Consider the following 144,179-nt stretch of genomic DNA (forward strand, 5'->3'; position numbering starts at 1 on the left):
GCCAACCCTTTGTATTCTCTTTTTCATTATAGCTATTCTAGTAGTAATGAGATAGTATCTCATTGTGATTTTTCTTTGCATTTCCCTAATGACTAATGGTATTAAGCATCTTCTCATGAGCATATTAGCCATTTATATATCTTTTTTGGTGAAATGTCTGTTGAAGTCTTTTGCCTATTTCTTGATTGGGCTATGTCTTATTCTTGCATCATAAGCATTCTTTATATATTCTGGATACAAGTCCTTTATCAGATAGACGGTATGCAAATAGTTGCTCCCAATCGGTGGCTTAACTTCATTTTCATAATGGTGTGTTTTGAAATGCAAAAGTTTTTCATTTTGATCAAGTCCAATTTATCTATTTTGTATTTTGTAGACCATGCTTTTTATGTCATATTAAGGAATCTTTGCCTAACCCAGAGTCACCTAACTTTTCCCCAATGTTCTTTTCTAAAATTCTATAGTTTTAGCTCTTACATTTAGGTCAGTGATCCATTTTCAGTTATTTTTTGCATCTGGTGTGAGGTCACAGTTTAATTCAGGGTTTCTCATCCTCAGCACTATTACCACATTGGGCTGGATCATTCTTTGTTGTAGGGTCTGCCCTGTGTATTGTTGGATGTTTAGCAGCATTTCTAACCTCTCCCCACTAAATTCCATTAGCACCCCTGCCCCTGGTTGCAACAACCAAACTTGTCACCAGATGTTGCTAAATGTTCCCTGGGAGGCCAAAATCATCCCCATTAAAAACCACTGGACAAAATTAATTTATTTTATATGTAGATATCCATTTGTTCTAGAACCATTTGTTGAAAAGACTGTTTCCCCCTTGAATTACCTTGGCAACTTTGTAGAAAATCAATTGACCATAAATATAAAGGTGGTTTCTACACTCTCAACTCTGTTACATTGATATCTATGATTATCTATGACTGTCCTTATGCAAGTACCACTCTGTCTTGATTACTAAAGCTTTATATTAAGTTTTAAAATCAGGAAATATAAATCCTCCAACTTAATTCTTTTTTTTCTTCATTAAACTTTTTATTTTGAGATAATTGTAGAGTCACAAGTAGTTGTAATAAATATAACACAGGGACCCAATTTCACCAATGGGAACATCTTATGAAATTATAACACGATATCACAAGCAGGATACTGACATTGATGCAATCCATCAATCTTACTCAGATTTCCCCATTTACACTCATAATTCTTCTTTTTCAAAATTGTTTTGGCCATGCTAGGTCCTTTGCATTTTCATGAACTGTTTGAATAAGCTTGTCCATTTCTACAAGAGTCTCCTGGGATTTTGATAGGTATTGCACTGAGTATATAAAGCAAGTTTGGATAATTGCTGTCTTAACAATATTAAATTTTAATCCATGAATCATGATTTTTTTTTATTGTGGCAATATGTATATATTACTAAGCATAACATATGCCATTTTAGTCATGTACAATTCAGTGACATTAATTACATTTACACTGTTTTGCAACCATCACCACTATTTCCACAATTTTTCCATCACTCCAAAGAGAAACCATGCTTTTTTTTTTTTTTTTTAACAGCAATACTAAACTTGCCAACTTACTGCTTACTATATGGTATTCTGTGGCCCCCAAAGTCTTTTTTCAGATCAGTAATTTAGTACCAACCCCTGAATCCCAGGGAATCCTGGTACTTGTCTTTGGAGAAACATACAGTAGTAGTTAGTCCCCCCTCATCCATGGGGGATAAGTCCCATGATTCCCAGTGGATACCTGAAAATGCAGGTAATATCAAACCCTATATACACTGTTCTTTTCCTATACATACATACCTTTTCACTTACAGGAAGCATTTGACAGCTTCTCTGTGGCATATCCAAATTGCCAGCATCACTCTTCTTGCACTTTGGGGCAATTATTAAGTAAAATAAGGGTTACTGGATCACAAGCACTGCGATACTATGCCAGTCTATCTGATGAGCCAGAGGCTACTAAGGTCTAATGGGCAGGTCGCATATACGCGTGGACACTCAGGACAAAGGGATGTTCACGTCTTGGGCAGGAGGAAGCAGGATGGTGAGAGATTTCATCACGCTACTCAGAGTGGTGTGCGATTTAAAACATGAATATTTCCAGAATTTTCCATTTAATTGTTTTGACCTCTGGTAATTGAAACCACTGAAAGCAAAACCACAGATATGGGGGTACTCCTGTAGACAAAGTCTTCATTAAGAAATTGGGCTTTAAAGTCTTCAAATCGCAGCTGTGCCATTGACAAGCAGGTTACTTAACTCCTCTGAACCTTACATTATTGTGCACAGATTTAAACATTTTTATTGCTATCCATCTTCTAGGTGTAGGCCTCCCTACACGGAGTCCAGAAACTCCCAGGGGTACCCAGCAGCCTGCCAGGGGCTGTGGGAAGCCATAGAATGAGCATGCACATTGACCAAGAACATTTTCCCCCCACAAAGTTAAAGTTAGGTAATTTAACTACAAATGATATTTTAATTTTTTATGGCATACCAAGCACATATATTATGAAATTAAATGTAAGATTTGCATTTATTTTTGTATAAAATGTAAGGCTTGAAATAAATTTAGGGTCCGTATCTGGGTGCTTTGAGCTAACCCTCATTCCCTTCCATACCCCCCATTCCGCCTATCCAGTCTTTCCCTCCCAGCCCGAACAGACGTTCGCGCATCATTCACAGCCCGTTTTCCTACAGAACCGCAGAATCCTCCTCAACACTGCACTGCAGGCAGCTGTGAATCAGAGCCATTACACAAGTCAACGTCTATTTGCTATCTCTGTTCAGCTAGCTTACAACTATTTGCTTTAACCTTTATTTTACCATTTTGGGGGTATTTGAAATAAAATCAATAGCCCTGAAAATCAAGGTGATTTTTATTTACTCCTGGCTTTCCAAATGTTATACATTTCCTTTCAGGTTATTGTACTGTATCTGCTTTACACATAAATGATCAGGATAAAGATAATTAAAGGCATCATATGGCATGTTGACTTTAAAAATGTCAATATCCCCACGTGTTATCCAAGTCTGCTGGTCCAAAGGTATTTTATTTATGTTTTATGTAACTTTGTCCTCCTTCCTAATGGCTGTCAACAGAAATCAAATGTCCATTAATATGAAAAAATGCTTTAGAAGTGTCTTTGCAAAACACTTTCCAGGCATCATTGTGATCACTTGTTCCTCTTTAAGAAAGGCTTGAATTTTGTTTTATGTCATCAATTACAACACCAGGGTTTGTTTGGATTTTTTTTTTTTTTTTTAAGATTCTTGTCTCACATGGATGGGTCTTGAGAGTTTGATGCTAAGCGAAATAAGTCAGACAGAAAAAGCAGAGAACCATATGATTTCACTGATAGGCGGTATATAAACCAAAAACAGCAAAAGAACAAGACAAACAAATGAGAAACAAAACTCATAGACACAGACAATAGTTTAGTGGTTACCAGAGGGTAAGGGGGGTGGGGGGTGGGAGATGAGGGTAAGGGAGATCAAATATATGGTGATGGAAAGAGAACTGACTGGGTGGTGAACACACAATGGGATTTATAGATGATGTAATACAGACTTGTACACCTGAAATCTGTGTAATTTCACTAACAATTGTCACCCCAATAAATTAAAAAAGAAAAAAAGATTCTTGTCTCTATAAAGAGATGATGATACCGATATAGATTATAGATATAAACATAGACACAGATACAGACATAGATAAAATAAAGAGATGGACAAAAGCAAGTAGTAGAGAGACGAGTAAGTCTCCTTTTAATTAAACCATGAAATGTCTATATTTTTTCTTTTCAGTGTCCTACCTACTAACTTTTTATGATCAGATGCTGGCATGACAGATTACCTTAATTTGTATCTAGCTGTTGCTAAGCTATCACCATGGTATCACAGCACTTAGGCAAATATAGATGCCTAAAAACAAATGTGTAGGAAGAAATTTTGTCCCTAGCCTCCTCACCTCTACTGTCATCTGGATGAGTAGTTTAGCATTAAAACTCTGTGTCATAGTTGCTTTACAGCCATAACAAAACAAAACATAAAAACCAAACCTTTGAAAACCAAATTATTACAGCCCATGAAAATATAATGATGCCTGCAAATGTTATATTTGTCATTTACAAAAGGCATCACTATTCTTTGTACCTACACCTTGTAATGATTGAAACAGATTGCATGTAACATTTATGGAATTTTTGCCCTCTAGCAATATAAAACACCAGCAAAAATACTGCCCTATTAATTATAATTTTTATGGTCATACAGTCAAAATGAATGGCATCTTTTTGTTCTGTCTCAATAGGCAAAGTTTTTCAGTTTTTAAATGTTCAAATCTAGTAGATGATTTCAGCAAAATGACCTTGTGTGAGCTGTATCGTCAAGAATCGTATGAATATGAGCTGCACTCTCCAGTATTGTATCTTAGTCCTCTTACTTTGCCTCCACACACGTGCAGTAAGAAATGATTTAATCCAAAGGGAACAGCTCAATTTTCTTAAAAGTGCCCATCACCACTATCAAATGTTTATGGACTGGATGTATCAGTTGTTTACCTAAATAGTAGCACAAATAGCTGTTTTTAGAAAGCTTTACCATAAGTCTTTCTATATGATTGGATTCTTAAGCAAGGCTATGATTGGGAAATAAACCACTTTCCCCCTTGGCTACTTCTAATGAAAGCTTTCCAACTTAAACATTGTGTTTGAATACTGCTTCCATTCATAGCATGTGCCCATCAAAAAGCGCTTTCTGTTTGCTGGGTGTCAGCTGTACTATTTATAACCTAGTTAACAATGCCAACTAGAGGCAGTAAAAGGTGTGTATTTCATATGCAAATTCCCAGCAATAATTTCTACAATTACATATAGTTGTTCTATTATGTTCAACAACAGCATTATAAAGCTGAGTACAAGAAGGAAAAAATAGTACTAATATTATATTTTTTAATTGCTTAATGACTTACTGAATTAATTAGAAAAATAAATTAAAGAGTGCAAGACAAAAGTCGCCCTAGCCTATAATGGGCATTTTCCCATCATGGGACTTTAATGACCTGCCATAGTAGCTGTTCAAAGGACAAAATTCACTGTATAGCACAGGCTCTTTCTAGTTTGTCTTCAAAGTTCTGTTTTCCTTAAACAGTCTTCTTTACTTCTTTGTTTTACCATATTGTAATTCCTCTGATTTGAAAGCCACCAACAGCGAATAAGTAGGGGAGGGGTGTGGGGGGTAAGAACCCATTCATGCTTTCTTTTCACTGATGTTTATTAAGTGGTACTATGTGCAAAGCACTGTCTTGATACAAAGATGACCATAGACTGAGATTATCTGTGTCTTCCCCTCTATACTGTGGGCTTCTAAGGATCACGTGCTTTTTGAAGGTGGTGGGATATAACACATAGAATAGACAGATCTGGGTTCAAATCCTAGCCTCTCCATTGAATGTGATATAAGGCAAAGTCCCCAAGTTTCTTCTTGCTTTCTTACAGAAATGGAGACAGTTAGGCTTCCTAACAAGGAGGCTGCTGAGTGGCTGGAAGAAAGCACATACCAGGATCACAGCACCTATTACAGAGGCTGACATTCAGTAAATGTGAAAGGAAATGTATTTTTATAATAACGAAGCAAACAAATAAAATAGAGTAGGAGTCAAGGAACAATGGATTACAAACTCTAATTAGAATACAGATTATGAAAGTAGGCCTAGAGACTTCTCTTGATATGGGACAATATAAGGTGAGGAAGGGTCCAGAAAGGAGATGATTGGAGCCCACCCAGAAATGTATATTTAAAATGCAAAGAACAAGTGTAAAGCTTACAATTTTGAAAGTTATGGGGTTGGATGGGAGCAGTACTTGCACAGTGTGGTCCATGAACCACCTGCATCAGGACTTTCCCCAGACCTGCTAAGCCAGAAGCTCTGACAGCGAGGTTCAAGAATCAACATTTCTCATGTACTTCCAAGAAATTCTCACACACATGCTTCAGTTTTAGATTCACTGGGGTAAATGACAAATTTCTAGGGTTCCATGGACATCTAATCTTGGTGTGGTGCAGCAGACAGAACATGAGCTTTGAAGTAAATCCCAGACAGATTGGAATGTTTGCCATTTAAACCAGAAAAAAAAAAAAAAAAAAAAAAAATCTACCCAATGGAAAACAGAAAGAAGAAAAGAATGTGTAGTAAATGAAAATAGCAGAAAGAAGTACACCCATAATGAATAACAATAAATATAAGTTAATTAAATCCACCAATTAAAAACAGATTCTCAGATTGAGTTTAAAAAGCAAGATCCAATAAGTTGTCTAAAAGAGAAATTTAAATCAAAACAACAGAAAGATTGAAAATAAAAGATGAAAAATTATCAACCAAAAGAAAAATGGGAAGAATCTTCATATCTGACAATATAGAAGGCAAAGAAAAAGGGCGGGGGGTGGGGAGGGACAAAGAAAGGTGTTATATGCTGATAAAAGGAACAATAGAGCAAGAGGATATAACTATCAAAAACATGTATGCACCTAACAATACAGCCTCAAAATATACGAAGGGAACAACTGAAAAAAACTGCAGGGAGAAATGAAAAAATCAAATTATAGTTAAAAGATTTTAACCATATCTTTCAGAAATTGATAAATTAAGGAGACATAAAATACACACGTCGAAGTTTTGAATAAAACAACAAGCTCAAGTTATGAGGTATATATAGAACTTAGCACCCAAGGAATAGTTTAATAATAATTACTATTGAATTATGTGAAAATGTCAACAGTTGACCATTTTTTGCCTATAAAAATGGTAGTTTCATATTATTCAACCTATGCCTCATAAGTTGTTGAAGGGATTAAATTAGCTAATATATATAAACAAATAGCACAATGTCTAATTTCGTCTCTTTGGGTCTGTAGCCTACTAAGAGAGCACTTGCCTCAATTATTGGTTTTCATTAAGTTAATACAGTAAAACATTACTGTACAGTCATGTGAAAAGCAAGGTCACAATTTCTTCTAAGGTTAACTACAAAATGACGGATGTAGGTCCATGGAGCTAGCTGCTGGGGAATTCTGGGAATCCAGGTGCCCTATCGAAGGTCATGCCAGACTCAGCTGTGATTTGGTGCCACCTGGTGGAAGTGTTTAGCTCCAACTTAAATATTGTTGGGGACAATTCTGAGTCCAGTGGCAGCAGCATATCGTGAGTGATTCCAGAAACATTCATCCCAGTTAGTTGGCTAGTTTCAGAGATTCGGCTGGGAGAATATGTAGGACCAGAGACTCACCCTTCACCTCTTCTGTTTCTGAAACAAGTTTGCATGCCATTCCCTCAGCTTCGTGGCCTTGGCCTCCACTCCAAGTCCCCCATCCCCACCCCTAGCATAGAACTTTAATCCCCGCTCCAACCTCTATCCCTGCCCTGTTCTCAAATAGGGACTAGGCAACGAATGGAAGCCAGTTGTCAATTATGCATTATATCTAAAATTATATTTTTGATGAGTGCATTATCATGGGGTTTTACTGCGCTTATCAAGGATCCTATAAATGCTTACAACACAGTAGCTCTATATTTTTTATTAGAGCCTTTGATTACTGTATTTCTGGTTGGCTATAAAAAGCCTTTATTAGGTTGAGGCTAATTGAAATTCAAGCAGGAAAAAAAAGGCAAGACGTGCAAAGGTGGAAAATTCCATCCAGGGAATATTAACCCGATTGCATGAATGCCACGAAATTTTAAATTTACAGTTGCCTTTGTGGATGACCTCTTGTTTCCCAGGAGGCTCAGAAATTCTTAGTTTGGTTATTTCTTTCTTAAATTTCTTGGTTTGTTGGGAGCAGCTTCTCCTTCCTTGTGTGTAAACATGTGACCCTGCTCTAGTATTCTTTTTTTTTTTTGCTCTAGTATTCTTAAGCACGCCCCCTAAACACACAAACTGAGCTTTTTGGAAGCTGCATAAAGGTGCAAGACAGTAGAGGGGTCAGTTACTGGTTTTGTTTGTTTCTGTCCCTATCCTTCTTCCTAGCATCTTCCAAAAGCTAAGACTGGGTCACCAACAAGGGAGTCAGAGATAGGCAATCTAAGAGACTGGCATTGCAGAGTAGTGCTCCGGGATCAAGGTCTTCTTGTGGCTGCCCAAGGTCACATTTGTCTTCAATGAAATTGTCAAGCACCAAGCTAAGTGTGTTGGAAGATCTGTGGCACAAACCAGGGGAGGACCTTCTCTGTCCTCCACCTATCGCTCTGACCTTACCTGTTACTTCTTCCTGCCCTCTAACTTCAAAGCTCTCTGTTTTTTACTCAAAAGGGCTATTTGTAGTTTTCCAAATATGGCCTGTAGTTTCCTGCCTAAGCTGCTGCCTATAGCTTTTCCTGCTCATTGCCCCTCACTCCGCCTTGGAGGGGCAGAATCCCGCTCAGCCTTCCTGCGGGCTCCCAGGACAGCCCCCTCCTCCATGGAACCTTCCTGGAAGCTTCCTGATGTCATCCGTTGCCTCACATACCCCCACTCCAGTGCCTTCTCCTTTATTTTACAGTTTTCAGGGTTCAGGATTGATCCTTAGGGAAGACCGGAAGCTCTGTGTACCCTTTCCTTAATTCCCTAAAGAATCAAAACTTTGCAGTCATAGGTGTTCAATAAATATTTGTTCAATTTTTAAAGCTTTTGTCACACTAAAGCTGGTCAGGCCATCTTCCAAAGAGGTCTCACCCTCTCCTGCCAACTGCATGGGTGCTCAGCCTTCTATTTAGGTACCAAATGGTCTTCCCCACCTCTCTCTACAATTCATATGAGCCAAATTCTGTCACTGCAAAACTTCTCTGGAAATGTAGGCATTGGGAAACACATTCAGCTACTCCAGCCTAGACTAGCCTTCCCTTTGGCACTGAAATAATTTACTTACTAATGTCAAGGCTGAATAAATGCAGGTTCCACAAGTACAAAGTTTACTTACTGAACACTAGGATTGCAACAAGCATCTCAGGAAGAATTCACATGGTTACAGAAGCAGTACCTTTTACATGTCTTAATTTTTTAATATTTAAATGCTATTAAGTCATTGGATATCAACTTGGATGTAATATATTTTATTTTATATATTATTTGAAAACTTCAGTATCTCCAGAAAGAGAATTCAAGAAACACCAAATGTTGGAATGTTAGAGATTCACGACATAAACACCATGTCCCAAAACTTATTACGAGTTTCTCCCTGCCACCGTGCATGTGCCACTTATTTCTGCTGATGCTAATACTTTCCTTTTAAAAATTGTTTTACATTTTATTTCTAGTTTCTATCTCTAATTTCTAATGTAAAATATTCAGAGGGAAGAAGCAGGTAAAGTGGATTATTGGATTCCTTCAGCCCCTTCTCCTGCAAACTCACACACTCGGGTTCCAAAGGGCAATTATTCCTCTTTGCTCCATGCTGATTATATAGGTCAGGAGGGTAAAAAGGTCTTCCATTTGAAGGATTTTCATCTGGTGTATTTCTAATATTCTTGCCCCACTCCTGACCACTCGAATCAGTATCACAGTGAAACCAGCGTCTCTCTCCCACCATCAAAGAAAATGATGAAACAAAGGTAATTTGAGTCTGAACTTGCTGCTCCCAAATTTATCATCCTCCCAGAGCACAAGGGTTATATTGCTTTAGTCCTTTAGACCTGTAATGGCTCCGTAATAATGTTAGTCCTTTAAACCAATGGTGGCTCGGTAATAACTAGTATCGTGTGTTTACTATTAACTCAGTGGATAAACCTTCAAAGTATTACATTAAAAAAACACAAAAAACTTATTATTGAATTCAGAAATTGCCCGTGGCAGAATGAAGAAAACAAGTTACTGTACTAATAAAAGGAAATGTTGCCTCATAATATATTATTAAGAAAATGCAATGTTAGATACACATATCTTACTGGGGAAAATGAAATCTTTGATTGGCTGAATTGGGATTGCACTCCTAAAAAATTTTCTTAGTGCTCCCTTAGAGTCTATGGCCTAAAGAAATTCTGAATCTGTTTTATAGATAACCTCCAATCAAAATATGTTCAGTAAGTATGTGTGGCAAAATAAAATGTTGGAAATATTAATCTATATTATTTTCTTCTGGTATTTCCCCCTTTCCCTTCCCTGCCTCCACGCAGATATTCCTATCTGGGTTTATTGTCTTGGTGAAAGGGATGAGATGGAGCAGAAAGCTGGTATCACCCTCAAGCTTTTGTTTCTAAGAGCTTAAGCCCCAGCAGGGAGAAGATTTGAGCCATAGGCAAAATATCTTGGGCAGAAGCAAGAGGACCCTGGCCAAGGCAGTGGGGACGAGCAGGGTTACGACGCGGGTTCTCCAGCAGCCTGGCTGGGAGGCAGGCCTGCCCCCAGAGAAGATGTGGCTGTGAGCAGAGACCATGAACTAGAGACCCATGGGCCAGATGTGACCATGTGCATTTCAGTCACTCAACATTAAACATCTAGGCAATGCCACATAAAAATCTAGGTTTGAGCTTCTCTTGAATAATTGGCAGATTTTGCCATATTGGGTTCTGTCGCAGCATTCAATGGATAAGAAATGAATGCTCTAGTCTGCCAGTCTCCACCAGTCCCTGATTTATCCCTTTGCTGAGGCCAAAGGTTAGTTGCCACTCATCATGACACTTGCTGTGTTCCAGACAATAGAGGACATTTCTGTGTACCCAAGATTTTTTCCATAAATGAGGAAACAAAAGGTTGACTGGAGATAGCTCCTGTTGAAGGAAACAAGGGAGCTAGTACATTTCTTTGTAGAAGTGAAGAATGTTTTTATTTTTTAATAGGCACACCACCTGCTTCACTCATGAACTCTCCTTGCCTGCTCCCTGTAGGCATTTGCCTCACGTGTCCCTGTTCTAGGCAGCCTTGCAAAGAGATGGCTGTGTTCCTAGTTGGGTTTGACTGAGCCACTGCCTGCAGGGCATGGTGAGGGGGGTGGGGGGTGATGGCCAGCTCAGCAAGAACCCATGTGGGCAGATGCCCCGAGGGCAGAGGCCCCTGAGAGCCCACTGGGGGTGGGAAAAACTCCACAAGGATGGGGCTCAGAATAGAAAGTAAATTATACAAATAGTGGTTTTGTACTCAAAATGCATGAACTGAGATTTGCACGCACTACCTATGCTTTCTCACGAGCTGGGTTATTTCGCTCAGGACTTTATGCACACGTGACAGAGGCTACCAGAACCTGTCCTGGAGAAGGACAGAGGGATTCATGAACATGAGAATTGTAGTTTGGGGGCCATCACATGTTTTCGAATTATATGGTGGTAACTTTGTTCCTTTCTGCATGGAGTTTGAATTTTAAAGTGGTGTTCTGTGGGTGTCTTCCAGGCAGCATTCAGGCTGGTTGTATGAACCTTTGTGCTTTTGCTGCCAAACAAGAAATGTGTTTTTCAAAACCCTTACTGTTATGTGCCTGGGCTAGTTCCTCCAATAGTGTGCTCACCTCATTTATAACCAATAAAAAATAACAACTACCCTTTATTGAAGTAACCTTATGCCAGCCATCCCACCAGTGCTACACAGAACTGCCTCGTTTATAACCACCCTGTAGGGTGCGGCTGCCCCATGCTGCGAATAGGAAATGGAAGCTAAGAGCTTAAGCAGCTGCCTAAAATGCCACACCTTGTACATGCCGGCAGCCTGGGTTCAAATCCCAGTCTGTACAACTTGATAAGGCTTGCACTCTACAGAAAGTGCAGCAGCATTTGTCACCACCTGCCATCTGCAGGACGGACGACAGTAGGGCGGGCGGGATGGAAATAGGAATGCTAGTGGCCGAGTCCCCAAAGAGCAGCAAAATTAAATTAGGCACATTCTTTAGAAAAAAAGGTAAGGCAGATTCCTTCAGCGACAGAGGTGTTTGCAAGAAACCTGGGAGCTGTGCAGTAGCACAGGAGCCACCTTTGCCATGGTGCATGTCTGCCATGAATTAGCTGCCTGCCTTTGGGCTATTCCCTAATAACAGCACAGGCGCTGCAGGGGCTATTCCAGGAGGCACCATTCGTATCCATGAAGAATGGTCCTGCTCCTAACCTTGACCCTTTATTTCTTCATCTATAAAATGGAAGGGGAATGGAACATATGATATCTAACAATGATTCAATTTATTCTTTCACCAAATATATTTTGAGAATCGACTATGTCTCAGGCACTTGGAGATGGAGTGGTCGACCATGGTCTTGCCCTCCAAGAGACATTCTAGTTGGGGAGATAGACAAATAAAAAGGCAATTGCAGCTCCATGTGTGTAGGGTCTCTGTATTAGTCAGCTCAAGATGCCATAATGAAATACCACAGATTGGGTGACTTTAAGAACAAACATGTCTTTTCTCACAATTCTGCAGGTAGGAAATCTTAAGATGAAAGTGTCAGCAGGGTTGCTTTCTCTGAGGCCTCTCTCCTTCGCTTGCAGACCGCTGCTTTCACTATATGCCCTTTTTTCTGGGCTTGCATATCTCTGGTGTCTCTCCCTCTTCCTTTTTTTATTATTTATTTTATTTTTTTATTGGGGAACAGTGTGTTCTTTCAGCACCCATCAACTCCATGTCAAGTCGTTTTCAATCTAGTTGTGGGGGGGAGGGGAGGCGTAGCTCACTGGCCCATGCGGGAATCGAACTGGCGACCTTTGTGTTATGAGCACTGCACTCTAACCACGGAGCCAACCGGCCGCCCTCTCCCTTTCTTGTAAGGACACCAGTCATATTGGATTGAGGCCCACCCAGATGACCGCATTTCATTGTAATTAGCTCTTTTAAGGCCCTATCTCCAAATGCCATCACATTCTGAGGTATACTGGAGGACAGAACTTCAACACACGAATTTTGGGGGGCCACAGTTCAGTACATAACAGTCTCTATGGTAGGGAGAGAACAAGGTACCATGGAAATGCAGAGCAGGGGCCTCTCACACAAACGTGGGACATAGGAGGCCTCTTGAGGAAGAGATCTAAGCTGCTGAGGACTGAAGGATGAGAGGCAAGGTTGCTCATTTAAATGAATACAACTCTCTGAGTCACAGATTTTATATATATATTACTCTGGTGGAATCTGATTTTTTTTTTTTTTTAATCTGTTTGGCCTGTGGTAGAAATTGCATAGAAAGGGGAACCCAAAAACATTGTTCCAGAGGCCAGTGCCTTGGGCAAGCCATCCTTCCTTTTTGCCTCCGTTTTCTCATTGGTAGAATCAGGCAGTTGGCATCTATTACTTCTCAGGCCCTAACGTGTCATGATTCTAGGGAAATCTTGGACATCTTCACAGATATGTCTCTAAAAACAGTTTTAATTCTTCAGAAACTGGGGAAAGGGAGCCGTGGATTCTGTAGCCAAATGCCCTATTTACTTTTGGAGCATTATTACTAGGGTTTATTCTGTTTGTTTAAACCGTAAGAGTATGTAGATGAAGGGGAGACTGGTGACAGGAGTAAACCCCGGCTCTCACACCAGGTTGGTATGACTTTTACTAGCTACTCCAGGGTGACTTTTGCTCCTTAGACCATGGTGACAACTGTTTGGGAGAGGGAAAGGGCTACAAAAGCAATAGATGCTCATTTTGGGGAAAAACAATGAAATCAAACATTATACAAATTATAACCTGAAAAAGTAAAAGTCCCTCTTTCCTCTCTACCATCCTATCCCTGAGGTATCCACTACCACCTGTTTCCGTTTTATATTCACACCCAGATATATTATGTACATTTTTCTTTTTTTTTTACAAAAATGGGATTACACTATATATAGATCTGTAATTTTCCTCTTTTACTATTTCATAGACATTCTTCTGTATCCATAAAAAAGAGTACCTTCCTTTTTTCTAAAGCCTACATAGTATGCCATAGCATATGTCATTCATTTAACTATTTCCCACATTCTCTCTAATTTTTTGCTATCATGAACGATCCTGCAGTGAACATCTCTGTAGACTGGCCTTGGTTGAGTATTACTCCGGGATAGATTCCTAGAACTGGAATCACTGGATCGCCAGTGTATTTCTATGAGGTGTTTCATTTTAAAGAAAAGATTTTAGGCAAGTCAAAGAAGATATATATATATATATATATATATATATATATATATATATATATATATATATATATATATACACACACACACACACATATATATATATATATCTTCTATATATGTGTGTGTATATATGATTTAATTTAGTCTTTTGATTCACAGCATGAAATAATTATTTTAAAAATCGGCCAATTACTACAGCAGTATGTCTCCTTTCTCTTCTTTTTTAATGGGGTCTGATTGGCTGGGGAACCAGCCTCCTCCTGCTCCCTGCTTCCTGCCTGTCGCTGTAATTGTGGGATCAGTGTGGAGACTCCTGACTGCAGGCCTTTGGGCGCCCCTCTGGGCGAGGGGGCCCTGGTGGCTACAGCGCCTCCAGCCAGCACTCTGGGCTTAGAGCAAGCTATAGTTTGGATTGGCATTTGTTTTCTCAAGGGCTTGAAACTGAGAATGGGATTGCAGCAGATTTCTCTCTCCCTGATATTTCTTTTTGCAGAATCCTATTGTGTAAGCCAAATACTCCACTAAAACCAGATCCTAATGGCTGTTGGGTGCTTCACATCTCAAGCTGCTATAAATTATTCAAAAGTTCTTCTACACATAAGAAAAACTGCCCATCACAAATTCTCTGCAGCTTTTCATTCTAAACCTCATTTTTCACCTTGTGTCATTTACCTGTTCCGAATTCCACTGAAGGTAGTTGTTTCCCCCCCACAGCACACAACAGGTCAAATTCAACTCCCTGAGCCCAACTTTCCAACCAAAAGTCAGTTTTGCAAGTTATTTAGCAAGGTGTGTCTTTCTATAAGTTGTTTTAATAAAGTTAATACATGCACCTCTGCCCCTCCTCTTTTTCCCTCTTCTGTTTTGATAGTTACAGAATCTGGATGTACCAGCAACTTTGTTTGAAGTTGAAGACTTGGCAAAATTATGCACCCAGCGTGCAAGAAATAAAGTGAAAATGTCTCACAAATCACAGTGAAATCTGTTGCGTTGTGACTTAACTAATGAAGAAAAAAAAAAAAGCCCTAGTAAATATTGTCTTGGCAACTATATATTTTAGCAATGGTAAAACCTTTAGAGGAACAGTTAAAAGATATTTGAAACCTAATGTCTGTCTGCCACTTTTAATGATATATATTTACATTATATCTATCCCACTCTTTTTGCATTTGAGTTTTTAGTGTTTTATATGATTATATGACCAAGAAGCCAACTTCCCCCCTGCTGCATTTTACTCAGGTAAAATTGGAAATGAGTTCATTAGATCAGTTGCAGCAGCTCTAATTTGAAATCTTGAAAAATGCATTTCTAATTAAGAAATTTCCAATCAAGCAGCCTCTAAAACTCAGGTTGGTATTTTTTTCAGGTCTTTATGCACATCCTTATGAAGCCTGGTCTATCATTCCTACTGACTTTTTACGATTGGGTTGGACAGAAATTGTGTTTTCCCTTCCTCATTCCTCTCCCCATCTTACTCCATGTTTATTCATATTTTTTCCATAAGGCATTACTATTATCCAATAGCACTTTCAGAACGATTCATTTTTAAGACTCCAAAATACAACTGCAAATACAACTATTCCAATGCAGGGGGTTATACCTTCATGTACTATTTTCCCTTCCTCCCGTTAGACAAAACCACAGGCCTAAAATGGCATCACTTGTGCTAAAAGCCCATGATACCAAACCTAGATTTAATATCTGATCTATTTACAGTTTCAACCTTTCCCAGAAATATAATCTTAAACAACCAGTCTGGAATTTTCTGGTCAAGCACCAGTAAGGTAAGAGGCAATTTGCATGATAAAAACCTTTCCCATTCCCCTCCCCCCCAAAGATGTCCTGGCCTAAAAAATAATCCTTTCTTTTCTTTTGTTAATAGTTTCCTTATCCCACCCTTCTTCCTATAAAATCCTTCCAGTTTGTACAATGCCTGGAGCGCCTTTTTAGTTGCTAGATGGGGGTGCTGCCCAATTCATGAATTGCTTAATAAAGCCAATTCTTCAAATTTACTCAGTTGCATTTTGTTTTTTAACTCATTAAAAAAAGAAACTCATAATATACAAAATCATTTGAAGGTAGGTAGTTTCCTTTCTTAGATAGCAATGATTTCTATTTCTGTTAATAATTTATTTGGACTAAACAGCTTGCTTTGTTAAGTAGATTGATCCAGTTGTGTAAATTAAGATACATATTTACAATAATTCTCAAGGTCACTTTGTAATTTCTTGAGAGATGTTTTGAAAAGTCAGTTATGTCAATTAAGCATTTTGTTTGCCTTAGATGCTATTTTTTAGTAAAATTATTGTATTTGAGAAAAATCTTTGGTTTCAAACAGTATGAACAAAAATGTTAATTTCTATTATTTAATTCCTATTGTCTTTTATTATTTAATTTATCCTTAAATACCTGAGTTGTTACTGGAACGACTGACTAAAGATAAATGCTTCACAACACACATTTCATCTAGTTCCTTTTATAAAAATTTAACACGGTCGTTTTACCTTTTTAAACCACTTTGCATCCACTTTAAAAATGCAAAGTGAGCTCAAATACGTCTTAACTCTTCCTAACTCTCCTACTGGGAAACCTTAGAAAACTGAACGAATGAAATGCAACTTATACTTTTAAAATTCTAATTATGGCTGTCATATTAAATTGAAGGTGAGACTGCTGTATCAGTATAAGTCAAGCGATGCACTATGTCATACGTGTTATTTAATGTGCGAGTGTAAAAGTCAAGTTCCCGGCAGAAATCCAAGTGCCTCCATTCTGTCTTCTGGGAATGTATAAATTAACCATTCTCCCCCAAGCGGTCCTCCTCCCTTCCTCCCTCCACCCTATTTTAAATGTAGATAGGGGACTCAAGTCTTTTGAATTTGAAGGGCTGCTTGCTATCTCAGCCCCATTCTTTTCATCATCCTGTTTTGAATGACACTGAGCACGTATAGATTCTTTTATAAAAACACTCCCTCTGTGCAGGGATCCGTTCTCCGGGCAGCTTGCTAATTTTGCATAGCAATTAGTATTGACTTCTCAAAATGGGCTACCAAATACAGTTCGAGAATGTTCCACGTAGTTCTTCATAGGTCTTGAATAACCCAGTGCTTTTGGATTTCAAACCTGAAGGGGAGGAACATGAATAATTACTAAATTCCCAGTTGGAGTGCTCTGGAGGATAAGGTAATCCAAAACTATACGTTAATTCAAACCCTCTCCGCGACTGGGCAGCAAGGAGCCAGCATAAGCCCTATTTTAAAATCTATTCTACCTATTCAGTGACCACGCAGGGCTGGGCCACATGGTCGTCTCTTGCAGCCAGTCAGCTGTGAGCAGCAGATGGGATCATTTGCATTTTTCTTCTTATACTTTCTTCGATCGGCAAATTAAAGTTTCTTTTTTAAATTTATTCTCGTTATTTGCTTAAAGTATAAACGTGGTTTAACTGTTGAATTGGGCTTCCTTGACCCTCACACACCACATCCCTTCAAGTCTCTGCGACTTGTGAAAATACTCGAGGTGCAGGTTGCATATTTATCAAGTCGAACTCTCCCGACCGGGAGTTGGGAGTCTAAAGAATCAACCTTTATTGAAATGGTGACGCGTGTTTTTCTATTTTAAGCGCTGGGCGCAGATATCCCGTGGGTTTGTCTGGCATGTGGGTCTGGGAGCGCGCGCACTTCTGAATCTCTCGCTCTGCAGCCTCAAACCTTAAAACTTAGGGTTACAAGTAAAAGGCAGATGTTTAGCTCTAAGGCTCACAACAGAGGGCGGCCACTCCGCTGGGGGAGTGGCCAGAATCAGCGTTTCCCAGCGCCAGGGTCGCTCTCCCGCGGCCCGCGACTCCATGCCGGTTCCGCCGGGGCCACTGGGGTCCCTGCGCCCCGATGTCTTTGTGCCGAGCTCGGCGCGGGAACACCCGCCCGGGGGGGCCAGGACACCGCGGAAATGCCAAGAATTCGGGACTGGCGCTGGCTCTCGGGGAGGTAACGCCCCGCACAGTCGCCGTCCCGCGGAGAAAAAAAAAGTAGAAAAAGAGGCTTTTCAGGTCAAACTCCTCGGGTCTGAGCAACCACGTTTTAGAGAAATGACTCGCGGGGGGAGACCACACAGAGTGCCGGGGACATTGTTAGCTAGCGCTGCCCCAGCGCGTCGTGGGTACGCGACCGCTGCCCCCTCCCGGGCAACCGGCGCGGGCCCACGTGGAGCAGCGCGGCGCCGGCGGAGCGCGCCGGGCCGCTCGGGTCCCTGGAGTGCGCGCCCCAGCTCCCCGCCGCGGCCGTTCACGCCCGAACGCCACCGCCGGTCCCGCGTGTGCCCCGCTGAGGGGGAGGGGCAGGCCGGGGGTGGGGGCGGAGGGGTTGTGGTTCCACTGCAGCGGGGGCTCCTGTGTCCTTGTGCGGAAATGACACACGGAGTCCCGTCACGTCACGCGAGAGCGCAGCGCACGGACACACACAAAGAGAGGGGAAAATACACGGCGCCCGCCCGCCGCCCCCAGCAACTCCCCGGGCCGCCCCGGCCAGGCCCTCCGCGCGCGGCCCCCACTCCTCAGCCCTGCGCTCCCCCGCACCCCACGTGGCGCCCAAACTCGGCGCGGGCCCGCTCAGCAAAGTACAGAACTCGTGTCCCAGGTAAGTGCGGGGCGGATCAAGCCGGCTGCGCGGTGGCGGCGGCTCCAGGGCAGACGGACGGGAGAGTGGCTGCAACATCCATGCCGGGGTGGGGGCGGGAGCAGGGGAGGGGACGAAAAGGGGGGCTGCCCTAAGCGCGCCCGCCGGGAGGAGCGCCCACCCCCACGCAGGGCCGAGCCGGAGCGGGCGCTCGGCGCCCACGGGCTCACCGCGCCCATTGTGCCGCGCGCCCCTTTGTGCCGCTCGGAACGCCGCGGTTCCATGGCGTCCCCGGGAGCACGCGCGCCGCGCGGGGGCGGGGGGAACGCGGAGTGGAACGGTCCGTGCTGGCGCCGCTGCGCGCCCCACTCGCGCCGCACGCCGGCCCAGCACCCCCGCCGGGCGCCGCGATGGAGCGGCCGGGGCCGCCGGAAAGGCTCTGCGGAGCCCGCGGGGGCTCGGCGCTCGCGCTGGGCCAGGCTGCAGCGGGGGACGGCTCGGCGTGTAAAAGGGGGTGTCAGAGCGGAGCAGGGGGCGGGGACTGGAGCGAGATGCCGAGCGGGGCGCGGGAGGCCGGAGGAGCCGCCGCTCGGGAGGACGCTGCTTCGGGAGTCTGTAAATGGAGCGAGGCCGGCCCGCGGCGGCGGCGACGGCGGCGGCCGGGAGCGGACGGAGATGGGCCCCGCCGCCAGGGGGCGCAGCGCTCCGTCCCGACCGTCCACGGCGCGGTTCGCGGTTCCCGCTGCCCGGGAGCTGGAGGCGGGCCCGGCCTTGGGTGTGCACCCCGGCTGGCGCAAGGCCTTCCCGTCCGGCCGCGGACTGGAGCCTGGGGCGCTCGCCGTTGCTCCTGACTGCCTTTTCCTCTCTATTGCAAACGTGATTTCCCACGCAGACTTTGCCCTCGCCTTATCGGTGAGTTGTGCAGTCCTTCCTGTAAGGACTTGTGTACCGAGACACATTGTTTTACAAGGTGTTTTTTCAGAGGTAAGAGTTTGATTGCTCAGGTGGCTTGTCTGGAAGAATTTTACACACCAAGGCTAACCAGACAAGAGTGCGCAAAATAGGGCTAAGCACTTAAAAGTCGTAAATGGTCAATTTCACCTTGTTAAAGTAACTTGAATGCTTAACGTGTCACTACACAACACGTAAGGTGCCAGAACACTACAGCTGCAGGAAACTGAGGCAAGGAAGTGAGCTCTTGCTAGCTCTGTATATAAGCTTGAGATGGAGGAGGTTCTTTTGGTGTCCACATCCCTGACCCCTCCCCCGAGTTTGTTTTTTTAGCCTACTGTCCCTAGTTTATGGTTTTGTATCACCATATAGGACCCTGTCTGCCTCCTTCACTCTCAGTACTGAGTTTTGCACAAGATTTTGTGTCTTAACCGCTTTACATCCCCAGTCACTAACTTAGTAGGTGCTCAATAAATATTTGCTAAATGAATGAAGAGCCTCTTGGATTCCAGAAGAAAGGTGGGGGCAGTGCAGCCTGAACCTGCTGGTGGGTTAACCTGTCTGCATGGCCCTTGAACTGAAATTCACAGATAAAACCAGAGCCTTTAAAATCTGACACTCAAAAACTCCCGCCACTGAATGTGGTTGTTACCAGAGATGAAAAGTTTGGGGGGGGGGGGTGTAAATTTTATAATGTAGAAACACATGATGGTTGCCAGCTAACCAGCAAAAACAATTTGGTGTTAGAGTATGGGAGGTTGGGGTGTAGCATTTTTTTTCTGGCACTTAATTTTGATGACAAGTGGTGATTATGGTTGCTACCCTTATTTTTAATTGTGCCCATTATTGGCTAAATAAGGTTGGGGAATTATGTATAGAATTAATCTTTGGGGTGACAGAACTTTTTATAGCCGCCTCTCGCTTGTGGTTACAGGGATGTATACGTGTGTCCTTTCATAGAACTGTACACCTCTCTCCTCCAGAGTGAATTTTACTGTATAATTTAAAAAATAAAATTTAAAGTCCCCAAAAGCACACATGCCAAAAACATGGATATTTTCATGTGTTTTGTGAACATCACCTTGCTCTTGCTGTGTCTTTTCCCCTCCAGATTGGACAATTGCTCTTCTCCCCCTTCTGATGCTCCAGTATCTCTTTCAACATTCAGCCCAGAGCTCTTGTGGTTTCTGGAACTACCGTGTTTCCCCCAAAATAAGACCTCACCGGAAAATAAGCCCTAGCATGATTTTTCAGGATGACATCCCCCGAACATAAGCCCTAATGCGTCTTTTGGAGCAAAAATTAATATTAAGAGCAGGTCTTATTTTGGGGGAAACACGGTAGCTGCCACACATGACCCCCACATGCCAAGCTAAGAGCTCTCCATGCTGGCTGGCACCAAGCCTTCGGTGTGTCAAACGAGAGGTGCTGGTCCCCTCGGAGTGGTGGTTACTGCCTGGCATGTTCATCCCTGAATGACCAGACTTTTACAAACTGTTGCTTTAGAGCTGAGTTTTTCTCAGCAGCTCTCCTGGTAACATGCCCTTCCTCCGTTTTTCATCCAACTTGAAACATAAGTATTTAAATTCAGCCCTCTTAGTGTTTTGTTCTACCAAGGACCACCTTTCCTCTCGTCTGATTTTCAGTTATCATTGGCCAGTGAAACACAGTTGCATCAGTATCTATAAAGGTATTGGTTGCTCAGTTGAACATCACTTAATGGTCTTTTCTTGTATGCAAGAGGCTGTTGGTTTGAGCATGGAGCTAGTAAATAAAAGGATGGAGTCTTGGGGTCGGGTAGTTTATGTATACCACACTGCCCCAACTCTAACTAGCTCGTGTGGTCCCAAGACAACCCACTTGAAAAAGTGGGAAGTATAGAGGAAACTCAGCTTGTGCCTCCTCGGAAAATTAGTCACCATTGTCCCGTCAGTCACATGGGTGGCTGCTTGGCTGTGCTGGCCCTCCTTTCCTTCTTAAGCCCCAGCTTCTGGATGCTACGGTTCAAGTTATGAGCAGAGTCCTGTGCCTCCTACAACTGACGTCTAAGGAGGTAGTAGCCCTTCATGAGGCCAGGGAGGGCTTACTAAGTAGAGCCCTTCAGCTGTGGAAGACATCACATTTCGGCACATTGAGAAAAATGCAGCGTGTGAAGGCTAAGACAACACCAGGCTGCAGGCAGGCAGGGCTGTGCAGTTGTACTTGGCTGCCTGCTGAAAGATGAGTTTGTGCTCTGACTAAAGAAGGCGGTGACAATTACAGCTTTAGAAAAACTCGGGGAAATTGCCTTGCTTCTGTGAGGACCGGTATTTTTCAAATGGCATGTGCAGATGTGTCTAAAAATAAAAACAAATTGCAAACATGTCCTGCAAGTCCCACGGGCAGGGTGCCCCTGCCAAGAGGGCTGGGTTCTGAGCCCCAAGGCTCCCAGTGGTTCCTGTGAACCCAGAGAAGGCCCGCAAGAGCTGGTGGCATGGGAACATTCTTCCTGTCCTCAGGGATTTGATTTGATTTCACCTCCCTCCCCTTCTAGTTTCTTTCATTTGAAATAAACGTTACCGAACTTTTTTTTAAAGCTTTAAGTCATATAATTTTGCAGTTTTAAAAAATAGTCACTGTTAAGATGCACTTCAGACATCTTTTTGTAAAAAAAATCTTTATAATAGGTAACATTGACTGAGTGCTATGTGCCAGGAACTTTCTCCTTTGTAGTTTTCACAAAAACTCTAGGGGGTTCAGCTCCATTTTACAGAAGAAAGAACCAAGGCTTGGGTGGGTAAGCAACTTGCCCAGTGTTAGAAGCTAAACAGGTGGAGCCAGGGCTTTAACCTAGTTCTCTCTCACCCGGAAGTTTAGTAGGGATTTCCATTTTCTGTGAGACCAGCTACACATGTCCCTACCTTGGGGGTCCGAGAGCCCATCTGGCTAGTTGACTTGCTCCCGCATCCGAGCCCAGCCTCCGAATGGGTGATCAGCGGGAGTGGTGGTCGTGCCCCATTGGGTCCCAGCTCTGCTTGGGAGGCTGCAGTAAGACCATCAGCCTGCGCTCCACCCTATGCCTCTCCCTTTCCTTGCTCTCTGCATCAACCCCCTCTCCAAGTGAGGCAGACTGCCGGCCCCCTGATTTTCTGTCTGCAAAATGAGAGGGCTCTTGTGAGGATTGCGTGGACCAGCGTGAGAAACACTTAGATCGCGGAGCCAATGCTTCATGAATGTCAGCTGCAGCCCTCCCCGTCTATGTTTCATTTTTAAAAATCAATATGACCTGCAGGATAGAGGTGTCAGGAAGTCAGATCATGTGGTGTGACAGTGAGAAAAGGGTGAAGTAAGGTTTAGTTGGGTCTTAGCTGAACTTAAAATCCTTGAATATGTTTTACTACAAATAACACCTTTCAGATGGTCTGATCATACTCTCTTTGCTTTCCCTTTTGTGTGTAGCAGCACTCCACAGCCACCATCCCATCATCTCAGGGTTCCAGTCACATTCCTCCCCTGGGGCTCTCATCCTCAAGGAGACCTTCCAGGGGTGAGAGCTTGCTTCACTTTACATCTGGAAATATGACTTGGGGGTTGGGTAGGATTTGCCCCTGAGTGGCCTGCGGTCAGGGCTGCAGAGGCCAGCTCTCCCTGGACCTGCACCTCAGCCCAGTGGTGAGTCCTAAGTTCAGTGGACATTTCTGATTTAGTGGGGACAGAATCCTGAGTCAGCTGGCTGGGATTTGAACCTCGAGGTTTCAGGAAGCCCAAGTACTTCCCATTTCTGGCTTGCTGTTTGTCCTGTGTGACTCCGGGCCAGCCACAAGCCTCTGGTGCCTCCAATTAGCCAAGTGCTGCTCCCACCAGAGAGGTCTGGTTGCTCTGCAGAGTGGCCAAATCTCTGAAAAGAACTTGCTAGAAAGGAACCCCAGGTCTCTCCCCCAGCCCCCTATGGACAGTGCTAGAGACCATTTTCATGTGGAAACCTGTGGGACATTTAGGGAAGAGACTAATGATCCTGTGAGGACAAAGGGCTTTTCCAAGGAATCGTCATACCAGGTGTGCCCTGCTCACGTTGCTGTGGTCTTGCATCCGGTTCCTAAGAGGGAAAATAGCCCCTGAGTCAGATTCTTGTGTGACTCCTTACTACCCACTTTTAACCAGTGACCTCACTGCACTCCTCCCGTGTTCTGTGGCCAACCGCTTCTCAGCTCCCCAGCCCTCACCTTCCCTCTCCCCCACTGCCGACTGCTGCTCCACCTGGAGCCAGGGCCCTTGGGGCGAGCCTCCCGTTGCCCAGTTTGGACCAATTTTGAGGTGTCCTGGAAGGAGGGTTCCAGGTAGGGGTCACAACATCTCCCACCGTGCTCAAACACGATAACCCTGGAGAAAGGACCACATGTAACAGTCATCTGCCATCCAGAATGCAGAAACCCAGCAGGTGAGGCGCCTGGGCCCTGCTGAGTTGCTGAGCTGCTTCCTCTCTGGTCCGTTAGTTTCCCCAGCAGCCACACACCCTCTAATGGACCCGGCTTCAGCGTTCAGCTTGGATCCCTGATCCACAAGACTTGGTCTAAGTAGTGGTTTTTTTCTTCCTCCAATGAAATTTCATTTATTTTGAGAAGTACTTCAAGTATTGGGCAAATGCATTGATAGAGCCTGTAATACACGTACCAGGAAATGACATTTCCTTAGTGTTCAAAGCTGATCTTTTCATCTTCTTATTCACACCTGGGTTTGTGACTGAGACTTTTTTCTGATCTCCCCCTCCACATACTGAGGAGCTTTGTATACCTTCAGAAGCAATAATTCAGGGACAGTTATGAATTGAAAGGTCTTCACTAGTTTGTCAGTTGTTATGTTGTTTCTTAGAACATGGGTGTTTTAAATGTTTTCAAGTTTATGATTTGATTTTACATTCTGGGCATATGTCTGTTTGTGGACATAACTTAGAATATGACCTGACTAGTAAAGATTGCTATACGTCTTTTTTCACTTTTAAAAATTTCTTTTTCATTTTCAAAGAACTACATGCTTGCTGTAGAATATTTGGAAAGTAGAGGGAAATATAAAGGGAAAAAAATCACCCATAACCCTCCTAATTGGAAGTAATTACCATTGTGGCGTATTTCCTTCTAGCTGCTTTATGGCATTTTTAAAAATTACCTAGTTGAGATAGACCCAGTGCACCCAGTGCACCCCTACGTTGTTAGGGGCTCGGTAGCCCTGTAGTGAACAACTGATTTTGAATCTTTACACACAATTTAATGCTTGGCTCTTTCTGTCAATAGAGGTTTTGAAGTCATGTGTTGAGAAAATGTGTAGAAGTTGACTTCCCAACTTTGTGTAATGGGAACAACAGTGTTGACCAAAGATGATCTCAATCCAGGTCACGTTGAGTTTGTTGTCCCTTCCATTTTCTCTGCAGCTTTTTGTGGAATGTGTCAGTAACTAAATATGGCTGGTGGTTACGGAAGGCTTACTCTGCCCCAGGAGTAGTCTGACCAGAGAGTTCCTGCCTGGACTCAACCTAAGATCATCTGTGAAATAAAAGACTCCTGGCCCAGGTGCTTTGCCGTTCTGGCCTTTGCTTTTTGTGGTGACTACATGTCACAACTTTCAAATGTGTGAGGCTCTGTAAAGTGACAAAAGGAGTTGGTTATTGGTCTTTATCAACTGAAAGTACAAAGAAGATGAATATATGCCCATTAAACACTGGCAAAGTTATTTCCGAAGTAGACTTTTTCCTCCCTAGAATTTGCTTGGATTAACATTATTCCCCCCTCCCCTGCAGAGGAAAAAAAAGTCTTGTAGGTATATGTTAAAGTTTAAAATTATTTGTATCCAGATCACACAGTTATAAGCATGGGTGGTCTGCACAGCTGTGGCTCACAGCCTGTGTTTACTAGATGTGAGTTACAGTTGTTATAGAAACCCTAATGCAGTATCTTCTAACCTTGGGGTTCTGACTGCTCTTTCCTTCCTGTTACTTTTATCTTTTGATGTTTACTCATCCTCCCCTCCAACAGAAGTTCCCAGAGTTCCATCTTCATCCTCCAGGTCCTCCCATGTGTTGGTTGTGATCCTGTAAATAAGCTGTGCAGTTAGGTGGTCATCCCCCCTGCAGAGGACACCAGCACCTCCTGTCACACAGCGAGGCATGTGGTCTCCACAGCACAGGTGGGGAGACTAGGGGCCACTCCTGACAGTATCGTCTTAAGCACGTTCCTAACCTTTCTGAGCCTTGGGTCCCACCCCTATAAAACAAGATGGTCTCTGAGGTTCCTTTGGCTCTAAAACTGTGCCTTAGTTTCCTCACTTATGAAATGTGACTAACGAGTTTCTAGCTCGTAGGATTGTTGGGTTAAGTAAGTTTACTGTAAAGCTTTTAGCACAGCACCTTTTGTACAGTGTCAGCTATTGTTTCTATTGAGTTTCCCTGTGGTGAGGAGTTGAAGGGAACGGCACAGCAGGATTTCTGCCGCCCTGGAGCTTTGCCACATGGGGTAGGTCCATCCTCTGCTCCCCTGGACCCTGTGGGACTCCTCCGTTAGTGCCCTCAGCACTGCCTGTATCCAGGGGAACTTCCCTCATAGCAAGCCCATCAACATGCCCCTTACTGGTTTTCAGCCCCTCTTTGTCTCTTCCCAAAGAAACTACTCCAAATCCTTGTCTCAAAATCTGCCTCTGGGGGAACTCAAACTAAAAAAAGAAGTAAAATTTCCATGATACATTAAATGAAAAAAGCAAGGAACGGGAATTTTAAACCTTTTATTCTCAGGATCCTTAAAAATTATTGAGTCCCCCAAATAGCTTTTATTTATATGAGTTATATCTGTCAGTATTTACTGTGTTCGAAATTAAAACAAAAATGTTTGAATATTTATTCATTTAAAATAACCATAATAAATCCATTAAAAGTTAATGTCCGTTTTTATGAAAAAAACTATTTAAAAAAAATCTTAGTGAAAAGAGTGGTACTGTTTACATTTTTGCAAATCTCCTTAATATCTGACTTAATAGAAGACAGCTGAATTTTCATATCTGCCTGTGTATTCAGTCTTTTGCAAAGTAACATATCATGTAGTCTCTGAAAAACTCTCCATACCTGAGAGAAAAGGGGCAGTGACATCTCAGTGTTATTAAGAAACTAGTTTTAATCTCATGAACCCCCTGAAAGGGTCTTGGATGTACTGCTTAACCTCTTCTCCAAAAAGACAAAAAAACACCCTGGCTGTTAAAAGTGTCACTTTCCATGGTGTAACTACTCCCACTGTGGTCAATTTTCAGCAACCAACTGACTCCACTAGTAGTGAAGTTAGGGCTAGAGCTAGTGTAAGCTGGCTGCAGGGCTCCACTGTGTACGGACACACTTAGAGAACCACAGACACACAGTATTTCTAGGACAGAGGAAAAATAATATGGTTGCCTCTAAGACTGGAGAACAGTGGACTTTTTAAATTTAAAAGGTACAAAAGGATATTTGGCACGTTTTATACCTTTTGAATTGTGTTTCACAGTCCAAAAGAAAAAAAGATTTTTAAGCATCTTCCTTTCTTAAAATGAGCTCTAAAAATGTGAATTGACCTATAGTTGTAAATCTTTCCAGCTTTCCCATTTCTTTGTGGCATCTCTTAGAGTTGGTTCTTTCTAAGCACCAGTGAACGCTTCTCACTTCCTTATCGTCCTCCCCAACCCCCTTCTTCACAGACTTTCTTCCCTCCTCAGCATCCCTGCCTTCCCCAAGCCAGGTACATGCTGATAATTCGGGATTCAGACTCAGCCTTATGTCAGCCTGAGACACAGAGGTAGCTCCGCCAGTTACCGCATTTAATGCAGCCAGTTTAAGCATCTTACCCTTTGTAGTTTGATGTTTGAGTGGCTAAAGCATCTCACTTGTGAATATTGAGATTACCCTCCCTTTTGTGCTTTTTGTAAACGGAAGGCTTTTCTAATGACATTCCAATCTTCCCTCAGCCACAAACAGAATTACACCTCTGCATGGAAAATTGAGTCTTGTCCATTTCACTCCATGTAGAAGGATAGAGAGAGACTAGGAGGCATTTTGGTACAATTATATACACTCCTAAAAGCTCTGCACCATTGAAAACCTTTCTGTACCAGGGACAGTCACTTTGCCTTAGACTTCCTAAACTATTTGGGGGGGGGGGGGAAGCATTTCATTTATTGGATTTGGATTAACCACTGGAGATTAGTCCTGTTTGAGAGTTACCCACCCATAGGTGGTCATTGATGCCTTAGAACCTGTGGTATTTTAACTAGAGGCAGCAGCAAGCTACAGAGGTCCCATTGACATGACACACGTCTCCGTCATTCGTTTAAGTCATCTTCCCTTGGGCTTGGTCATGCGTTTTTGAGGGACATGGATTATTCACTCCTTGGGGAGAAAGCTGATTTTCAGGGACGTGTGGAAGCATAGTTAGATTGTCTCACAATTTGAGACATGTGGTGAGAAGAAGAAGAGGGCTTTGCAGAGGCGATTGCAATGCTAGCAGCCTGGGTGGGCGGGAGCTGTGGTGGTTGGTAGCTCCTACATAACCTATAGTTAAGTAGCAGAAGGAATTTCTGTGGCATGCTCGGCATCTGAACACTCACAATCCACCCAGGATGAGCAACCCTGTGACCTTCATCTGTCAGATGACCAGGAAATGGAGGTAGCAAACGCAATACCCACCCCCTTGCCACCCAGCCCTGACGTGGATGTGCTGTCACGAAGTCAGCTCAGGACGCCTGAAGTGACCCACACATCCCTCTGGTAGAAACTTCTGTGCTGTGCAGTAGTGTCTATTCATAAGCACAGAGCAGACTGGTTTTCCAGGTAGCTAGCGACATGGGGACGAAAGGAGATTTGGATGCTCCTGCTGCTATTGGACCAAGAAATCCAAGGCTGGAAATTGGCCCCTGTGTTCATCAGAAGAACCTTCACAGAAGAATAAGGATTCACTTAGTGTTTCCTCTCCTGGTGGCTGGGACACACAGACTCGGTTTGAACCCTAGTTTTGTCACTCAACAGCTATGTGACACGGCAAATTACCTACCCTCCATTTCCCCTTTCAGTATTAAAAAATTTTATTTCCGTAATCAAAATGATATAAAAATATTTTCCACCTTTACTGAGGTATAGTTGACAAATAAAAATTGTGTATATTTAAGGTATGTACCCACAGTTTCCTTACAGGTGAAATTGAGGTTACAATAGCTCAAGGTGAGACGGAGGCACACACGACGTGGCCAGCTGGCACCTGACATGCAGTTCGTGGGGTGCAAATGTTAATGAGAACCCTCATCTCTTACCCAACTACACAAGCCAGATGTAGTTGTGGGTTTTCCAGGCCTTGCAAATGGGAAATTCCTCAGCTTCCCAAAGAGCATGGCTTCCTTTGCTGGCTGGGAAGGAAGGGGCCGACCATACTGTGTTCTGGTTTATTTCTGTGTTGATCTAGCATCTGTCACTGGTCTATAAATGAACACGGAGATGTTTTCCAAAGCACATGCAGTCTGGGCATCTTGAATGCCCAGGAAGCCGGCCGCCCCTTCCTCCCACCTCTCTCCCACCATGCGCCTTCCCAGCTCCCCCTCTGCCTTTCCTCACACTGCGGGTGGCTCCGCTGTGTGCTCCTCCATCATTTTCTGAGAATCACTGGAGCTCAGAATTCAGGTGCTCGCTGAATTGCCTGCTATAGTGTCACACGGTGGTGGTTCAGAAAATACCCTTCCTGCTCACTGAGTCACATCCCGGCAGAGACCACACCCAACCCTTGACTCCAGGCCCCACGCTTTCAGCCTCAATGGGCTCTGCCCTGCTCCTGAGAGAAATGCGGGTGGGCGGGTGTAATGTTAGATGACCATACCATCCTTGCTCAGCACTTTTGCTTCTGTCTGCTGTGTTTTTTCATCAACTCTTGTTTTCTAGGATTCACTCGTCCTTTAAATGCTTTCTACTCAGCCAGAGTCTTTGTGGTTTTTCTTTCACCGTGACCCTTTTTCACTCCAAATAAAACATCCACCATCTCCTCCCTTGCCCACCCTTTCTCTCCAGAGTGTAATTTGTTTTGTACACTGTACCCTCTCCACCAGCCCTTTTCTCACTCTCCCCATCTGTTCTGCTGCTGCTCACCTCTGCCCTGGCTTTGAAGGAATGAGTTATGTGACCGTGTGGCGGGTTTCCAAGGGCAGTTGCCACATTCGGGCCTTCAGGTGAAGCTGGAAGTGCATCTCCTTGAGAGGCCCCCGGACTGGGCTGGGAATCAGAAGGCCTGAAATTCTGCCCGATGTTGGTCAATCCTCCTTTCCAAAACACAGTTACAGGTTTCCCAGGCCATGCACATGGGAAAGTCCCACCTGCCTGCCTATGCTGCGCCCCCAGAGACACCGCGGTCAGATAACATGAGGTTTATTTGCCTGGAATACAATGGAAATTGTATTTGCTAGAATTCACCTCTGATGAAATAGTTCTTGGACTATTGAAGTTGACTTATTTTATATTTTCCCTCATTATCACTTTGTGCATTATCTTCTTCAGGTAGGGGATAATCCGGTAAATAGGAATTATTTTTAGTGTAATTTCAGCTTCAAATAAATCTTACGTTTTCTTATCCATTTCTCTGAAAATTAGAAATACAGGGATGAAGAGAATTGTGCCTGTTATATAGTTATTGTGACCCACTGAGAATAGTGCATCACGTCATAAGCACTGTGTGAGTGGTGCTGTTACTAGTGAGTGGGGAAGTCGTCCTGTGCGTGGGTCACCCAGACTCTCCCTCTGCCCGCCCCACCCCTCTACACTCCACTCGCCCATCTCAGACGGGGCCACACACCATTTCACAGGTGCTCCGTCAGTGGTTTACTGCGCTTTGGAGATGGCATCCCTCTTCCTCATAGAAATTTCTTGAGATTCTGCTTAGTCCTGTTCTCCTGTGATCCTTAACCAAAATGGGACTCAGTATTTGCAGTTCTTTTCATCAGTGTGGGAACCACAAATCCTTAATGTCATTAGTAAAGGCTGTCACGTGTATTTTCTAATGATACTACCTCATTTATGCTTCATACTAGTTACAGACATGCTGTTCTATCACTTGAGGCATCTCAAAGACTTAATAGTGCTTTTAATCACGGTGTCCATTTCATTCCAGTTGGGAAAATAGGAGTCAGGGGCCAGCTCTGTACTGGACCCTGTAACCCATACAGGGCAGCTTCCACCCTGCCTGCCTCCTTCCTTCATCAATAAAAAGAAGGGTTTGGACCAGACTGTGGAGCTCGAGAGCTTTAAAAACCCACAGTGCGTCTTTCTCTAAAAGAGAAAGTTGTTTGTGAAGGAAGGGTTAGACCAGCACCATCCAATAAAAATATAATGCAAGCCACAGATGTTATTTTAAATTTTCTAATAACCACAGTAGAAGAGGTGAAATTAATTTTAATAAAGTAATTTATTTAGCCCAATAAATCCAAAATACTAACATTTCAACATGTAATCAGTGTAAGAATTATTAGTGAGATATTTTACATTCCTTTTTGCTATGCTAAGTCTTTGAAATCCAGAGTGTATATTTTACACTCAGAGCATGTCTTCATTTAAACTAGCCACATTGCCAGACCTCAGTCGCTATATGACTCGTGGCTACCGTCGTGGGGAGCACAGGTCCCTTCAGACCACCAGGAGTCAGAAGACCTCAGCTCAGGTCCACAGGATCCATAGCTTCCGACCTTGGTCAGCCTTTTCATTTCTGTGGCTGGCATTTATAAAGCAGAGGCTAACAGATCATTCAAACTTTGGGGTCTTTACAAAAGATTATCTTCTCATATAACGTTCCTCTAGCTCTGTAAGTGTCTCTCAGTTGAAGCTGTAAGACATGTTCTACCCACATAAAGTCTTGGAGAAGTGCTCCCAGCAGGTGCACAGAAGGCCTGGCTGCTTTGAGCAACTGCAAGCAAGAAGAGGATGCGATTTTCCATGATGCCGCAGAGCAGTGTCAGCTTAACCTTGTGTTACAGGGAGCCAGGGTAGGAAGGGGAAGGGAATTTCTCATGGGTAGGGAAAAGTAAGAAATGAATCAAGCAATAAATCAAGACTTTGTCTTTGTCTTTTCATTTAGTGGAATAGAAGATGAACTCAACTGAATTCAGTGAAGATGTAGAAGAAGGTAAAAAAAACAAAACTTATTAAAAATTATTTTTTTAGGTTAAAATGTGTATTTAATGGCCATTCCATCAAAATCAAGCAGAATCATATTTCAAAAGTATTATATGTATGTGTATATGTGTGTGTATATATGTGTATATGTATATTACTTTAAGGTGCATTTTCAAGTTTAATTTGGGCTTCATTTCTTCTTGGCTGCTTGAGGTTTTGTTGAAGATAAAATTAACATAGAACATTCTGAGGTTGATAGCCTCTCATACATTGGAAGACAAGATCCTAACAATACAGTGTATCTTGGCTACATTGGAAATTTGAAAAGCCATGTGTAATTTCAGAAAACTTAATACCAGTCATGAAAAACACTTTCAACATAAAATTTAGGCACTCTATACTTTGGAATAGCCACATAATATTCCAACAAGACTATTAATGCACTTTTTGACTACATCTACTCAAAGATAATTCTCAATTAAAATCTATACTTATTAAATATTTTAAGTTAGAGCCCATTATATTGTGATAATCACTGTGAACCAATTAAAATTATTTTTAATTTAATATTTTTATTGGGTCATACATTCACATGGTTCAAAAATATGAAAATATACAAAATGAAAAACAATGGATGAAAAGTCTCCCACCCCTGGTTCTCATCCCCCTGCACCCACACATCTGTTATAAGTATCTTATGTATCTTTCCAGAGGTCTTTTTTTAAAAGCATCATTAAAAAGATAGTATTTGTTTCTCTCCCTCCATCTCCTCCTCCCCACTCACCCCCCACCACCACAGTTTTAAACAAAATGTTCTTGGAACATGGTTTTATTGTACAGCATTAGTGTGGTAAGATAAATATTGCTTGCTTGGAAGGCAGAGTTTTATTGTGACTCGGCTTTATTATCTGAGTGGTAGTGTCAAAGGGCGGTCCACAAACAACCCGTCGCTCAGGGACCCACGCCGATCTCCCAGCCCCAGCCGCGCAGTGTTCCTCCCGCTGAGCCCTGTCTCTTCTCTGCCACAGTTGTGAAAAATAACACTGTGAAGGTGGAGACCGAGACTGAAGATGCGGCACTGGACTGCTCAGTGAATTCCAGGTCTTCAGAGAAACACCCTCTGGAGAGCGTCTTCATCACCCTGCAGGACTCCAGCAAGCGAAAGCAGCCGAGTAGCAGCGAGGGCCAGCCGGACTCTGCCCCCAGCGTGAAGAGGCGGCGGCTGATTCCTGAGGTGAGGTCCCAGCCCCTTCCGTGTCTGCTTGGTTCCTAACCCTCTGTCTGATGAGACGCTGAATCTCTCTGCTCGTGGGATCTGGGCAACTCGAACCCCTGGGGATGAGAAAGCTCTCATTTCAGCTGTCCCATCTCTGGCTTGAGTGTCTAAGAAGTGCCCTTAACTGGAATCTTGTCTGTGTCTGGATTCATTATGGGGGAAGGGGTCTTGATAAGCACCAGCTTTTGAGTTCTTTGTTTGGCTGTGCTCTACAGGGAAAGAGCTTGTTCATGGCAAACCTATATTCTACATGGTACACGCTTCACGTAGATTCCTGGGAAAGGGGAGGGTTAGCAGGTCTTTTCCTAAATCAAATCCATCTTTTATATCAATGAGGGGAGCTTGTTCCCTGAAGAAACTCTTCAGTGCATCTTTTGTCAAGTGGGGAATTTTTCTGTATCATAACTGTTACCCCTAAGTTACCTGTTTTATGAATTTGATTTATTTCTTAGTTACCTGCTGGTTATATTAAACTTTGCTGAATTCTGAGAGAGATAGAAAATGGAACTGACATAGTGGCCCCCTCTAGTAGCCTATAGTCCAGATGGGAAATCAGACATGCGCACAAACAGTGAAGACTGAGGAGAGGGGGGTGGCTTTGGGAGACGAAGAGATGGCGGCCTGGGGTGCCAAGTCAGTGAGCCTCCCCGGGGACTAGCAGATTACACCTTAACCTCTTAAAACTCTTGGAACATTTTCTCAAGCTCTCCAACCCAGCCCCCCACCCCCCTCCTCTCTCTGGGGGACCCAGAGAGGCATTTCAACTTCTCCCTGTCTGTTCAAGAGCCTCCGTTTTTCAAGGGTCATTATCATTAACCAGAACATATCAGCCTGAGCCTCTTTTGGTTGTTATTAGTTCACTTTAACTCACCTCTGTTAGATGCCAGGGCAGATCTAAATAAGTTGGGAATTTTGGGGTTTTAGAGACTTAGTGAGTCTTCAATAAGTGAAAACTGTCCTTTAATTAGCAAAATGATAAGTTAAGATTTTCACCAGAATTTAAATATACATGTTTACATTCCATGCTAATAAGGACTAATCTGCATTCCACATCGTGAAACATTGAGTGATGCACTTATTTATTTGGGTTTTTTTTTCCCCTCAAACAGCTTTATTGACATATAATTCACATACTATGTACAATTCACCAATTTAAATTGTACAGTTCAGTGGTTTTTCATATATTCACAGAATTGTTCAACCATCACCACAGTAAATTTTAGAACGTTTTCATCACCCCACAAAGAAATCGTATACCCGCTAGCAGTCACTCCCCATTCACCCCTCCTCTAGCTCCTGAAAGCCACTAATCTACTTTCTGTCTCTATGGTTTGCCTATCCCAAACATTTCTTATAAATAGAATCATACAATATGTGGCCTTTTGTGTCTGCTTCTTTCATTTTGCATAATGTTTTCACGGTTCATCTATGCCGTAGCATGTATCGGTCCGTCTATTCCTTTTTACGGCCAAATAATACTCCATTGTGTGAATATACCTTTTTTTTTTTTTTATCCACTCATCAGTTTATGGACCTTTGGGTTGCTCCACTTTTAGAGCCATACATTTTTAAAATTCTATAATGCCCAGGGAAAAAGTTGAATTTTTTTATACCTATGTGAACATTTTTTATAAAGGATTGATTAGAAATATCTCACCCATGACTCTGGCTGCCTAAACCATCCACTTGTTGCATACCTTGTGACAAGGGAGAAAGTTTCATTTGTGGGTGAGGTTTCCAGTGCAGTAAATAGTGTCTGCAGGTTAAAGCTCAGATTCCCAACTGTTGAGATACCTGCTGTGGTAAATGAAAGCTACCAGTTGGTTAGAATAGCTTCTTTGAAAAGCATTTAACCATTCGCTTTTTCTTATGTTTTACTTTAAACCATAATTTATTATCCTTTGCCCTAATGGTTGATATTTAGATGTTTCCACTTTAGTATTATTACAAATAATGCCACAGGGACCATCCATATACATAAACCTAGTGCCTGTCTGTGAGTGGTTTTATGGGTTAGACTCCTAGAGGTTAGTCTGGAAGTGTTGAGAAGTTTGAGAGGCAGTATGTTAAGTTCCTAAAGAAACTCTTGAAAATATTTTCTTCTGTGTGTCATCTGCTTATGATCAATCCTACAAACTCCTTCCAGTATGCGAGTAAAGCCAGAGTTCAAAGAGTGGAACATGAAGTTGAGTGTATTGATGTACTTTTGCTATTGACAAACTTCCCCGCTCCACTTAAAAAAAAAAAAAGAGAAAAAAACTTAGCCACTTCAAGCAACCACTGTTTTATTTATTCACAGTTTGGTAGGCCAGCTAGTGGAGGTTCTGATTTGGCCTGACATGGTTGGGGCTGAGTCTGGGATGACCTCATTCCCGTTTCAGAGGTCTCCCCTGGGCTGGTGGGATGACTGCAGCTTCCCTTTATGCACTTTCCCATCCTCTAGGGGGCTAGTGCAGGCTTGTTCATGTGACATGGAAGAGTTCCTGGGAGCAAGAGGGCGAGCTCTGGAGTGCAAACACTTCTCAGGCCTCTGCTTGCATCACATTTGCTAAGGCCCAATGGTCAAAGCAAGTCATATGGCCAAACCTAGACCCAGAGGATGGAAAGATAGACTCCATCCCTGATGGTAAGAGCAACAAAGTCACATTGCAAAGAGGCTTTCACACAGGATGGGGGAACTAGTGTGGCTGTTTTTAATAGTCCACCCCAGTAAGAAACAACACGCTCTTGCATCAAGAAGGGATTCTGACCATGTGGAGCCTGGGTGGTAGCCTTTGGGGACAGCCCGAGGTGGCCCTGCTGCCTCAATGCGCAAATGGTGTCACTCTTTATCCCTTCATTCACTACATTTTTGTTGTCCCAGCATCACAGAGAAGGGAGCACCTTCATATTCTTGGGGACAGAAAGGGAAGAAGGTTCTCATGATTTGTGTTTTAGTTGAATCCTTCAGTATGTGAAGCAAGTCCGAAAAGATCTGGCACTGGGCTGGCTGGCACTCCACCCGAGGTTCGTGGAGGGGATTGCCCACATGTCACATGAATGATGTGACGGTTTTGAATGCTCCTCTTGATCTGGTGGGGCCGGAGCTTCTGGCGTCATCCAGGAATTCTGACATGTTCAGAGAAAAGGGAACCAAAATGTATTTAAATATTACTGAGATGACTGGTGCAATTTACATATTCTAATTGGTCACATATGTTTACTTTTCAGTGTATTGGCTACAGTTCCAACCCATTAGATTTTGGAAAGGAAAAGACATGTTTAATCCTGGTTTTTATTTTGGGTGTTTTATTAGCTTTGTTCATTTTCATAGTATATAGAAAGTGAGCTTGATATCCCTGCTCCCCTTCCTGTTCTGTAAAAAGAATGTGTGTAAGTTTAATTATTTTGAAATTCTTGAGCTCCTTGTAGAAAGGTGTCATGTGATTTCAAGGCAGTATTTCCTTTTACAGTTTGTATAAGTTGATGTGTCGGTAAATCAGTAGCCTCTGAACCCTGGGGATTTCAGAACAATCCATGAAATTATAGAATATGTTGATTTTTCAAAATGGTACTAGTTCTAATTCAGAATGAATAGCCCTTTATTCTTCTCCCCCTGAATTTTCTGTGATCCTTGTTACCTATGTGGTGGCAGGAGTGGAGGCGGAGACGGGGAGTATATGCGGCTTTTTAAAGCACTTTCATCGCAGGGTGAGACCAGAGGAACCGGGAGGCTGAAGCAAGCAATAATCAAAAAAGGTGGAAAGGAAGTGCATTAACAGTTATTGAGTGCCTACTCAACAAATAGCACCATTCCATGTTTCATTTAATCCATGTAAGAAACCGACGATGAGAGAATCAATATCTTCACCAGACAAGCAAACCTCAGGCGTGTAAGTTAACACGTTGCGTGTGGCGGGGTTTAAATCCCTCATACCCCTCTGTTCCGGCAGGTTTTTAAAAGAAACTACTTTAAAATGCACTCTTCTCTTTAAAGCATAAATGCTTCTATGTCATTTATTATTTTTCTATGGAATTTTTTAGGATTTACTCACCTATGATGTTAGTAATCCCTCCTGGTGTGATACTGCAGAAAGCAGCTTCCTTTGTTATTAACGAAACACAAATAATTCAATAAAATGTGCAAAGTAAAAAGAGTCAACAGTAAAAACGAGAATTCTCGTTATCCGTCCTTAACGCATGGCTCAGGAAAAAACGAAGATTCTCGTGATCCGTACGCAACGTGTTAAAAAAGAGCGCCAGGATGCCATGGGGCACCTTGTTCTTGGTGCAAGGTATCTGGATGGATTGGCACACTCAGCTCCCTGCTCCACGTCCAGGGAGGTGAGCCCCACCTGCTCTGATCCAGCTCATAGGGCTAGTAAATACCAGAATGAGCTTAGACTCTGGAGTCAAATAAAGGGGCAGTTCACCGTGGGGCTTTTGGCCACTTATGTGACCTCTCAGATTCCTCCCTGGTGAGGCGGGGTGGTACTGCTCACCTGACTGTGTGGGTCACTGAGATGCCAGTGAAAGGAGCCCAGCACAGGGCTGCCTCATGTCTGCCTTCAGAAGGTTGACTTACTGCCCCAGCCCTCGTCTGCAACTCCCACCCCTGTGGTCAGTATTCAGCTGCCTCCTCCCATATATATCAGAATGAAGATGACATGGAGTTACCAAGCGAAGCCATCTGACGCCCTCTAGTTTGAGCACCGCTGAAGTCAGAACTTAGACCACCCTTCACCATTTTCTCCTAACCCCGAGGGAAGCGGGGAGGGTTTGAGTGGGAGCCCTGGTGCTCACGGTTCAGACTCGGATCAGTGCTGACGACTTATTTATGAGTGACATCTAGTACAATACTAAGAAGAAAAATAAAACCCTCAAAAAATCTAACAAAAGGCTGTATAAAGACTTAATTGGCACCTCCACTGGAAAAGCCTTCATAGCCAAACACAGCAGATGTGGAAGGTGAGCAGCCAACATTTTCATTGGTAATAATCTTTTTGTTCTTGGAAGTGGGGGCGATATTCAGGAGCTTCAGGAGCTGTATGCCCGGCAAAAGTTAGCTTTGCTCTCCTGGGGCTTTTTGTTTCTTTGTTTATTTTTAATCCTAAAGTGTCACTGTGGTTTGTTTTTCAATTAGAGAACAGAAATGCCATCTTGTTCATTCAGTGCAAATGTACTAAACACCTCCTAAGTGTCAGTTACTGGATACCAGATGGAGATGCATAATAGTTTCCACAACAACCATAGCAGATAGGTGCGATGGCCATTCCCATTTTCCTGAGGCTCAGGAAGCCGGCTCCATTCAGAGCTATACACTGAAACACCCTGGTGGCCCTAAGGGCTGGGAGGTACTTGTAAGATGCTGTGAGGAGCCTTTGCGAAGTCCTGCCCTGATGTTTTGCCAGCTCTTCTTATCTTTTTCTTCTCCCTGCCGTTATCCTTGCTGTATCTCCCCAGATTCTTATTTTCTCAGGCATGATAGCACATTCTTCATCCTCTCCACACACGGTTGGCAGTGTAAGAATGACCCAGAAGGTAAAAGCCACGAGGGCATAGACTGTTGGGCTTCTTCCCGTGTGCCCATGGCTTTGCACAGTGTCTCCTGGATGATGACCACTCAGTAATATTTGTTGGCTGGCTCTGGGTGGTAGTAAGCTCCTCCAACCCTTACTGCTGACTACCTATGGTCATTTGATGGTGATGATGATGATGATGAAAAATTTTTTTTGAAAATGAAAAAGGTAAGCATCACCCCTGCCTCGATTATTTGGAGGAGGTGGTGTTTCGCATGGTCTGCCGTTGATGCTATATTAATTCTCAACTCCCTATTCTCAAAGACGTGCTGCTTCCTTGGTGTTCCAGTTTGCTGACTCCCTGGGCACCGTTTAGCTACTCCTCATTCATTGAACTGAATTCAGTGACTGCTGTTGATTTGGAGTCCTGAGGAAGATGTGTAGTCCTTGGAGGATCTCCCTGGGACCCAATCTCTGGGATGTCGCTGGGCACGGACACATGGAATTTCTCCTAAATAGTCTGCTTACCCCTCACTTATAACCCAACACCAACCTCTTTTTGTTCAAATTCTCCAGCTGAGAGATTGGGGCATTCCCTCTTGAGTCTAAGGGTGCTGGTGGTGAATGAAATGCCCTGATCAAACCCAGGATAGATGCTGGCGCAGCAGAGTTCCCATATGGTTGGAAGATGAGCCTCGGAGACTCGGGAATGGTGTCAGCCAGACACCCAGTGCCAAGTAGCACAGATTTAAAGATTTCTTGATACTCCTAGACAGCTGAGCAGAGATTTTATCAGCAGCAGCAAATGAAGCCAGCTCATCGTCGGCTTGGCAGCATTTGTGGAATTAATTGAAGCACTGAGTTGACAGGGCACCAGTGTGGGGATATCTAAGAACTTTTCTCTTTGGTTCTGGTGTTGTGTTTTGTGTTGAATTGTGTATCCAAGGTCTCTGGGAGTGAGGAATGTTGCCCTCTGCTGGGACTTTAACTTAATTTTTTTATTGAAGCCGCTTAGCCAAAAATGTTTCTATTGATGGCAGTGTTTCTAACATGCTTGGTAGAAACTGACATATTTTTATTAATGAGGCTGAATATGGAGAGTCATAGAGGGGATTTCCAGTTCCCATATACTCAGGCCTCCTGCCTGCTGTGGGAAGGTGGGGGAGTCAGAGGACTTCTGTTTGTTGTTGGTATTCAGACTATTCACCCAGAAACTTTTCCTCGTACTCTACTTTCCAGCTGGGGATGAATTAGGACAGATCTCCCTCTACAACACGTACTCTTGCTGCCTGGCCTGTGAGTTTCTGGTGAGCTCTTTGCACAGAATCCTTTTTAAAATATTAGTGGGATCACTTGTAAAGCAAAGGCCCCTTTTCTAAAATCACTACTAATGCAGTTATGATTTCTTTAATGATTGGCATTACAAATTAAAATTTCTCTATATTGATAAAACCTCGTGGAAATTTCATGATCCCACGGGACCTCCTAATTGTTTTGGTGTAATAGAATTTAATGGTGAATAAGTTATTAAAAACCTAATTTACAGTCTATAGGGATTAGCAAGTGAGGCACTTTGAATTTATTTTGGCAGTGCTTTTCAACAGTGATCCAGAGTCAAACCTATGTTATAGAGAAATACAGCTCACATATATGGATTTATAAGTATGTAGATGCACACAGAGAAATGACACAAAACTATGTGCAGTGCACTCTGGTATTTTCTATTCTATTTTCTTTTTTTTCTTCCTTCCTGTCTCTTTTTTTTTCTTTCGTACTTCCTCCTTCCCTCCCTCTTTCTTCTTATGCTACTCATGATACATCGAATCAGTTTCTCCATTTACTAATGATGACCCGCCGTCCTAAACACACTGCATTAGGGATAAATTTTCAACTATCTTTATTCTTTTCTCCAAGTTTCTGGTGTGTGTGTGTGTGTGTGTGTGTGTGTGTTGGGGTGGAGGGGTTTCCTTCCTCCCTTCCTTTCTTCCTTCCTTCTTCCCTCCCTCCCTAATCCTCTGCTTTCTGTCAGATAGCAGAACAAAAGAACTTGTAAAGAGCCTAAAACCCTACCTTCAGCTCAGTCATCCTGTCGTCCTCCCCTGCCTCCAGCCTTTAGGGCAAACACCTCTAAGACGAGCCTACTAGGAGTCCCTTACCCGGCTGCCGGTGCTGTACGAACGTCCTCTTGTTGACTGGTTGAGAGTAATTACAACTAGTTTTATAAAAGGCCCAAAGTATTGCTTCTGCTCTGGCTTGGGAACATCATTATTTAACACATTGTTTGTGGGAAACGAGTAAACTCATCATATCACCTCTAGTTGGAACCGGCAAAAATTTTGCAAAGTAAATAAAGAGAGACCTCTTTTTAAACTAAAACACTGAAAGTTTCATAGAAAAATATCAAATAGATCGAAAGATAGGAATATTTTATGGAAAGTCTAATTTTGGCAAGAAAATGTCAGAAAAGCCCCACGTTACGACACGATTTGGCGGGAAAATGCCCACTTACAAATTAATAATAATCATATTGTGATAAATATTAAGTACTTAACTATGATCAGACATGGCTCAGTGCTTTATATGCATTATTTCATTAAGTTCTCAAAACCGCCCTAAGACAGGTACCGTTATTTATCTCTGAGTTACACTCAGAAAGCTGAGATCTAAAAGGTCACATAATGTGACCAAGGTCACACAGAGGACAACCTGATGGTTGAGCTGAGCTCTTACCCACTCCTTTCATCTCTACACTCGTTATTCATGAAGCGAGTGGCCTGTCTGAACAGCTCCTCTTTCTTTTTTAAAAAATTATTGTTATTATTTTTTTAACTTTTTATTTTAAGTGTGTTTTTCCAGGACCCATCAGCTCCAAGTCAAGTAGTTGTTTCAATCTAGTTGTGGAGGGCGCAGCTCACAGTGGCCCATGTGGGGATCGAACCAGCAACCTTGTTAAGAGCACCAGGCTCTTAACCAACTGAGCTAACCGGCCGCCCCTGATAAGTTTTGACATGTGCATATCAGTGAAGCCATCACCATGACCAACATAAACATACCCATCAACCACTACCTTTAAAGTTTCCTTGTGCCTCTTTGCATCCTCCCTGTACCCCCAGGTAACCACTAGGTAAATTTGCATTTTCTAGAACTTTATGTGAATGGGATCATACAGTGTGGCCTCTTGTTTGTCTAGCTTCTTTTAGCATAGTTACTTTGAGATTCATCATGAATACCATGTGTCAGCTCTATTTCTGAGTAGTATTTTGTTGTACAAAAATAATAGTTTATATACTGGTTAATAAAAATTCGGGGTGTCTCCAGTTTGGGGCTATTTACAGATAGGTCTGTCATGAACATTTGCTTAGAAGTCTTTATATGATCCCGTGCTTTCATTTTGCTTGGTAAATAAATACCTAGGAATGGAATATCTGGATAATATGGTCCGTGTATGTTTAACTTTTTTAGAAAGTACCAACAATTTTCCAAAGTGGTTGTACCATTTTATATCCCCACCAGCAATGTATAAGAATTCCAGTTCCGGGGCGGCCTGATGGCTCAGGTGGTTGGCGCGCCATGTTCCTAATGCTGAGATCACCGGTTCGATTCCCACATGGGCCAGTGAGCTATGCCCTCTACAGCTAAGACTGTGAACAATGGTCTCCCTGGTTGAGCAGCTGGAGGTTGGCGTAAATTGCCGTGGGCTGCCGAGTGCTGCTGCGGTCTGCCGTGTGCCCCTATCAGTGGCCGGTGGCTAGCGTGAGTGGTCGGCAGCCAGCGTGAGTGGCCGACCGACAACTGGCGACCGACTGCCTCAGCCAGGGGGGAGCGCAAGGCTCATAATAGCAGCATGGACCAGGGAGCTGTGCCCTACACAGCTAGACTGAGAAACAACGGCTTGAACCGGAGTCGGGTGGGGGAGGTGGAAGAAGGAGGAAAAAAAAAAGAATTCCAGTTCCTTCACATCGTCTCCAACACTCACTATTGTCTGTATTTTTTATTATACCCATTCTAGTAGAGTTGATATAACCAAATCTCACTGTGGTTTTAATTTGCATGTTATTAGAAGCATCTTTTCATGTGCTTATGTGCCATATATATATCTTTGAAGTGGCAGTTGAAATAATTAATTGGGTTGTATGTTGTTATTGTGTTTTAAGAGTTGTTGAAGCATTCTGGATCCAAGTCCTTTATCAAATAAATAATTTGCCAGTATTTTCTTCCAGTCTGGGCTTGTTTTTCCTTCGTTTAATAGTGTCCTTCAAAGAGCAGAAGTTTTTAATTTTGATGAAGTCCAGTTTATCTGTTTGTTCTCTTATGGATCATACTGGTAGTATTGTATCTAAGAAATATTTGCCTAAACCAAGGTTTCAAAGGATTTCTCTTATGTTTTTTTCTAGAAGTGTTAGGATTTTAAGTTAGGTTTTATATATAGGTCCACAATCCATTTTGAGTTCATTTTTGTATATGGAACATGGTGGGATGAACCAACATCATATGTCGAAAAGATTATCCTTCCTCCACTAAATTAATTGCCTTTGAATGTGGAAAATCACCTGTCCGTATATATGTAAATAAGCCCCTTAAAATGTGCAGGGCCTGGCTATAGAGAAAACTACTGATGAAGCAATGAAAGTAGTGAGAACTCTGGGTTCCCAAAGGTCAGGGCGATTGCTGTCCATGGAGCTTGGAGTCAAGCATTGAGGTCCTTAAAGGGTATCTTTTGTTTGTTTTGTTTTGTTTTTGTTGTTGTTTTGTGTTTTTTTAATTAGTTTATTGGGGTGACAATTGTTAGTAAATTACATAGATTCAGGTGTACAATTCTGTACTACATCATCTATATATCACATTGTATTTTTACCACCCAGAGTCAGTTCTCTTTCTGTCACCATATATTTGATCCCCTTTACCCTCATCTACCATTCCCCTCCCCCCTTACCCTCTGGTAACCCCTAAACTAGTGTCTATGCCTTTGAATTTTTGTTTCTTCATTTGTTTGTCTTGTTCTTTTATTTTTTCAGTTTCATGTACCACAAATCAGTGAAATCATATGGTTCTCTTACTTTTTCTGACTTATTTCGCTTAGCATTATAATCTCAAGATCCGTCCATGTTGTCGCAAATGGTACTATATCATCTTTTCTTGTGGCCGAATAGTATTCCATTGTGTGTATATATATATATACACCACAACTTCTTTATCCATTCATCTATCGAAGGACACTGTGGTTGTTTCCATGTCTTGGCCACCGTAAATAAAGCTTCAGTGAACATTGGAGAACATATGTCTTTATGGATATTTTCAGATTTTTTGGGTAGATACCCAGGAGAGGGATTGCTGGGTCTAAAGGGTATCTTGAGCTTCCCTGGGAGTCCAGCAATAATGGACTTGCGGAGTATACCTTCCTTGGGCGAATTGAGGAACCCATCCCTGAAATTATTTTTGGTGGGGCTAAGTTCTTTCACAGACCTCTGTTAATACCCTACCTAGATGCATAGGAGACACGTTAATTCATTACGTACAGTGGGTGCCTCAAGACAGTGTAGCTTAATTCTTTCCTGGAATTCTGGTTGAGAAGGGCTGCTGGACCGACAAGGAGACCACGATTTAGAAACCTGGGAGGCTCATCACTTCCCGGAATTTCACAATTCCAGGAAAGGTCTGGGCTAGTCCTTTCCCAATCAGAGATAAGACGTGATTCTAGGCAGTGGTAGAGTTGGCAGCACACTGCCACTGTCGAGACCCTGTGCTGTGCCCAACACTGTGCATCTCGGTTGTCCCGATGGAGACACCTATTCTAGAACCTGCAGACCTGAGGACACGCTGCTGCCTTCTGGAACTGCTGTAGGCAGGAGTCATTATCCCTGTCAGTTGAACAGTTGAGCAGTTGAGGCCGGGTCAGTGGGGTGAGCTGCCCATGGCAGGGCTGCCACAGGAGCTCCTCGTGTTCCTGTGGTCTCTCTCCCATCCCTAGCAGAGCTCTCACCCAATCTTGCCAGCATCTGTGCTTGGACTCCTGTTGGGCCCTCTGGGCAGGAAATGCAGCGCTGGTGTCCTGCTGGAATTTAAAGTCTTCGGGTCTAGCCCGAGCCTCTCCGGAAGTAGAGCAAACAGGTTTGGCACTGGGATGTGGGTTTGTATTCATGGTGTGTTCCTGGATGGGCAGAGTGACTCTGGGGCATAGGAAGCAGTTCCCCACATGCTCTCGCTTTTGACCTTGGTCCCTCTGTGTGTGTGACACAGACCCGTGTTGAGTGTTGTAAATCAGAACAGCCCCCTAACAGACGTTTTGTTTTCCAGGCGCTCCTTGCAGGCATGAGGAACCGGGAGAACAGCTCGCCCTGCCAGGGCAACGGGGAGCAGGCCAGCAGGGGCAAGAACTTGGTCAGTGTGTGGCCTAGCGAGGAGGAGCCCTGCAATGACGTGGCCACCCCGTCCTACAAGAAGCCTCTGTATGGCATCTCGCACAAGATCATGGAGAAGAAGAACCCTCCTGCAGGGGATTTGCTCAGCACCTACGAGCTCTTGGAGAAGGCGAACCCCAGCAACAGCCCCTCACCGCTTCGGCTCCTGAACGAGCCACAGAAGCGGGAGTGTGGCAGTGCGGCCACAGCCACCGACGGCGACCCTAACATCTACTTTCTGATCCAGAAGATGTTCTACATGCTCAACACACTCTCCTCAAACATGTCCCAGCTGCACAGCAAGGTGGACCTGCTGTCCCTGGAAGTGAGCCGCATCAAGAAGCAGGTGAGCCCCACCGAGATGGTGGCCAAGTTCCAGCCGCCCCCTGAGTACCAGCTCACAGCCGCCGAGCTCAAGCAGATCGTAGACCAGAGCCTGTCGGGTGGGGACCTGGCCTGCCGCCTGCTGGTGCAGCTCTTCCCCGAGCTCTTCAGCGACGTGGACTTTTCCCGTGGCTGCAGTGCCTGCGGCTTTGCGGCCAAGCGGAAGCTGGAGTCGCTGCATCTGCAGCTCATCCGCAACTACGTGGAGGTCTACTACCCCTCGGTGAAGGACACAGCGGTGTGGCAGGCCGAGTGCCTGCCACAGCTGAATGACTTCTTCAGCCGCTTCTGGGCCCAGCGGGAAATGGAGGACAGCCAGCCGGGGGGCCAAGTGGCCAGCTTCTTTGAGACGGAGCAGGTAGACCCTGGCCACTTCTTGGACAACAAAGACCAGGAGGAGGCCCTGTCCCTTGACCGGAGCAGCACCATCGCCTCGGACCATGTGGTCGACACACAGGACCTCACCGAGTTCCTGGACGAAGCCTCGTCACCTGGAGAGTTTGCCGTCTTCCTTCTGCACCGGCTCTTCCCGGAGCTCTTTGACCACCGGAAGCTGGGTGAGCAGTACAGCTGCTACGGGGACAGTGGCAAGCAGGAGCTGGACCCGCAGCGGCTGCAGATCATCCGCAACTACACAGAGATCTACTTCCCCGACATGCAGGAGGAGGAGGCCTGGCTGCAGCAGTGCGCCCAGCGCATCAACGATGAGCTCGAGGGCCTGGGGCCGGATGGGGGCAGCGAAGGTGAACCCCCGCGGGATGACTGCTATGACTCCTCCAGCCTGCCCGACGACATCTCCGTGGTCAAGGTGGAGGACAGCTTCGAGGGTGAGCGGCCGGGCCGGCGGTCCAAGAAGATCTGGCTGGTGCCCATCGACTTTGACAAGCTGGATATCCCGCAGCCTGACTTCGAGGTACCGGGCGCCGACTGCCTGCTCAGCAAGGAGCAGCTTCGCAGCATCTACGAGAGCAGCCTGTCTATAGGCAACTTCGCCTCACGCCTGCTGGTGCATCTCTTCCCCGAGCTCTTCACCCATGAGAACCTGCGGAAGCAGTACAACTGCAGTGGCTCCCTGGGCAAGAAGCAGCTGGACCCATCCCGCATCAAGCTCATTCGCCACTACGTGCAGCTGCTCTACCCCCGGGCCAAGAATGACCGTGTCTGGACGCTGGAGTTTGTGGGCAAATTGGACGAGCGCTGCCGGCGCCGGGACACGGAGCAGAGGCGCTCCTACCAGCAGCAGCGCAAGGTCCACGTGCCAGGCCCCGAGTGCAGAGACCTGGCAAACTATGCAATCAACCCCGAGCGGTTCCGAGAGGAATTTGAGGGGCCCCCGCTGCCCCCCGAAAGAAGCAGCAAGGACTTCTGCAAGATCCCTCTGGATGAGCTGGTGGTTCCCTCGCCCGATTTCCCGGTGCCTTCGCCGTACCTGCTGTCAGACAAGGAGGTGCGCGAGATCGTGCAGCAGAGCCTCTCGGTGGGCAACTTCGCCGCCCGCCTCCTCGTCAGGCTCTTCCCCGAACTCTTCACGGCGGAGAATCTCCGGCTGCAGTACAACCACTCCGGGGCCTGCAACAAGAAGCAGCTGGACCCCACGCGGCTCAGGCTCATCCGCCACTATGTGGAGGCAGTCTACCCCGTAGAGAAGATGGAGGAGGTGTGGCACTATGAATGTATCCCCAGCATCGATGAACGGTGCCGCCGCCCCAACAGGAAAAAATGTGACATCCTGAAGAAAGCCAAGAAAGTGGAGAAGTGATGGGCAGCCTGGGGCCTGAGCCTTTCGGAGCGTGTGTACGGTACCCACAGACATGCACCTTAGTGGGGAGTGGCTTACTACTTTTGCACACATACACACCCACCCAACCACAAGCAGGAAGCCTTGCCTTTGGTCTCTCCTACTTCCGACTTTTGTCCTGAGTTCCCCCTGGTGCAGATGGTTTGGGGAGGGCTGAGATGTGAGGGCAGAGAAGCCTCAGGAGAGGGGGTTCTCTCTCCTGGTCTGTGTCCTCTCCTTCCCCTCAATTTGAAATGCAAATGCAGTAGCTCTCTTGGTCCTCTTCCCACATTTTACATCTAACATTTTTATCAATTTTTTCTAATTAAAAAGAAACCCTTTTTAAGAAAGATCATTGGGCTCTTTGGGGGCCGTTTTACTTAGAAAAAAATTCTTTTACGTATTTGAGGTGAAGTACTGTAAAATGACTTCAGTTGCTGGGATTCCTTTTTAAGGTGGTTTCAGATTTATGAAATGTTTAGAAGTGCCATGTTCATGCATGATAGCTAATAATAGCTTCAGGTAGCATAGACTGATTTTACTGACCTTGTCTTTTACATCTGATTTTGAAAGAGTCAAGATGTCCCTTGGATGGCAGTGGAGGGGATGGAATAGTGTGGCATTGTGACCACGGTCGCATTCTCCCTCCTACTGTAGCGCCGAGGCAAGGGGCTTACTCACAGCCTGGCCTGTGCGTCGTTGCTTCGTGCTCTCGGCAGAATGTTGTGCTCTCTCTCTGTAGACAAGAACACTGGATGATGATGGTGATATGCTGATGATGCTGATGCTGATGATGATATGAATGTAGATAGACGTGGAAACACGTTTGCAATGTCATTTGCGCTGTGTCCTTCCACTGCCCCTTCCCTCTCCATACAAGGATGCTGGTTGGAGGGGCAGACAGACACGTTTCCCTGGTAAACAGCGTGTGTGGATAACTGGTTCCATGTTTGATTGAAGGATGGGTCCCTGTGTGCTCACCAAGAACTGTTTACTTTCTGTGTGTGTATTTGTACAAAATCCAGGTCTGAGAGCTGTGTGGGGACTTCACCACCCCTCAGGGGTAGCTGCTCCAGTCCGTGTTCCTCAGGGCCGGCTCACACCCTCAGGCCCACTTGAGGATATCTGGTATTGGAAGGACACAGGTCATGTCAAATGGGGCGCCCATGTCCCTTCCCAGGGTCCAGTCAGAGCTTTCCACTCAGACACCCGAGAAGTACATTCAATTTGTCATGAATGCACTGTGTTCCAACCCCTAGAAGGTCCTGCTGTCCTACATCTGGCTGGTCCCTTGGCCTCGGGATGACATATCTCTTCTCTCCCCACTGGCTGGGAAAGTCAAACTGCTTCAGGCCAGTGGCATATTCTCCAGGAGTTCCAACCATGACATTTCCTAACAGTTGAAGTCCTTAAAAACTTCACCTACCGACTTTGGGGGCCAAATGCCTAAGAGGCAAAGGAAAGGAATTCAAACAATGCATTATACCAGAAACCTGGAAAATGAATGAATCACACAGGATAGTCATAAAACCCGCGTGGCTTAGTATTTTGCTACCTTAAAAATGCAGAAATAATAGAAACAATCTGTGAATTATCTTTATACAGCTGATAAGGACTTCAGTTCTGGTGGCTGTATGACATAATTTTGCCTGCACCTATCTAGCAGGCTTTATATGTATATATACATATATACGTATATGTATATATATATATATGTACATATATATATATATATAAGACAGGATTTTGAGCAATGTAAACTTGGTGGTCTAACTTTAGTAAATTTGCTTTTAAATGTCATTTACAGATTATTTCTGTTGAAACTGCAGACCTAAATTATTGAAATCTAGAAATGCACAGGGACGTAATGACTCACCCATCCACACGCACACACACATTTCTTATTAAAAAACTGAAGTGAGATGAAGGGGACCTATGTGACTCAGTTCAACCTCTTTGTGCCTGGAAAGAAGGGACTGGAGCAGCCAGGAGCTCACTTTTCTGCCCCCTACCTGGGTCTTTCTCTATGCCTTAGTCTGTCTAACACACAAATGCACACACACGTGCACACATGTGCACACACATGCACACACATGCCCTACCCAAAGATGGCAGTGGTACTTGCCTCCTGGCCCTGCTGGCTGGAGGGTGCCGTGGAATTTGTTCTGGTCTCTAGGATGACTCCAAGAGGATTCCAAGCCATGTGAAAATTGCCCTGCTTTCTAGATGGTGGAATGTGACCCTGCAACTTTAGAAGCACAATCATTTATTAATAATTTTTTAAAATCCTATCTACCCACATTAAAGAAATCATCAGTTTCTGGGTTCTAGGAGTGAAATATGTCTCTATAACCCAGAGCATGTTCAATTTTTTGGAAACCTTATTTTGGTGGTTTCCTTAATACTTTTCTTGTGTAGGGCTTCTTCCTCCCACATCTTAGAGTCTCTTTCAGTGGAGAGAGGTGGACATACTCTGGGAGCTGTTTCCTGTGCCTCCGGACTGGCTCCTCAGGAAACGCCTGCAGGTCCCGTGTCTGTCTGTCTGTCTGTACGGTGTCCTCAGTTCTCCAGCCATACGGGGGTTCCAGGGGCAGTTTTGTACATGAAGCAATAGAAGTACAAAATACTTATTTTTTTTCAAAATTCAGTAATATCCATCAAATTTCCATAAAATCTGTTGGCAAATCTCTTCCCCCTCCCCATCTAAATTCTTTGGTTTTCACTTATTTTATTTTATTTTATTTTATTTTATTTTTGTCCTTGTATCTGGAGGACTAAAGACTAGCACAGACACATTCTGATGTTAAGTAAAATAGCAGGTCACAATAGGTGGTAGTGTCCCTCATTTTCTGTGTTAGTAAGTTTTAAAAGAATGTATAAGATAGTCATGAATGTACTGTGTTCTAATCCTGCTTCAGTTCACTTTGGCTGTGTCTACGTGACAGACATTTGACAGGGAATAAAGTCATGTCTGGTGTCATGGGCGTTAGTTAGTGTGCCCCTCCCCATTCAGTCTTGACCCTGGACCTTTTAAGTTGGGGGGGGGGGTACCATGTCAGCAGCAATCATCAACCAACCAATGGGATCTACTAGTGGTGAATGGATTAGCTCTTTAAAGGGTAAGAGTTACTGGCCTGACCACACCACAGCATGGCCACGGGGGTTCCTGTAGAGATGGCCTCAGTTTCCACCTTTCCTCACAAATATTTGCTTCTTGCCTGATTGGGGGGAGGGGGTGTCTCAAGACCCCTGATTGGAGCTCATTGAGCTCTTACCCTGCCTGATAGACCATATGAAACTGGGTTAGGGGCCAAGCGGCTGTGACTGCCATTGGGAAATCCTTGCCTCACGTAGATCCAGCCTTAATGTTTTTCTGACATCCCAGTGATAGCAGCCCCTGCACAAAGTGGATATCAGAGTTCATACTGTGAGAGGACAAAATAATGAGAATAGTTTTACCAAAGATAATGAACTATCACATAATGTCTGCATTTTACCATTGATTTGAGTGCATCCTTAGAAAACTGAATGTAACAAAAACCCAGGACATTTTCGGAAATTGTATGCTCTATAGCAAGTTTGTGTGAATTTTTATACAAGCACTGTTTTATGAGTTATATAAAATGTTATAAAAATAGAAAAAATCTGTCTCGTAACATCTTCTTTTCTTAAGGCAGAGAGGTCGCTCAGAACCTGTCTTGGTGTATTTGTCTTTCCGTGTGGCCCCCTCCCGCGTTCCCAGGGGAGGGCAGGAACACTCCAGGGGCACCTCAGCGCCTCAGGCCTCCTCACTCTGGGTATCAGGGCTACAGCTCACAGGATTTCAGTTTGTCACAGCTGAATGACTGAGAAGTTGACAAACAAATCCTAGCTCATTTCTACACCAACCGCTTCCTGGCCACACAGTGGGAGGTGCGTGTGACCTTTTCTTACGTTTCCTCGTCATCTGTGCCAGACCCTCCGTGCCTGCTGCCAAGCTAGCAGAGCTTCATTTCACACTCTCTTTTGGAGCAAAGCTAACATGAACTGATAACAAAAGGCTGCAGATGTTTTCTCACCTCTTTGGCTAATTATACACCATTGACTTTAAATACTATTGCATAGTAAAAATAATGTCTCAGGCTGTCAGAGAAATGTTTTTGTTTGGTCCAAGTGTCACTATATAAAGAAAGTTGTGGCTTGTCATTGAGCACTTTTCCTGCAGCAAGTGCCTGCTCAGTTGTGAGTCCTGACACCTCTGTGCTTTGAGCCTCCTGCAGGTTAGGGCTGGTTTGGGGCTGGAGCCCCAAATACTAGGTCCACAAGCAAATTTAATCAAGACTTGAAGGAAAGCTAAATGCTTTAAGCCCCTTCTGGCTGTAAGTATCTTTGTTTTCTACCAAAAAGAAAATTCACAGAGAAATTCAATATATGTGAGGTAACTTATAAAATCTAGTTCTCAGAGATAAGAACTCACCAAATTCAAGAACACACCAAATTCCTTTCCATAATCCCTGGAATGGTGAGATGCAGTGGACTCTTAAGGGAGCTTCCAGATAAATCTAACATGCCCTGGCCAGTCATGGGAAAGGAGTGAACATTTATTAGGTTGGTGCAAAAGTAATTGTGGTTGCAATTATTTTTAACCTTCTAAACCACAATCACTTTTGCACCACCCTAATAGTTCCTGTTCCTTATAATGGCACCTAACATTCATTGAGTATATACCATGTGCCAGGCATACTGCTAAGAGCTATACCTGGGTCATCTCTTGCAATCCTCTCAAAAGGCCTGTGAACTAAGTTCTATATGTTAAAAAAAGCTAAGTTCCTGGGGCGGATGGATGGCTTCGGTTGGTTAGAGCACGAGCTCGCAACAACAAGGTTGCGGGTTCGATCCTCTCATGGGATGGTGGGCTCTGCCCCCTATAACTAAAGATCGAAAACAGCAACTGGACTTGGAGCTGAGCTGTGCCCTCCACAATTAGATTGAAGGACAATGACTTGGAGTTGATGGGCCCTGAAGAAACACACTGTTCCCCAATATTCCCCAATTAAAAAAAAAAAAAGCTAAGGCCCTGAATAGAGTTAATGCCATCTCATTTAATTTTTATAAAACTTACTATCTGTTTTGTGTAAGGAAAGAGAGAGAAGTAGTTTTATTGCCCAAGTTCACACAGCTCGCAAATTGCAGTGTCAAGATTTGAACCCAGGTTGTCTCTGCTGCACCATACCGTCTCAGCTAAACCTCCCGAACCACAGTGCACAAAGATTCAGATCCCAATGTGATGTCCTTTCACTCACATCCTCAGTTTGTCTGGTGTGCTGGTTTTAGAATTGCCCTGGGTGAAATAATTGTGGCAATTGTGGACAAACGTGTTCTGCTAATAGTAAACGTTTTGAGATTGTGAAAGGAACTGCGTGGATCACATTCCGCAAGAGCAGAGCCTGAGACTGAGGTTCTTGTGCAATTGATGGAGGGCACGATGTCAGGAGGAGCGAGAGGAAAGCAGGATGGGGTCAGGGGAGGCTACAGCAACCGCATGGCCTCCACTGCAGTGTAGCTTCATTCCCACCCACTGAACTAGAATATGAATCACTCGGCAGACTTAGTTCCAGTTGAGGCAAAAGGGCCGGTTGATCATTGTGTGGGGTGTTGCCCAGGGGAAGAGAGTGAGGGGCCTGACAGGGGGGCTCCCTTTGGCCAAGGTAAGTGCCCCAGATGGACCGCTGTGTGTGGGTAGCTGGCCCCCAACAGCTAGGGGATGGGCGCCCTGGTAACGGGCATCTGGGTCGGGCTCTATCAGCATCCACTAGGGGCAGAACCACCAGAGGGCAAGTTAAAACCAGATGGCTGGGCCCCATTCCCCAGAGGTTCTGCTTCAGCAGGACTGGGGTGGGGCCTAAGAATTTGCATTCCCAAGTGACACTGGTGCTGATGTTTGGGGGAGGGTGCGCTCAGAACCACTGGACATCACTAACTTTACAAAATTTGCCATGAATATCTGTGTACATACAGAAACTGAAGGCTTAGCACTTTCCTGATTTTTAGAACTAGATCTGAGTTGACAGAAGTGGTTTCCTGTTGTGTTCAAATAAAACTGACTCCTTCTTAACTAGTGGTAAACTAAATCTTAGCTTGTAGGTCAGTGGGAAGAGGCAAGTTTACACATGCTTCAGCATCACAGCTTCGGGGCACCAACCAAATGTGATGGCTTTTCCAGAACATTTCTGCATGGGGAAGCATGTCTGTTGACTTGAAGGAGTAAGAATGCATTTGTTCTTCTAGAGTTTGTGGTCCAGATGGTGAACGGTGTCCCTGGCAGAGGTTGAAAGCATGTAATGCCACAGTCCCTCCTTCCAGAAGCTCCAGCAGTGTGACAGCTGTGTATTCAGAAGTGACAGTGGGTCCCTAAATTACATGGAGTTCTGTTTTTCATAAGAGCTCCCATTTTCTGAGCTCCTGTAATGAGTCAGGAATGTGCTAGGGACCTGACAAGCATTGTTTCATTTAATCCTCACAGAAACCCTGTGGGGTAGGTATTTTTATCCCCCATTTTACAGAAGGGGGTGCTTCCAGACTTAAGGGACTTGGTCAGATCATAGCAACTAGCAGACCTGGGGGCCTCTAATGATGACGAAGCTGACTCCACGCGTGCTGTTGATTTCCGTGCCACCACTTGTGTAGCTGTGCTTAGCAAACTTTTTCGTCTCTATCTAGTGGTCCCCCGCCATGTAACTTGGGGTTTTGCAGACTGTCCACAGTCCAAACTTCAGGGACTGTCCAAGTGAGAGTGTTTGACACAGGAAATCTTTCAGTGCCACAGGAAATAAAACAAGGACTGCAGAAAGCATCATCACCTCTAAATGAAATTCATTCAGCAATAGTGTTTGTAACACCTGCTATCTCCTGGGCACCATTCCTTGATTCTATTATAACTAGTCCCAACCTCATTAGTTGGTCGTGAAGAAGCCTGCTTTAGCTTGGGGAGAAGGTTCTGATGGTAAACGGCACAGAACCTGACAACTCTTGCCTGAAACACATTTTCAAGATGCATGTGGGTACAAGCAGACCGGTGGCTCCTCCCCTCCGTGCAGACCACTGAAGCCGTCCCAAATGTGACAGCGTGGCCCTGGGGCCTGAGGCACACATGCAGGAAGGACTACAGTTCCTCTCTCCTGTTTCAGACTCAAACACAGTTGCTAAGTATGCTGTGAGTGCTGGCTGCAGAACTCAATCACCCTGGTCTTTCTGGGGTTCGGTTCCTGCTATATCTGACCCAAGGTTATAATCTCATCTCCTTCTTGGGTTTGACAAGCCAAAATCCTAGCACAAGCACATTTCCAAGCGTGAGGAGGCATATACTTCAGCTTGTGTTAGGCCCATGGTGGTGGGTGGGTGCCTTCTCTTCAGGTTATTAATACTGGCTGTGTTGCTTAGATCCAGAGTTGGCTGCTATCATTTTAGCCTCAACTTTATCTGTCTCAGAATCGAGAGTTAAGGGATTTCCCCTACAATCATAAAGACAATTCTCTACACGTATTGTGGGGAAGTATCTAATAGTGTCTAATCCCTCCGAGTCAGGCTCCAGAAATGGGTATCACCATTCCAGACCTCTAAACAGAAATTGCCTATTTTAGATACTTGGCTGTTCTACCCTGATTGCAGTCTTTGGGGCTTCATTTGTCTGACTTGGGGAAGCCTTTCCACCATTAAGAATAAAGTCCTTGGGCCGGCCCGGTGGCTCAGGCGGTTAGAGCTCCATGCTTCTAACTCCAAAGGCTGTCGGTTCGATTCCCACATGGGACAGTGGGCTCTCAACCACAAGGTTGCCAGTTTAATTCCTCGACTCCCGCAAGGGATGGTGGGCAGCGCCCCCTGCAACTATGATTGAACATGGCACCTTGAGCTGAGCTGCCGCTGAGCTCCTGGATGGCTCAGTTGGTTGGAGTTCGTCCTCTCAACCACAAGGTTGCTGGTTCGACTCCCGCAAGGGATGGTGGGCTGTGCCCCCTGCAACTAGAAAACGGCAACTGGACCAGGAGCAAAGCTGCGCCCTCCACAACTAAGACTGAAAGGACAACAACTTGAAGCTGAACGGCACCCTCCACAACTAAGATTGAAAGGACAACTTGACTTGGATAAAAAGGCCTGGAAGTGCACACTGTTCCCCAATAAAGACCTGTACCCTTCCCCAATAAAATCTTTAAAAAAAAAAAAAAAAAAAAAAAAGAATAAAGTCCTGGAATGGAAGGCCCACTGAGTGCAGGTGACATCTCAACAAAGGAATCAAGAAGTACATCATGAGTGATCCATGTCCTCAAGACCTTGCAAAATTGTAGACTTTCACCATCCTGTTTTTTTTTTAAAAAAGGTTTTAATTAAAATATAGCTAACATAAAATATTATACTAGTTTCAGGAGTACATAATAGTTATTCAACATTTATAGACCTAAAGAAGTGATCACCATGAGAAGTCCAGCAACCATCCGACACTGTACCACGCTATCACAATATTATTGATTATATTCCGAATACTGTACATTACATTCCTATGACTTACTTGTTTTATACCTGGAAATTTGAACCTCTTATTCTCCTTCACCTTCCCCCCCTTTAAAAATTTTTCAATTACAGTTGACATTCAATATTATTTTATATTAATTTCAGGTGTACAGCACAGTGGGTAGACATTTACATAATTTAAGAAGTGATCCCCCTGAGTAGCATAGTACCCACCTAGCACTATACATAGTTATTACCATATTATTGACTATATTCCCTATGCTTTACATCCAAATAACTATTTTGTAACTACCAATTTGTACTTCTCAATGCCTTCACCTTTTTCACCTTGGCCCCCAAACCCTCCCATCTATCACCCCAATAAATCTAGTGCCCATCTGACACCATACATAGTTATTACATGATTGACTATATTCCTTATGCTATACCCTACATCCCCATGACTACATTGTAACAATTTGTACTTCTTAATCCCTTCCCCTTTTTCACCCACTCCCAACTCCCCTCCCGTCTCACAACCATCAAAATGTTCTCTGTACCTATGAGTTTGTTTCTGTTTTATTTTGTTCTTTAGATTCCACATATAAGTGAAATCACATTGCATCTGTCTTTCTCTGTCTAACATCACTCAGCCCAATACCCTCTAGGTCCATCTACGCAGCCACAGATGGTGAGAACCCTTTCCCATCCATGGCCGAGCAATATTCCATTGTATATATGTACCACCACCTCTTTATCCATTCTTCCATCGAGGCACACCCAAGCTGCCTCCACATCTTGGCCATTGTAAACAGTGCTGCAATGAACATATGGATGCACATGTCCCCTCAAAGTAGCATTTTGGGTTTCTTTAGATAAATACCCAGAAGTGAGATTATTGGGTCCTTCTTTGTCATTTGTTACAGCCTTTGTTTTAAAGTCTGTTTTGTTTGGTGTAAGTATTGCTACCACACCTTTTTTTGTTTGTTTTTATTTTCATGAAATATCTTTTCCCCATCCCTTTACTTTCAGTCTGTGTGTGTCTTTTGATCTGAAGTGTGTCTCTTGTAGGCAGCAGATGTAAGGGTCTTGTTTTTTTATCCTGTCAGCCACCCTATCTTTTGATTGGAGCATTTAATTTATTTACATTTAAAGTAATTCTTGATACGTAGTCTTGCCATTTTATTATTATTTTTCATTAGTTTCAGGTGTACAAAACAATGTAATAGTTAGATATTTACACCCCTCACAAAGTGATAACCCTGCTCCCCCAATCTACTATGCCTCTGACATCGTATATGTAATAGCTGTTACAACGTCATTAACTCTATTACCTATGCTGTACTCCACATCCCGTGACTATATGTGTGTGTGTGTGTGTGTGTGTGTGTATATATATATATATATATATATATATATATATATATATATATATATAATTATAGTTGACATACAATATTATTCAGCTTCAGGTGTACAGCGCAGTGGTCAGGCATCTACACAGTCCATGAAGTGGTCTCCCTAACCATTTTATTATTTATATTTTTGATTTTTCCCCCTTTTTTTGTCTTAAGTCCCTCTAACCTTCTTTGTAATACTGGTCTGGTGTTGAGCAACTCCTTTAGCTTTTTCTTGTATGGAAAGCTCTTTATCTGTCCTTCAATTCTAAATGATAGCTCTGCTGGGTAGAGTAATCTTGGTTGTAGGTCCTTGCTTTCCATCACTGAATATTTCTTGCCATTCCCTTCTGGCCTGCAAAGTTTCTGTTGAGAAATCAATTGATGGTCTTATGGGAGCTTCCTTGTAGGTAACTAATTGCTTTTCTCTTGCTGCTTTTAAGATTCTCTCTGTCTTTAACCTTTGCCATTTTAATTATGATGTGTCTTGGTGTGGGCCTCTTTGGGTTCAATTTGTTTGGGACTCTGCACTTCTTGGGCTTATATGTCTGTTTCCTTTTCCAGGTTAGGGAAGGTTTTCTGTCATTATTTTTTCAAATAGGTTTTCAATTTCTTGCCCTCTCTCTTCTCCTTCCGGTATTCTTATGATGCAAATGTTGGTATAATTGATGTTGTCCCAGAGGCCCCTTAAACTAGCCTCATTGTTTGGGATTCTTTTTTCTTTTTGCTGTTCTGATTTTGTGTTTTCTGCTACCTTATCTTCTAAATCACTGATTCAGTCATCTGCTTCATCTAGTCAACTACTGATTCCTTCTAAAGTATTCTTCATTTTTGTTATTGTATTCTTTATTTCTGTCTGGTTCTTTTTTATGTTGTCTATTTCCATTTTTATGTTAACTATCTCTTTGTTGAAGTTCTCCCTGAGATCATTGAACATCCTTATACCAGTGTTTGGAACTCTGTGTCTGGTAGATAGCATGTCTCCATTTTGTTTAGTTCTTTTTCTGGATCTTTGTTCTGTTTTTATTTGGGCAATGTTTCTTTGTCTCTTCATTGTGGCTGCCTTGCTGTGTCTGTTCCTATGTAGGGCTGGTGTACCTCCTGGTCTTAGTGAATGGCCTTATGTAATAGGTGTCCTGTGGGACCCAGTGGTGCAGTCTCCCTGGTCACCTTAGCTGGGTGCTCCAGGTGGTACCTTGTGTGGGTTCTGAGTACCCCCTTGTTGTATTTGTGACTTGATTGTTGTTTGCACATCAATGGTAGGGACTGACCCTCGGGCTGATGGGTTGTGAGGACTGGCTGTGACTACAGTGGAGGTGCTGTCATGCAGGGACTGACCCTATAGGGCAAGGTTCACTTTAGCGGGGTTCTCGTGCCTGCCTAGTCTGCCCTTTGGGTGTGTTGACATTGGAGGTGGCCAGGTGATGTTCCAGCCCAGTCTGAAGTTGGCCACTGGGCCTGCCAACCCCAGGGCCTTTTGGGAGGTGACCTGCTGCAGGCCAAGTTCAGCTGCAGCCTGTGCTCTTCCTGCAGACACCTGGCATGAGCCACAAAGCAATCCAGAGGTGGCCGTCACCCACATTATGATTGAAAGAGCCTTGAGAAGCCAAACCTCGAATCAAGGCCGGCTGTCACTAGTGCCGGGCTTAGGGCTGCTCAGCCAGAGGTACAGGACATGCCAAAGCCAGATGCTGCTTGTTTGGGTTTTGTGAACCTTTGAGAGATTTTAGGAAAGTCCACAGTATGAGCCAAGGCAGGCTGTTTATACAGAAAACCCACTGGAAGGGGCTTAGGTGTGCCTGAAAGTTGGGTAGGGTGTGGTCTTGGAATCACTAGGGTGGGGCAGATAGTCAGTTTGATGAAGACTCAGGTATGGCGTCTGCCTGCGTCTGCACGTAGGGAAGGGGGCGGGCTCAACAAAGAAACAAAATGGCTTCCGCCAGCTCCTCCTCCTGGGAGAAAGCTGCTCCTCCAGCCCTCACTCTGATGCCAGACAATTCAGCTCCTCTCTGTATGTCCCTGGCGCCTTTCGAGCTGCTGCCCCAGCGCTGGAGCTCAGAGCGAGTGAGTCCGACAACGAGTAAGTCTGTGCGTTGGCCTCTTAAGAGGAGCACCTGGGACTTGAGCCACCCTCCATCTCACTCAGCCACAATCTCCGCTGGTTTTCACAACTCGAAGTTAAGGAGACTTTTCTCCCAGGCTGGGGAGGGGCTGAGGAGGTGCTGGGACCCCTTGTTACTCAGGATGGGTGTGGGGACAGAGTCCCAGAGAGCAGTTTCCAGGCTCTCGACCTCACATGGAAAGGTGCTGGCTCGGTTAGTAGACGGCCATCAGCTGTGACTGGTTGGCCATCAACTATAACCAGTTAGCCATTGGCCACTGATACAACTGCCGTGGCTAAGCTAGCCTGGCGGATTGCAGTTAGCAAGTGAGGTCAGTTGGCAGAGAGGTGGACAGCAGATTGCGGATCGTGTGACTCCTGCTTCCTGTGTCTCCAGCCCAGCCGCCAGCAAGGATATGGTGGTGTGACTCCCCTATCGATGGCTCCGTGGGTGTTCCTTTTTGGCCTCACCATATCTTGCATTCTTGTGCGGGGAGCAGGAGCTGAGACCCTGCATGACACCCTGTACGACAGTGGGGGATCTCTGCAGCTGAGATGTCCCTCCCTACTTTTAGTGGTCAAATGCGGGTGTGGGACCAGCTCATTCGTGTCTCTGCCCCTCCTACCAGTCTCGAGGTGGCTTCTTCTGTATGGTTTCGGTTCAGCTAGACTTCAGGTGATTCTCAATAATGGTTGTTCTGTGGTTTAGTTGTGATTGATGTGGTCCTGAGAGGAGGTGAGCAGAGCACAGCATTTACCTACTCTGCCATCTGGACTGGAAATCTTCACCATCCTGCTTTTGATATACCTGGTTGACCAGTAACAATGATCAAAAACCTTTTAAAATGGCCAATAAGCACGTCGTTGTGAGGAGAGGAAAATCGCTGTCTCAGAAGGCTGCATCTGATTTCAGAGGCCTCCAAGAAATTCCAAGCAATAGATTGGGTAGTAGCAGCTACGAAAACGCAGAAGCAGCAGGTTGTGGGAGCTTGTGTGTGTAGGAAAGGAGAACTTATGAAGAGTGCATGTTACAAGTAACTATAACTCTTTACACTTATATTAAACTGGCAAAAGTCAGAAAGCTCTATTGTGCATAGGGGCTGGCTGAGGCTATGGCTGTACAGGCATTTTGTGTGTTGCTAGCGGGAGGGCAGCCTGGTGCCGCCATTGTGGAGAGTAAGCACCACTGTATTACTTGTGGTGAGAGAAGTTGGTGGAGTCTGGGAGAGTGGGTAGGCAAAATGTGGTAGATGCATTGAATTCATGCAGCAAAGAATCAATGGATTAGCTGTACCTATAGTTCCGTGGATGAATCTTACAAACCATTCTGAGTGAAAAAGATACAAATGAAATATATCACATAATAATGCCAATTGTGAGATTTAAATATATGTGCGCAGAACAGCAAAACACATTTTACAAGAATGCACACAAACAAAAAGATATACACATTAAACACGTTAGAATAGTTGGCTACAGTAAGGGAGGAGGACCTGTGGAAATACATGAACACGAGAGGAGAAAAAAATAACTTGAAAAAAGAACTTGAAGGGTGGATACTGGTGCTAGGGCATTTCCTAATGGAAAACCTTGTGGGTGTGTGTCCCCATTCCACCCAATGGTTCGTTGGTAAATGTTTAACAACTGGCTCTCCAAGGGAAAAAATAAACCCTGGTTCACGGTGTTTGCTGATTTCCAAGGTGAAAATACTCTACCACAGCTGATTTCAAGCTGCCGATGTGACTCACTGAAAGCAGCTTGGGAGATGCAGACATTCTGTTCTGAGTCTGCTCGATGGAGTTGATAATTTCCTTCACTACTCCCTAAAATTATCAATAAGTTGACTGATAATATTGACAATAACTTTGAAAGGCCAAATATCTATAGGACCAAGACAAGGCACAACTTTAGTGGAGTGCCATTTTATTTGTCTAATGCACATTGTACACCCTTTAAGAAGGTTCGTGGAACATGTACCACCATGCCAAATGATGTGTTTTCTTTTTTAATTTATTTAAAAACGGTAGTTAATGTTTCAGTCTCCCCAATCATTGTTGGCCAAATCATGACTTAAGAATATCCGCCAAATATCTATTTTTCTCAAAATGCTACAGAGATAAACTATCGCCTAGCCATCTATATAATTTTACAGGAAAGGAAGTAAATGTTATTTGGCAGAGATATACAATTAGCATCATATTTCCTAAGAGAGCTGTTTTTTGAAAGGATCAACCATTACTGGTAAAAGGGCTAGATAGGCCTCTACCAACATAGTCATAACTTTAAATTGTTCATCCTTTAAAAACAGCAAACACACACTAGAAGCATTTTCAGATTTTCCTGAGCACACAAGTACTATTAAAAAAAAATTCTTCCCTGCCATTCCATTAGAGCAGGGTGTCTCAACCTCGTTACTATTGACATTTTAGGTCAGATAAGAATTTGTTGTGGGACTGTCTGTACACTGTAGGTTATTTAGCAACATCACCGGTCGCTACCCACTCAGTGCCCAGACCACCCCCTTAGCTGTGACAACCTAACATAGCTCAGGACATTACCCTTTGCCGTTCCTGGGCAGCAAAATGACCCCGTTTGAGAACCACTGCTTTAGAAACATCCAAGGCTTTCATCTTTTCATCATGTTGGTGACACTTTCACTTAGCAGACCTTGCTAGGACAGCCTTATAAAGCAGCTATCATTTGGGTCAAGTAATGAGTGAGCTGCAAGAGTTCCATAAATCTTTATGAATTGCTTTTGTTTCTGCTAGTTTCATAAATATGTTCCAAATTCCTTGCACTATAGACAAACAATGAGAAATATTAGTTTTTGCCATGTGCTATGACCAAAACAAAATTTTGCATCATCGATGTCTTTTCTTAGTGTGAGACATCTCTAATGGGTCAAACCCTGTCAAGCAGCTGAGTTAGGTATTAATTACTAATAGTTTCAAATCGCCTTCCAAATAGCCCTTCCGGCTCTCTAGCTACCGTCAGTTCATCTTGTCTCATACAGCACATTTTAACTTTCAAAGACATGACAAGATAGGGCAGTTAGTATCCCGATTCCCATCTGACCAATGAGGATGCTGAAGCTCAGAGGTTAAGGTCAAACTATCACCAAGGTAATGCAACTTGCTAATGGCAAGACTGAGCCTAAAAACCAGGACCCCTGGCATAACACGAGATCAAGCTGTTTCCTACCATCCAAAACTTCTGTTACTTTCTGAAGAGAGGGAGACAGACCGAGACTGACAAAGGGACAGGAAGTGAGGGAAATGAGGAAAAATATGGAAATCAATATAATCTCCTAAATTAAAAGTCATAACTAACTTATGCTGAAATTAAATACATTATTTACCGATGACCCCGTTTGAGAACCACCCGATTAGTAAGTGGAAAAATAGAAAAATTCCGTTACAGTGCACAGTATATTTCTTCCTGAGAGCTTAAAGCTGTCAAATAAAAATTGATTTTCCTGTGTTTTTTGAAATCTGATCTGGTAAGATTTCCAGACTCATGGGTCCAAACATCCTACTGCTTTAGGCTACAGAAGTTTCCCTTCACTGTCAGTTAACCTGAATTCTCAAGAATTCCTGAATGGCAAATAAAAGGCCCCAGACACAGCCAGTCTTTTTGACATGACACAACCTAATGTCTCCTCCTATTTGAGCTGACCCTTCCAGTGCTAGGAAATAGCTCCTAGGAATCTACAAATTAGTTTATATATGCAGATGCCCTTTTCTTAGACGATATATATTTGTGTGTCTCTTCTACTACTACTATATTTTTTTAGGCTTTGACCTTTTTTTTAACACTTTGAGAATTAAAAGAGTTGGTCTCTGATTTATTCTCTTCATTGATAAAATCTGTATATATTTTTTCACCTGAAAATTAAAACCTCAGCTTATTACCCTAAACTAATAACATTTTTTTGTAAAGGGCCAACATTTTTTTTGTCAAGGGGGTCATCACATTTTTTTGTAAAGAGCCAGAGAGTAAATACTTTAGGCTTTGTGGGCCACATAAGGTCTCTGTAATATATTCCTTTCTTTTTTCTAAACATTTTAAAAATGTAAAAACCATTCTTGAGTGTCATACAAAAGATCTCTAGCTGCCTTAGTTTATCAACACCTGCCCTAAACAATCAATTTTAAATGGGCCTTAACTAGTTTGGAATTAGTTGGAAGTTTACACAGACTTTTGAAGACAAACTGAAGAGAACTAAGGCCAACAATTTGGTAGTTCAGAAAGGCCAGTGGGGAAATGGTCTCCGAATGCTTCTCCCTTAAGGCTATGAAGTGTGACCTTGACTTTGCTTAGTTTTGCCTTAAGAAGCCTGAACCCAAGGAAGATGGATGACAGGGATAAAACAGATAAAAACACTACCGTGTTTCCCTGAAAATAAGACTGGGTCTTATATTAATGTTTGCTCCAAAAGACGCATTAGGGCATATTTTCAGGGGATGTCTTATTTTTTCATGTACAACAATCTACATTTATTCAAATACAGTCATGTCATCTTCTCTGGAACATCGTCATACCGTACTAAATGCATCCGCCTGTCTGACGATTTTAACTGGGGCTTGCTTTCAGGGTAGGTCTTATTTTCGCGGAAACATGGTAACAACAAGGCCATTTTACACTGCCTTCTGTAATTAACGTGGGAGACAGTAGGCTAATCGTTAAAACCCGTTCTAGGCTTAGTTCATTCAGCACATGTCTCAGTCAATCCCAGGAGGGAAATCCAGGCCACTGGTAGTGTCTCCAACATATGGACCCTGATTTCCACAAAATGGCTCAGCAGATTCCAAACAGTACAACTTTATTTTAATGAAAATATCTGCTTTTTAAGGTAGCTCCTTCCCCCACCCCTAGAATGCAGATCTATCACTAAAAAGCAATCCATTTATTTAAGTATACTCTTTTTAGGCAATTTTAACTTTTTCCACCGTCGTAGCACCACTCTGTATTTTTCACTTTCAGTCTTCTCTTCAAACACCTTTTTCAGCAGAATCCGCATCACTGTCTCTGTTTCTGCTTCTTTATCTTCTCCAATCAGAAGATCCAATGTATCTCCTACTTTCACCTGAAAATTGAAAGAAAATGGAGCCCTCATTACATCTTGGGAAACTCAATGCAAACATCCCCGCTTTCAGTTTTTACCAGGTGATCGTCACGCAGGGGGCAGGTGAGAAAAGGTCCCGACTCCTCTGTAAGTCACGTGTCCCTAGGGCCTCCCTCGGACGTGCCTCAAACACATGCAGCTCAGTACCAGCCAGTGTCCTTCCTTCACACCTCGACAACCTGCAGCTTGTGCACAGTCCCTGTGTGGTGGGGCTCAAATACCCCTAGTGGATGATTTAAGGAAAGACCTGTGCGGAGGCATTTATTTTGGTAACAATGGCTAAGGACAAAGAAAGTGGGGCACAATCATAGAGAACAGGTGCACAGTAATTACATTCACTGAGACGACAACTTCCAGTGTAACACTTTCATCGATTTCAACCCATAATTGGGCACGAGGCAGTTGGTTGGGAATTAGTCACCGTGGAACAGTGGTCAGCTGTACCTCTTAGAGAAATGGAAGTAAAGAAACTGCTTTTCTAGCCCTGGCTGGCCCGAGCTGCCACATCATCAAGAAGAAAAAGCAGGAAACAGAGACCAAATGGATGGGTGCCAGAGGGGCAGGGGTGGGAGGATGAGTGAAAAAGGGGAAGGGGAATATACTCAATACATATTGTGATAAATTTGCACTGTGACGGATAATTGTTAGAATTAGTGGGGTGATCATACTGTAAGGTATACAAATGTAGCATCACTATATTGTACACCTGAAACTAATATAACTAATATATTATATGCCAACTATATTTAAATTAAAAAAGAGAGAGAGAGAGAGACAGAACTCAACTCACAAAGATGGAAATATCACAGAAAAGAGGGCCGAGTGGGATTCTGACTCAGGGGGTTCCCAGGGCTGAGGTGAAGCCCCTTCTTGCCCAGATGGGAGCTTTGGGCTGAGCTAGTGCAGGGTATGCCCTGGGGCAGTCATGTCACTGTTGCTAGGAGGCTGACAGCCCATGACCGATACCCGGTCTTGGCAATTCAGGGTCCCAGGCGATCCACCCAGCAAGTCAGGAAGGGGCGACGCCCGCCCAGATGTCACATGCTTCTACTAGAACACAAGCCAAGGATGACCGGTGGCCATCTCATCCTGCTCACCATTCCTCCAGGGGGAAGGGGGAACCGCATGTGTGGGCCACGGACCCCACGTGGGCACACGTAAGCACTTAAAAGCCTACTGGAGAGCTTCTGTTTAAGGCGCATGGTGCCAAATGCTGACTTTTACCTTATTTTCCAGTGAGTGCTCTGAGGCAGTAATAACGCCACGCTGTCGGAATATCTGTACCTCACCACGGCAGGCCCGTATCTGTTCTCCCACCCACGCAAGGCCTCTACAGGCCCAATTCTCAGTCCCCAACATGGGCCTGCACACCTGCTTGCCACAGTGCCACACTGGTCAGTCCAGGCAGCCCAGAGTAGCTGGATATAAAACTCACACAGGGGCTGGTTTTAAGCCAGTAACTTTCTCCCCTTTGGGCTGCGAAGCAGAAAGGCTCATGACACAGCCAGGCATGATGACTGCTTCTCCCCCTGGGGGTGAAGGATGGACTGACCCAGGTTCATCTGGCGGCTCTGTCCTCCAGTAATTCTGCTGGGTTCAATTAAAAAAAAAAATGACCACGCGGCTCCAACTGTGTGGACATTTTAAAATCAATGTCCAAAAATATAAGGTTTGGGAACTCTGCTTTATGTTTTTTGCCATAGTTTTGTTGCATTAAAATTCACTTTTAATAATATATGCACATGATACACAATTTAAAAGGTACAAAAGGATATACAGAGAAAAGGCAACCTTTCTTGTGTATCCTTCCACAGACATATAGTGCGTGTACTTGAAGAGAGCATCCCTTTGGTGGCTTACTGCTAGGGCAGAGAACAGGGAAGAAGGTTTCTCCTTGACCCAGCCAGTCCCAGGGAGAGGTGAGATTAGGCAGCTTCAGTCCCCGAACCTGGGCTCCACACACTTGCTGAGTAAACAGTTACCCAGCACCTACAGCACCTACAAACCGGTTACCCCACCGGTTTGCAGCTCCCAGAAAAGCTTTGCTCAGCTGCAGGGAGCCAGTGTTAGAGCTGCAGCATCAGACAAGCTCCTGACCCTTCAGGGCGGATAGCCAGGCACAGGCCTGCCCTGCAGAGGCAGGCCGTGGAAGGGGAGGTGTTCTTTATCCCTGCAAGGCCCTGTCCTTCCTAATGTGGGAGAGGGCACCGCAGACACAAAGCAAAACTGGCGGGGATTAGGGGCTGTTCCAAATATCTACATTTCAAATCTCCCCGTAGCTGCAGTTACTATGGCTACCAGGCCTCCTAGTAACAAGGCAGCCAAGTGGTAATACTGGCCCCTTCCTTTGCTGACCCTCAGGAGAAATCTGGAAGGCAGCCGAGACAACCCAAGGCAGAATGAAGCAGCAGCAATTAGGCTGTAGTTAACAATACCTCAAAGCAGAGGGAAAAACAGACGGTGGTGTTTGTAAATGAGGCCCCCGCACAGAGGCATCATGCAGCACGAGCAGGTCTTGCCTGGGGAAGACTGTGGCTGGCAGGAGGGGGCTGCGCTATAACCAGGAGACGTAATGAAGGGACAAGGGAGGGCTCTCCAGCCGCGTATGGAGTGAGTGCCAGATGTCCTGCTGCTCACTGAGCAATGACTGACACTCGCTGACTGAACCTGCCAGGTCAGGTGCCATCAGGGGACTTCGTGGCTGACACAGCTCTGGGGAGTTCCCCTCCTGTCCACTGAGCCACAAGAACCTGTCTGCTCCTGGGAGAGAGGGCTTTGAAGAAAGCCTCAGGGCGCACCCGGGCCCATGGCCGATGGCTCACATCCTCCCAGGTCGCAGGGCAACGGGATACAGCTCAGGTGCTCCAATCCCAGGGGTGTTTTGAAATGAGAGAAGCTAAGATAAATACAACCTCCAAAAATGTGTCTAATTTCCCTGGAACATTTGTTTCCTGGACACTGACTAAGAGATTATATCTGCCAATGCCTCGTATGTCTGTGTCTTCCACACCTTTCAAAGGGTCTGTGTCATACAATTTTTTATTGTTTTGTTAACTTTTACTATCATTATTGTTTTTTCCAATTAAGAAAGTGATACTCGTAAAAAGTTCAGAAAATAAAAAGCATGAAGAAACTATCCATAATGCTCCACTTAAAAATACTAAAAATATTATTTTAATTCTAGATGTATTTATGTAATTTATTTTTACAAAAATACATATATTTAACAGAATATATATATATATATATATATGATTTATTGTAACTACACTGGATACTGGAAATACATTTTTTTTAACATATAAGTGACTTAACAGTAGTATTGCTATGAAGCTGTCAGAAAACATGAAACCTTCTTGATAGCTGCCTTGTACACACAGCAGTGTATCCAGCAGGTGCTGGGGGGAGGGGTATACTTCTGAGCTGGAGAGATTCCACATCTGCTCAGGTAACAGCAGGCCAAAGAAATCTCTACAGGGATCAAATGTTTCTTTTCAGCCTGATTATTATGATTTCATGGGGCTAACATGAATGACTTGGAAGTTTCATTAGTAGATATACCTTCTAGTTCTGCTGGTGGCTTATCTTAACATTTTAAAGAAAAAGAGGAAGCTTCATCTCAAAGTCATTATGGCTGCAGAAGAGCAAGTGGCCTGTGTGACTGAAGTCAGCTGGTGATTCTCACTAGCATGACCAGGCCCTAGGGAGATCTCAGAGAGGGTAAGACAGACACAAGGATGCCCCGAGGAAGGAGCCCGAGTGGAAATTGGGGGTGGCATTGAGTACTGGCATAGCAACAGACAATATCTGGCGGTCTTAACATCTCACCGTTCTGCTTTTCTTCCATAATTTTTCCCCGTTCAGCCTGAGTTCACCTTTGTAGAATGCATCTTCCACTTTGCTTAAAAAAAAAAAAAAGAAAAAAGTCAAGGTGCTTTAAAATAGAAATATATTCAAAACAATTATACAAGTTTGAGACAAACGCCTGCCATGAATGCTTACTCTGACAGTGACTGGCCTCCCACAAAATCTCCATTCTGGGTGCTGGGAAAGTGAAAGTCACCTGCTCCCACATGGATCTAAAACGGAGACCAAAGGGCTTCAGCACTTCTGAAGAGGTGCTGACCTGCTGCCCAGATGTGCCACTACTATCGGGCAGGTGATGAGTGCTCTAGCGGGCCTTCCCTGAGGGGTCAGGTCAGCAGGGACAGGGCCTGGGCTTCTCCACCTCACTCCCTGTGCAGCAGCCCCTGCAAGGTGGTAGCTCCTGCGCTTCACGTAGACAAGTGAGCACTCCCTCCCCCTCACATACCTGTTCTGTGCTCTGACAGGAAAACCGGGCACCACACATATGGGGAGGCCTTTAAGAAATCCTCTACTAGTCTGCGCTGAGGTTGGGGGAACTCCAATCCAGCAGCTGCCAAACTCTGAATTTAGTCACTGGGGCAACGGGACCAGGGGAGGATGCAGACAAAAATCAGTGCCCTTTCCCTTCGCCGCTCTGACTCCTGGTGATTGACACCTGGGGTTCTGCTTAGTAACAGCAGCAGCAGCCACCACTCTGGGCGAGGGAGAAGACTCACAAATCCCCATCAGGGTGCCTGTGGGCTCAGAGGCACCTTTATGAGTCCTTAAGCGTCACAGATTAAAAAATTAAACTATGCCACTAAATTGGGTCATTAAATTAGGTCATACAAGTTACACAAGGAAATCTTTCTGAATTTATCATTCATATCATAATTCTTACATTGCACGCAGTACGCACATGAGTGCCCCAAAAATGAATGAACAATGAGTCACTAGTCTTATACAATGAGTCTAGTAGAGAGAGAAGGAAAATATTAAAGAAACCTTGAAAGTTACACTTAATATCCCTAGGTACTGTGTATGAACACACATACTGGTATTCTCATTATCATCCCTAACATATTGAGTACCCACTATGTGCCAGGCACTGCTATAAATGCTTTAAATGTATAGAGAAATACTCATTTAATCCTACCAACTATCTTCTATTATCCCCATTTGACAGATAAGGAAATGAAACACAGAGAATTTAAGTAACTTGCCCAAGGTCATACATAGAACCAGGATCGAAACCGCAGGAGTCTGGCTGCAGAGCCGCCACGTTACACTGCTTCCGTTGGTTCTAAGAGGGATCTTTTCATGCTGTGGTATCTGTGAAACCCAGGTGCATTTTATATTTGCTACACACATCTAACATGGTGATTCCTTTTCGCCTCAAAACTGTTACTAAATCAATGGTTCATCTTACAGTCTTACTTTGAGTTCTAGAATCAAGGAAATATGGCACGTGGGACTTGCAGGCAGTCACTTGACTTCTTTGGGAGTCATTTTTCTTGTCGATAGAATGAAATAATTGAAAGAGGTTTCCCATAAGCCCCTTTCATATCAACGGTTACTCTTCACCGTGATATGGGCCGTGTGACTGGTAATGCTGCGTTACAATAACCCACAAGCAGACAAGCGATTCTGTAATAAAACATACGTCCTACTTACTTTCTTCCCACATCGAGGCCGGTCTTCAGGATGATGTCATACCGGAAAGACTGCACCACCTTTTCCAGATCTTTGTAGTCCCTGACCGCAGTGGGGTCGTCCTCCAGCTCCTCCTCCTGCTCTCCCATCGCCCTGTCCTCTCTCTCTTCATCAGAGTCCTCTGCATCATCGACTTTTTGAAGAGTCTTTTTAGTGGATTTTTTAGAACTTATATTACTTTTGAGTCTTATGGAAAAGGGGAAAATATATTCTGGAGATATTAAAAGCCCTGGGAGTCTCAGTGAGAAAACGTTACGGAAAAGTGTTTTATAACCTGATGCATTGAATTTGGTACTAGAAAAATACAGGCACCGATTCCAAGAAGCACAGAGCTTGTGTGAAGGTGTCCCTCGCAGCACTCCCCAGAGGCCAATCCAGGCGTCCTTTCTTAAAGCACTGGAGGGCAATCGGATACTGGTCATCGCCATGGCGCATATAACCTGAAATACAATCATTCCGTTTATTTCACACATGCAGTGTTCTGGTATTCTGACAACAGAAACCACACACACCGTGAACACTTGCTATCTGGTACCGTACTTAAGCTCCCCTGCAATAGGCCGCGTTGGTCTGCATGTACTGAGGGCCATGCCCTGTGCCATGACGGATCTTCAGGCTGTGATGAACGTGCTTACCTCACAGGGTGCTTACCTCATAGGGTGCTCATGACAGTGGAACTAGATACTAATATGTGAGAACACTGGTGCTATACTTTCCAACACCAAGTTAACTTGGGTAATGATTGCTACTGAAAAATATTAACAATAGTTCTAGATGATTTGGTTTAAAAAAAAAATCTCAGGGAGAGGAAGACTATTTACTGACACTTGTTACACCCATACAGTTTGCCAAGGAAGGACACAGATCATGACTTCATAAAATGCAGAGTGAATCTTGAAACTTTATTTCAACCTCCAACCCCAGCAAATCAGAGCCAGGAATAAACAGATTGGACAGATCTGCATTTTACCTGCTTGTGCATCTTCTTGCCACTGTTTAACAGAGGCATTGGCTACCTAGCAGAGAAGGAAGAGAGAGGCCTAGAGACCCACAAACTAGGTAACTGTTTCCTGAGGCACTAAGGCCCTGACATGCCAGAGAACCATCGATTCCCACATACCTCAAAGGCAGCAGAAACCATTTTATTAGGATGGTGGCAGACCTTCCCAAGTACATCAAGATGGTTTTAAGACCATGATTTAGTAATGCGAGAAGGGTTTCCTTTGTGCCATGGCAGACTGATTTGGTAATGATTCGTATGAGTTTTCCTTCCTACTTTCCATTCATCATAAAGCTGACAACAGCAATTACCTGTAAGCCCACTCAATAGCACATAGCTAGCTACTTCCAAGTTACATTTGTTAACATCTTGGGCCTTATTTTTGTTGGCATGAATGAGGCAGACTACACAGGCTCAACTTTATTATCTCATTGCTCTTGGGAACGCAAAGTGAGTCTTACATGAGAAATAAAGCAGGCTCAATTTAAGGGCTGTTTTTCAACACCACTATAATTTGAAACTATTTTTAAATGCTATGCAAACCATGGAGTACTCTAACATACTGACTAGAAACTACTTTAAGCACCTTAAAGAGAAATATTGATATTATTTGTACACATATTCTAATACAATACAGAACAAGTAATAATCAGTCATACAAACAACTTAAATTTTATATAAGCAGGGATAAATGGAGAAACTAGTTTATTTGAGTAGTTCCTATGGCTCACTACAATCAAAAAACTTTTTTAGAAAGTTACCTAATGATGAACTACTTTTTATTTTGCCAAATAAAGATTTTTTTTATCCTGTATTTTGTCATGTAAGGATTTTTTTAGTAATATAATTTTTAAGACAAAGGAGATTTCAATGTTTATATATGAAAAATATTTTCATGGTATAAAATTTGAAAAAAACACACACAAAAACCACAAAGAAAATTCAAACCACCCGTAATCCACTCAGTGATAACTAACTACTGTTAACATTTTTGGCATATATTCTTCACAGTGTAAAATTTTAAGAAAAGTAATTCACTCACAAGCAGAGCCTCTCATACCTTCCCACCCACCCAAAGGATGCAGGAAGGTTAACCCTAAGTGGCCAGAGCTGTCATCAGCCTGAGGAATTCTGTGCTGGGCCTTAGTTCTAGACTCACTAAAATGCATCCAGGTAATGTCTAAGTTATGGGCCAAGACCGCCTGCTGTTAGGCCTAGACCAGAATGGTTTATAAGACGCTCATGTAACGGAGAAGATGAAGGCTGACTTTAATAATGATGATTTGCCTATCTTTAGGTCAGTGTTTTTCAAACTGTGGGTCATGAGCCATTATTAAAATTTTTCACTTTTTAAAAACTAAAATTGAAGGGTATAGAAAACATGACAGTGTACCATACCACATGTAGTAAATTTTGTTACAATTACACACACACACACACACACACACACACACACACACACACAGGATCATCATGTAAAATGTATTTACTATGGATCACAAAAAAAACAAAACACCGGTCTAAGTGACTTCAGCGACACTTTTTCCTATCAGGTATAACACCAAAGGCCATGTGTATGCCTTGGACCTTAGGGCCTGGCTGCATGTTCCGCCCCACTTAACAGTACTCTCCAGAGCTACGTGTCTGCAAAGATGACAAGGGCAGCCTCTCAGGGATAACTGTGCAGGTCCCCTATTTTACGGATAAGCACAAATGAGACTTGAGCAGTTTAACAAGTTGCTAAATCTTACAGCTAGTAAGTGGTACAGCCAGGATTCCAATGCTGGCTTCTTAACCCTCATTGATTACTATGGGTCAGGCACTGCTCTACTCATAGTAACTCATTTATTCCTTTCAACAAGCCCATCTCAGTTACAGGGTCACATAGATACTAAGTGGATTCAAACCCAGGTTCCCTAACTCCTAAGTCGAAGCTCTTTACCACCATGCAGAACTGCCCACCATTCTTCTGACTCCAAGTGCATGGCTCTTTCTACTACACCATGACATTTATTTTCTCCTTTTCTTTGAAACAAAAGCTAACCTTCACTGACTGTAATATCAGAGAGAGTGGAGAATTTCAGGAGTAGAGGAGAGTGAGGAAGCGTCACACCCACTTAGAAGAAATCCTAAGAGGAAACATCCTTCGGGGGGTGGGGTCAGTCCTATCTCTGTCAGTCCCCGGACTCCCACACCCCCCCACGTCCACCCCCAAAGTCCTGCCTTTTTACCTGTGGTCTCCTGTGAGGAATGCCTGGATATGATGGTGCTCTCTGTATACATCACAAATAGTTGTATTTGCCTGCACTAGGAAATTTACTAACACAAAATGACTGTTTAAAATCACACTCACATGTAAATACAATAAACATAACCAAAATGTCAAGCCAAGTATGACCTCTGTATATACGTATTAGCTACTCGCTCCCTCTATTTCTGATCTGCTCTCCTCTCCAGCAGGCAAACACTGGTACATGCTGGAAATTTACATAAAATTTATGAATGTAATATTGAGAAAGCACATTAACCTCATTTTTGCTGGAGATGAGCATTTGTAGATGTTGGCAATAGATAGCCAGGGCCCCGGGTAGGGTCGAAGAACCCAGGTTCTGCCTCAGAGCTGTGAAACTGGTCAGAGGAGTGGACGTGCCAGAGGAGAGGGCAAAGCAGGCCCCAACCCCTCTTCAAGCAGAGTAGTGGTATTCGTGAATATGTTTCATTTGCAAAAATGGATTCTACTACTGAAAAAAAAAAGCTTCTGTCCCTTTAGAATGGCTTCCCCTCTTCCAGGCTCCATATAAGATCCACTGTCTTCCTCCACCTCCCCTGCTTACTCCCCATGCACTTTTCCAAACTCATGCTGCACCAGTGCTGTGTCTTTTGTACTATTCTTATGTCCCAAACTCTAAAGGGTAGTGGCAGGGCAGGAACTGTGCCCCTTTCCTCACTCCCACCCCTAATCTGCTCAGCACATATAAAACCAGTGAATACTTGCAGATTCACTTTCAAGAAATGAAATGAGCCTTCTACCTACTATTCCATCCACCTCCACATTCACTCGTTTGCCTGCACATGCCACGTGGCCAGCGAGGCCTAGGTATAAAACACAGTCCTTGCCCTCACGGAGCTGCCATGTAAGTGGAATGTGGGAGAATGTAATGAAAGCTGCGGTCCAGAGGCAGGACCCTGCACAGACTGGATCCCAGGGCAGGGATGCCTGAGGAGAGTTCTCACGGCAAAGGTAGCCTGAAACCGACCTTTGGGGACACAAGTTACAACAGTCATTTTTTTGCTTTCTAATGGACCATTCTCATCAGTACGCTGTTACTTCTCATTCGAAAACCAACCAACCAACCAACCTTCTCTTAACTCCACGAAACCCCCAGCCAGTACCTCTTTCTTGCTCCTCTTTACCACAAAACTCCTCATAAGGGTTGTCTATACTCTCTTCAATGCCTCTCATTTTCTAAATCCAAAAGGTCATCTGATTTGACTTCTCAGCAGCATTGGAAACAAGTTATCACTCCCCTCTTTTCCACTTGGCTTCCAGGACACCTCACTCTTGGTTTACCTCCTACCTGACTCGCTGCTGCTTCTCAAGACTCCTCTGCCGCTTCCTTCTCTTCTCCCTGACATCTCAATGTTGGAGGACACAAGGGCTCAGTCTCTGGTCCCCTTCTCTTCTACATTCACTTCATCCAGCTCAATCTAGCTCATCCAGCTCATCCACTTCATCCAGCTCAGTTTTGACAAATGGCACATCAACACAACAGACATTTTTATGGCTTTAAATACCACCCATATACCAACTACTTCTTAATCTATATCCCCATTCCAGACCTTCCAAATTCCAGACTTGTATATCTGTGCACAAAAGAGTTAATATAGTAGGCCTGAGACTGCTATCCTTAGAAAGGTCAGCTTGCAAGGTGGCCCTTGGGTAATGTCTAGGAACTTGAATTTCAGGAGGGTTCTCAACATTCCCAAAATGGACAGGAGTTGTTCACTGTGCCTAAACTGTTGGTACAGTTTGATTTATGCTGAATAGCTGCTTTCCTTCCAGGAGGCTGGAATTTCAGTACGTCCTCAGTAGAGGGTGCATGTATGACCAAGTCCCAGTAAAAACTCTGGGCCCTGAGTCGCTAATGAGCTTTCCTGATAGACATTTCACATACGTTGTCATAATTTGTTGATGGAGGAATTAAGCATGTCCTGTGTGACTCCACTGGGAGAGGACTCTTGGTTTGGAAGACTGCTTCTGGTTTCAAGACTTTGTCCCATGCACCTTCTCTCTTGCTGATTGTGCTTTCTATCCTCTTGCTGTATTAAATCATAGCAGTGAACCACAGCTGAGTCTGGTTGAGTCTTCCTAGTGAATCAATGAACCTGGAGGTGGCTTTGGGGACCCCTGACACAATATCCAACTGCATATTCAATATCTCCATTTGAGTGCGTAACAGGAACCTCAAAAATTGGTCCAAAAACAAACTCCTGATCTATCTCCAGACCAAAATCTGCTTTATCTGCAGCCTTCTGCACCTCAGTTAATGGTAACTCCACCCTTCTAGTTGCTGAGAACAAAAGCTTCCAGTCATTCTTGACTCTGCCCTTTCCCTCATACCCATATGCATTGTCAGGAAATCACATTGGCTTATCTTCAAAACATGTCCAGCATCCCACCACTGCCACTGCTACCACAGATTCAGGCCACCATCCTATCACTGCCACAGTCTGTTCTCCATAGGTGGGCAGAGTGGTTCTTTTAAGAAGTAATTTACACCATGTCAATCCTTTCCTCAAAAGCCTACAAAAGCAAAGAGAAAAGCAAAATCCCTACGGTGGCCTACAGGCTCTCTGTGACCTGGCCCCCCATGTCCTCTCTGACCTCATCTCCTGCCTCTTTCACCCTTGCTCACTCAGCTCCAGCCAAACTGGCCTCCCTGATGCTCCTCATACCCACCAGGCACATTTGCTCGAGCTGCACCTAGAGCCCTCTTACCCCCGATATCTGCATGGATAACTCATCTTCACTTCAGTGAGGTCTACTCATTCCAACTCTACCTAATAGGCATCTGGTTCTCCCAACCTCCCCTTCCTCTGCTCTCCTTCCTTCCCCTACTCATTACCTGCTATCATATTCTATAATTTACTAGTGTTTTTGTTTTTCACCTGTCCCACCTACTAGAACACAAACTCCACAAGGGTAGGGACCTTCACCTGTATTGTTTTCCTTTGCTGTATCCTAAGTGCCCAGAATAGTGCGTGGCACACGGTAAGTGCTTAATTATTGTGGAGTGAAAGTAGATCAGAATTGTAGCATTAGAATGAACCTGGAAAAGAAAAACGATGGGGCTGGACTGACGGCAAGAGGCTGGATCTCCAAGGGCCTTGCATAGCGAGTCTGGACTTAACTCAGAGAGCAGGGGAGCCATAGATAGATCTTAAGTAGGGAACTGACCCCATAGGAGTGCATTTTAAGAGATTTTCTTGGCGACAATGTGGACGTGAGCTGGGGATGATCGTGGTAGGAAGCCCGACGGCGGTTTCGGGTAAGATGTTCAGGAGAGATATAAAACCTGTGAACTAACTCAAGGCTGTAAGAGGCAACGCTATCCTTGACCTGCGCAAATCGGTCCACGTCCCTGCGTCTGTCACTACTGCGTAAGGACAACCTGGTCTAACCACTTGTAGGTCTATTGCAACTAAAAACCCTCCCTTCTCCGGGTGACCTCAGCGGGGCGACTAACTGCTGAGACGGGGTCGGATTCCCCTCGCTCCCTTCCCGCTCCCGCGGGGTGCGCACCTCCCCGGGTCCTCAAGGTCATGGGAAATTGGACACCTGCGTCCTGGAGCTCCGGGTCTGCGTCTGGAGCCAGCAGTAGGTGCCGGGCCCAGCCTCTGCCCTCCGGGTCCCCACGGCCCCTATTGCCGCAGCGTCCAAGGGCCGTCCCGAGGCTGGCCCGGCCGGGACAGGATGCGGGAGACGTGCGCGGAGATCTGGCAAGAAGCGCGGGCGGGCGGAAGCGCTCGCCGCGCCCCTATGACACAAGCGCTCATGGTGTAGCAATAGACAAGGGGGCACCCGCTGGGGGCGCGGCGCAGTTACCTGTACGTCAAGGCCGCTCCTCCCCCCTCCCTCCTCTGAGCCGCGCTGACCTCCGGCCTCCAGGCCCCGCCCGGCTCATGCCCCGCCCCTTCCGTCGCCGGTGCGGCAGAGGGGACCAGGCGGGGCGCACAGGAGCGGTGGCGGCGGCGCAGCGACCCCTGCTGGAAGCCGAGCCTAGGAGGACTCACGGAGGAGGACTACTCGCGGGGAGAGCCGCCCAGAGGACGCACCCGGTTCTGAGCGGGGCGCGGAAGCCAGCGCAGCGTGATTCCACGTGGTTGAAGAAAACTTATGCTAATACGGTGGGCCTTGTATTCTGTGGGGCCACCGAACTTTTTGAACATCTTTGTTTGAACATAGACATTGTCTCCAAAAAAGTGTGCACACCCGCCAGCATTTACTGACAATGTAAGGGAAATTCAGAACATCTTTTCAAGAATAAAGCAATTAAAAGATCAACTGGAAAAAAAAAAGATAAATTGAGTCATACTTGTCCATGTTATGGGTCAGGCAGTAGGTGTTAGAAGGCAGAAAACAAACCATGTAAAAAGATGAACCAGAAATTAGAGGAAGACCTTCCAAGGGACAACCTGTTTAGTGAAGTTTTGTATATGTTCACGTTCATCTTCATGGGGATAAATGCTCCGTTACATTAGAAACTCATTTTTTTTCTTGTTTTCAGAGCGACCTCACTTCCATTTCCTGTCCTACACTCTTTAATTTCACTGCTTCCTCACTGCTTCACACAGTGGCTACTTGATGACATTTGTGCAATAAGAAAAAGCAGTTACAAATCTTTTCAAGTGCTGAAGTAATACAACTTGATTATATCAATTTAGTTTATACTGTTGGCATTGTATACAGGTGATACACAGTTGCATTTACTAGTTTCAGTTGTTTGTAAAATATTACAGATATATTGTTAAATCTTCCAGGAATAGGGATTAATCAGTATTATTATAAATTGACAAAATTGCCATATAATCATGCGTGATTATGGAAGATAAAAATTATAGTGATATTGATATTGGATTGTATAGAATCAACTTGGTCACTGGCCTTTAAAAAATAAATGTTTCGTTAAATGAATCAAGTGAGTTTTTTACTTTAAAATACTAATTAATATTTTTAAAAAGTGCTGTGAGATTAACAAGTAAGTGAGTATGTGTGTACTGTTGACTAAGCATAAATGAATCAATGGCTTTGGTGGGAAATATTATAAATGATAAAGATTTACTCGAGGGTCTTAGGGTTTGCAAACTGGAAATACAACTAGGCAATACCCAGAGTGTTCCAAAGAAGAAAGAAAACAGAGGGTTCTTATAGTAAAAAGTGCATCCTTGAGAAGACTAAGTCCTGCATTCTTAGCCCCTGGATTGGTCTGACATGGTAATTTTCCAGATGACCTGTGGTCTGGATATTGGATGGCAGGTGGTCTGGATACATGAACATTCTTTCCTTAGTCCTTCAGGGGGTAATCTGAGGGTTATCTGGAAGTTTGATGTATATCCAGGCATTGATGCAAAACTGGAAAGTTCAAAAGTTTAAATTCCCTGTCTAGTTAAAACAAGAATAGAATTGTTTCCTCATTCCTCAATCTACTTGATTTTAATAATTTGGCAGCTTGAGTGTAGTTTTATTTCTTTATTCATCATTATGCACATATTTATGATTTCTAATTTTTTTCACAGAACCTCCCGTTCCTTTTTCACATTGGACAGGAGCCCCTGCTATAGTCCATTATGGGGCTTGTAGTTTTCCTGGGTTTAGACCACCTAGAGGACTAAATGTCCATTTCAGTCAACAGGGCTGCTCAGTTTCAGACCACAGAACATAGAACTGAGCTGGGAGTTGAGCATAAAAATCTGGGCTCCAGCTTTTAATTTAGCTCAAACACTTGATCATGCATAAAGAGATGAGTAAATCAATGCTTTCGGTTGGGGCTTGTAGATAAGTTTAAAATTATTTTTCAATGAAGGAGGAACAGCCTCACTTTTGATACTCTGAGCCTTGTTATTGGCTGGGTTTTATTTTCTTATATATTTTTTCTTACAATTTATTTGCTACTTATCTATTTTTTTTTGTTTGTTTGTTTAAGTGGAGGAAACTTACCTGGAGAAGAAAGTTCCCATCTACTGCCTCATTTTATCCAAAACCTCAAGATTAGCTAATTACCGAAGATATTTTAAGAGCAATCCATTAAAAAGCCCCATTTCTCCATTCTGAACACCAGGTCCTTTCACCTCAAGGAGCTTACTCTTTAGATTCTCCCCTTTCCTGAATTTTTCTCACTCTTTCAAATCATTCCTGCCAGTCCACAAACAACACAAACATGTAATAAGTTCGTTATATTAGATATACCTAAGATACATGAGATAGTTTTTAATTTTTAAAATTTAATAGAAGTAATGATACTTTTTCACTCTGCTTTATTTTTGAGATTCATTCCATATTTATACATACGTCTTAGCTCTTTCACACTATTCACATATCAATTATTCCCAGTTTGTTTCCTGCCTAAAGAACAATTGGTTCTTTCAAGCATTATAGGAATGAGCACTTACGGAGGTATCACTGTGTAAAAGTTTCTCTAGGGTGTTTACTTAGAATAGGAATCTCTGGGTCCTAGAGCAAGTGTTATTGAAACCCCAACATTTATTCCTTGATTCTGCCTGCCTGCCCACACTGACCCAAAGAAACACATGAGTAGGAATTTGCAATATAGAGAGAAGAAAAAAGTTTAATATATTGAAATGGCTAATTCAGAGATGGACAGCCTATGTGCTAAACACACACACAGGCACACACACACGCACCAAACAAACAAACAAACAAACAAACAAAAATCCTGACTCCCCAATGATGTATAGGTTACAGATTATATAGGGCAAAAAAAATCACAAGACACCTTGGGTTAAGTGTGTGTGTGTGGTTGTGCTGAGTTGATCAATTGGAGGTAAGGTAAGGGTAAAAAAAATCATTTCTTCAGGTCTTAAGGACAGTTCTGAGGTCTTTTCCGGTGTTGCTCTGTCCAGTTGAGGGGGGGGGGGGTAGCCAAGGGGTCATCTACCTTAGGGCTCAGGAGCTGAAACATAATTTAGGTCAAGATGTTATCTTTAGCCTGTCAGAGGGCCAGACCTTGTGACCATTAGTCAGGTCCGGGCTACTGTCTTCTTCACCTCAGAGGTTGCTAATTATCAGGAGAAAGGCTGGGTTTTTGGCGGTTGTGATAGTGGGGGGCAAGGAGGCGATGATTTCTAGAGCTAGGATTTAAATATGGACCCTTGGTTTCACAAGTATGTTTTTCTTCAATCTTACTAAAAATGGCCTAATTATATTATACTAATTTATACTTGTACAAGCTCATGGCAGTCGTATTTTCCCCCATTCTCCTGAATAGTTCATGTTATCAGATTTTTAAATATTGCCAATCTCATGGATGAAAAATGGTACCTTGTTTTAATTTGTAAACTTTCCCTGATTGGTAGTGAGATTGAATATCTTTTTATATTTAGATTTTGTCTTCTTTAATTTTCCTGTTTATATCCTCTGCCCACTTTTTCATGTAGCTGTCTTTTCCGTTCATTTGACTTTCCCCTGAAGGTCAACACCAGGACCACCATGAACGGGCAGGCACAACTCGAGGAACCTGCATCCTCAGCTGCAGCATCTTTCACATGAACTGCACCCAGGAAGCTGCGCAGTGCCGTGACTCTAGTACCCGTGCTTCTCATATGGATTTGATTCCCTTGCTTTCTTAAAAAATCATTAAAAAAAGAAAATCACATGTATGAGTTTCCCTAAACAATATATTGATGAGCTCTGTTCTTAAAAATTACATAAATAGTATCACACTATGTCATACATATGATGACTATATGTCACACGTATGACTACATGTCATCAACATGCTATATCTTTATGACTTGTGTTTTCATCCATTAGGTTTCTAATATTCATCTATTTGTTGCTGGCAGCTGTAGTTCATCCATTTTTCTGCTTATAACATTTCATAGCATGAATATATCATAATTTATTTTTTGTTCTGTTCATGGACTATGACTTATTTCTAGGTTTTTTAAAATTTTGTTTTTGCTATAATGAAAAAATGTAGCCATGAATAGTCTTTTATATATAGCCTAGCATACATGTGCCAGAATTTTTGATAAGGTATCAATTTAGGAGTGGAATTTTGAGAATGCGTATGTCCAGTTTTCTATGATAAGCTAAATTATTTTCCAAAATGATTATACCAAATATTATCTGACCAAGCAGTGTGTGAGACTTTCCATTGGTTCATATCCTTGCTAACAAGTACGGCTTACATTGTCATACTTCTTTATTTTTAAAAATCTAGTGGGCGTCGAATGGTATCTCATTGTGCTTTAACGTTGAATATCTTTTTTATTTGTTGATTAGCAGTTTTTGTTTTCTCTTCATTTGTTTTGCCCATTTCCCCCAATTTTTATTGGATTATATAGTGGGATGAATTGTGTCCCTTCAAAAGATATGTTCAAGTCCTCACCCCCAGTCCCTGTGTGACCTTCAGAAATAGGGTCTCCCAAGATGTAATCAAGTTAAGATGAGGTTATACTGCATACGGGTGGGCCCTGAATCCAATAATTGTTGTTTTTATAAGAAAACAAGAGGGCAAGTTGGATATAGACACATAGAGAATGCACACAGGAAAGAAGGTCATGTGATGATGGAGGCAGAGATTGGAGTGACAGCTATAATCCAAGGAATATCAAAGATTGCTGACAATTGCCAGGAGCTAGGAGGAAGGCATGGAACAGATTCTCCCTTAGAGTCTCAAGAAGGAAACAACTCTGCTGATACCTTGATTTCAGAAGTGATCTGGCCTTCTGAAGTGGAAGAGGATAAACTGTTGTTTTAAGCCCCAATTTGTGGTAATTTATTATAGCAGCCATAGGAAATGAAAACATGCAGTTTCTCTTTTTAAAAAAATTAATTTGTAGGAATTCATTCCATATTCTGTGTTACAAATCTATGTGGATTATGATGTTGCAAATATCTTCTCCCAGTTCGTGGCTGTCTTTTTACCTTTCTTTATGGTGTCTTTTGATAAACAAAACTTCTTATTTTTAAGGTAGCTGTAGGCGAGGAAAAAAACCCAAACACTTTTTATTTTACCCTCTGAGGTTCAGTACTTGGGGCCCTGCAAATTAAACTGACAAAAGACAGGTTAACTGGAGGGGAAAAAAAACAGAATTTATTTATGCATGCAACATGCATACACGTGGGAGAACTCAATGATGAGTAATTCAAAGGGATGTTTAGAATCTGGGGCTTACATACCATCTTAACAAAGGGTAATAAATTGTTGAGAAGTGACAAGACAAAGGAAAAGAGATTTGGGCTTCTAGGAGTGGTAAGTTGTGAGAAGGCAAATATATGGGGGAAACCAATGGAATATAAGGGTTATTTAAGTAAAGTTTGTCATGCAGACTCAAGCTTGTGCAGTCTGTGGGGTGATGAGTATCTCTGATGGGTTTCTTCTTCCTGGTATGGGGAAAGAGGAGGGGGAACGCCTTTGCAAGGGGAAATTGATACCCTGTCTTTAGGTAGAAAAGGTGAGGGTAGAGAGTTTTTCCTGTATCTGCTGTGTCTCAATTGCCTTCAGCTCAAAATCATCCTTTTGCCCAAGTGGCATACTCTAACAAATCTATCAATCTTATTAATGGTTAACACATTTTGGGTTTTGTTTAAAAAATCCTTCCGAACCTCGAAGTCATGAAGGTATCCTCTTATAATTTCTTTCGATAGTTCTAGAGTTTCATATTTCATATTTAAATCTTTATTCCATTTGCAACTGTTTTTTTACATATGGTGTGAGGCGAAGATTCAATTTTATCTTGTTTTTCATAAGAATCACTAGTTATCTCAGCCTTTTTTTGAATAGATATTTATTCATCAGTATTCTGAATGACAGCTCTTTCATATGTAAAGTATTCATAAATGTGTTGCTGAGTTGTCCGATATATTCCATTTGTCCCTATACCAATCCTACATGATTTTAATATAACAGCTTTATGATAAGTTCTGATATTTGGTTGGACGATCCTCCCTTTATTACATCATTTCTTTATTTGAATTCCTCAGTTTGAATTAATTTAGAAAGAATCCATATCTTTATATTATTAGGTTTCTGATAAAATGGACATGACATCTCTCTTCTTTTATTTAGAGCTTCTTTCATGTTTTTCAGTAATTTATAATTTTCAATATAAAGATTTTGTATGACTTTTATTAGATACATTCCTAGGTACCATATATTTTTGTTGCCATTTCAAGTCGAATAATTTACTTATGTTTTGAAAACTTTTATTGATGTATAATTCATATAGTGAAGTACACAAATCTTAAGTGTAAGCCCAGTGACTTTGTACCTATGTACAATTCCTACAATCACCATACAGAGCATTTCCAACACACCAGAAGGCTCTGTCATGCTCCTTCCCTGTGAACAACCCCTAATGATAACCTCTATTCTCATCTCTATTGCTATACAGATCAGTAATAGAGATCTGTCTTTACAAAGTTGTATTTTCTAACTGCTTCTTGCCGGTGTATAACAATGAGATTGAATTTGGCATATTGAACTCTTATTCAGCCACCTTACTCTGCTCTCATTTATTACATGATGGCTTTTGTTTCTCTGCATACTGTTTGTTGCTTTGTGAACAATCACATTACCTATGTGTGTTAACAGTTTTGTTTCTTCCTTTCTAATTTCATACTTCTTCAATATTTTTCTTGTCTCGCTCTGTTGGTTAGGTGTTCTGGTACAAGGTTGAACAAACGCAGTGGTAGTAACATCTTTCCTGATTCTAAAAGGAATGCTTCTATTACTTCTATTTTTTTTTAACCATTAAAAGTGATATTTGCTAAAGGTTTTTGGCATATGCTTTTTTTTCTGGTTAAGAAGCACCCTTCTATACCTATTTTGTTATATAATATTTTATAGATTTTAACCATTAATTAATTTTAAACTTTATCAAAGACCTTTTCTGCATGTATTGAGATCATATGATTTTTTTCTCCTTTAATATGCTAAGGTGATAAAGTGTTTATATAGATTTTCTAATAGTAAACCATTCTTGTATAAACCCAACTTGCTCATTTTTTAAAAATTCCCTTATGAAATTTATATTTAAAGTGGGTTTCTTGCAGACTACATAATTAGATTGTGTTTTTTTGGTCCACTCATGAATTTTGTTTGCTAATACTTTAGAATTTTTGTTTCTATGTTTATGAGCAAGATTAGCCTCTTGTCTTTCCTTTCTTATACTCTTCTTATATAGCTTTAGAATCTCGATTATATCAGCCTCATTGAGTGGATAAGGGAATTTTGCCTTTTTTTCATACTCTGGAAGAATTTGTATAAAATTGCAATAACCTTGTTTCTTTAAAGTCTGGAAGACTATATGTCTGCGAGTGTGTGTGTGTGTGTGTGTGTGTGTGTGTGTGTGTGTGTGCATGAAGATTTTTATCTACTGATTCAATTATTTTTAAAAAATAATGTAAGACTATCCCAAATTTCTATTTCTTTTTTAATTAATTTTAAGTTAAAATTTCCATGAACTATTTCATTGTGTGTGTTTACCAATTCAATGACATAAAATTATTTCTGATATTTTCTTATCTTTTCAATTTCTAATGTATTTGTTTACATCCTTCTTTTTTTTCTTTTTCTTGACCTGTCTTCCAGAGGTTGCCATTTTTAATGGTGTTTTTAAATACCCAACTTTTGGCTTTTAAAGAATTCTTTTGGGTATATCTTTGTTTTTTTTAGTTAATTTATTTATTTTTTCTTTATAATTTCCTTCCTTTTACTTTCTTTAGGTTTATTTTGTTGTCTTTTTTTCTAATTTCTTTAGCTAGATGCTTAGCTTGACAAGTTTTAGCCTCTCATTTTCTAGTGTAAGCATTTAAGAGTATATATTTCCCTCTAAGGACTGTTTTAACTGCATTCCATAACTACCGTGTTTCCCGGAAAGTAAGACATAACCGGAAAATAAACCCTACCCTAGCGTGATTTTTCAGGATGACATCCCCTGAACATAAGCCCTAATGCATCTTTTGGAGCAAAAATTAACATAAGACCTGGTCTTATTTGCAGGGTAACATGGTATTTTCAATACCATTCTTCATACCACAGTTGGGATTACTGATATAGATTGATTTATGGCAAGTAAGTTAAATTTATTGAGCACTTATTAAATATAGGTCACTATGGCAATCACCTTAGTATATGAAAAACCTGTAGAAGATACTGTTCACTTCCTTCCTTCTACCCATAATGCAAAGTGAATATATTGCATATTTAAGATACGACTCATTCCCTCAAAGTTGTACAAACCTAATAATGTTCCCTGTTATAAGAATCTTAGAGCCAATAGGGATGGTAAGACAATGCCAATAAGTAAGGAAGAAACAAGTGACCCAAAACACGAAACAATGAAGAGAAACAGTCTCAGCCCTGAAATATATACTTAAGTATCAAGGATTATTTTGGGGGAAATGGCATTTAAAAAAAATAAATGTGTTGTTTTTTTTTTGTTCTCTACCCTAGCCTGAAGAACAAACCAAAAATTATATCTTAACTAGTAAAAGGAAAAGGAAAAGTTCTTTGGCTAAGAAGTATCCTCAGTTCTTTTAACCATGTGGTTTGGAATATTCCCAAGGGCAGCTTTTCATGTTTTGTGTAATTATGTTCAAGTTCTAAATCTGTAATTTGTTCTAATTTTCCATGAACACTCCCCTTGCCACCATTCATATTCCGCTATCCCACAATTTCCAAAAGCTATCTTTGGGTGACTACTGTACAGGTAACTAGGAACTTTGAGAGATTTTTAATTGTTGTTGTTATAATGACCAGAAAGAATAAAGTAAGATAGCATTGATTTATATATCCTGTGTATTTTTTAAATTTAAAACTTATTTTTATTAAAAATTGCATGTATTTAAGGTGTACAACATGATGACTTTATATACATAATGAATTATGTATATAAAACTAGTTAACATATCATCTTCTCCCATAGTTACTATTTTTATGTGTGTAATGAGAGCACCTGAAATCTACTCTCCCAGTAAGTTTCTAGCATTCAGTACAGTATTATTAACTGTAGTCATCATGCCATATCTTAGATCTCTACACCTATTCATTCCACATAACTGCAACTTTTTAACTTTTACCCTTTGACTAACATCTCCCCATTGCCCCACCTCCCCACCCCAGGTAACCAATGATCTAGTTTCTGTTTCTATGTATTTGACTTTTTTAGAGTGCACATATAAATGAGATCATGCTTTTTTTTTCTTTCTCTGTCTGATTTATTTCACTTAGTATAATGTCCTCCAATTTCATCCACGTTGTTAGAAATGGCAGATACATCATGTGTATTTATATTAGTTTGAAACATGAGATTCCTGATATTTGACTATTTTTAACCTACAAAAGCAGTAATTCTATGGCTCAACCCTGTATATTTAGAGCTTGAATAGAAACAAATCCTATGGCATGGTCATGGAAAATCCCTTTTCTGCAAAAGGAAAAAAGTTGGAGAAAATTAAAGAGCCACCATAGGTAATTGTATCCTATGTTGGTAAACCCTAAAATTCAAGGCCACTAACTAACTTAATGTTCACCTTTTGAGAAGCCTGTAAGTCCAATCAGGAAATAAGCCTTTTTGCTTTGAGTCTAAAGGGGAAGATGGGTGGTGTTTCAAGTGCTTGGCACACTATTAAATGGGCTTTGTTTCCTTTTACACAGCTGGAGAAAAATGACTGACTTGGGGAGGGGATAATGCAGAATGAATCAATATCCCACAGAACCAAGTTAAACTCACTACTCACTGTCAGGCAGTTTTAATTGCCATATGAGGACCCAAGACTTTTGCTGTTTGAATAATCTCAGATGTTCCAGTGTGCAAACATATAGATGCCCTGAATGCCACCTGTCCCCTAAAGCAGCTCTCTTGTCCTCTGGCATCTTGGGGTTCCAGCATCTGGTCTTTCTGTGTATTCCCTTTGTGTGTATTGCAATAAAACATGCATTTTTAGAAATTACAGATCTGATTTTTGGCATAAAGAGTAAGTGCTAGTACTATCCTTTGTTTATATAATAATTAAATCTCTTTTAACTCTGAAAATTAATACTTAGAGCTTTGCATATTGGTCTTTGAGTTGGGTATGCTCTAATAATTTGAGAACAAGTTCAGAAAATGAGATTCAACAAGACAGGTGATGGTAGTTTTCGACATAAAATGCACAAAGTTGGCTATTGGTAGAAACAAAGCAGCCTAAGAACTTGGTTTCTAAGGGTGCGGTAACAGATGTATGACTTTGGACATGCTGACTATGTCTCAGTTTCTGGATCAGTAAAACAGAGACAATAATAATGCATATCTCAAAGAATTATTGTGAGGATGAAAGACAATCTGTGTTCTGGGCTGCAAGATTTAGCAAATAAAAATACAGAATGCCCAGTTAAATTTGCACTTTAGATGAACAAATCCTTTTTTAATATAAGTATGTCCAAATATTGCAATGGACATGTGCATTCAAATTTAAGTGGTTTCTATTTAATCTGGCAACCCTACCTGTGTGACATGCTTATTACAGTGACTGGTACAAATAAATAAGACCTATTTCTCATGTCTCCATCAAGGATATTGTCAAAGTAGAAAATCACCGCACAAATCTCATCCTGCAGACTAAATTGTTAGTAAGATAAACTGTGTATTATAACTGTATTATACTGTGTATTACAGTGTTTACCTCTCTACCCTCTCCCTCTGGGAGAAAACCATGTTTTATTCTCTTTTTCCTACCCAACTATCTAGTACAGGGGTGTCCAAACGGCGGGCCGCGGGCCAACTGTGGCCCGCGATCCATTTTTTAGTGGCCCACAGCAAATTCCAAAATTATATTTAGTTTACTTAAATAAACCAGGTGAGGCAATACGTACTTCACCTGGAGTGAGTGGCTGGGCTGTTTGTGTATTTTACCGCATATGGCCCTCAGTGAAAAACGTTGAAAAAAGTTTGACACCTCTGATCTAGTATCTACATAGTGTATTGTACATACCAGTGGCAGGATAAGTGCTTCTTAGAAATAAACTCAGTTAAGAGCCAAGTTAAAATGTTGGCCAGGTCTTCAGCACCGGCTGACTGGTCAACACAAATCTTCCTGTCCAGTTAGAGAGGAGCTGGGCACATGAGGCTGGCTGTCGGGGTCCATTGAGATCTTCCAGTTCACTTTCCCTTGAGGCTATTTTCACCCAGCAACTGATACCTTTTTTTTTTTTTTTTAAGTTTATTGGGGTGACATTGTTAGTAAAGTTACATAGATTTCAGGTGTACAATTCTGTAATGCATCATCTATAAATCCCATTGAGTGTTCACCACCCAGAGTCAGTTCTCCTTCCATCACCATATATTTGATCCCCCTTACCCTCATCTACCAACCCCCTCCTGCCTTACCCTCTGGTAACCACTGAACTATTGTCTGTGTCTGTGAGTTTTTGTTTCTCATTTGTTTGTCTTGTTCTTTTGTTGTTTTTGGTTTATATACCACATATCAGTGAAATCATATGGTTCTCTACTTTTTCTGTCTGACTTATTTCATTTAGCATTATAATTTCAAGATCCATCCATGTTGTCACAAATGGTCCTATTTAATCTTTTCTTACCGTCGAATAGTATTCCATTGTGTATATATACCATAACTTCTTTACCCAATCATCTATTGAAGGACATGTTGGTTGTTTCCATGTCTTGGCCACTGTAAACAAAGCTGCAATGAACATTGGAGCACACTTATCATTATGGATAAATGTTTTCAGATTTTTTGGGTAGATACCCAAGAGAGGGATTGCTGGGTCATACAGTAATTCTATTCGTAATTTTTTGAGGAACCTCCACACTGCCTTCCATAGCGCCTGCACCAATCTGCATTCCCACCAACAGTGTATGAGGGTTCCTTTTTCTCCACAGCCTCTCCAACACTTATTATTATTTGTCTTGTTGATGATAGCCATTCTAACCGAGCTGAAGTGATATCTCATTGTGGTTTTTATTTGAATTTCTCTGATGATTAGTGATGTTGAGCATTTTTTCCTATGTCTATTTGCCATTGTATGTCCTCTTTGGAGAAATGTCTATTCAGGTCCTCTGCCCATTTTTCATTTGGGTTGTTCGTTTTTTTGTTGTTAAGTTGTATGAGTTCCTTGTATATTTTGGATATTAGCCCCTTGTCGGAGGCACTGTTTGCAAAAATCTTCTCCCATTCAGTTGGTTGCCTCTTAATTTGGTTGATGGTTTCTTTTGCTGTGCAGAAGCTTTTAAGTTTCATATAGTCCCATTCATTTATTTTAGCTTTTACTTCCCTTGCCTTTGGAGTCTAATTCATAAAATGCTCTTTGAACCCAAGGTCCGTAAGTTTAGTACCTATGTTTTCTTCTATGCAGTTTATTGTTTCAGGTCTTATGATTAAGTCTTTGATCCATTTTGAATTAATTTTGCTACATGGTGACAGATAGCAGTCCAGTTTCATTTTTTTGCATGTGGCTATCCAATTCTGCCAGCACCATTTATTGAAGAGGCTGTCTTTTCTCCATTGTATGTTTTTTGCTTCTTTGTCAAAAATTATTTATCCGTATTTATGTGGGTTTATTTCTGGGTTCTCAAGTCTATTCCATTGGTCTATGTGTCTGTTTTTTTGCCAATGCCATGCTTTTTGATTATTGTAGCCCTGTAGTACAAGCTAAAGTCAGGGAGTGTGATACCTCCAGTATTGTTCTTTTTTCTTAGGATTGCTTTGGCTATTTGGGGTCTTTTGTGGTCCCATACAAATCTGATGATTTTTTGTTCTATTTTTTTAAAAAATGACATTGGGATTTTGATGGGGATTGCATTAAATCTGTATATTGCTTTGGGTAATATGGCCATTTTAACTATGATGATTCTTCCAATCCATGAACACGGAATGTCTTTCCATTTCTTTGTATCTTTTTCAATTTCTTTTAAAAATGTCTTACAGTTTGCAGCATATAGGTCTTTCACATCCTTGGTTAAGTTTATTCCTAGGTATTTTATTCTTTTTGCTGCAATTGCAAAAGGAATTTTTTTTTCTTTTTCTTAGATTTCATTGTTAGTATATAGGAATGCAATGGACTTTTGTATGTTGATTTTGTAGCCGGCAACTTTACTGTATTCGTTTATTGTTTCTAATAGCTTTTTGGTGGAGTCTTTAGGGTTTTCTATATATAGCATCATGTCATCTGCAAAGAGTGACAATTTAACTTCTTCATTCCCAATTTGGATGCCTTTTATTTCTTTCTCTTACCTGATTGCTCTAGCAAGGACTTCCAATACTATGTTGAAAAGCAGGGGTGATAGGGGTCAGCCCTGTTGTGTTCCTGAACGTAGAACAAAGGGCTTCAGTTTTTCACCATTAATTATGCTCTTAGCTGAGGGTTTGTTATATATGACATTTATTATGTTAAGGTATTTTCCTTCTATACCTATTTTATTAAGTGCTTTAATCATAAATGGATGTTGTATCTTGTCAAACGCTTTTTCTGTATCAATTGATATAATCATATGATTTTTGTCTTTTATTTTGTTTATGTGATGTATCACATTGATGGATTTGTGTATGTTGAACCATCCTTGTGCCCCTGGGATGAACCCCACTTGGTCGTGATGAATAATCTTTTTAATGCGTTGTTGTATTCGATTTGCTAGAGTTTTGTTTAGTATTTTTGTATCGGAATTCATCAGAGATATTGGTCTGTAGTTTTCTTTTTTTGTGTTATCCTTACCAGGTTTTGGTATCAAGCAACTGATATCTTGAGGCTGTTTCTCAACTAGACTTTCCTCTTGGGAAATGTATATGCTGGCCCATCCACACAAGTACCCCATTCTTCTCAGTAATCTCCTCAAGACAAAAGAGTAAATGGATGAACAGAAAACACCAAAGTTCTAAGAATGGTCATGAGCATGGATTCTGAAGCCAGATATCCTGGGTTCGAATCTTGGTTCTACTACTCACTAGCAGTATGTTATTTAACCTCTATGCTTCAGTTTCTTTAACTGTAAAATAGGGACGACAATACATTTATCTTAGAGGATGGTGAGGATTAAATGAGTTAATATATGTAAAGTACTTAGAACAGTGCATGGAATGTGGTATGTAATATATAAATGTTAGCTTAAAAAAAATAAAGAAAAGATGAGCTCTGAATCTTTGCTGACAGGCGGGTTAGATACTAACACCCTTCCATGAACTGGATAATTTAGGCATCCTTATCTATGGCCTCTCTGTGAAAATATTAACTTTTCTCTTGTAAATGACCAAGGCAGGCCTTTGTCAAAAGCCCTTATGTATTTATAGATTTTCTTCTTCTTGATAGGAAATGATGCTATTTACCTGAGTGGCCGTTGGGGGGCTCTGATACTCTGAAGAAAAAGCTGTCCCTCTGTGTGCAGGTGTGCTCTTGGCCAGTGTACTCTCCAGCCAAGGTGCTGGCCAGGTGATTGGAATCAACTGAAAGATCTTCCAGCCATTCCCTCTGGACCATGTTACTGGTCACAGCCACCATGCATTGCGACCGCCTGAGGGAGGACAGTGGGGAAACACACAACTAAGCCACCTCTCTGTAAGTGCACATACTTACACATTTTTTTCACTTTGAGGAACTGACTCAAACCTGTAAGGAACTGTAAGAAAAGTAGATGAAGGCGGAAGCAATGACTTTGAGCAGTGGTCCTCAATGTGTGATACTAGGTTCCTTATCTGCATTAGCATCACTTGGAGACTTAGAAATGCACAACCTGGGGTCCTGTTTCAGACCTACCAAGTCAGAAATTCTTGAGTAGGGCACAGCAATATGGTTTATAAGCCCTCCAGGTGATATACGTGCACACTCAAGAAACACTGGCCTAGAGGCAGCAACTGTCCCCCTTTTCTTTCTCCTCCTCTCCCTCCCCTTCTCCTCTTTCTGTCTGTTTTTTTTTTTCTCTTTTCCCCTCTTTCTTTCCCTTCCTTCCTTTCCCTCTCTTTGCTTTCTCTTACCCTTTTAAGAAAAAGGGACTGGATAGGATTTCCAAGGTGTTACGCACACATGAGCCCAGTTGTCTCAAGAACCTAGGAAGGGGATTTAGCATTTTTTCTCCTTGAAGTTTAGGAATTGCAAAGTGCTTTTTTCATAGATGAAAATTGGATAAGTAGGCTTAATAAACTTGATTATAAGCCCACCTGGCTTTCCAAGCCTCATTCTCTCTGGGCGCAAAAGACCTCAGGGAAAGCAGCTGAGTGATTTATCCTCAACGCAGGAAGCTACCCCGATAGCTCCCACCTGAAGGATTGAAAGGGCCTGAGGATATATTGCTTTGACTACTAGTGAGACCTTTTCCCATTCTCCTTTAAGATGTAGAACATAGGATTTCCCCTGGGGCCTTAGGTGTTTTCAGCGTGGTCCCCTAACTCTTGGGTTGAAATGAACCTACCATCTGTAATTCTCTGGAGGAAATCCCTGAAATCCACATGGGTGCATAAGTGTTTGTCTGCCCTCCCACTTTGGGATGTGGTAATGGGGCGCTCCCTTCAGCTGTCCCTGCAGAGGGTTCACTGTGGCAAGAAGACAACTGAGTCCAAAGGTATACATTCGAGGATCTTTGAGCCATCGTTCTTCTTTTGTCATCTAGTCCTTCTTGCTAGGTCTACAGGTGAATAAAATGAGAAACAGAGAGAAGGTTAAGGAAGTTCTTAAAATGATGTGTGTCGGTGGCTGAATTTTTGGGTTTTTTGTACAGAAAAATTATAATGAGGTAGAACTTCCCTACTATGTTTGGGCTAATGATTGTCAAAAGCTGTGCTGTCCAGTATGGTAGCTATTAGTCACATGTGGTTACCTTAGATCAATTAAAGTTAAAAATTTCAGTTCCTCATTTGCACTTACCACATTTCAAGTGCTCAGTCGCTGCATGTGGCTGGCTGCATCAGAAAGTGCAAATATGGAATAGTTCTATCACTGCAGAACATTTAATTGAATGCCCAACTCTCAAGTGATCTGTTGCAGTCATGTTATATGTTGACACATGCCATGTTATCTGAATCATCCATTTCAATGTTTCCTATGTCTCAGAGATATTGCCAAGAAAAGGTCTCATCCAGCAGAATGAATTAAAATGAAGGTAACACAGTTGTACGCTGAGGTAGTCAGCTGGTTGCTTACATGTCTGGGGTTTACACGTCATTGTTCAGTAAATAGTGCCTGTGTACGTTCATTCATTCACTCAATTATTCTTTCAGTCTATGTGCATTTATTATATACCTACTATGTTCCAGCATCGTGTAGGTGCTCGAAAACTGCATTGCGCAGGAGGACCTCCTGAATGGAGGAGCTACCAAGACACCAGCACAGATCACTGTAATGCAACACGATGTATTTTAAGATGTATAAGGAAATGGAGAGCTTTGTGGAAGCAGCATGAGGAGAAACTTGCTGGGCCTGGCAGAATTTGATAAGACGTTACAGAAAAGGTGACATTGGAACTGATGCTTGAGGGATGGGTAGGAGTTTGCCAGTGGACTAAGGCACCCCGAGCCACATGAATAGTATGTGCAAAGGTACAGCGGTATCAGATGGTTGCTATGCTGGGGCAGTGAGAAGAGCAATATGCTAGAGGACGGGGAGGCGAGACAGGCCGGTGGTACAGCGCCTTACTAACAAATTTGAATTCTGCCTTATAGGCATTAGGGGTTATTTTAAGTAGTGTCTTCATACAGCTTTAATATATTAAATCCTATTAACAATTCTGATGTGCCGTCATGCGTTTGAAGGCATCGAGGTACGTGATGTGCTTGGCACTGGGCCGGGCGAATGGCTGGTTCTCCGCAAATCTCGATTCCTGTCCTTTTTATTGTGCACTGTTTGCTCCTCTTTTCTCTTCCTAAGTTGCTGCTTCTTACTTGCTCTTCATCAGTGTGTTTCTAAGTCTCTAGCAGGGACCGATTTCTCTTCTCATTTCGCTGGCTATTAAGTCTGACAAAATCTCACTTTCCTGTCTATTATGGGCTCGTTAATATGGTTCTTTCAACAACAGTTAAAAATGTCTACTTCAATTTATCTGCTTTCTTTCTCCTGCTGAGTTTTTCTCTTTCCTTTGTGAGACATGACCTTTCTGTCTATAACTTTACACAGGATGTCTCTGGTCTTTCCATTACTGTCCTATGGTAAGACAGCATTGTAAACGGGCAGTTTTCAGGAATAGCTTCATTTTCAAAAGGGCATCTCTTATTTCTGAATGGCTGCAGGGATTCCAGTTGTGAGTAACTGTGCCAAGCAGATATTGCTCTTAGCTCTGATGGATTGATAACAGGCGCCTCTTTCATTCTAGGGCAATAACATGCAGGGGGAGCATACAAATGGAGGCACATTCCAAGCGTCTAAATATTTAAAAGCTATAAATCAAGCTAACAACTGTTAAATGAAACATGCTTTATCCCCCCTACATTGATAAATATACCTTCATAATGACAAAAAAATAAAACATGTTTAAAGCACGGGTGTTTATATGACAGGAAGTTGGTGAAATATGACTAAATCTAATCATTATTGCATATGTGTGAGTGTTCTGTTGATGGGCTACTGATTTTTGGGTGAGACATAAAAAAAGACACATAATTCATAAATGTTTCTATAAATCGATTTTTCTGTCACTTCAGTAAAATTGCTAATTATGTTATCATCAAGACTTTTAGCAATGACCCAAAGGATTAAAAAAAGAAAAGATAATTGTATTCAAGTATTATTTGAATAGGTTTTCATTAAAATGTATATTAAAATAAATACAAATAATAGAAAAATTAAAATTATTTAATATGTATATTTCAAGGTTATTTTTCTTTTAAAATATTCAAAAATATCTACTAAAGGGGCAGCCGGTTAGCTCAGTTAGTTAGAGCGTGGTGTTCTTTAACAACAAGGTTGCCGGTTTGATCCCCACATGGGCCAGTGTGAACTGCACTCTCCACAACTAGATTGAAATAACTACTTGACTTGGAGCTGATGGATCCTGGAAAAACACACTTAAAATAAATAAAAGTTAAAAAAAAAAAAAGATTCTCTAAAAAAAAAAAACTACTAAAATTAAAAAATAAACAACAAATTATCAACAAATACCAACATTTTAATAACAATTCTTTAAATAAAACTGACATTTTAAATTGATTTTTTGAAAATTTAGTTAACTACTATTGAATAGTTTAGTAAAAACAAAGCAATATAAATTCTCGTGTTCAATGTCCATCTTGTTTCCAGTGTAAAGAATTGGTATCACGCTTCATAACTGTTACAGCAAATTCATGAGTATGCAAATTTATATGTAATATTATTAGGTTGGTGCAAAAGTAACTGCGGTTTTTGCAATTTTTAACCTTTTAAACTGCAATCACTTTTGCATCAACCTAATACAAGCTGTTCCTCAGCAGTCCTGGGCAATTGTGTTGAATATCACCCTAAGACAGGAGCACCTCCAGAACCACAGGTTAGAACATGATTAGAAGCAAGAAAATGGACGTTCAGCCCCCTGAGAAATTATAATCTGTCATACAAGAAGCTACGGCATTCACGATGGCTCAGGAGAAGGATTGACAAGTTAATTCATTCTGTTTTTCTCTTACCTAAGTGTTTGTGCCGTTCACATCCTTCCCCAAACCCAAAGCAATGTCCATCTCTGCCTTTGGCAGCGGCGCAACCCACCAACCATCCTGACGTTTGTACTAAGGTGCCTTTTGTTTTGAGGACCAGGAGCCAGGGAGGTGGAGAAGCGTTTCCCTGGGGCCTGTTAGTCACAGGGTGGATGTATCCTAGATGCACAGGCCAGGCCCCGCTAACTGAGTCTAAGGGCAGGTCTGGATATGCCCATAGCTGTGTCTTAGTCCATTCTGGCTTCTATACCACAACACAATAGTCTGTGTGGCTTACAAGCAACACATTTATTGCTTGCAGTTTGGGAGGCTGGATAACCCAAGATCAAGGCGCCAGCAGATTCAGTGTGTGGTGAGGCCTGCTCCCTGGGTCACAGACAGCCCTCCCTTCACTGTGTCCTCACATGGCAGAAGGGGTGAGGGAACTTTGTGGGGTCTCTCTTATAAGGAAACTAACCCTTAATCACCTAAATACTTCCCAAAGGCCTCACCTCCAAATATTGTCACGTTGGGATTAGGTTTCAATGTAGTAAAGAATGGCAGGATTTGCCACCCCAAGATATTGCCTCTTTGAGATAAGGATTATTTTGAGAAAGAGCGAGCAGACACAGGAGAAGCTGGAAAACAGAGTAGAAGTTAGCCTTTTGTAAGGAAAATTTACATTTATAAAGAAAACCTCCATTTGCAAACGTGGCTCCCTCTCTCTACTGTACCAGGAAGGGAAGGTTGACTTGAAATCGGGAGACTCTTCTTATGAAGGTACCTAACCATATCTGCCCCCCACCCCCACACACCCTTCCTTGTTTTTTTTTTATTTAGCTGAGATGGTATTTAAACCTGAATTCTAAGCTACCTCTTTGAGAATTACTGATTTTTCCCTAAGTATCTCCCATGTATACATGAAGTATACATGTTAAAAAGGTAGTCTTTTTGTTTTTCTCTTGTTAATCTGTCTTTTGTTACAGGGGCCTTAGCCAAAAACTTAGAATGATATTTTTCCTCCCCTACAATAAGAATGTTTTGGGAAATACATTCAGTCCATAACACCCTGGGGTCTGGAATTTTGTTTATTACAAATATACCTTAGATCTAGGTGATAAATAAAATCTTAGCCTCTTAGAATTATTTGGTAAGAGGTGAATCAGTGGGGGAGTATGAGGGTGTCAACAATCACGATACTCTGTATTAAATTTAAAAAATGATATTACTCTTTCTACTACAAGAGTTTCATGAGCGAGGATATTTTTATAAGTAACATTGCTACCCTTCCCATTACCTACTTGTCACATAAAATCAAATTAGGCACTATCATTTCCCTACCCTGGTTCCAATATAGATTTTATGAATCTTATATTTCATCTGACTGTGAGTTACTGGTGAAGATTAAGGAGATGATTTTCATGCTACCAGTTATGGTCACCGGGGGAACCATGACTAAGGAGTTTCTTTATTCTATTTTGGCAGGACTGGAATGTCCCTTGTTAAAAAAAAGAAACAGTAGTCCCAAAATGAAGTCACTTGTGTTAAAAGGCCACGTCACCAAACCGAGGCTTAACAGCTAACCTAATTGCAGTTTCAGCCTTTCCCAGGAACGCAAACTTTTTCCAGTTAATCTGGAATCACCTGGGCAACACTAGTGAGGTAATCTGCCCAATAGACCCTTTCGTCACTCATAGATAGGTGACTTTGCCCGAAACAATCCACTGTTTGCTAGAAACTTCCGTTTCCTGCCCCCTTCTGCCTATAAACGAGTTTCATTTGTACAGCTCTTCCAAGCACCTTTCTATTTGCTAAATGGGATATTGCCCAATTCATGAATGATTAAATTAAGCCAATAAGATCTTTTAAATTTACTCAATTGGATTTTGTTTTTTTAACACCCTATAGCCTTGGTGTGAGATGGGGAAAGGGTTACCTAGGCTGCACTAAGACACACTAAAGGAAGTATTTTCCATCCCAGAGCCAAGGGGGGTTTTGGGATACAGTAGGAGAAAATAATGCTGGTTAATTCATGCCTATATAGATTATTATGTACATTGAGAAGATTAAACCAACTCTTTCAAATTCATGGGCTTCTACTGTGTGGAAACAGCCCTGACTTGGGCAGTGTCACTGCATTGCTCTTGATGCCCCTCAGCTTCTGCTCTGTAGAATGCTTCCTGCCCCTGCTGAGGCTGACTAGCCCACGGCAGGGTGTGTAACATTCAACACTTTCTGTTAGCTATGTTGAGCTGAGGACAAAAGGAGAATATTCAGAGAGAAACATCAAGGAGGCAGGCAGGTGGGGAGGTGGGACAGGAAATTCCAACAAGAAGTCAAGATAGGTTTGGGGCGGTCCTTAGAGAGGTGACAGGGGAAGGCATGAGAACAGATGCATGAACGTGTCATGTGAAGAGAAACAAGTGCACATTTGCACCTATAATTAATGTTTGAACTGGGTGCTGTGTGGCCAGGAAGAGCTGAAGTGATCCCATTGGCTTACATGGAGGAGGCCCAGGTTTAGTAAAGAAACAGTCATCAGCAGGCTTCTCGTCAGACTGCCAGCTCATGCTCAAGGATGTTACAAGATAAACTGAGACACATTAAAATTCTAAAGATTATTTTTGAGAAAGTATCCATTTCAATTGGGCAACTCCCAACCGGAAGCTGTTAGGAGAGCTCCATTAACAGGAGCTATGGTTAAGACTTTTATAGAACAGAGGCAGAAGCAAAACAAGGAAATTATTTGATTGGCTATAGCTTCAGTGTTTGCCTTATGTGGGAAAACCTAGTTGGCTGTTTGTAATTAGTGGTCCTTAGGTTTCAATTTCATAACCCTGAGGTATTTGCAGGCTTAGGTTTTGGTTTGCTTATGTAAGCTGCCAAGGTATGAGAGCCACCTTAGTCTTAATAGCCTCCTTGTTTAATTAACTTAACAGGGATCAGATCCTCTTTACACAGAGGTCCCTCACATAGCGGTCAAGTGAGAAACTGGAGAATTGCTTGCAAAATACCCCCATCTTCATCCGTCCTCTGAGCCTTCTCTTTTTGGTAAAATGTCATGCAAGGAAAAGATCAATTCTTTGTGTTGACTGGCTAAAGTGGTCCTGCTAGGAATTGAGGGGAAAAGTATAAGATTACTTACCAAGATATCTTCCTGGGAGCCCTCTTATATTATGGTCACCTAACCCTTCTGTAAGTTACCTTTGTTTAACTCTCTCTCAGCCTATAGGACTTGCCCAATAAGCCAGGGCAAGCGTGAAGTATAAAATTGTACAAACAAACACAAAACCTACGTTTCAGCCTCTACTTGCTTTGAGGATCCAGATTTTAAATGATGTTTTAAATGATAGTAGTAAGTTCTTTACCTTTTAAAAACAACAACATGTTTTTAACCTTCTATACCTTTATGCTTCCAATTCTTTTTTTTTTTTAATTAAAGTGTATTGGGGTGACAATTGTTAGTAAAGTTACATAGATTTCAGGTGTACAATTCTGTAATACATCATCTATATGTCACATTGTGTGTTTACCAACCAGAGTCAGTTCTCTTTCCATCACACATATTTGATACCCTTTACCTTCATCTACCATCCCCCTCCCCTTGCTTCCAATTCTTTTGAGCTTGAATTCTCTCTCCAAATACATGATTGCTTACACCAGTGTTTGGTACCCTATAATTCCCAGATATCTGGGTTTAGTTGTTCTAGAATAGCACTGTCCAATAGGGAACTACTAGTTAGTGGCTATTGAGCACTCGAAATGTGGCTGGTCTGACTTGAGATGTATTCTAAGTGTAAAATACTCAGTGAGCCTCAAAGTGTGGTGGACAGATTCTAAGATGGCTCCTGACAATCTTTGCCTCACACCTTCATGGATTGTCTTCCCCTTTGAATGTATATGAGACCTGTGACTTGCTTCTAACCAATAGAATATGACAAAGGTAACGGGATGTCACTTCCATAGTGACGTTATATAGACTGTAACTTCCATCTTGCTAGCAGACTCTTTCTACCAACTCCCCTTTGCTGGCTTTGAGGAATATGTAGACATCCATGTGTCAAGAAACTGAGAATAGATTCCAGCTGACAGCCAGCAGCAAGGTGAACCCCTTATTCTGAGAGCACACAAAGAACTGAATTTTGCCAACAACCTTATGAACTTGGAAGTGGATGCTTCCCCAGTGTAACCTCAAATGACACACAGCCGTATTTGACACCTTGATTGCAGCCTCATGAGAGACCCTGAAACAGAGGACCCACTAAGGCATGCCTACATTCCTGGCCCAAAGAAATGATAAGATAATAAGTTGCAAGCTGCCAAGTTTGTAGTAATTTATTATGCTGCAGTAGATAACTAATAGAGAACCAAAGAAGAATGTTAATTATCTCATCAATACTTGTTTAATATTGATTACACGTTGAAATGATAATCATTTGATATATAGAGTTGAATAGAATAGTTTACCAAAAGTAATTTCACCTGTTTATTTTTTATGTGGCTACTAAAAAATTGAACACTTCAAATATGTGGCTTGCATTATATTGGGCAGACGGGCATGGAGACCAGGATTTCACGTAGCTTATGCAGCCCAGTATGCTGGAGGGTGTTGGCTGTTACACACTTGGCATCACTTACTGGGCCATGTTCTTGAGACAGAAAATAGTCTATCACTTCTGGAAAAGAATGACTCACCCTTTTTAAAGACAGGGGAAGTTGTTGTATAATTTTTGCCCAAAGGTGCGATCTGCTTAGTCACCTTATTTTTGGATGCTACCTTCGGGGTTTAATTTGTTTCAAGTTAATAGCAGGTGGAAGATGCAATTAAAGGGGAAAAATAATCACAAATTAAGCGTGATATTTTGAACGTCCTTATTTGCAATGGCAGCTACACATTCGGGGAATAAACGCTAATTATTTTGAATTATTTGTTTACTCATTGTGTCATATGTGGGCCTTTTACTGATGAATGCTTCACAACTTATGCTACATCCTTTATTGCTAATTAACAAAGCTATAGTGTCATGACTAGTGATTCTGAACTGTAGGAGACTCCTTAAAATGACATCCCCTCAGAAGGGTCTTATATCCCCCAGCCATGTGCTCTCACCTTGGGAATTGCTGCTGTCCAGAGCTACTGACATGAGTATAGGTTGCTATAACCCTCCAGTGTTGTGGGGTTAGTTTTTCTGTGGGACAGAAAAGTGCTGAGAATAACTAAAAGGTAACAAACACATTTGGGTACCTTGGGAAGAGTAATTGTTGTGCCTTTAAACTAATATTTTAAAATATTTGTACCTTTTTTTAGAAGAGAGTTTGAGAAATTTAAGAGAAGGTGAGATGGTAGCACCATTCAACATGTCCTCTATTATCTTAAGCAAATTAGCCAGCAACATACAACAAACACCAACAAAACAGGTTAACAGGTTTGATACTGCTTCATTCAAGTACTTCCCCAAGTGTGTATCAAACATTTCTTCAAACCGCATATGGAATTCTCCGGAGACGAGGATTTTTTAAAAAACGCTTTCTTCCTCATTCTACTTCTAGTGATGCTGTAGGGTCCTTTGCAGGTTGTTACACTTGGCACTGTCTGCGGTCTTCACCCTTAATTTGACTCCGGTCAGTTATAAGCACCCATGCAAGAGCCTCATTCAAATAAATTTGTAATGAGCAAATGTTTCTTAGTATAGAAAGAACTCTCACAATAAAATAAAAACAAAACAGGATGAGTCTTTCAGCTGGTTCAAAGGCTTGGTAGCTTGACACTGAAAGATGTGTGGAAAACCACATCTATTGTAAATATCCTAACTTCAAAAATGTACTTGAACCTGGCTGTGTTGCCTTGTTGGGCATGAAAGTGATTAAGAGGACGAAGTTCATGCCTCAGGGGAACTATATCCTCTAATCATATTGTGTGCAGTATCACTCCAAGACTGAAGAGGTGCTCCAGACCAGTAGAGGTGGCTTCCAGTACACGTTCAGTTATGTACGAACTGTTTTAGCCTTATGTATACAAGGCTGGGTGTCAAGAGAGACCATTAGCCTTAACTCACCCTCATTCACCTAGATTTTATCATCTGCAGTTGTGCACCCCTAAGGAGGATTTCAGGATCTAGAAATATGTTCTGATTATCTTGGAAAATACTACTTGAAACCTGACTGCCTTGACTGACTTCTGTATCCTTTCAATAAGTACGCTCTATTGGATCTAAATAAGTGACATCTGAATCTAGTGTCTCCTCACCCTGAACAAACTCTTGACATGTGTTATTTCTGTAGATATGCCAAACTTATGAAGAACAATTCGTAAAAGGAGAATTCCAAATGGCTAATAAACAGCTGAAAAAAAAGTTTAATCTCATTGATCATGAAAACGCAGATAAAAACGAGATATTTTTCTCCGATGAAATTTTAAAAAATATTTTATACTCTAATTCCCACATTTAGCAAAGGTTTGTGACTTAAGCAAGCTCACCAAGTGCTGTTGTGAGTGTGCATTTCTAGAGGACAGTTTAGCAGTTTACTTCAACACCCAAACTTCAATTTTTAGGAAAGTATCATAAGAAAATAGCCAGAAATGAAAACAAAACATGTATAAGGATGTTTATGAGGTTATCTATAATAGGAACAAGTGCCCGATGAGAAAGAATATTGTAGAGTGATTACGAATAATGTTTTTGAAGAATGTGTAATGTCAAAAAAAAATACAGTAAAGCTTGCCAAAAACATATCCTGAGATAACACAAATTCAGACATATTGCTATTAGCTCCCATCCTCATCAGCTTCCCTTCTCTAATAGGTGTGCACTAAAGTCCTATTTTATGGGTGTGGGGCGTGTAGGAGGATAGGCTAGGTAGGGAAACAACAGACATCCATTCTTGGGAAGTAGGGAAGTGGAGAGTTCTGTCCCAGTGTTCTCCTAGCTCCAAAAGATTCCAGGAATGGCCACTGATGTCCTGAAGTCCAGCCAACCCCTAATCCCACAATCATCTCCATCAAGATTTGGAGCAGATAAACACCACCAGGTGCACCACACTGAAGCCATGACCTGGGTGGGTTTGCATCTTGCAGAGATCCTGGCTGGCCACCTGTACAGGCCAACCTGTTACCAGTCCAATGTCTGTGTGCCTGATGCTTTGAGAGGCCAAAACTTAAAATGTCAGAGTTTGGAGTAAGGCAAGGTTTATTGGTTGAGAAAGCACCAACTGAGAAGATGGGAACTCTAGTAGTACCTCAAGTCCATCCTAAGAAAGTACAGAGTTCAGGCTTCTTTTATGTCAAGGGGAAGGGAAATGGGAGGGGCAAGAGGTGACTGGCCACTGCAGACTTCTGGGTGCCAGCAGGGGTCCGAGGAACATGGTGCTCGTTGATGTGAATCAAATCTTTGATAAATAATACATACTTCCCTTATCTTCTCAAGCCTCGGGCAGAATTCCTCTAATGATTAGCATGTCTACCTGCAAGAATAAGCAGAAGCTATTAGCCTGAAGGCCTGGAAACAAAGATGGAGTCAGAGAGACCGAGCATTTCACTGTTACAACCCCAGTTATGTCATTAAACTCAAAGCAATGTGACCTCAAATTTTGCGATTAACTTTTTTATTTTATTTTCTATTGAGTGAAAAAAGCAAGATAGAAACTTTACATACATTTGTTCCAAATTCAGTAAACCAAACAAGAAAATTCTAAATATATAGATACACAAAAAGAAAAAAACATTAAAAATTTATTATTAGTGGTGGTTATTTCTGGTTAGTGGGCTATGGGTAATTTTAATATTATCGTACTTTTTGTTATTTTCCAAATTTTTAAATATTGACATGTATTACTCTTAAAATCTAAATAAAATATGTAAAAAAATATTGAGAGGAAATATATTTTTTTAACCCAGAGATCCACACACAAATATATGGCTCTCAATAGAGAAATCTTCTTCAACGTAGCTAATTAAGTTTAGCTGGTCTTATTTTATTTATTTATTTATTTATTTATTTAAATGAAAAATTTTTTTTATTAGTTTCAGTGTACAAAGCAACATAATAGACATTTAAACCCCTCATAAAGTGATAACCCACCCCCAAGCTACTACCCCTCTGACATCTTATACAGCTGTTACAATACCATTGACTATCTTCCCTATGATGTACTCCACATCTCGTGACTATATATACCTATATATTTAGTTATAGTTGACATTCAATATTATTCTCCCTCAGCTTCAGGTGTATACCATATTGGTCAGGCATCTACACAGTCTATGACGTGATCCCCCTGATAAGTCCAGTGCCCATCTGGCACCTTATATGATCTTTACAACATTGTTGATTATGTTCCCCACACTGTATTAACTATCAATTTATATTTCTTAATGCCTTCACCTTTTTCACCCTGACCCCAACCCCATTCCCATCTGTCACCTTGATAGATCTAGTACCTATCTGCCACCATACCTAGTTATTACAATGTTGTTGACTGTATACCTTATGCTGTATCCTACATCCTCATGACTACTGTATAACACCCAATTTGTTCTTCTTAATCCCTTCCCCTTTCACCTGTCCTTAATCCCCCCTCCCATCTTAAAGAAGTCCCTCTAAGAGTCCTTGTAATATTGGTTTGGTGGTGATGAACTCCCTCAGCTTTTTCTCGTCTAGGAAGCTTCTTGTCTGTCCTTCAGTTCTAAATGACAGCCTTGCTGGGTAGAGCAATCTTGGTTGTATGTTGTTGCTTTTCATCACTTGGAATATATCCTGTTACTCCCTTCTTGCCTACAAAGTTTCTTTTGAGAAATCAGCTGACAGTCTTATGGGGGCTCCCTTGTAGATAACTAACTGCTTTTCTCTTGCTGCTTTTAAGATTCTCTCTTTGTTTTTAACCTTTGACATTTTAATTATGATGAGTCTTGGTGAGGGCCTCTTTGGGTTTATCTTGTTTGGGACTCTCTGTGCTTCCTGGGTTTGTATGTCCATTTCCTTCACCAGGTTAGGGAAGTTTTCTATCATTGTTTCTTCAAATAGGTTTTCAATTCCTGGCTCTTTCTCTTCTCCTTCTGATATCCCTATAATATGAATGTTGGTATGCTTGATATTGTCCCAGAGGCCCCTTAAACTCTCCTCGATTTTTTGGATTCTTTTTTCTTTTTGTTGTTCTGGTTGGGTGTTTTCTGCTACCTTCTACATCGCTGGTTGAATCCTCTGCTTCATCTAATCTACTGTTGCTTCCCTGTAATATATTCTTCATTTCCATTATTGTATCCTTTATTTCTGACTGGTTCTTTTTCGTGGTTTCCATCTCCATTTTTATGAGATCATTGAGCATTCTTCTAAACAGTGTTTGGAACTCTGCGTCTGACAGAATACTTATCTCTATTTCGCTTAGTTCTTTTTCTGGAGCTTCGTTCTGTTCTTTCATTTGGGACATGTTTTTTTTTTGTCTCCCCATTTTGACTGCCTCTCTGTGTTTGTTTCTATGTATTAGGTAGAACTGCTATGTCTTCCGGTCTTAGTAGAGTGGCCTTATGTAGTAGGTGTGCTGTGAGGTTTAGTGGCGCCGTCTTCCTGGTTACCTAAGACAAGAGCTCCAGGTGAGTCCTTTGTGTGGGTTGTGTGTGCCCTCCTCTTGTAGTTGAGCTTTGGTTGATAATTGCACATTAGTGTGAGGGACTGGCCCTTGGACTCACTGGTTTTGAGGATTGGACTTGACTACAATGGAAGAGTTGTTGTACAGGGGCTAATCCTACAGAGCAGAATCTGCCTCAGCAGGACTCTGGTGCTTGCCCAATCTGCCCCTTGGGTGTGTCGTACTTGGAGATGGATAGGTGGTGCTCCAGCTCATTTTGAAGCTGGTCCCTGGGGGTGCCAGCCCCAGGACCACCTTGGAGGGGATCCGCTGTAGGTCTACTTCAGCCACAGCCTGTGCCCCACTCGGGGCCACCTAGCAGAAGCCAGAAAGAAATCCACAGATGTCTGCCCCCCATGCTGTGCTTGGAAGCGCCTTTGAGAAGCCAAGCCTCAAACCAAGACCAGCTGCCCCTAGTGCTGGCTTCAGGCTGCTCATTCAGAGGTACAGGACAAGATCAAGCCAGATGCTACATGTCTCGGTCCAAAAAACCTTTAAGAGTGCTTAGGAAAGTGCGGCTTGAGTCAAGGCAAGCGGCCACTGAAAGCAGCCTGTGTGTGCCAGAATGTTGGGTGGGACAAGGTCTCAAATCGCCAGGGCAAGGCAAATGAACAGCAGAGACTCTGAAATGGCACATACCTGTGTTTGTGTGCCAGGAAGGGGGAGAGCTCAACAAAGAAACAATGGCCTCCACCAGCTCCTCTGTCCAGGAAAAAGCTGCCTCTCCAGCCCCCGTCCCAAGCCAGACAACTCAATTCCCCACCATTTGTCCCTGCCACCTCTTCAGCTGCTGCCGCAGCGCTGGAGCTCAGAGTGAGTGATTCTATTGGTGAGTAAGTCTGTGCGTGGTCCCTTTGAGAGGAGCACCTGTGAGGGCAGCTTCACTGTCTCACTCAGTCACAATCTCCGCTGTTTGTCATAACCAGAAATTATGGGCACTTCTTTCCCCAGCACTGAAACCCTGGGCTGGGGTGGGGCTAGTATCCCACTCCTTTAAGGGATGGGGGAACCCCCACAGGCAAAATAGCTCTCCTGATATTTAGCCCATTCCCTGTCTCTGACCTTCCTACCAATATGGAGGTGGCTTCTTCTGCACCTACTTAGTTGAAAGGCTTCAGTTTAGCTTGATTTTAGGTGATTCTCAATAATGGTCGTTTTGTAGATTAGTTGTGATTTTGATGTGGTTATGAGAGAAGGTAAATGCAGCATTTACCTACTGTGCCATCTTGGTTGCCCTCTGGTCTTATTTTAATGGCTGACTATTACAGAGTGCTTCTTTAGAGTGACATCTTAAAACTATATTGGGTAAGATGTAAGCAGCACCTGCTTTAGATATTGTTGAGTGGAATCTTGAACAACCGCGTTAATGGATTTAGAAAAGATTCCACAAAATCTGAAAATACGGTCCCTGTTTCTGGATCATGTAACATTTCATTAAATTACTATTGTGTGATAGGTTATAAATTATTTTGGCTTATAAAAGTATTTAATCCAATTTTCCTGGCCACTAAAATTTTACTAATCTCTTCTAGCATAAGGAACCCTCTTGCTTTCAACTTAACATAAAATGAAAGATCTGGGAAAACAAAGGGACGTGGAAATAAGACCAAAAGTCAGAAGGGTTATGAAAAATTCACATATTTTCCCACTCTTCCCATTTCATTATTCCCAAGCAAAGGATCACTTGGGATCCACATGCAAATAGATGTAGCATTTGAGTGGCCTGGGGATTCCTTTCTGTGAGGTGGATGTGGAATTTCATTTACACTACAATTTAATCACCCCAGTTAGGCCTGGATTCAGCCTCCAGCCCAGCAGTGGAAGAGGAATCTTAAAAAGGTCCCTTAAAGGGAATGAGCCCACCCAGCTCAGGCCTTCCTCTGAGACAAACTCTGTCCAACCCTAAGGCTCTTCTTCCCTCACAGCTTTAAGGTGCTGCAGAGAAACAAATGAGGAAAACGATGCTTTGCCACATGATTTCTCATTGTTTTTTCTACAGCTCAATTTTACACTTTTCTTCATTTTTCCTGAGAGCTTTTTATGTGTGTGCCATCTGGACTTGAGAGAATTGGTCTCATAGTTATCACAGGATGAACTTAGGCAAAACTATAATTTCTGTTCAAGAACGTGTACATGATGGAAGGAGGGTTCCTGAGTTGGGGTGGGTGATTCTGAGGCCCCCGGGGCTGGAGAAAGTTGGCTTTCCACACACTTGCTTTATGGGCGTCAGGAAAGGAAGGCCACGGAAAGTACTGATTTGTTAATTGATTTAAATGATTTTATCTATTTGTATAACATTCAAAGAGTACAAACCAATATGTAATGAAAAAAGAGTCTTACTTCTTCTGTGCCCTGGCCAGCCAGTTCTCCTCTTCAGTGGCAAGCACTGCTATCAATTTCTTATGGATCCCTTTGGAAATATTCTTTTTCTGTCTATGTTTTTTTTTTTTTTTTTTTTTTTTTTTTTTTTAAATACAGACAGTGCCATACTATACACACTGTTTTGTACCTTACTTCTTTTCACTTAAGAATTTATCTTGGAGATTTTTCTTTGTAGTACATATTATGCTCTTTTCATCTTTTAATGACATAATATTTCATGATATGGATATACTATCATTTCTTTAACTGGGCCTCTACCTTTGAATAATTACGTGATTTCCAATCCTTTACTGTTAAAACAGCACTTCAACGAACCCTTAGATACACATCCTTTTGTATTTCTGCAGTATATCTGTAGGCTAAATTCTTAAAATTAGAATTGCTAGTTTTAAAGTGAGACACACTGTTAATATTAATAGATGTCAAATTCCTTTCCATAATCCCATCAGCATCGAGGAGAGGGCCTCCTTTCTCACAACCTGGACAACACAATGGAGATGCTAAATTTAAATTCTAGTCAAAGAGATTAAGAGTTACTTCTTTTTCTTTCATTTCCTTAAGAAAAAAATCCCCAGGATGCTTAGAACTAAGATCCTACTACTCAATTTGCATCAGAAAATAGTCACAATTCACTTTACATTTGTTTTCTTACTTGCATGAAGCTTAAGACCTGAGAGAATTTCAGTAGAAGGAAAACAGGAACAGTCAAACACGCTCATTGTGGTTTTCTTCAAATACAGTCAGCACAAAGGAGTTTTTATTTTTTGGCAGTGAGAGCCGAGAGGCTCCTATGACCAGCAGGGGGCAGCACGTCCCCACAGAGAGTCAGGCTGCGACTCATGCTCCAGCCCAGGAACTTAGAACCAAGAATTCAATCAGAAACGCTAATTCATTTTGTTACCTTCACTGCCATTTCAAGACGGAAGCAGGCTGGAGTTTTTGCGTGCAGAACAAAGCATAGCTAAAAAGACAAACAAAAATAAAAAAACACAAAAGCATAAATGAAAATATTAAATGCCAGCCAAATCTAGGGTGGCATGGAATAAGGGCAAAAAATATTGTGAACATAAATATGAATAGCACCATATTGTAGAATAGAATTTAAATGAAATATTTGATAATTCCAGACACTATTTCTTCTATAAAGCACAGAAGGAACATCCTTTATTGGATTAATATGCTCTTTCATATCCATTTTGCTGAGAGGTGCTAAAAATGTCAAATAATATCTTCTATTACCCTAGAAATAGGGTTTATTATTTTACCTTAAAAAGCAAATTAGCTTGCTCCCTTACTGTTAGTCCATTCAACCAGCAAATATTGATTGAGTGTTAGGTGCAAAGGATATGGGGCAGAGAAGACAAGGTGTCTGCTCTAACTGACAAAGCAGAAAACACTTGGGACCTGGGTCAGGAAGCTTTGGTTCTAGCTTTAGGTGAGACACAACTGTCTCTGTGGCCTTGGGCAAGTTATTTAACTTCTCTGTGCCTCAGAAATGAAAATTGAACTAATGCCATCTGCCTTACTGACCTTACTTATATGTGCACATATAAAATGCCACATGCAAGGATGTTTGAAAAAAAGAAGTGCTATCTTTACAAATGAAAGATTTTTAAAAGCCCCACTAGAATGAACCTATCCTATACCAATAGAAGTAGCAGCTTAGTGAGTCCTTAGTATGTGCCAGGCACTCTGCTAAACATATACATTCTCTCAGTTAACATCATACCCCTGGGACGTAGGTATCACTAGCCCATTTTCCAGATGAGGAAATCAAGGTGTAGGGAGGTTCGGAAGCTTGCCTAAAGTCAGACTGGTAGAAGTGATGGAGCAGGATTCAAGTCCAGGTCTGACTCCAGAGTCCACTACAAGGTGTGTCAGTCTGAGTCTTTGTCGTCCTCAGAGTTCTGCACTTAAAAATAGTAGGTACTGTTTCCTCAATTTTACTCATAAGAGAACTAGAATCAAAAAGTTAGGTCACATGATATCTCAAATGGCATTCTGAGCTAAGGATGAGGTAAGATGCCTTGGGGCTTCAGGGAGGAGGAAGGGCATGCAGATGTTCTGCCCTGCCCTATAGGTAGGTCATAAAATATGTTTCTGGTATAACTTTTATTATGGGCAAGTCCCCCCAATTTAAATTATTTAAAGGAGAGGTGAAAGTTTCTCCTGGGCCCACAGGCTCTCGGTTGTCTCCAGCTCAAAACAAGCCACGTGCCAGAGTGGCACCTCTTGGGAAGGCCTGTTCTGAACCCCTTTACTTTCCACACATACATCAATTTATGGACACAATCAGTTTTAAGATTCGTTCATGAAATAATATCTTATGAAAATGGAAATTGGCCATGTGTCTTAAGAAAAATTCTGGGATAACTGGTGAGAGTCACTATTTAATTACTGTAGTAGCATGAGCTATTATTGGCTAAGGGAAAAGCAAACAAATAACTATGGAAAACCAGGTGAAGAGGAGAATGAACAGGAAGAAGGAATTATAAACAAAAAGAACTGCAAGGGAAGGGTTTAGGCAGGTTTCTTGAGTTTCATGCTATATAGGATATAGAACACGGTGGGATTTGCATAGAGAATGTCCTTAGCAGGGTTATGCCTCCAGCGTACAGAATTGCCAAACCCTAGGCAACAGCTCTTTTGGATGCCCAGAGTGAAGGTCTTTGCTTTGTGAATTATTGCAGTTTCATTAGCTGGTGGTGATGAGGTGGCTCACAAAGCATAGATCCCAAGGGCCTTACCAATTTTGGGTACTCTGGTGTTTGATATTTCATGAACCATACAGCCACAAAAAAGGCAAGTACCTTCTGGTTCCTGGGACCTTCAGTGCAGGAGCAAAAATCACTTGAGAGCTCCCAGTATGAGGTAGGCACTAACACTTTATATATAATAATTCTTTTAATTCATAACTAATTCATAAATGGTTCTATTATTTCCATTTCACAGATGTAGAAACTGAGGCCTTTTGTCTCAAGTAAAAGTGCACAACCAGGATTTGGACCCAGGCATTCTGGCTCTAGAGTGTGTATTCTTAACCCTCCATTTAGACCATCTCAAACTCATAATAGCAGGAGGAGGCAAAGGAGGAGGAGGCAGAAGGGGAGGAGGAATAGAACAAAAAGATGAAGGACAACATAAATGGATCCTATGAATACCACCATTTAGTTCAACAAGCAGCTTCTGGAGAACATATTGTGGGTCCTGCTTTGGAACTAGGCACCCCTGAGCCACAGAACCCTCGTGCCCGGGCAGGGGAGTCGAGAAGCTGAATACAAACAGGTTATTTCTATACAATGTGATCACATGCACGACAGAAATTCCTGTGTTCCCAAGCACACACTAAACGTGGAAAGTTACTGAGTTAAAGTGGCCGACCATTAAGGCACAGGCCGCTTCAGTCACAGACCGGCTACTGTGGATTCCATGACCTCTCTGCTTCCATAAAACGAACCTTGTTTTTTTTTTTTACACAAGGTTGTTCTGCAAAAGTGAAATTTAAACAAATTCACAACCTTATTTGTTTCCATCTTTGTTGTTTGCTTTGAAGACCGGAAAAACCATAAGTAAAAGGACTAAGTCCAATGAAAAATTAAACCAAAAATATTCCACCAGTAAAAGCACTTCTACCTTTGATGCTTGAAAATTTTAACAATTGACGGTTGGAAAATATATCCCACTAAAATCTGCACAATGATGAGCAATCTCCTATTTGCTCCAGTTCACCAAATTGCCTAATGGCAGCTATGGGAAGTAAATACCTTATCCCGAACCGAAAGCTTTCTGCTCTTTAAAGGAATGACGAACAAGTGCGTTCAACAGACACCAAAGGAGCCTGTCCCCAGGAATTCCAGAGGGGCAGCGAATTCTAGAAAGACTGCCAGGGAGGTTCCTGCTCCCTGGGTGGCACCTGGGAGCAAAGCCGTGTGTGTGTGTGTGGGGGGGGGGTGTGGGGGGGTAGGTGGGTCACCAGTCAGGGTGGGTATCACCTCCTAGGTCTCATCCCCTGACCGATGCAGGGAGGAGCGCCGGATACCAAAACTCAGTCATTTGCAGTGTCTAGGAAGCGGGACCGCGCCCAACGAGCGGCTCCCCAACTCTCCGGAAGATGCAGATCCGGGATGCCCCATGGAGCTCACACAACCTGGCAAAAGTGAGCGCAAAAAAACAAAGCGAGCGGCTAGGGGAAGGGGCGGGCGCGACCCGCGCGGAGCCGAGCACACAAATTACTCCGAGTCTGGGACTGCTTGCTAGCCCAACAGACCAGCTCGGACCACGCGCGTGGAGGCGCCCCATTCCCGTCGTCAGGCCCGGGGTACCCACAAATCCCGCAGTCCCTCTTCCTCAGCGGCGGGGATCTGAGAAAACCTAGGCGGATCCCCCCCTGACCCCGGCACCGCAGGCCGAGCGGGAACCCGGGACTGGAGGCTGAGACTTTTCTTTTGGGGGTAAGATGGCAGGTCCGGGGAAACAAAGGAAACTTGGGCCCGGCCCCGAGAGCGGCGTGTGTGGTTCGCGAGTTCGCTCCGGGTCCTGCGTGGGAGTCGCCGAGCGCCTGTGCCAGCCTGCGCACCGCCCGCTGGGGGCAACACAAAGCACCCTGCCAGGAGCCGAATGCGCCCACACCGCCCGCGGGTCTTCGGCCGGCGATGGCCCGGGTGGCGGTGGAGGACAGGGGCGCTAGGGATCCGGGCGGGGCGGGGCGCGCGTGGAGGCAGCCGGGCGAGCTGGGGGGGGGGGGGCGGTGGCGGCGGAGGAGAGGAGCGAGGGTGGGCGGGTGGAGTCACGTCACGGCTATTGTAGCTGCACTGGTATATAAGGTCCCGCCCGCCGGCCGCGCTCCCCACCTTTCCTGCACCCGCTGGGAGCCAGCAGTTCGTTCTACCCGCATCCAGTGAGACGCGCCGCGCACCGACGGAGCGGACATGGGCAGAGCGATGATAACCAGGCTCGGATTGGGGCTGCTGCTTCTGGCACTGCTCCTACCCACGCAGGTGAGGCGCTGAGGCCTGGCGGGCTTCTGGGCTGCGCCCGAGGGATTGGAGACCCCTCAGGGATGGGCCGCGGACTGGGACTTGGAGAGAATCTAGCATAATCTGACCTGGGGGAGGCTAATGTAGAGCCCACTTCACACTCCCTTGCGGGCTGTCCCCACCCTCCCACGGCGCCGGAACAATGCAGGTCCGCGAATGGGCTGGGAAGACCCTGCCCCACCCAGGTTCACGCCACCCCTTTCCAGGCAGCCTGGCGCTTTCACCCAAGGGTCCGTGTCACAAGCGGGTAAGAGAATGCGCTCCCCACGTCTGGAGCGCCCGGAGACCTCAGACTCTTAGGGGCTGTCGTCCCCGGATACCCTGAGCGCCCCACTTCTCTCTAGGAGTGTTCTAGCCCCCAGCGCACCACACAAAGAGAGGAGGATCCCCTTCGTGGGGACGCCGCTCGCGACCATCCTCCGCTCACCTGGGTCGGGGACCTCAAGGAATCCCGACTGTCTGGCCCTATTAAACCACTCCAGTCCTGCGTGGTTCGGGGCTGAAGCCTGGGCGGGGACCCTCTCCTGACCCTGCCCTCTCCTGGGTGCGACCCTACATGTCCATCTCTTGTCACCTCGGAGCCCAGTGTTAGAGTAGTTTGGATACGTAGCTCTGGGCAGGAGGCGGGTAGGCGGGTAGGACGTTTAGGTCCTAAGTCCCCATAAGGCTTTGTCCTCGTTCCCTCCCCGCTCCCCCTCCCCCCATCCCCTATCCTTTATCCCGGGAACCGAGTTTGCTCCAGCGGTTACTAGGAGCTGCGCTGCCTGGCGGGTGGGTGCACGGCGGCCTGGAGGGAGGCCAGAGGCTGAGCCTGGGAGACCCGAGCGGGGGGTGGGGGGATAGGATGGCAAAAGAGGGTATTTCTCTCCAGTAGTTCGGTCTTGGAGGGCAGGGATGGCTGTCCACCGCCTTCAGTTGGGGCTTTCTGAGGAGTGTTTGAGCTTTTCCGAAAAGTTGGGTGCTCCGGGTCCTTGGTCCCCAGACAGCCAGTCTCCGAGCTCACCTGGCAGCGCTGCCTGAGAGTGGAGCGCTCCTCGGCTTCCCCTCCACGGGCGGGTAACTGTACCCTATTGTTGTCTTGCGGGTCGGCTGGGCTCCGGAGGCTTTCACAGTTCCTCAGTGGGGGAGGGGCGCGGCTTCAGGAAACCAACTGAATGCCCCCACTCCCTCCCCAATCTCCTTCCCAATCAGATTTTCCCCCCAACAGATTTTAAAAGGAAGGTTTTAGCGAAGCAAAGCTACTTTGGTAGGGAATTTTTTTGTTTTATGTCAATTTAATATATCATTATTTGTAGTGGTGTAGAAGACCCTGACTCAGATTCTCCTGTTGATGCGCTGGTCCGTATTAAAGTCACCTGCTGTACTAAAACACTTTGTATAAATAAAAACAGATTACCTTCAGGCATCCCAAGCCAGGTCTTGCCCCTAAACAGAACGCCCTGTTTTAAATAATTTCCCATAATAGAAATGCTTTCCTTTTAGTTTAGTCAGAGTACTATTTTCTGGTAGTACAAGCTTAATCTTGCACACAGTAGGTGCCCAATAAATATATTTGACTTGATCAGGATTTTTTTTTTTCAATTAGTGTATTTTGGATTTGTACATTTCTTTAGTCAATGCTTGCTTAATGACCTATGGGTTTCACAGACAAAAGGAGCTGGTGCTAATGTAGAATGGTTTTATCTTTGGATTAGCAGGCAGCCAAATGTACATGTGGCCCAGACCTGCTTGGTGCCACATTCTCCGTCCTGCCTGTAATTAGAAGCCGTTGTAAACCCTCCCTTGCAGCGAGAGCTGAAATCTTCCATCTGCCTTTGTTCCGTGACAAAGGAGAGATTATCACGTGCCCCACTGGACTGTGCATTTGTGACTAGAAAAATCAGTGTGGTGAATGATGCCACTCAGGCACTGGGACACACTGGGGGGACGTTAGTTTTTGGCCACAGCATTAGGCTTAGTGACCAGGCAGGGAGGCTACTGCTGGTGAAAACTTAACATTAAACCTTCTTGCTGTCTTCTGTGAAGTCATTCCGACTTCTTTGTGTTTTTGGTGAAATTTTGCTGTAAGGCAAGGGCTCATTAATCTTAAAACCAAGGTGGTATTAAATGGGTATGTGAAAGTTACCTAGCAAATCCAGTATAGACAGTGACTCAATTCTAGTACCATAACTCAAACTACAGTATTTTGAAATCCAAATTATTTGTGCACTTTAAGATCTCCCCCTACCTGAGAAAATAGGAATACCATGTTTTTTGCAATGCAATAAGTCAGTATAGTCACAGAAACTGGATTAGTGAACTTGGTTCTTTATTATTTTATAATGAATTAAAAATAAAGTCATACTCTTGGGAGTTATAGTCATTGAAGAACATTTTTGTTTTTGGTTGTTGCTACTTGCAGTCATTTGGCATCTCTAGGTAGGTTATTTTGAAATTAAGAATGATCTTGGTGGGACGAAGCAAGAATTCAGAATTAAACGATGTGGGTAAGGGAATGGGAAAAGAGCACTCTAAGAACTTACCTTATCTTAATTGCATATTAAGTACATGTGGAGGCAGCTGTCACAAGCGGAAATTTATCAGTGTAATGTTTTATATATTTTAGATTTATTCAAATCAAACAGCTGCTGTAACACCTTCAAGTAACCCCACCCACAATACCTCCACTACTACTGCAAGTCCAGCGAATGCCACCACCAAAGCAAGTGACGCTGCTCTGCAGTCAACAGCCAGTCTCTTCGTGATCTCGTTCTCCCTCCTACATCTCTACTGTTAAGAGACTCAGACCAAGAAATAGCTGTACTTCCCCATCTTCTAAACCCAACCCAAATGGCATCTAGACATCCAGTGTGATAAGGAAAAACAGGTCTTCATTGAATCTGCTAATTCCACACCTTGTTTTATTGACACAGAAAATGTTGAAAATCTCAGATTTCATTGGTTTGAAGAGCATGGGCAGGGCTTGACTAGATGATTGCCAATATTAAATCTGCTGGAGTTTCATGTACAAGATGAAGAGAGACACATCCAAAATTAGTTAAGAGATAATTTCCTTAAATGTGGCTTATGAAGTATGGACACATAAAAAGCACCCTGAAAATGAATAGATTTGTATCTTATCTAGAGAGAAAGAATGGGATTTGGAACAGATTCAGTTTTCATTTGGTTCATTAAAGCTATATGACCATAAACAGTAAGGTAATGCAAAAAGCTTCCATGATTCTATTTATATGTACATTAGAAGGGACTTCTGGGTGTTCCAGTAAATCCTCAGTGTGTTGTTTCACAGTACTAATTTAATGCCGATGTAACTCTGGATCAAGTTTTACATTGTTAAGCTATCACTGTTCTCTTAGGAACTGAACTCTTTCCTTTGAGACTTTGGATTGGACATTGCATTTGACTTTGTATAGTAATTGACATGTGCCAGAGCAATGATGGATTGGAACCTACCCCAAATCCAAGCATAATGAGTAAATTTTGCTTATATACTTATCACTTACTCCTTTTCAAGAGCGCTGGATTCATTTAGCTAAATTAATTCCAAAGAGTAGAAGTACACTGACCTCAACTAACTTCAAAGTGCTTTTTATTTCTGCATACGTTGGATACATTTTACAATTTAACAAATAGTATGTTATGAAGGTAAAATAGACAAATCTTGAAAAGGCCAATATGTGAAGGAGCCAAAACTGTAAATCAGGTATTTGGGAAGTGAAGACTGGAAGCTTACTTAAATTCAAAAAAACTTTTATACTCTTTCTGTATATACTTTTTTTAAAAAACTATGAATCAGAATAGCGACATTTGGAATACTTTCTGTTATCGTTCAATATTTTTAGATAGAACCTGATCCTAAGCCTAATGTGGACTTGATTTTGGAAAGTAAATCTTTTCACAACTGCCTTGATGCACAGAAATCTTTTTAAAAATAGACACTCCCTCAAGTCTTTTGTTCGCATGGTCACACACTGATGCTTAGATGTTCCAATATCTAATATGGCCACAGTAGTCTTGATAACCAAAGTCTTTTTTTTTTTTCATCTTTAGAAACCTACATAGGAACATCATATCCAACAGATCTCAAGCTACTGTGTGTGTGAATGAACATTCCCTTTTGTTTCATACCTGAATGCTGTACATCTATTTTGGATTGTATATTGTGTTTGTGTATTTATGCTTTGATTCATAGTAACTTCTCATGTTATGGAATTGATTTGCATTGAACACAAACTGTAAATAAAAAATGTCATGAAAGAGCAATCCATTGTAGTTTTTTACTGACTCTAATCACAGGACATGGTAGAACTAAGAGACTTTCTAACAGACATGTATTTCAGACATCTTCCTTACCTCCATTGTGTAGCAGCAACCCAGTTTCCCTTTCCCCTGGGTTGTCAGGTTCATTCACTCTAGCTGGTATAGTAACTCCCTACTTTGTTGATTCAGGCTTGAGCTCAGAGTGGTTGGGTAGCAATCTTCACTTTGAGTTCAGTGGAATTTCTGTGTCTTCTGGTGGAAGCATTCCTCCTTTTGGAACTAAGACTCTAGACCAGCAGAACATAAGGTATCAAGGATAGAAAGTAAAATTTTTGCTAGTGGACAACTTTAGGGGTAATAGTGAGTGGTGCCACTCCCATCTTCATTCCTGGACCTGTGAATCCTGACTACGGGAGAAACAGCCCCATATTTAGAGCATATATAGCCTGGAGTTAAATGCCTTAGGGCTGCAGGGTATTGGCATCTAGCTGGAGCTGTAACTTGCCTTTCAAAAGGCCACTGTTAGGTCATTCTATGTGCTTCAGGATGGTGGGGGATGTGGTAAGAAGAGTGAATTCCATGGGCATGGGCCCATTGCCACACATAGGCTAAGTTCCTTGAGCAGAAGCAATGTGTGGGTCACCATGATGGTAGGTAGTTAAGTCAATAGATGATAGTTTTGGCAGAAGCATTGCACCAAGGAAGGCAAGTACATATCCAGAGGTGTCTGAGAGTAAGAACAAAATTCTGCCCCTTCCGTGATGGAAATGTAACATTTCATCTGGTTGATCACCCTCAGGAATGGTGCCATATGGGGAACTCAGTGTTGGTCTCTAGTTCCCCAGATTGGGCACTCACCAGTGGCCAGGTCAGACTTAGTACAAGTTCATGTTGCTTAGCCCATGGGTAAATTCCACCCCTTCCACCATGACCACTTTATTCGTGAGCCCCTTGGGTGGCGACGGATGCCCAGAGAAAGCAGCTGACTGGTAGTCACAGAATGGGCTATCTTACCCACTTGATTCTTAAAATCCTGCTCTGCTGAAGTCACCTTTTGGTAAGCATTCACATGGGACACAATACCTTCACATTCTTTTCCCATTCAAAGAGTTCTATCCATATGCCTCTTCCCCAGACTTATTTGTCACCAATTTTCCAATCATGTTCCTTCCTAGTCCATCCATGAATTAGATAGACACTGGCCATTTTTCCTTCCTAGCAAAATGAACAACCAGGTGCACTGCTTGTAATTCTGCCCACTGGGAATATTTCACTTCACCAATGTCCTTCAGGGATGTCCCAGAAGAGCTGTAGAACTGTAGCTTTCAACTTGGGGATGGTGCCTGCATTTTGTGCAGAATCTGTAAACCAGGCCCAATTTGTGCTCAGTCAGCTGATTGTAGGGAACTCCCCATGAAGCCGTAGATGCAGGCTGGGAGATAGAAGGTAATGTGGCAGGAATAGGGGCCATGAGCATTTGGGCCACTTCCTCATGTAACTTACTTGTATCTTTAGGGCCTGCTCGAGTCCAGTATCATAAATGCCACTTTCATTTGACAATGGAGTGCTTCTGTGCACACCCAACTTTATGGCTTGGTGGGTTAGACCACACCCAGTTCATGATGGGCAGCTCAGGTTTCATGGTGGGCCCCGGTGAAGCATTTAGTCTACTAAAACTCAGTCACGAGCCTGTTTTTCAAGGAAGAGTGTCTGCAGGGCTGGCAGGGCTTTGCTTGTAAATCCTAAAATTGACCGTCACCCTAACCACCCTTGATATCATTATCCAAAAATTTGGGTATATCTTTGAAACAGAAATCATCAACGCTTGTGGAGGACAAAACGTAATTACTTTTTCAACTATTCTTTGAAAATGATTTTAAATAAATCTGGGCTGGTTTATCAGAAAATGCTCAAATTCTTTTTGGGGGTTATACTTTAAATATTTACGCTTACCTACTGGTCATAATTTATGGCTAAATTGAGTAATGAGTGGCCTTTGTATGGGTGTATCTTGAATGAAGTTTAGCCTTAGTAGATAAAAGCAAACAGTTTAGAGACAAGCAGATAGCTGAAGCACTGTGACAAAAAGTTAAGAAGAGAAAAATCTGCTTAGAACTAAACATGTTCTGAACACACACACCCAATGCCACCACTGTCCTCAAAATAGAACTCAAATATTTAGGTAGCTAAAAAGTATGTGTTTTTCATTTCTCATAGACCTCATTTGGGGTTGGCTTGATTATTTTTGGATTCTTTCTTTAGTATAAAGAGAGTATTTTTTTCTAATTTTGGTAGTATGGCACTTTTGGAAACAACCAAATCACTCATGGTTTGCTTCTTAGTGTCTCTTTAAATTACATCTAAATTTTAAAATCGATGCATTTGTAAGGCATTTATGAAGTTTCCATGTTTATGATTTTGCAAAGAACTACTGTGAGCCGAAAGGGTGTGAAGTGTTCTAACTGTCATGCCCCTTAGCAACTGGCAGATGCAAAGGTGTGGGGAAACCTAACAGGTCTAAAACTGAAATCATTGCCTTCCCTCCACATACCTGCTCCTTCTCTCTTCAGAGCACCGTCCTGCCATGTCTCTCTCATTACAAACCTGGGAGCTACCTTCCTCTTCTCTCCCCATCTCTAATCAGCCACAAAATCCTGTCAGTTCTAAGTCAGAAATGTCCAGGCCGCCTGCTTTTCTTCCCCCTCCCCATGCCTTCCTCTGACTTGCATCATCTGTCCAAACTCTGCCTCTCTGCCCTTAGTCTTTCCACCCTGTGGCTACTCTTGAAAATGTAGATAATGATCATTTTGTTCCTCCCTTTAAGGTTTGGCTGGCTACCCTTTGCTTATAGAAGATAAAATAGAACCGCCATTCATGGCTTGTAAGGCTTTTCACAGTCTGGCCCCAACACAAGTTTTCAGCACCATTTTCAGCCACACTGGATTGCTCACCATTCTCTGAATCAACAATGTCTTGTCCACGACTTTGCGCACATCCACTCATTCTAGTCAGGGTAGTGGTTAAAGGTGTGGATGTGAGAGCCAGGCTGCCTCAGTTTGACTCCCAGTCAAGCTACGAGGAGCTAAAGATGCTTAGGAAGTTATATAAATTCTCTGTGACCCAGGACTCTTGTCTGTAAATGGGCTTGATAGTAATGGTACCTATCTCATGAGGTTGTTGGGAGAATTAAGTGAGTCAATACACGAAGTTTTAGAACAAGAGTCTGGTACGTTGCTAGTGCTTGATAAACACTGGCCAGCATTCGTTTCTATTCATATATGAACATTGTGTTGACCTGTCTGTGAAGGCAGGAACTGTACCATATTCGTTTCTGGATTCCTGATGTGTCCTGACTGTAGGTGCTCAATTACTGTTAAGTAAGTAGAAGAGCCAGCAGCACTATGTTAGTACCACAGTAACTGGGGGAGGGGAAGGGCAGACCTTGATACTATATTAGGTCATGGGGGGGAAGCATGAGAAGGTGGTTAGACTATTTCTAAGTAGGCTGGTCTCTCGGGGCTGCTCAGTTTCCATCAGATAGGCAACGTGCTTATCCATAGGAATGGACTCAACTCTGATGCATGGTAGAATAACTTGGAAAGCCTTTGTAAAAGTAGTGATATTTGCCACCTCCACCTACCTAAAAGATTCTGATTTAATGGCTCTGGGTGGAGCTAAGTTGTTAGTACTTTTTCAAGACTCCCCAGATGCTTCTAAAGTGCAGCCAAGTTGAGAAGCACAGGCCTGAGAGTGGGTTCACACAGCTCTGCTCTCTGAGGCTGGCAGGGGCTGGCCCTTGGCTCCAAATCATTTTCTGGCAGAGGTGCTTAGATCAGGGCTGTGCCCAGAGACAAGTAGTGTCACTTTCCTCTTGTCCATCAGTTGGATTTCTATCCAACTCAAGACACATGGATTCATGCTGGAGTCAGCTGGGCCTACTGCCCGAGACACTGACATCAGCAGATCCAGCTCCCAGCCTTGGGTCTGAACACTTGCTGCATGGCCCTGTAAACGCCCACGCTTCGAGGGCACTGGACTTGTTGGAGATACCGTGTTTCCCCGAAAATAAGGCCTAGCCGGACCATCAGCTCTACTGCGGCTTTTGGAGCAAACATTAATATAATACCCGGTCTTATTTTACTGTAATATAAGACCGGGTCTTTAATATAATATAATATGATATGATACGATATGATGATATGATATGATATTATATAATATAATATAAATAACATAATATAATAAATATAATTTAATAATATAAATAATATAATACCAGGTCTTACATTAATGTTTGCTCCAAAAGACGCATTAGAGCTGATTGTCTGGCTAGGTCTTGTTTTCGGGGAAATGTGGTACTTTCCAGTTTTAAATACTAAGATTCCATCCAAATTAAAAAAAATTTGTGACTCAGGATGTTATATATTTTTTTCTGTGAGTTTTGGTGAGCTTGCTCTCCCATCCATGGAAAATTGGACTCAGCATTCCATGCTGAACTTACAAAAATTAATGCAAATTTATTGTTATTACTCTAGGAGGTACTGAGCACTCACCAGATTCATTTGTTCTGCGATTTGGTTGTCATTTTGCACCCTACTGCATTTTATAAAGACTTGGAAAGGTTTCCTTTACTGATAGATTAGGACAGTCTAATTGATAGTTGCTGTTCATCTTAAGTGAGATTGCAATGACCTTGAACTGATTGATGAGGCTTGTGAAATACAACCCTTGTGGAGACTTGGGTGTGAACGCAATCAGGAAACAGTTTCCCTTTGTAGCCTCCTCATTAGCTCTGTGCTCATCAGTATGCATTTGCTTTTGCATTTACTTATTGCTTGTTTATTTATTTATTCTATGTCTCATTCCAATAAGAAAAGAGATTTTTGAAGCAGCTTATAGAAATATACATTATATACTAGGTTACAAATGGATGAGGAATTTGAGGTAGAGGATAAATAAGGGTAGGAAAAAAACCCACGAATTCATGGAGAGGATTCAAGAATGTTTTCACGGGGTCTTGAGTAGCTAAACAAGTACTGAGGTCTGCGGAAGAATTTTAGGTACGGGTCCTTAGAAAGGGGCTTCCAGTGAATGCGGTCAATGTCACTGGCACCATCCCTACCACGAGTGCAACAGCACATTTCTTGTCTATTTCCTATCATTTTCATCAAGACAAGGGGTATAGTAAAGCATAATTTAGCAGAAGTAATTTTCCCAGCAGCTAAAAAAATGTTCACCAACTATGCAGCTCTGAAATTGAGTATAGACAGGGAAAAAAAACCCTGATTATTTAGAGGAATGTATGGACAACATCCTTCATAAGTATTATTGCTTGTAACTAAGCTTTTTGATATGAATTAAGCACAAAATAATGGCAAACACCATGTACAGTCACTACTCTAAATGCTTTTACATATATTTGCTTGTTTAGTACTTGAAACATTCCTATGTAGTCAGTGCTACAATCCTCATCATTCCCCTTGTACAGATGAGGAAACCAAAACAGAAAGATGTCCGGTAGCTCGCCTAAGGTGACCCCTTGGCAGACTGATATTTGAACCCATATTCTCTCAGCCCCTGCACTACCATCACCTCTCTGAGAGTCTGGGGTTATCTTCTCTGACAGGATCATGAAGTATGGCTTTTTCATTTGCTGCTTAAGAACAAATATGTAAGTTTTTACACTTAAACATGCAGTAAAGCTGACATCATGTCATGAAAATAAAGGAGTCCGCTCAGGGCTGAATAGCAACCATGGTATGTCCACACCGGGGTGTCAGACAAATCTGTGCAGGCCACAGAAGGCTATGTTTTTCAAGCAGGATGTGAAACATGTGAAGGGACCCAACAAGGACATGTAGAGATTGGGGGAGAGGCTGAAGGAGAGAACTGAGCAGACTGTGCCCCATGGTCCTTTCCTCTCTTCCCCCTCCTCTCCCGGCCCTCTGCCCCCCCACCCCCACCCAAGCAGAGCATTACCATGGTAATCTGTTTCCCTTTTGGGGCTTACTTGTAAATTTTAATTAAGCAAAAATTCCAAGGCAAAACAAATTGAAAATTACTGTTCTGTGCCATCACAACCACAATAATGTTTTAATCCCCAAATTTATTGTTTTTTTCTGATTATGTAAACAATATATGTTCATCCCTAAAAATATGAAAGAAAAAAAGAAGTACAAAGTAGAAATTACAAGTCACCTATAATCCTACCACCTGGCAATGACTACAATTTTCATTTTGATGTATATTTTTCCAGTCCTTTTCCCCGTATGCATTTTTATGGATACTTGAACATGCAAACACATATATATTACAACAAAGTTCTTTTACAACCTGCTTCTTCATGTAATAATATATTACATTATTATTGATTTCTGCAACATGGTTTTTATTTTTATTTTTTGCAACATGGTTTTTAAATAGCTGTAAGATATTACAGTCTTTAGATGTACTATACTTAATTTAATCAGTTTCCTATTATTTAGATGGCATCAAATGTCCTCCCAATTATAAATATAATATTTTATTTTATTTATTTATTGGGGTGACAATTGTTAGTAAAATTACATAGATTTCAGGTGTACAATTCTGTATTGCATTATCTATAAATCCCATTGAGTGTTCACCACCCAGAGTCAGTTCTCCTTCCATCACCATATATTTGATCCCCTTATCCTCATCTCCCACCCCCCACCCCCCAAATATATAATATTTTATAAACATCTTTGCACCTACCTCTTCACCTTTATCTGTGCTTCCTTTTAATTACTTCTTGAGAGTAGGATTTGTTGGTGGATGTTGTATGCTAGACCCTCCCTTCAGGACCCAGGGACTCATTGCCCCACTTCTGGGGGTGTTGACTGTTGATAACTCACAATTGATTTCCTTACCAGGACCACCTAGAGTTATGCCTCACCCCCAGTCCTGCTCACTTCTGGTGATTTTCTTGGTCCAAAGGCCCAGGCTGGTTGCCTCAATCCCCACCAGCTCTGAAGGACACCCCTTGCCAACTCCCTGGGACCAGGTGAGGCCTCCATCTCCAGTGCAGCCCAACCCAGTCCTGCTTCCCTCACCGTCTCACAGGTGTTGCTCCCCAGAGCATTACCCAATTAACTTACTGTGTGCAAATCTCCTCTTAGCGTCTGCTTCCCTGGGAACCTGACCTAAGACAAAACGTTACACACGTTTTTATATAATTTTATGTAGTTTTAAAATAACAGGAATGTATGCTTGTTAATATTAGGTTGATGCAAAAGTAATTGCGGTTTAAAAGATTTAAAAAATTGCTAAAATCACTATTACTTTTGCACCAACATAATATTTGAAATCAGTGGGCCAGTCTGAAGAATTGAAAGAAGGCTAGAGTGGTTGTAGCAGAGAAAGTGAGAAGGAGAGAAATGTGAGGTGAAGGTGGAGAGTATTGCAAGGACCAGACCATAAAGGACTTTGCAACCTGTTGTATGACAGGCATGGGAGGAAGCAGATGACACATTCAATTGGGTAATCGGGGGACAGTTTAATGAAGAGACTATTTACAAAGCTATGGGCAGGGTTAGCAAGGGCCGATAGGGATAAAATTTTCATGGGGCTCACACATGCAGGGAACCCTTAACAACTAGAGCTTGAAGGAACAGTTACTGGAAACCAGTTGGTCACTCTATGGAGAGGGCCACCTGATAGGAGATGTGGCTCTCAGTAGAGGGACACAGCCAATCTGAGGTGACCTGGCAAAGAGGAAGCCGAGGTAAAGGCACCAACTTTATCCTCCTTCCACCCTCCAGATCTCCTACTGGTACCTTCCACTTGCCAAACCCTCCTGGAAGCTGGAGAGCATGAGAGGAACCCTTGCTGTTGTCCACACAGGTTAGCCTCCAGGGACACAGGAGACAGGGTGCAGCCAAGTGAAGAGTGAACTTGAGGGGACAAAGCAAAGGTCTCCAGAACAACCATCATGGACACAGTTTTGGTTTTTATCCTTAGAGTATGGTGTGACAAGCTGAATTGTGTCCCTTCCCACCCCAAATTCATGTGTTGAAGTCTTAACCTGCAGTACCTCAAAATGTGACTGTATTTGGAGATAGGGCCTTTAAAGAGGTAATTAAGGATTCCCCGTAAAGTTATATGGGTAGGCCCTAATTCAATATGACTGGTGTCCTTATAGGAAGAGGTTAAGACACAGACATCCACAGAGGAAAGACCAGGTGAGGACAGAGAGAATGTAGCATCTACAGGCAAAGGAGAGGCCTCAGAAGAAATCAACTCTGCCAACACCTTGCTTTTGGACTTCTAGCCTCCAGAACTGTGAGAAAATAAATTTCTGTTGTTTAAGTCACTTAGTCTGTGGTATTTTGTTATGGCAGCCCCAGCAAACTAAACAAATGGAAAGTCACTGAAGGGTTGGGTTAGGGTGACATGATCAAATCTCTATTTTGGAAAGATGGTCTGGCTGCAGCTGAGATTTGATTGGAAAGTGGCCAGAGTAGGTGTAGAAACACCAAATAAGAAGCTGTTTTATAACCTGGGTGAGAGATAAATAAATAGATTCCACTCCTAGCAGTGGAGAGAAGTGGATGGATTTGAGAGATATTTCGGAAATAATATCAACGCATCTTGATAATGGATTGCATATCCTGGGTGAGGGAGAAGGAGTCTTAAAAAATATTTATTGCTCAAATATTGATTAAATATCTACTCTATGTTAGCCACTCTCTCTTCTAGACAATGAGGGGTGCAGGCTGTCTCCTAAGTTTTCAGTGTACACAAGTGAATGGATGGTGATCCCTGAAATGTGAAACCCTTGAAGATCAGCTTTTCAACCATTCTCTTACTGAAGGATATTTAAATGGTTTTCAAATGTACCACACACACACACACACACACACACACACACACACACACATTTAATGCTATTACAAGTGATGATACAATAAACGTTTTTCTTATACATGTATTGTACGCACATATTCAATTCCCTAAGGGTGAAATTACTAGGACAAAGTGTATGTTTATAGAAAATTTTAGTGGATACAGGTTCTGCCAAATTGACATCCAAAGAAGTTATGCCAGTTTATACTTCTCTTAACAGCCTATAAGATAGCTTGCATTGGATATTACCAATCTGAAAAATTTTAGTGTGCACATTTTTAAGGCTTTTGATACTGTATTGCTCCACTATGTTTCCATTCCCAGCATGCAATAATTTTAGCTTGGAAATTTTGTGAAGCAGAAGTTACCAATCACTCATCTACAGCCAGTATTATTTTTATCTATAGAAATATACATACTTGTATATACACATATATGATGTTCTTTCCATATACATATAAAACATATATGTAATCCTATACATTTTCTCTCTATATATAGAATTCTATATTCTCTATATGTTCTGTCTATATTTCTATGTATGTATGTATCTATTACCTAAGTAACATAAAGAATAATCAGTAGAATCATGATCAATAGAATGTCTAATGTTAAGTAATTTAGTTTACTTCTTTAGCACATTTCTAAAAATTATTTTGAATGTTTTCCTAAGGAACCAGGTATTCCTAGACACGAACTGTTCTGTAGGTTGTCTATTAACATCTACAAAACATGGAGTTTGGGGTTTTAGAATATTTTTATCTTCACTCATTTTTCTCTGCCACTTGTACTTTTTGGCAAACTATGCCATTAGTGCGTAAGATAACCTTATCTTTCTGTTTTCTCTGAGGGGAAAATGTGATGGTTAGTTTTCTGTTTTGCCCCAAGGTTCATTTTCTGCCTTTCTCCTGCCATGCTGCTCTGTATGGATTGCAGCCCCCTTACCCTTGACCTTTGGCTACTGGTTGGGTCAGTTAGTGTGAGGCACTGGCAGGAGATTCGAGGGTGGGAGGAGAGGATTGAGGTACTTACCTTCTCTGCCACTGGGCTTCATTCTGGTAGTAGCTGCCTCCCTCAGCATGTGCAGCCCCTTTGGGAAGGCCCGTCTTCCATAGCACGGTCTCGCCTTACTCCAGAAACACCATGGAGCCTGAGAGGGGGGAGTAGGGCTTCTCATTATTGCTGGACTATGTGCTTCTCCTTCCTTTGTTGGTTCCCTTAACCCTGCCAACATTTTTGCAAGTAATTCCTTCATTCAGTTCGCTCAGTTAAACCCTTTAGGTATGCCATCTGTTTTTAGGGCCCTGCCTAAAGGAAATGTGCATTTGGCTCATCCTGAATATCGAAGTTAAGGATAAATGGTAGGGGACTCTCCAAGACACCCTAGTTTACCCTCTCACGACATCATATCTGGTCCCTCTGTTGATATGTAGATGTCTCCAATGGTCCTGAATGGAGGCCACATTTAGGGACAGGCTCTCAATGAAACTCAGTAGCCTGTGTGGAGCCACTATGAGGTGGTGTGGCTGGTTCTTGCCCACAATTAAACAGGGGGTGTGACAAACTACCTAATGGAACTCCTGGCAGATTTCTCCCCAGTGTGATATACACAGAACCATGCTCTACAGTGGAATAGCCTGTCCTAAAACTCACTAGCTCCTCATATAAAATATGAACCTAAGAAGCAGGGCTTTCAATTATCATGGAGGAGTTTTAGCTTAATTAACTTAAAAGCAGCTAAGCTTTTAAGTTAATTTGATTTATTGTTGTTGTCCAGAAAGGTCTTCACAAATAATCATTGCACCAGTTTATACCTTGACTTCTTAAAGTAACTTTCTTAAAACACAAACAGGCAGAAAAACCCCTTTCAACTTATCAAGAGAAATCGTCAAGGATTTTAAGTTGGATCCTTAAATGATTAGTTTTGTGTGCAGCAATTAAAAAAAAGATTTTTATTAAAAATATAGCTAATATACAATATTATATAAATTTCAGGGGTACACCAGAGTTATTCAACATTTATATACCCAAAGAAGTGATCACCATGATAAGTCCAGCAGCTATGTGACACTGTATCGTGCTGTCACAATATTATTGACCATATTCCCCAATGTACATTACATTCCCATGACTTATTTGTTTTATACCTAGGAATGTGGACCTATTATTCCCCTTCACCTTTCCCCCACTTTTAAAATTTTTCAATTATATTGACATTTAATATTATTTTATATTAATTTCAGGTGTACAGCATAGTGGTTAGACATTTACATAATTTACGAAGTGGTCCCCCTGATTAGTCCAGCACCCATCTGGCATTATACATACCGTGTTTCCCTGAAAATAAGACCTAGCCAAACTATCAGCTCTAATGCATCTTTTGGAGCAAAAATTAATATAAGACCCAGTATTATATTATATTATATTATATTATATTATATTATATTATATTATATTATAGTAAAATGAGACCAGGTCTTATATTAATTTTTGCTCCAAAAGACGCATTAGAGCTGATTGTCTGGCTAGGTTTTATTTTTGGGGAAACACGGTAGTTATACCATATCATTAACTATATTCCCTATTCTTTACTCCATACATCCCCATGACTATTTTGTAACTACCAATTTGTACTTCTTAATCCCTTTACCTTTTTCACTCTGCCTCCCAACCCTCTCCCTTCTATCATCCCCCCAAAATCTAGTACCTATCTGACACCAAACATAGTTATTACAATACTCTTGATTATACCGTTGTGTTATACCATACATCTCCATAACTACTTTTTAACAACCAATTTGTAATTCTTAATCTTTTCCCCTTTTTTCACCCATACCCGACACCCCTTTCATCTGGCAACCATCAATATGTTTTCTGTATCTATGAGTTTCTTTCTGTTTTTTGTTGTTGTTGTTGTTTGTTTGTTTTGTTCTTTAGATTTCATATCTAACAAAAATCACATTGCATCTGTCTTTCTTTGTTTGGTGTACTCCACTCAGCACAGTACCCTCCAAGTCCATCTATGTTGCTGCAGATGGCAAGAACCCATTCCCTTCCCTGGCTGAGCAATACTCCATTGAATATATGTACTTCCTCCTCTTTATCCATTTATCCCATCGACAGACACCCAGGCTGCCCCACATCTTGGCCACTGTAAACAATGCTGCAATGAACATATGGATGCACACATCCCCTTGAAGTATCATTTGGGTTTCTTTGGATAAATACCCAGAAGTGGGATTACTGGGTCCTTCTTTGTCTTTTGTTATAGCCTTTGTTTTAAAGTCCATTTTGTCTGTTATAAGTATGGCTATGCCAGATTCTTTTGTTCTTTTTTTCATTTCCATTTTCATGTAATAACTTTTTCCATCCCTTTACTTTCTGTCTGTGAGTTTTTCAATCTGAAGTAAGTCTCTTGTAGGCAGCATATGTAAGGGTCTTGTTTTCTTATTCATTCAGCCCTCTTATGTCTTTTGATTGGAGCATTTAATCAATTTACATTGAAATCTAATTATTGATAGATATATAGCTATTGCCATTTTACTATTCATAATTTTGATTTTTTTTTTTCAATCTTAAAGAAGTCCCTCTAACATTCCTTGTGATACTGGTTTGGTGGTGATGAACTCTTTGGCTTCTTCTTGTCTGGGAAGCTCTTTACCTGTCCTTTGATTCTGAATGATAGCTTTGTTGGGTAGAGTACCCTTGGTTGTAGGTCCTTGCTTTTCATCACGTTGAATATTTTGAGCCAATACCTTTTGGCCTGCAAAGTTTCTGTTGAGAAATCAGCTGACAATCTTATTGGGGGCTCCCTTATAAATTACTAGTTGCCTTTCTCTTGCTGCTTTTAGGGTTCTCTCTTTGTCTTTAACTTTTGCCATTTTAATTATGATGTGTCTTATTGTGGGCCTGTTTAGGTTCATCTTGTTTAGGACTCTCTGTGCTTCTAGAGCTTGTATGTCTATTTCCTTCGCCAGGTTAGGAAAGTTTTCAGGCATTATTTCTTCAAATATATTTTCAGTTCCTTGTTTTCTCTCTTCTCCTTTGGGTACCCCTATGATGTGAATGTTGTTATTCTTGCTGTTGTCCCAAAGATCTCTTAAACTATCCTCATTTTTCTTGGATTCTTTTTTCTTTTTTGCTCTTCTGATTGGGTGTTTTCTGCTACTTTGTCTTCCAAATCACTGATTTGATACTCTGTTTTATCTAGTCTGATGATGATTCCCTCTAGTATATTCTTCATTTCAGTTGTATTCTTCACTTCTGACCATTTCTTTCTAGGGTTCTATGTTTTTTTTAATGCTTGCTTTCTCTTTGTTAAAGTTCTCACTAAGTTCCTTGAGCATCCTTATAACCATTGTTTTGAACTCTGTCTCTGGCAGGTTGCTTGCCTCCATTTCATTTAATTCTTTTTGTGGAGTTTTTTCTATTCTTTCATTTGGGATGTATTTCTTTGTTTCCTCATTTTGGCTGCCTTTCTGTGTTAGTTTCTATGTATTAGGTAGGTCTGCTGTCTCCCAGTCTTGGCCCTGTAGCCTTATGTAGTAGGTGTCCTGTGGGGCCTTGGCACAGTCTCCCTGGTCAGCTGCTCTGGGTGCTCCAGGAGTGTCCCTTGTGTGGGTTGTATGTTCCCTCTTGTTATGGTTAAGCCTTGATTGCTATTGCCACATCAATGGATGGGATTGGCCATCAGGTTGATTGGCTGTGGGGTTTGGCCACATTCACAGCTTATGGGCTGCTGTGTGTGGGGTTTACTCCACTGAGTGGGATATGCCATAGTGGGTTCTGGTGCCTCTTGAGACACTGCTGTGGTTGTGACACTTGTGGGGCTAACTGGATGGTGCTTTGCTGTGGTCTGAAGCCAACCACCAAGTATGTTGGTTCTGGGGCCTTTTGGGAGGGGCTCCAGTGCAGGTCCAGATCAACCACTGTCTGTGACTACCTGAAAGGAGCTACAAATCCATCCGCAGTTGTTTGCTGCTTGTGCTAAACCCGGAGGCACGTGGGAGTGGCCACACTGTAAACTAAGGATGGCTGCTACAAGTACCAGGCCTTGGGTATCTCCACAAAAAGCCAGGACACCCAGAGGCCTGCTGCCACCTGCCAGTTCCCTTAAGGTTCAGTCACTGATAAAGCCTTGTGTGGTATGCGAGTTGGGTGAAGGAGGGTCTTGGGAGTCACTATGGTGGAAAGAGTTGTGGTCACCAGGTTAATGTAGATTCTGGTTTGGTGCCAGTGCTGAGCCTGGAGCAACTCAGGAAGTCTCAGAGCACAACTGAGGCCAGATGTCACTCACCTGGGGCCCATGGACTTCAATAGTTTTACAAGAAAGAGTGTGATGTGGGCGGGGCTTGCTGCTTGCTGAGAAAGTGCCTCTGATATTGGAGGAGTTGTGTGGGGTAGGGTCTCAGTGAGTCAGCAAGGCAAAACTCCAGAGCTCACTAGGCGAATCAGATTCAGATTTAGCCAGAAGCGTAGGGGGCGGGCTCAACACACTAAAGATGGCCGCCGTCTGCCCAGCTGCTTGGGAGGACGACCCCACACAGGAAAAATGGCGACTGTCCTCCAGCCCTGGCCTCAAAGTCTCACACCTCAGGCCTGCTTCCGGTGTGCTTTTGATGCCCGACCCCCTAGTTATTGTCTCTCTGCTGCAGCCCAAGGTGAGTGCCTGCGAGTGAGAGAATCTGTGTGCAGGCTGTTTAAGAGGACGTGTGGGTTTCCTGCAGCCTTCTGTCCCACCCCAATGGTTGGAATCCCCACCGTTTTTCACAGCCAGATGTTGTGGGGGCTCCTCTTCCTGGCACCAGTATAACCTGATGTGGGGTTGGGGTCCCTTGCTCCTCTGGGGAGAAAGTGCACGGCTGAGATATCTCTCCTTATTTTCAACCATCACATGGAAGTTTGGGGCCAGTCTGTTTCTCACCCCTGCCTCTTCTACCTGTCTCAATGAGGCTTCTTTATATCCTTAGTTATAAAACTTCAGTTCAGCTAGACTTCAGATGGTTCTCCAGGTTGATTGTCCTGTAATTTAGTTGTAATTTTAATGTGTTCATGGAAGGAAGCAGGTACGGTGTTTATCCACTCTGCCATCTTGAATCTCCTCTGTGGAGGGATTTTTTTAAGGGCATTTGTTCCTGATAGGGAAACAACAAAAAAACCCTTAAAATTTTAATACTAGATTTATTTTTGGTGTGGTAGGGAGAAAATAAATACAGAAAAGTACATGGGCAGTTATAATCGCCTGGATTAGAATAAATAAATGTTAACATTTTATCATATTTGCTTCAGATGACTATTTTTTCAAATTTTATATTATTATTATTTTTCTTTATGTTAAAATTTTTTAAAAATACTATTTTTTTTTCAGTTACAGTTGACATTCAGTATTATTTTATATTAGTTTCTGGTGTGCAGCATAGTGGTTAGACATTTATATAATTTATGCAGTGATTCCCCTGATTAATCTAGTACCCACCTGGCCCTATACAAAGGTGTTGCAACATTATTGACTACATTTTTCTATGCTTTAGTTTACATCACCATGACTATTTTGCAACTACCAGTTTGTACTTCTTAATCCCTTCACCTTTTTTCACCCAGCTCCCCAACCCCTCACCCCTCTGGCAACATCAGTTTGTTCTCTGTATTTATGAGTCTGTTTCTGTTTTTTGTTTGTTTGTTTGTTTGTTTGTTTATTCCATTCTTTAGAGTCCTTCTTTTTATCTTTTGACCTTTAAAAATACCACACACAGTCGAAGTCCTCTGGGATCCTCTCTGTGGTCCCATTCTCCTCCCATGCTCCTAGAAACAATTATTATAAAGAATTTGGTATGTACCCCATCAATGTTAAGTTAGTACATACTGTATTTAACGTCTATGTGTAGTCTATTATATAATTACATCACAATTTATGTATCTAATTTCCTATTTATGAGCTTTTAGGATTTTTTGTAATTATCCTACTACAAACCGTGTTATAGTAACATCCTAATACATATCCCATTGTGCATTTATTTTTCAGGGTTTATAGCTAGACATGAATTTTCTGGGTCATGGAGTATGCTCATTTTCAGCTATACTGGATAGTAAGAACTGATTATTTTTGTCAATTGATTTTTGTTACCATATATGTATCCTTAAATACTATGTAATATTGCTGTTGTGTGTATTCCAGTTTCTAGGACTGCATAGCAAATTACTCCAAAATACAGTGACACAAAACAACCATTTATTATACTCACAGATTCTGGGCAAGGCACAGAGGTGTCTGGGGCCTCTGTAGGAACACTCAAAAGCTGGAGGTGGAAACATTCAAAGGCTAGTTCACTTCCAGGTCTGGTGGTTGATGTTGGCTCTTGACTGAGGCCTTAGCTGGACAGTTGGTCAGAACTTCTCCATGAAACCTCTCCATGTGGTCTGGCCTAATTAATGACATGGTGGTGGCTGGGTTCCAAGGGTGAGTGGGGAGAAGGAGAGAGAGAGACTGAGAGAGCGAGAGAGCGAGAGAGCGAGAGAGCGAGAGAGCGAGAGAGCGAGAGAGAGAGAGAGAGAGAGAGAGAGAGAGAGAGAGAGAGAGAGTAAACCAGGTAGAAGCTGCATCATCTTTTAAGACCTACCCTTGGAAGAAATGTAGTTACTTTGCATTCATTCTGTTCATTTAGAAGCAAGTCACAAAGACTGGCCCATATTCAAAGGGTGGGTAATGGAGGTTCTACCTCTCAATGGAGAAGTGTCAATGTCATACTGTAATATAAGATGTGTGATGCGATATATATTGGTGCAGCCATCTTTGAAAATAAAATCTGTGACATTGTGATTATACTCTTTCTTTTATTTTTGTAGTAACTTTTATTTTCTGATTATAAAAGTAATACTATTCATTGAAAAAAAATTTCAGCAAAATGCAGAAAAGTATAAAGACAGAAATAAAGCCCATCAATTATTCTGCCATCCCAAAACAGCCAGAGTTAATATTTCAAGCATACACACACACTTTTTTGAAAATAAAAATCAGATCACAATATACATATTGCTTCTTCATTTAGAAAAATGTCATTGATCTTTTTCAGTATCAATCAGTAGAGCTTTTAATATCATTTAAAAAATCATGATATTTTTCATTGTATAAATATATTTTCTTGACTTTTCCAATCTCCTCTTTATGTACACTTAGATTATTTCTACATTTTCCTTGTTTTGCCTATGTCTTTAAAATTTACATAAATGGTATTATACTGAGCGAAATAGTCTGCAACTTGCTTTTATCCAGTAAAATTATGTTTTCAAGAGCTAAGTTAGTATACTGGAGGTGCCAAAAAAATGTACACAAGTGGACACTTTGGTCAGCGTTGCTCAAGCAGTAGTTCGCCATAATCAGAAATGTCTGGATGCTGATGGTAACCACTTTGAGCACCTCTTGTAATTGCAGAAGTCAAACGTGACTTGTATTCTTCTTTTGTTATTGGGATATATTGAGTATTACAATTTTAATACATTTCTTAATACATTTCATACTTTCTTAAAATATGTATACTTTTTTTGGCACCCTCTATGTATAGTAATTATTTATTTAACATCTATGAGTATTTTATTCTACAATTACAACATAATTTATGCATCTAATTTCCTCTTGGTGTATGTTTTTCAGGGTTTATTCCTAGTCATGGAGTTGCTGGGTCATGGGGGTATGCTCATTTTCAGCTAGACTAGATAGCAGGGACTGGTTATTTTAGTTAACTGATTTATTGGCATTACCTTCACTGAGCCTCCAGATTGCTGTTGGACGGAGTTCTGAGGTTTCTAAGCAAGAACTGGCATTTATTAAAGTCGGTGTGTTACTTCAGTTCTAAATACATGCTCATGTACAGTGGAATGACTAGAATGAATAATTTATAGTCAGAGAGCAGACAGTCAGAACTGGTTTCATTACGAAGAATTTCTCTGTTTTCTTGGTATTGCTTCTGAACAACTTTGCTGCGTTTGTTTGCAAATGGGGACCTTTATCAAAGTCAGCCAATTCCTGGGATCAGATTACATAAGGTCCTATCCTGTGTTCACAATGGCGCTTTTGTGTCTATAAACCTCAGTACATATTTAAGTGGACATTAAGGGAAGGTATTTATCTGCTTTCAGATGGCTTAGTGTTTTGATTTTCTGGCAGGAAGTTGGCCTTATTTCTTTCCTATCCTGATTATGTTTTATACTAAGCAGCTGCACTATATACAGGTTTTAAATGAAGTTTTTTGTCAGACAGTCTAGTGCCAGTTAAGATTTTGTTTTGTATATGCTGCAGCTCCTTTCTTAAACCCAGAGTAAGGCAATCCACAGTCCCACTCCATATTTCTGCTTGTGTTCTTACTTTAAAAGAAGACAAACAGGATTTCTTTTCGATTGCAGTTTCTATTTTGAGTGGAAATATTTTTACTGTTTGTTCCAGCCCTGAGAAGGAAACCAGATCGCCTCTAGTTAAGGTTTTCTTGGCTAGCCAAGTGAATCCTCTCAGATTTTGGGTCCCTGGCATGCATTATTGGGCCACTAGATTCTTTATGAGCAGCTAGCTTTTGGGAATGAAATGGAGCTGCTGAGAAAATGTAAAACACGGTTCCAATATGGAAAATTATCCCACAAAGAAGTGACTTGTAATTTAAGGCATGATGTAACCACCTGATTTCCCACAATTGCATTTGTGATTGACCCTGTGTAAGGATCCTCTTTGGTGCTTTCAAGGGCTCTGCTCTTTTTTTTTTTTTTTTTTTTTTTTTTAAAGACTTCCCTCTTTATAAACAATGATTATAAAGTAGGAAGCAACTATGAAGAATGACATCTAAGAAAGTTTGCTGCGTATTCCCAAAACTTATGTTTCAGAGTCATTCTTGAATGACTCATCATAAAAACAAATTTCCTAGACACCAATGATAAAGAGAAATCTTGCGGAAATAAGTAAATAAATTAATTGAAACTTCTCTTTTTTTCACAGAAAAAATTTCATTGTGGTGACATATGTATAACATAAAATTTACCATTGTAATCATTTGTAAGAGTACAGTTCTGTGGCATTAAGTACGTTTATTTTGTTCTGTAACCACCACCATCACCCATTTCCAGAATTTTTCCTTCTTGCAAAACTAAAATTCAACCCATTAAACAATAACTCCCTACTCCTCACCCCCTCGCCCTTGCAACTACCATTCTACTTTCTATCGCTATGAATTTGGCTATTCTAGGTACATCATATAAGTGGAATCATATAATATTTGTCTTTTTGTGACAGGCTTACTTCATTTAGCATAATGTCCTCAAGGTTCATCCACATTGGACATGTGTCAGAATATCCTTCCTTTAAAAGGCTAAATAATATTCCGTTGTATGTATATACCCTATTTTGCTTATCTATTTATCTATCATTGGACACTTGAGTCACTTCTGTCTTTTGACCATTGTAAATAATGCTGCTATGAACATAGTGCACAAATATCTATTAGAGTTCCTGCTTTCAATTCTTTGGGGTATAAACCCAAAGTGGAAATGAAAATGCTGGATCATGTGGTAATTCTAAGTTTAATTTTTTTGAGGAATAGCCATACTGTTTTCCATAGTGGCTGAATCATTTTACATTTCCACCAACAGTGCACAAGCATTCCAGTTTCTCCACATCCTCGCCAACACTTAATTTCTGTGTGGGTTTGTGTGAGTGTGGTATGTGTGTTTGTTTAATAACAATCATTCTAATGAGTGTGTACAGTCATAGAAATCTTTAATGTCAGCACATGTATAGATATATTAGCCTCTTAAAAGACAGTTAGCTTGTTTTTAGTTTTTCATTGTAGAAATAAAGCTGTGATCAGTAAATTGTCTATATGCACACCTTTATATTTGTGGCTGATTTTAAATTTGTATTATATTACCAAAAGCTGAATTACTGGATTAAAAGTATATACGTTTGTAATGTTTTCTGCCACTTATACTCTGAGATTTTCTAATCCGCACACACTAAACAAGATCAAATATTACTAATAAAAATTATTTTGCCAATATGATGCTCAACAAGTGATACCGCATTGTTTTTGTTATATTCTTTAGTTTCTAGTGAAAGTTAGTATCTTTTCATATTTTTACTTCAACCCCCAATCAAATGGGTTGAAAATTTCAGATGAGTGGTTTCCCAAGAAAATCTGGGGTCCTGTTACCAAAAGAAGGGTTAATATGTATTACACAGGCAAAAGCAATCTATTTTTATAGTTTAATTGTCACTTTTTAACATTCAGTTCATCTAGAATTCATTTTAATGGCTTTATTTTTTTCCAAATGGTGAGCTAGTTGTCAAAACAGTCAAAACAATATTTATGGAGTAGCCCATCTTTCCCCCACTGATTTTAAGTGCCACCTTTAATATAATTTAAATTGTACATACTTTATTCTTTTTTGGAGTATATATTTTGTTCCATTGATGTATCTGTCAGTTCTTTTGTTAGCACTACAGTGTTTTAATTACTATAGCTTTACAATATATTTCAATTGCTAATGGGACAAGCCTGCTCATTGTTCTTTTTTTATTGAGGAATGTCTTGCTGGCCTTACATGTTTATTTTTCTAGAGAAGCACTTCTCAACCTTGGCAGCACAGCGTAATCACTCAAGGAGCTAGGTAAACACTGATAACCTTGTCCCACTCCTAAAAGTCCTGGTTTAATAGCTGTGTGGTGCAGTCTGGGAAGAGAGAGTCTTAAAAGCTCCCCAGATGATTCTAATGTGCAGCCAAAATTGATACAACTTTACAAGGTGAACTTTACAACTATTTTGTTCCATTTCTGTTATGGTTTTGAGTTGCAGTGTATTGAATTATAGATTAATTTAGAGGTAATTGAAATCTTTATAACACTATGTTTTTCTATTGGATTCATTCAGTTACAATTCTTTTTTTTAATTAAAGTTTATTGGGGTGACAATGGTTAGTAAAGTTACATAGGTTTCAGGTATACAATTCTGCAATACATCATCTATATATCACATTGTGTGTTCAGTCAGTTCTATTCCATCACCATATATTTGATCCTGTTTACCTTCATCTACCACCCCCCAACCCCCTTACTCCCTGTAAACTATTGTCTGTGTCTAACCACTACACTATTGTCTGTGTCTATGAGTTTTTTTTTTAATTTTCTTGGGGAATATTGGGGAACAGTGTGTCTCTCCAGGGCCCATCAGCTCCAAGTCATTGTCCCCCAGAAATGGAGGGTGCAGCTCAGCTCCAAGTCCAGTTGCCATTATCAATCTTTAGTTGCAGCGGGCACAGCCCACCATTGCATGCGGAATCGAACCAGCAACCTTGTTGTTGAGAGCTCACACTCTAATCAACTGAGCCATCAGGCTGCCCCGAGTTTTTGTTTCTTTATTTGTTTGTCTTGTTTCTTGTTGTTTTCAGTTTTATAGCCCATATATCAGTGAAATCATATGGTTCTCGGCTTTTTCTGGCTGACTTATTTTGCTTAGCATAATAATCTCAAGTCCATCCATGATGTCGCAAATCACACTATTTCACTTTTTTCTTATGGCAGAATAAATAGTATTCCATTGTGTATATGTACCACATCTTCTTTATCCAATCAGCTAGTTACAATTCTTTGAAAAAAATGAGAAACAGAATTTGTCTGACTTAAAGAAAAAGATAAAGGAATTTCTGAAAGGATTTGGGATGGCGCACAGATATGAAGGGAAGCTAAATGACTAGATTTGGGGGTGAAAAGAACCAGAACAGCCACAGGATCTGGAACCAGCCAAATGCAGTTCCATTCACATTCCTCAGCTCCACTAGCTTTCCATCTTTAAGGTATTTTGCTCAGGTTTCAGATTCAGAAAGAGAATTTAATGATCGTTGTTTGGGCAGTTTGTCTATCCCTTGGCTGGAGGAGGACAGGTATCGGGACAGAGTCCCAGAGAGCAGTTTCCAAGCTTTTGACCTCAAGTGGAAAGGTGCTGGCTCGGGTAGTAGATGGCCATCAGCTGTGACTAGTTGGCCATCAGCTGTAATCAGTTAGCCATTAGCCACTAATATAACCGCTGTGGCTACGCTAGCAAGTGGGGTTGGTTTATTGGCAGAGAAGCAGACAATGGATGGAGGCTAGCAAGTGGGGTTAGCAAGCGTGGATGGCGGATTGCGTATCATGTGGATCTGACTTCCTGTGTCTCGCCTGTGTCTCGCCCAGCCACCAGAGAGACTGGGGTGCAGGAAGACCCCTCGTCGGGGTACTGGTGGATGTTTGCTTCCTGTGTCTCCAGCCCAGCCACCAGCGAGAATATAGTGATATGACTCCCCTACCTATGGCTCTGTTGTTGTTCTTTTTTGGCCTCACCATGTCCTGCGTTCTTGTGCGGGGAGCGGGAGCTGAGTCCCTGCATGACAGCAGGACACTTTGGGCGACAGTCCTAACAACCCTCACACAGTGGGGCAGGGAACCCAGAGAAAGGAAATCAGTAGTAGTTCCAGAAACTGAGGCTTGGTTATTGGGAGGGCAAAGACAGCAACAACGCCGACAGAGGACAACATTCGCTGTGCAGCACAGGCGTGTGGGAGGCCATTTCTCTTCCTTTCCTTATGTTTTCTTCAGTGTTTTATAGTTTTCTTATATAATTTGCACATTACTTATTTAGATTATTTCTAAGTGTTTTATGCATTTTGTTTCTATTGTGAATAGTATCACTTTTTGTTACATGTTTATTTACCTGGTTATTTTCAACATATAAGAATGTTTTGTGTTTTTTAAAAAATTCAGCTTTATTGAGGTATAATTGAGAAAGCTTTGTGTTTTTATGTTAATCTGACCACCTAATAGAACTCTTTAATGATTCTAAACCTTTGCATTTTAGTCTGCCAAATTTTTCAGGTATATGGTGACAGCTTCTGGAAATAATTTTGTCTCTTTGTTTCCAATATTTTATACCTCTTGTTTCCCTTTTATAATTGTTTTGGATAGCACTTCTACAAGATTAAATAAGACACTACCTGGCTTTGTTCATTATATTTATGAAAACGGTTCTTATATTTTATTATTAAACGTCACACTCTTATAAATATATAATTTGTTGTGTTTAGAACATTCTGGTATCACTATTTCATAAATGTTGGATTTAAATTGGCAATTGCTGTGAATTTTTTAAAAATGCCTTTTTGGAATCTCTTGAGATTATGTGATTTTCACCTTTAAAAATTTTGAACCGTCTTTACATTTTTAAAATGGACTCTAGTTGGTCTGGTATACTATTCTGTTAATCTAATGCTGGATTCTACTTGGTAATGTTTTACATAAGATAGTTGCATAAATTTTTATAGTTAGGATGTTAAGATTTCAAACTATTATTCTATTGCACTATTATTATATAGTATTGTCTTAGTCAACTTGGGCTTTTATAATAAGCCACTATAAACTGGCTTGAACCACAGGAATTTATTTCTCATAGTTCTGGAGGCTGGAAAGTCCAATATGAAGGTGCTGGCCAATTTGGTTAGAGCCCTCTTTCTGGTTGGCAGACAGCTGCCTTTTTACTGTATCCTCACATGGTAGAGAGAGAGATCATTTATCTACCTCATATCTTTCCTATAAGGGAACTGTTGGTTTGCAAACTGGCCTCCATACACAGAGGGCAAGGAAAGACCAAAAAAAAAAGAGGCAAACCACTCCAGATTGGTAGTGGCAGTTTTAACAAGCAAAGGAACTTATGAGGCTTGTCTTGGGCGACCCCAAGGTGGGTAGATTCCTGAACCTGCCCATCAAATCTTAAGTTTATATAGAGGATTTAACTAGATTTAGTCATGTATACTGGCCAGATGGTGTCAATAACACCTTACTCTCTCACGGCTGCATCCTTGGAGCAGCTCTCACTGTGGGAACAGTAGGCACAGCGAACATTTCAAGGACGGAGAGGCGGTAAAGAACCTCTGATTGCCTAGGTCCAGCTCAAGTTTCAACTGATGGTCATGTCCTCTTGATTACCTCCTCTAAAAGACACTAATCCCATTCACGAGGGCTCCAATCTCATGACCTAATTGCCTTCCAAAGGCCTTATCTCCAAATACCATCACGTCAGGGATTAGGGATTCAATATATGAATTTAGGAAGTCACAAACATTTAGTCCATACTGTAGCAAGTACTTATTGGGGCGGTCTTAGGCATCTCAGTTATATTATCTGTTTAATCTTCTTACCAACCCATTCTACAGATGAGGAAATAGGTTCAGAGAAGTTAAGTAACTTGTCCAAAGTCACACAAATAGCGTATCATAAAGCAGGGTTTGATACCTGATCTGAAACCATGTCAGTGCCCTTTCCATGGTAGCAAGTGGTCTTTAGTGAGTTCATAATAAGTCTTTGAAAAGTAACAACTGGAATCTAGGATCTCTGCTTCCTGGTCAAGTAGATATTAAGAGAAATCTTTAAGATTCATTAAAAATATTATTGCTTCCTGTGTTGATTTAAATTTATGACGTACCTCAATTTGTTCTCTAGGATTTTTAGAGACCAGCACTTGTATCCCAACAAATGAAACATATTTGGGAAGCCAAGTATTTGTGTTGTTACACAGCACTGATTTAATATCCAAACACAATTAACTTTCAGCACTGACACAATTTTCAACAAAGTCCAACAAATTATAGATGTGTTTTAAACAGTCTAATAAATGACACAGATTTCCTGGTCTTAGTGAATCTCCTCCAAATGTCTGGAAGTTAAACCAAACCACTTCAAAGCTATACCTGCGAGAGGTAGATTCTGTCTCTGGAAGATACCTTAGAGATTTTAGGACTTAACATAAGAGCAATCAATTCCCAGTCACGCTTATTTCTTCCTCAGATGCTCAGAACCAGGATGACACTTCTGAGGTTACATCTAGGGTGGAGAGGAGAAGGTGGGCAAAGGGAAGAGAGTGCAAAAAGAGAAGGAACCCAGAGACTAACCCATCAATCACATTAAAGAGGAAGCCACAAGCTAACATCGGCAGTACAAACGTTGTTGGCTCTCTGTGGGGTCTCCTCTGGCTTGGTGCGACTACATTATTTCAGCTCTGCTGCAAGAACCACCATCCTTCTCCCCCCTTGGCACCCCCTCTCCCCAATCTGAGTCATTTATCAAGAATTCTATCTGGTTTACCAAGAAGTGGTAGTTTGCACTAGGTATAAGCCATAGGCGAGTCCATTAGCCAATGAGCCACTATCTAGTCCCAAAGAGAATTGTGTGTAGGAGAGTTTGCTATGAGACCCTCCCAGCTTCCCATTCAGGGTTTATCCTTCAATTTCTCTACTCTTTACCATTTCTGGGTGTCTATCTTATGTTAAAGCTCCATAGAAATTTGAAATTCTTTCCGCCAAATCTTGCTCTTTTCAAGTTCAGATGAAAAACAATATGTGATTAAAATGCAATGTTTCAATATAGGATAAGACTACAGAGCCAAAAGGAGACCCTAAAATGGTGGCATTTCAGGCACCATAACAGGTAAAGGGCTGATATCCCCAATGCACGTTCTGGTCCCAATTGACTATAATAAACAAAAGTAAGTTCCAAAAGTTCAAAACATTCCCTGATGTCCCAAGGACAGACCACCAAGACCTCCTTAGGGGTGCTTTCAGGGCCGTGCATTGGAGAGAAGTCTCCCCCAATTTAAAGCGAAACACCAACTCTTCTAAAACCCTCAGTGTGTTCAGCATCTTTGTTTAGATGTGGTTATGAGACCTGGGAGAATAAACGAACCCTTCTACAGTGGGTAGTATGGCTCCCTCAGACTAGCTGGATCAGCTTCCAGCTCAGCACCCTGTCATTGGAGAAGCAGAAAGCCCATGGGTTTCACTGCTTAATTTAAAAAAAAAAAAAAAAAAAAAGGCTCTTCTACTGTTGTGAAAATCTCAGTCAGCAAATGCACATGTTCCTAAAATGATTGCTACGTAGTTCAGGGTTTCAAATGCAGTTATTATTTGGTAGGATTTTGTTTAACTTAGTGCTGTTGTGTAACTGTTTTGCTACTGGTGATCTCTCACTACTGAATATTCTGTTTTTCAGCATGTAATAAAAACTCACAGTGGTGATGTGATTATAGGCAACCTTAATAAATTACTGTTTGTATATTTTTTTGTGGCTGATACAATTGGGGTTAAATTATGTGGGTGTTGATGTGTGACCTATTTGTTTTGAGTTTGGTTTAACCAAGGATTTTCTGCAACAATGGGTGGCTTTCTATATTACATGTCAAATGTGCTGGCTCTCTTCAGCGCCCACCTTTCCTCAAGTTTCCCTACATTTTACTTTTCCATTTTGTGTCTTTGGCTTTAGCTTCATTCAGATGACTGGGGCCTGGGGGAGTGGGGCAGACAATACTTCAGTGGGTGACAAGAAAATATTTGTTTATATGTGTTTTTATCTAAAAATATGAAGGAATTATGCCTTGCTGATATTGAACATCCAGTTGGATTCCTGGCACTCTCACTTGTGTGGAGTTTGGTGCAATGGCGCCCCTTGTCATGAGGTCTCCTCAGGAAAGTGCACCTGTATCAGGAGGGCTCCAGCTCAGAAAGTGGGCAGTGGTGGCGTCCTCGTGTTGCCCTCCAGGGCGCTTTGACCTATGGCAGTTTACATGGGCACAATTTCGTGGAGTTTTAGATTATGCTTTCTAGTTTAACTAAAATGTCCACAGGGTTCATGGCTAAATGGATAAAGAAGATTCCTGCAAAGAAATTGTGGTTGAAGATAGAGCTGATGGTGCAAGCTCATGAAAGCACGAGGGTGGCTAAGGGGGTTCTTATCGTTGTCTGAGCTCTTTATCAGCTCATGTCTTCCTGAGATATAATTTCTGATAATTTGAGAAACAATTTGGAAGATACTCCAATCTGACCATCAATACACTGGCCATGATCTTTCTGTAGATGACATTCTTTTTGCTATTTTGTAGCAAAATTTGCTATTTTGCTATGTAGAATTTTGCTATTTTTAATTTTAGAGATTGACATTATCTGATATTCCCTTCAGTTCCGGGTCCCCCTCCTGCTTGTATCCAAGTGTGACTAGCATTAGTTGGTAACATGGTTTCTGTAAAGTGCCATGACAGGATGGACCCATGTTAATATATTTTTAAAGTTGACTAAACATTATATTTTAAAAATTATCACTAAAAGTAATATATTTATTATAGAAAATGCAGTTACTCAAAATGAAGAAAATAAAAATGAACTAAAATCCTAGTAGTTGGTGATAATCAGTTGAGTCTTTTCTAGTCATAAATATACCTGTATTTCTTTCTTACAAAAATAGATTTTGTCATATATTCTATTTTGTAAACCACTTAAAATTGTTTAATGGTAATCCATGCTATGGATTAGCTAAATTTAAGCTACTCAACAATTGTCTGTAAACAATTGAAAGGTCAGGCCAAAAATGTCTCCTTAATCCA

General features: G+C 42.1%; 3 protein-coding genes across 8 annotated transcripts; 2 read left to right on the top strand and 1 right to left on the bottom strand.

Annotated features, from left to right (window-relative positions):
- The first annotated feature begins 18,504 nt into the window (after positions 1-18,504).
- On the top strand, positions 18,505-51,195 carry BEND3 (BEN domain containing 3). Of its 3 annotated transcripts, none has more exons than XM_074333358.2 (4): positions 18,505-18,702; positions 31,722-31,769; positions 32,788-32,993; positions 44,828-51,195. In XM_074333358.2, the coding sequence occupies exons 2-4, from the start codon at positions 31,733-31,735 to the stop codon at positions 47,072-47,074; spliced, it is 2,490 nt and encodes an 829-aa protein (XP_074189459.1). In that variant the 5' UTR covers positions 18,505-18,702; positions 31,722-31,732; the 3' UTR covers positions 47,075-51,195. The 3 variants fall into 3 exon arrangements, with proteins under 3 accessions (XP_074189459.1, XP_019590635.1, XP_074189460.1); XM_019735076.3 differs by lacking the exon at positions 18,505-18,702 and adding an exon at positions 19,479-19,593; XM_074333359.2 differs by lacking the exon at positions 18,505-18,702 and adding an exon at positions 19,614-25,175.
- A 12,684-nt stretch (positions 51,196-63,879) lies between these two features.
- On the bottom strand, positions 63,880-76,983 carry MTRES1 (mitochondrial transcription rescue factor 1). 4 transcript variants are annotated; one of them, XM_074333357.2, is made up of 5 exons: positions 76,865-76,983; positions 69,720-70,198; positions 68,202-68,278; positions 68,028-68,100; positions 63,880-64,160 (listed from the first exon to the last, which is right to left on the bottom strand). In XM_074333357.2, the coding sequence occupies exons 2-4, from the start codon at positions 70,184-70,186 to the stop codon at positions 68,060-68,062; spliced, it is 585 nt and encodes a 194-aa protein (XP_074189458.2). In that variant the 5' UTR covers positions 70,187-70,198; positions 76,865-76,983; the 3' UTR covers positions 63,880-64,160; positions 68,028-68,059. The 4 variants fall into 4 exon arrangements, with proteins under 4 accessions (XP_074189458.2, XP_019590620.3, XP_019590621.3 ...); XM_019735061.3 differs by lacking the exon at positions 68,202-68,278; XM_019735062.3 differs by lacking the exon at positions 68,202-68,278 and having other exon boundaries at positions 76,562-76,901.
- Positions 76,984-112,413: 35,430 nt separating this feature from the next.
- On the top strand, positions 112,414-116,889 carry CD24 (CD24 molecule). Its single transcript, XM_088795529.1, has 2 exons — positions 112,414-112,587; positions 115,232-116,889. Exons 1-2 carry the CDS (start codon positions 112,519-112,521, stop codon positions 115,400-115,402), a joined length of 240 nt encoding a protein of 79 aa, XP_088651655.1. The 5' UTR covers positions 112,414-112,518; the 3' UTR covers positions 115,403-116,889.
- Positions 116,890-144,179: the final 27,290 nt, after the last annotated feature.

Source organism: Rhinolophus sinicus, chromosome 2, assembly GCF_057876585.1.
Source record: "Rhinolophus sinicus isolate RSI-liver-muscle chromosome 2, RSI-T2T, whole genome shotgun sequence".
Classification (NCBI taxonomy): domain Eukaryota; kingdom Metazoa; phylum Chordata; class Mammalia; order Chiroptera; family Rhinolophidae; genus Rhinolophus; species Rhinolophus sinicus.

Excerpts from the sequence above, each read along its gene's own strand:
- BEND3 (XM_074333358.2), top strand. The coding sequence starts at position 31,733 with ATGAACTCAACTGAATTCAGTGAAGATGTAGAAGAAG. Across the intron at positions 31,770-32,787 it reads CAGTGAAGATGTAGAAGAAG|TTGTGAAAAATAACACTGTG; the intron begins GTAAAAAAAACA and ends TCTCTGCCACAG. Across the intron at positions 32,994-44,827 it reads GGCGGCGGCTGATTCCTGAG|GCGCTCCTTGCAGGCATGAG; the intron begins GTGAGGTCCCAG and ends TTTGTTTTCCAG.
- MTRES1 (XM_019735061.3), bottom strand. The coding sequence starts at position 70,186 with ATGGCGATGACCAGTATCCGATTGCCCTCCAGTGCTTTAAGAAAGGAC. Across the intron at positions 68,101-69,719 it reads GGCCTCGATGTGGGAAGAAA|CAAAGTGGAAGATGCATTCT; the intron begins GTAAGTAGGACG and ends TTTTTTTTTAAG. Across the intron at positions 64,161-68,027 it reads TATGGAAGAAAAGCAGAACG|GTGAAAGTAGGAGATACATT; the intron begins GTGAGATGTTAA and ends TTCAATTTTCAG.
- CD24 (XM_088795529.1), top strand. The coding sequence starts at position 112,519 with ATGGGCAGAGCGATGATAACCAGGCTCGGATTGGGGCTGCTGCTTCTG. Across the intron at positions 112,588-115,231 it reads CACTGCTCCTACCCACGCAG|ATTTATTCAAATCAAACAGC; the intron begins GTGAGGCGCTGA and ends TATATATTTTAG.